The 144,179-nt window shown below is 37.7% G+C and overlaps 4 protein-coding genes across 5 annotated transcripts in view; 2 read left to right on the top strand and 2 right to left on the bottom strand.

Moving 5' to 3' along the window:
• Positions 1 to 253: 253 nt before the first annotated feature.
• On the bottom strand, positions 254 to 13,534 carry LOC138175900 (26S proteasome regulatory subunit 7). The gene is made up of 12 exons (XM_069106556.1): positions 13,378 to 13,534; positions 11,848 to 11,885; positions 9,869 to 9,950; positions 9,308 to 9,407; positions 8,221 to 8,352; positions 5,086 to 5,158; positions 4,441 to 4,536; positions 3,391 to 3,555; positions 2,400 to 2,487; positions 819 to 1,021; positions 630 to 726; positions 254 to 538 (listed from the first exon to the last, which is right to left on the bottom strand). The coding sequence occupies exons 1-12, from the start codon at positions 13,445 to 13,447 to the stop codon at positions 381 to 383; spliced, it is 1,302 nt and encodes a 433-aa protein (XP_068962657.1). The 5' UTR covers positions 13,448 to 13,534; the 3' UTR covers positions 254 to 380.
• A 10,855-nt stretch (positions 13,535 to 24,389) lies between these two features.
• Positions 24,390 to 57,755, top strand: LOC138175898 (dnaJ homolog subfamily C member 2). The gene is made up of 17 exons (XM_069106553.1): positions 24,390 to 24,636; positions 26,559 to 26,749; positions 28,369 to 28,444; positions 34,364 to 34,462; positions 35,297 to 35,438; positions 37,121 to 37,201; positions 37,849 to 37,914; positions 41,402 to 41,493; positions 41,575 to 41,696; positions 42,646 to 42,795; positions 44,629 to 44,717; positions 45,342 to 45,411; positions 54,156 to 54,340; positions 55,137 to 55,237; positions 55,397 to 55,504; positions 56,450 to 56,604; positions 57,621 to 57,755. The coding sequence occupies exons 1-17, from the start codon at positions 24,573 to 24,575 to the stop codon at positions 57,693 to 57,695; spliced, it is 1,866 nt and encodes a 621-aa protein (XP_068962654.1). The 5' UTR covers positions 24,390 to 24,572; the 3' UTR covers positions 57,696 to 57,755.
• LOC138175899 (mitochondrial-processing peptidase subunit beta) lies at positions 56,299 to 91,094 on the bottom strand. Of its 2 annotated transcripts, XM_069106555.1 has the most exons (13): positions 90,948 to 91,094; positions 75,862 to 76,002; positions 75,349 to 75,435; positions 73,617 to 73,746; positions 72,126 to 72,324; positions 71,577 to 71,656; positions 68,634 to 68,746; positions 66,707 to 66,850; positions 62,131 to 62,291; positions 58,679 to 58,764; positions 58,515 to 58,603; positions 58,206 to 58,281; positions 56,299 to 58,125 (listed from the first exon to the last, which is right to left on the bottom strand). In XM_069106555.1, the coding sequence occupies exons 1-13, from the start codon at positions 91,032 to 91,034 to the stop codon at positions 58,061 to 58,063; spliced, it is 1,458 nt and encodes a 485-aa protein (XP_068962656.1). In that variant the 5' UTR covers positions 91,035 to 91,094; the 3' UTR covers positions 56,299 to 58,060. The 2 variants fall into 2 exon arrangements, with proteins under 2 accessions (XP_068962656.1, XP_068962655.1); XM_069106554.1 differs by lacking the exon at positions 90,948 to 91,094 and having other exon boundaries at positions 75,858 to 75,985.
• Positions 91,095 to 134,518: 43,424 nt separating this feature from the next.
• The window catches only part of LOC138175896 (N-acyl-phosphatidylethanolamine-hydrolyzing phospholipase D-like), a 103,273-nt gene continuing 93,612 nt past the window's right edge, over positions 134,519 to 144,179 (top strand). The window contains exon 1 of the mRNA XM_069106549.1: positions 134,519 to 134,854. The gene's annotated coding sequence lies outside the window, so the exon portion shown is untranslated. The remainder of the gene's footprint in view (positions 134,855 to 144,179) is intronic.

The raw sequence follows: 144,179 nt of genomic DNA, 5'->3' as shown, positions 1-144,179 counted from the left end.
TCAAAATGACAAAGAAAACCACTTAATATTAAGTACTCCCCCTTCATGTTAAAAGAAAAAAAAAGTATGTTCAGAGAGAGAAAAACCTTGACATGCTACCAAATGCACAGTGGTTTCTATTTTTATATCCTAGACCTAAAATGGTTGTGGTATCAAAACAGAAAATCTTTTAACAAATCTCTCTGTAAACTGTTTCCCCTTTTATTTTCCTACACAAAGAGCCAGTCTAATAAAATCAAAAACAAAAGAAAAAAACTTTGGAAAAAGTTTATTTGTATATTAAGTACTAATTACGATGGTCTATGTAACTGCGATTTTTCTTTAAAAGAACAAGTTATTCCAACTGAGAAGAAGCAATATGTTTTGGAAATTTCCAATGATTAGTTGTATGTCATGTAACGGGGAGTAGCACTGAATTTGGCGTATGATTTGATGACCTTATTCACAGCTTCCAAGAAATCCTTCTCAGTGGCAATTTTTCGTCGTGCTCTGATTGCAAACATCCCCGCTTCAGTGCAAACACTTCTGATTTCAGCACCTTTCAAATATAAAAGCAACTTTATTCAGATACTGAATAAATGCAAAGTGGACAGAATAAACAAGCAAATAGAGTAAGACTATTCACTCACCAGTGCTATTGGGACACAGCCGGGCTAACAACTCAAATCTTATATCTCTTTCAACACTCATTGAACGAGCATGAATCTTAAAAATATGTGTCCGACCCTAAAAACAGAGAAATAAATATTGCTAAAATCACAGAAATGTTTGGGGAGTGAGGGGGGGGAGTACTTCTAAAGTAAAAATAAATCTCTTACCTCCAGATCGGGTAAGCTAAATTCAATCTTTCTATCCAGTCTTCCAGGCCTCATCAATGCTGGGTCCAAAGTATCAGGTCTGTTGGTGGCCATTAGTACTTTAATATTACCTCGAGGATCAAATCCATCCAGCTGATTGATAAGTTCCAACATGGTCCGTTGCACTTCATTGTCACCCCCAGCTCCATCATCAAAACGAGCACCTAAAAAAGGTGAAAACTATTAGGCTGCATTATTGCAATTAACAGTATTTCATAAAAGGTAGATACTATTCTAAAAATTTATCATGTTTACTTTCTATATTCATCATGCTGGGAAAAGGCATGTAAGAAAAATAGCAATTTATCAACTAAAAATCTTGCAAAGTATGTATCATTTATAGTAAATATATTCCAAAGCTCGTAAATAAATTTAGCCTATTCCTTATTTTAGCTCCATTATTCTTTTCTTCTTCTCAAAAACAGGACTGAGACTTCACAAATTCTAAAGAAATCACTCAAAAGTCAACATGGCACATTATGCTTAATATTCAAATACAGCAATACCTTATTTAAAGGAATAATAGGCCAATTTCTTCCCCCTTTTCCCCTCACTAAAGAACACAGCCAGTTTCAACATAAAGTTCCTATAAATAGTTACATCTGAAATGGCCTGATAAAATTTCCATTAAAAAATTACTTTTATTGTGGGACATCTGAATATATATATATATATATTTATATATAGATAATATTATAGCATGGAAATCCTGTATTATTTTGCTAAATGAATGAACATCTCCAGCACAGTACAGTGGAGTGCTCTAACTCTTCCTTTACTGCTGCTGGTATAAATAAGGGGGTCAAGCTAAATGGTCTTCCAGGTCCCTTCTAGCTCTAAATCTATGATCTTAGGATCTTTGAAAATTTCTAATACAACAGAACACTGTTATGACACAACTCAGAACTGCATAAATCTGGACATTTCCCAGCTTAAGTCAGATGTGGCCCTTCCCCATCACAATAAATAGTTCTCTAAAGCTTTCTAACTTCTATACCTACTATACTAAATTCTACAAGGAATAGAGTAATGGTGTAGCTTTTTAAAATTATTAAGTGAAAAAGTAGCTCAAATCACATGAGCATAGCTATATATACTAGAGTTAAATCACGTCCCCAGAAATGTAACTATATATAAAAAAGTCAAACGTAAATTGTCAGGTGGATATTAGTAAAACTGCACAACACTAGCATTACAGAGAGGTCCCACTGTTAATTTAAGTCATTCTCACCATTAAACAACACTGGAATGGTGCAGTGCATAGTTTACTCATGCAAGTATTAAAGGGCCTCATATAGCTGAAAGAAAAAGGTCCTTCTATTTGCTATTTCAAGAAGCTTATCTAAATACAGTCTATTCTATTTTTGCTTATATAATTCTCTTAAAATATTAGTTTTGACAGAGGTATGAATCTCAAGCATATTAGAGCTGATAAACAAATCAGTATATAGCACAGCTAATATACTATAAAGATTTCTATATTTTTACCATGTAACTTACAAATTCTGACCCCAAAGTAGCTTTCTTAAATGTTATTCATACCTCCAATAGCATCAATTTCATCAAAGAATATAAGGCAGGCCTTTTTGGTTCTGGCCATTTCAAAGAGCTCACGGACCATTCGAGCCCCCTAGTGAAAAAAAGATGATTTGAGACACATAATTCAGAGTCAGCTTAATAAAACCTTAAGCATAACCCAACAAGAACAATGCTTCTATTTTTGCAATGCTACACAAAAAAAATCTATTAAAACTCAGCAACTGCAGCATTCAGCTTCTTTAAGGCTATAACACTCTTTCCAGGATTCATCTACTCATTCACAAAACAATACTATCTTCATAATCATGTCACTCATTAAAGGCAGGCAATACCTCTAAGTCTGAAACAGGTCAGATTAATGTCCCTAAAAAACCCAAACCCTGGCCAAAAGTCTGCTTGTGATATATGATATTTTATAAATAATTCCAATAAACTAAATTCCTGCCTGGCATTCACTGTTATATAATTTTACCTATAGTGATCAGTGATACAAGCTGTTTCCCTTTGCATTATTCTCAAACCCCACCTAACATACAAGTTTCAGAATTCACAGATTCATCATTGCCACACAGACCACTCAAACAACCAATGCTAAAGAACAAAGAAGCCAGGCTATTACATATGGCAGAAGTGTTAACAGTGTATATAAATAGTGATTGCCTAGAGTGAGATATTACTTAGCCCCTTTTCCCTTGTACTTATACTGCATTTCTGGTATGTTTGCTCTAAATACCAGGATCACAGAACGCAGAATCCTTCAACTGGTTCCAAGGGAGCATGTGCTGCTCCAAAATTACTGGAAAGTACCGTTAATTGAAGCAGTGTAGTTTCTGAGCTACTCAACTACACAATGCGATTATTAATCACTGAATAATTGTCTTGTCCCAGGTTCACAGAAGTGATCCAGGGAAATAGTTTTTCCTTTTTTTATACTCCGTATTATCAATCTCCTGCCAGATCTGATGTTGCCTTATTTGTAATAAATTAACTTTACCTCTCCAACATATTTCTGCACAAGTTCAGATCCAATAACTCGGATGAAGCAGGCATCTGTCCTGTTAGCAACAGCACGAGCACAAAGAGTCTTTCCCGTTCCTGGGGGACCAAAAAGAAGCACACCTTTGGGGGGTTCAATTCCAAGGTTAACAAACCTCTCCGGCTGCAAAGACAAAAATTTTATATTAATGCATAAGGGAGAATTTTGTTTATGCTTATTTGAAAACAAAATTTTAAAAACTAACTCTTACATACTTTTTATCTAAATGAGAAATTGTATCTACTCTCTGGCCTCAGATACAAAGAATTATCACATATTATTATGTAATCTATATAACATCACAAAGTTGTTCTCACTGTTCACAAGGTCATGGTGAAAGTAGTTTAAAAACTTATATTTTAACAGAAAAGTTAGTACCTTTTCTCTATTTTAAGTATTTACCATTAAAATAGCCCAGCTTCATATGATGTCCAGTTCTCAAGTTTGTAATTATTTTACTACATCTAACTTTCCATCTTAATTTAGACCCATTTCCTATTTCTATGTTGAGACCAGATACTGGTCTTGCTCCATAATAATCTTTCAATACATCAAAAGGTTAAGTAACATCTTAGTTTTTCACCTTCAAACAAACAATTCCTTTCATTTTTCTTCATATGCCTCAAATTCTCAAAATCTTTAAACCTCCTCCTTGCTTTCATCTGGACCTTATCAACCTTCTTCTCTTCCCTACTTCCAAAGGATATCTGTTTTTTTTAATTGTTTACACTATGAAGAAAGAAATCAAAAAACACCTATGTTAGGGGGTGGCCAGTTAGCACAGTGAGCCCCAGAGTCGGGATGACCTGGAATCGAATCCGGGCTCAGACACTTAGCACCCACCCAGAAACACCTGGCCATGTAACCTTGAGCAAGTTACTTAACCCCAATTGCTTTAAAAAAAAAAATTATATATATATATATATACACACACACATAAAAAAAACACCTATGTTCAATCATCACTTCATATAAAGCAATTTAAAGCTGAACAGAAATACAACTTACATGAAGCAGTGGGGTTTCAACAACTTCTCTTAGCTTCTCAATCTGTTCTTTGCAACCACCAACATCACTGTATGTGACATCAGGTTTTTCTTCCACCTAAAGGGAAAGATACACAATATACTTTAAAATTTCAGTTCTGTGCCCTATCTAAAAACATAGACCCATAACCCAAAAGCAAAACTTTAAGCAAATAAGGACTTTAATAAAAAATGAAAGGTGTTAGGGGCAGCCCTGGAGACAGGAGGACCTGAGTTCAAATCCAGCCTCATACACTTGACACAATTACTAGCCGTGTGACTTTGGGCAAGTCACTTAACCCCAACTGCTCTCCAAAAAAAAAAATGAAAGGTGTAGTCCACTGCCTTGGAACTCCTAAACAATCTAAACTTTATAGTGTTGTTAGGAGTAGGAAAACACATAAACTGATCAATACCTTACAATGCACCCTTCTTTTGGACACTTTGTAAGACTACTAACCCATTTAAAAAAAAAGCTTTTAATATATTTTTACATGTTTTAATACATTAATGTATACATATATATATGAACAGTCTGCCAGTCACAAATTTCAAAGTTTTTCATGATGGATAAAATTATACTTCAAAGAAAATTAGTCTCTTTCTTTTCTACCCCATAGTAACTTACCTGCATCATGGTAACTGTTGGGTCAATCTTGGGAGGCAGGGGAATATGAATTTGATACTTATTTCTGTCCACACTGAGGGGGAAAAACAAAGAGCCTCATTAAGACATCCTCTAGTTGAGACAGAGAGAAAGGTCAGAAAAAGAAGCCAACATGCTCATACTGAGCTATAACATGGTTTGGTAGACTAAACACATATGAAGAAAAGAAGTTTAAGTCAATATTTGTTTAACAGTTCTATGGCCTTAAGCAAGTCAATCAAATCTCCTTTTGACTACTTATTGTGACAATCACAATCCTGACCTTACATACTACATTTGTTATAAGTAATTATGACTGAAATTTTATATTGGAATAGAAATTTTCCAAAAGTTTTCCTAATGAGTAATCCATAAAGACAAAAATAAGCTGATATTTCTTAATATATTTTACTTCTGTATAGCACTTTAAAAACTTTTAATAAGGATTTATCACCTATTATTTCATCTCATCTTTGCAACAACTCTTTAAGAAAATTAAAGTAGAGACAAAAAACAATCAAATGGCCTTCATAAAATCATTCAATTACTTAGTGACAGTGCTGGGACTGGAATTCATTCACATCTAAATCCCATGTCATATGAGCACCAGTCCTTTTATCTTAGTTAGGTCACACTATTTAAGTGGCTTGGTAAACTAAATTACAAATTCTTTATCCTTAAGCTTTGTTCCTATATTGATTCTTTTTTTATATCTAGAGCCATCACTGAGATGTAACTAATCAGCTTGAAGGTAAAGGAATACAAGCAAGTATAGGGATTCAATTGAACAAATACATATTAACTACCTACTGCATGCTACATGGGTATGCAAAGATGAAAAATAGTCCCTGCCTTTGAGCTTCTTACCATTCCAATGGTAAGGTGTGATGGGAAGGAGAATATAGCATGTCTACCATAAAGCATAATGTAAGGTCAAAGGAAAGATCTAGGTAAAGTGCTGTAGGGGGAAAGGAAGGAAATCATTTGAGGGGAAGGGAAATATTAAGTAAATGCCTACTATATGCCAGGCACTGTGCTAAGCAGTTTTCAAATATCTCATTTGATCCTCACGACAACTTTGGGAAATGGGTGCTATTATATGATCCCCATTTTACAACTGAAGAAACTGAGGCAAACAGAAGTCAAATGATGTGCTCAGGGTTACACAGCTAGTGTCTAGGTCCAAGTTTGAGCTTGTGTCTGTGACTCGAGGGCCAGAGCTCAATCCCTTGCACCAACTAGCTGTCTCATAAGGAGGATAAAGGAAGGGTCTTGGAAGATACAGGACCTGAGCCAGAATTTGAAAGAAGAGAAGGATTTCAAGAAGCAGAAACAAGTGTGTTTATTGTTGGCATGGGATATAGTGCACACAAATACAATATGAAAATAGAATGTACAGAACAAAACTGAGGAAAATTTCCAGTTTGGCTGGACAAAGGTACATGAAGGAGAGTAGTATACAATATGGCTAGGAAGGTAGGGTAGATTCAGAATATAAAGATCTTCTATGCCTGGTTAAAAAATCTGTATTTTATAGAGGCAATAGTCATTAAAGGCTTTTCAGCAAGGACATGATATGGTTAGCCCTGTGTTTATCTTGGAAAAATGACACTGTGGAGGAAGAATCAGATTTAGCAACTGATTGGATGTAGGAGGTGTAAAGAATAAGAAAGAATCAAATCTTATTCTGATGTTTTGAGTCTGGGTGATGGGAGTATCAGCAATAGAAAATAGCAAAGTAGGGAAGAAAAGCTGGGAGATAAGTTCAATTTGTTTGGGGTTTTTTTGTTTTGCTTTTTGGAGAGGGGAAGGCAGGGCAATTGGAGTTAAGTGACTTGCCCAAGGTCACACGGCTAGTAAGTGTTAAGTGTCTGAGTCTGGATTTGAACTCAAGTCCTCCTGACTCCAGGGCTGGTGCTCTACTCACTGAGCCACCAAGACGCCCCATGAGTTCAGTTTTAAGCAGGTCAAATTTCAGATGCCACCAAGACATGTACGCAAAATGTCCAACAGCTAAAGATGTAGCACTCAAAGGAAATATTAGAGTTGGATGTGCCGATTCAGAAGCCACCTTTGTAAGAGTGAGTAGGTATAGAGAAAAGAGATGTGGAGTCTTTAGACACTACCCGATGAGAGGGCAAAAAACCTACAAACCACCAAAGAAAATAGATCAGAATGGAAGAAGAACCAGGAGAGAGTAAACTTTTTAAAGTCAAGGGGCTAGTTAAGGGTGTCAAATGCTACAAGATCAAAGAAGATAAGCACTGAGAAAATGTCATTTGATTTGGCAATTAAAAGGCACTGCTCCACTGGAGTAATGAAGTCATTGTGCTGATCACAGTTGTCAAAGCTTTCAAAGTAGTTTGTTTTTACAGTATTGGTGTTACTATATAAATTGTTCTCCTGGTTATGATCATTTCATTCTTCAGCAGTTTATAAAAGTTCTCAAAATTGTTCACTTTTATAATACTAATGTTATAGTATAAATTGTTCAATGATGAAACATGTAATCTACTACAGAGAGGTAATGGGATTAGGGTGCAGAATATAAACACACACATGTATATGTATATATGTATTTCTCTACACAATCATCAGAAATTTGTTTTGTTTGTAACTTATGTTACAAGAAATCTGTTTTTCTTTTATCTTCCCAATCGAGTGAGGAATGGGAAAGAAAGAAAATATATATTTTTTTTTAAATACAGTTGGAGAGGTGTTTCCACAGACCTGGAATGCCATGTGCACTTTCAGATATGGTCACTGTATGATTAGTTTTGCTTAATCATTTGTCATGAGAGACCTCTCATGAAGTAGAGGTGATCTGTAAATGTTTGCAACGTAAAAAACAATAACACAAATTATTTAAAGAAAAGGTCACTAGTGACCTTAGAACAGTCTCAGCAGAAAGGTGGGGACCTACAGCAGACTGTAGGGGTTTAAGGCATTTGTGGTGAAGAAGCAGAAGCAGCAAGGGAAGGGGGAGAGCCAACTGCAGTACTTCACTGATAATAATACTTGGTGTACAGTGGCCTTGAATAAATTCATTCCAAATAAAGTATGCACTGTGTCACAGTATCTGCAGTGAAAGAAGAGGACAGCACACAGACATCTTACCCAACTCTCATTCCTTCTTCAATGTCAGTAGGTGCTACCTGATCACTGAGATCCACCACAAACTTGGCAAACTGCTTCACATTGATAATGTATTTTGGGTCCTCTGAATCGGCATTGATTATCTTTGTACACCTAGCACAGAAATACTTATGATTAGGAGTGAGGAAAGGATACCATACTATAACAAGGATACTCAATTCTTTACTGTGGACATACCATACAAGAGTAAATTGAGACCTGAAGGTGCAACTACTGCTCAAGGTAAAGTTACTGAAAACTAAAATTATAGAGTTAAATAAAGCAAATAAGATCAAAGGAATCATTTTCTCAAGATACCTCATTACAAACAATGTGAAACACAAGGTTGCATATCCTATTGGCCCCAGTTCTAACAGCCTGAAATATCTCAAGGTGCTTTATGTATTGTATGTTACTTGGGCCTTGCAGCAACTCTGGAAGTAGGTGTTCCAGTTACTATTATCTCAATTTACAGATGAAGTTAATATCAGAGAGGCTAAGTGATGTGTCCACTATCATACAGACAGTATCAGAGGTGGAACTGAAATCCAGGTGTGCCTCTCTCCAAGGCCTACACTCCTCTCTACACGAGGCTGACAATGCCTCTCCTCATGTCACACTGCTGCTCTTTGTAACAGAAGAAATGATTATATGTACATATTTACAATAATGAATAAAGTATATGCTATATTCCCATGATTCCTTATACCCAGAGAAGATGGCAAAAATAAACACAAACTTTAAAAAACAAAAGACATCGTATAGAAAAAAACAACCACTTTAACTAGTTCTCTTGACTAACAAATCAGAAAAATAATTTTTCTCTTCTATTTTACTAAAGTTTCACTGTATAAAGTTTCTAAAGACTGCTAACTCACACAGAAAACAATTCCTTTGTTCAACAATTCCCAAGGGTCAATTCCAAAGAATTTTGTAGAAATCTTAATCAAGAATTAGAATGAGAAACTCTTAATAGACACTAATGTTATGTGTCAGAGACTTTGTGAAGTCTAATAGATTTATCTTCAGACAAAATTAGTCAGAAACACATCAAGAGTGCCATCAATACCTTGCAACCTGTAGTGGCTGTTCACTCTGAAGGGTCTGTTTATCTGCAGCCAAATCCCAAAGAGCTGGGGGAGCCAGACCAGTGTCTGACTCTTTAATGCCTAAAAACCAAATATTAAAGTCATTAAAAAGTGTTATATAAACCTGCTCTGAAACAAGTATCAATCCATATTTTAAGAGTCAAATTTAAAATTTGCAATTGCAATATTTATTACATTTCAAATAACTTAAAACAATTTCACAATAAGATAAATTCCATGAAATAAAAATATTTCCAATAATCTATTTATTATAATAAAACCAGGATTCATCTAATGAAGTCTACCAAACTAGGTTTTGGTCTAGAAAATGCCTATCTTAAGGAAAGTAGCTGTATCATAAATACATAAGCATTGTAAATAGTTATATAAGACACAGAAATAGACTGCTACTTAAATAAAATGAAACTCAATTTGTTCAAAAAAAAACCCCAAGAATCCAAAAAATACACATTTAATGAAAGCAAATCCTGAGTTCAAATTATTACTCACACATCATTTCTGAAGAATGGGAAAAAACGTACCAGTGAGCTCATTGATTTTCTTAAGAAGTTGCTGGATATCATCTTCCACCTGTTTGATCTGTCTAGAGTAAGTGCTCTGTCCCTGGAAGAGAAAAGTAATTCTAATTAGTCCAAACAACTATAACTTATAAACTATAGCTAAAAACCCAATTTAGGGCAGAGCAGGTCTATGATTGTATTATTTCTTACTGCCTCCAAGGTTATAAGAAAGACAATATAATATCTATGCCATTTTCACACTATTCCCTCCAACTACAAACACAGTCAAATCCTGTATGACTCAAGGTTATAAGCAAAAGCTATGCCTGGCATCATCAAAAGCCCTAAACACCTCAACAAATGCAAACTAGGCAAAGATTCACAACATATGGTAAAAGGTTATATTTTTCACTCATCTCTATATTATTAATGTAGAAATCAACATCTGCTATGTAAATTATTTCAAATTCCATTAAATGCAGAAATACATAGCTTTAATTATATATATAGTAGGAAGTAATCTGTGTAATAATTTATACAGAAAGACAATAATTTCTTATTCTGAGCTACTTACAAAATCTCAATATTTTACTGTTGTGATATGATTGGCATCCAACTCATAAATCTATGCAATATTCATATCCTCTTCTTTCCCAAACCCCCACACTTCCAGGAAGGCCTAAAGGGCAAATGGTATGGCAACCCAAAGGCATGGTTAATTCCCATATTAAAAAGTGTATTCTCAGGCAATGAGATTAACTACGGTTAAGGATTAAGTTAAAGATTAGTTCCAACACGGAAATCAACAACATTTTTAGTTTTCATATAAGAATATAAAAATTGCCACATCATATATACATGGCTCATCTAGTCAAATGGTTATCAAAGTATGAACTGAAGACCGATAGGAATCCCTAAGACCCCTTTAAGAGATCTACAAAATCAAAATTACACCTATGAGCCATCACTGAGCCTATACAAACAACCTTTCTAGCTTGATAAGCCCTGACAAAGCTTGCATTCTGCTGGCATAGGTTTCAAAGAACCAATGTTATTTTACAACAAGCATGAGAGTATGACTTTAGTGAGATCTAGTTAATTTACAAAGGTACTAATTAAAACTAATCTTGGAATTGATGCCTAGAAGATCAACTCTATAATTTTCTATGTATAAATAAATATTAATTCCCTAGATTTTGTTTACTATCTTAAAGCCTTTTTAATCTCCCTGATAACATTGTGCCTCAAATGTTTGATGCAGAATTCTGGCAAAGACTTTTTGGAAACTGATGTTACATCAACTTGAATACAATTTCTCCTGGTAAATATTGTATCTTCCTTTCGATAAAGATCATGCCACTTCTCCAAGATTATTTTGGAGTGAGAATTCAGTAATCATACCCTTTATTAAAGAGCCCATCTCTTTTTTTATTCTTTGTTACAAAGGATGACTCACTGAGAGGGAGAAAAATACATGTGGAAGGGAGATGATGACAAAAGATACCAACAACCACCTTTTAAGAGTTTGTCCAACACGAAAGTCTCCAGGACAGCATCTGGAAACCTTTTCCTCATCGTTAATTTAGTGAAGTAAGTAATGGTAAGAAATGTTTGGCCAGAATGCAAATGGGACAAGAAATCTGTTCTTCTAGGAAAAAATCTATTATTCTGATAAGCTTAATCTATTAAAATGGTTAAGATTTGACTTGACATTTTTCAATTTTTCTTTTAAAAATAGCACAGCCTTGGATATAATAGACAAAGAATACATTCAATGAAATTATTTTCAAGACTTGCCCTGAGGTACCTATAAGTTTACTTTCATTCATTCTCAGAGAAAATATCAAAAAATCATTAATACTTTCAAACACAAAACTGAAAAGTTAATTTCCTTTCCCTATTATACACATGCTAATTTTGCTTACTGAGGAACATTATCATATTACAATTCTGGGTTACATTCAATATTCCCACATTTTGCAGTAATACAAATAACTTACATAAGTTTTCAACAAGGCAATATCACCCTCATCCAGTGCTGAAAGGACAGAGACAATACGTTAGCTTTAAGATCAAAAAAACAATAGTTATGACTTTTTATTTTTTAACAGACACCTCAAGAAAATCCTTGGAATTTTACTGGAAATTTCATGAAATAACTAGATACAATAGATCTAAGGATAATTTTTCACTTTAAATATCATCCACATACATAAAACAATGATTATAGTTATCGTTAAGGTACTGAACCCAAAGAGTAAAAAATTGCAAGTTGGCTGATCAATTCCGGGACACAAGTCTCTATGACAAAGTTTTCCAATAGGTATCCTGAAAACTCCTTGGGGTCTCAGATTCAGAAGATGCTTCCAAGAAGAGAAAGCAGGAAAAACCTAAATAGGGGCTGAAAGAAGCACTCCTTCTTTTAAAGGGTGTTAGGACTTTTAGGTATTTAAAGGTATGAGAGATAAGGCCAGGTGGAAGATAGGAACACATATGAGAAACACAGTTTGACTATGAGGTATAAGTGCAGCAGAAACATTTTAATCAAAATAAAAACCTGGAAAAGACAAAATAAGGAAACTATTACTGCAACTGGTTATTATGCCCAAGGCAAGAGAGATCAAAAATCATTCTTGATTATATGATACTTCATAATCTGCTAAAAGAAAAAAAAAGTACCCCAGTTCTACCATTTGGTGTGAGGCACTGGGCAAGTTCTTTAACCTCTGGGAGCTTGCTTTCCTCATGTGTAAAATTCCTAGATTTGGGGAAGAGTGAGGGGGTTGGTAGTAAGGGGAGTTTTAAGGTCCCTTTCATATCTAAATTGCAGGATCCTAGCCAGACAACATATAATTTTGACAAGAAAAGATAGCACAAAGCAAATGGGAAAGAAACTAGAAATTCTCCAAACGCTTCCAAGAAAAATGATCTTTTTTAATGCTTTAGGGAACACTTATTGTGGTGATAATGAAAAGAGATGGGACCTCAACTAAGAACAGATTTCCGAGAAAACTCTCTTGACCCCTACACCCCGCTCCAGCAATAACATTTTTATCCCATAGCACTACCCCCCCCCCCCCCCCCGCCCCAACACCCCTGGGGCTCAAACACCCCCGGGCCCGGGTCATCCCCCACCCCACCCCCCCCCCACCCCCGCCCCACAGCGAGGGTAGGGAGAGTGGTAATTGCCCTCCTCCGTCCCCCCCCCCACTTCGTAACAGGGCTCGGCGCCTGGTAGTCGCTCAATCCATGTCTGCTGAATAGATGTGAATTAATGATGATCCCGGAGGTGGAAGGGACCTCAGAGGTCCCCCTCCCTGAGAGAGGGGGTGGGCAGGGCCCCTCCCGGAGGGCCAGGGAGGGAGGCGGGGGGAGGCAGAGCGGAGGCAGCGGGGGCCGTGGCCTGGGCCCCAAACGCCCCGAGCTCCCTCTCTTCTTCTGTCCCTTCCCCTCCCCCGGCCGACCGGCGACAGAACCCTCCCACCCCCCGCTTTCCTTTCACCCTGCCCGCGCTGCTCCACTCCGCTGACCTCGGATAGGCTTATCATCCTTCTCCTCCTCTTTGGTTTTCCGCTGATCGGCACCTAGGTAATCCGGCATTTTGGGACTCGCAGCTACCTCGGTTCCTAGGAGCGATTACACAGCAGCTTCCGCCTACTTCCGGAGGTCCTACCCCATTTCCGGTCCCCCTGTGGAACAGCTGCCGCAACTCATCCTCCCGGCTCACTGCTGCGGCCGGGCCCTGGCGCTTTGCAGGGCTTTAGGGGAGAAGTCAGAGCAGGCTCGGCCCGAGTTGGCCTCCTGCCCTTGTGATTTCCTGGAGGCCTCCCCTTCTCTCCGTCTGGGGCTGATCGGCCGTCGTCCCAGCGGCCTTAGTCCCAGGCGTGGTGTTAACAACAGAAGCTCTTTTTGACCCCATCCCAGAAAAACCTTCCTAATGCTCCGAGCTGCCCCACAGGGCCATCCCTATAGATAGTGAGCTCCCCGTCACTGCAGATCTTCAAGGAAAGACCGGATGGCCATTTGTCGTCAATCAGCTAGCATTTATTAAGCTACTACTGTGTACCAGGCACTGTGTTAAACATAAAGAAAGGGGAGAAAAAACCGTCCTTAGCGCAGTCTGATGGGGGGCGGGGGGGAGGGAGGGGAGATAAAGAAGTCAATCAACAAAGATTTACTAAGTAGGACATATACATATAAAAATGAAACATTTCCTGCCCTCAAGGAACTGAAGTTCTAAGCAGGATTTTTATTCATATGCCAGAGAGCCAGAAGTCATTTGAAGTCCCTTCCAGCTCTGACAGTCAATGAATTTAAACGGCAGCCTATATAAGCAATGCGAGGCCGCTAGGTGGCACTGTGGCTGGAGCATGGGTCTGAAGTCAGGGAGACTCACATGGCCTCTGAAACTGACTAGCTGTGTGACCCTGGACAAGTCACTTAACCCCGATGGCCTGTTTCCTCATCTGTAAAATGAGCTGGAGTAACAAAAAAAAACCAAATGGGGTCACAAGGAGTTGAACAGGGCTGAACAACAGGGGCAATGTGGCCCTCCAGTTAAATACTTCTCTTGAGATTCATCCACTATGCAAAGCTCCGTCAGAGCAGGAGGTTATGTTCAAGTAGAGCCTAAACTACTACATATAACTCTAATAATCTGTAATTTTATATATAACTATAATAATCCATAATTCAATTCAACTAGCTTAAGTTTCCTCATATGTAAAATGAGAATATTAATAGCACCTACCTCCCAGAGGAGTCAAATGAGATAATAATTGTAAAGTGCCTGACAAATAGTAAGCACAATTTAAGCGGCAGTTATTATTAATTATTAATATATAAGCTTTTATTATGCATAGCTACATACAAGTCACTGTTCTAGCTACCTCAGATACAAAGACAAAAAGTAAAGTAATCCCTGCCTTCAAAGAAAAGCCTTCAAGCTAAAGAGGGATGACCACTTGTCAGGGATGTAGTGGAAAGGATATTTGTTGAGGTAGTATTTGGCTGGCCTCCCAATGACTGCCCGACTCAGAGATTCTGTGATACTTGATACTGGTTCTGGTTCTGTTGTAGACAGTGAAAAAGATTTTTTTTTAATTAAGGGCCTTTAAACAATCTCCCAGAAAGCCCAACTATATGTTAATCACTGTCAGGTTCTGGGAAAGACAAAAACTTGGAAAAGATGATTCCTGTTCTCATAGACCAAGTTAACAATCTAGGGATGAGTTAATTAATAGATAATTATAATACATATCACCTGATAAGTGGATTTAGGAAGAAGGAGGAGGGGCTACTTCAAGTGAAATAGGGGGAAAGAAAAAAGAAGAGCATTATTAATAGGACTCTCAAAAGATTTCAACAGAATTTGTACTGTTTTAAAGAAGGGGTGGCAGGGATTCAACCTCTTCACAAGGGAAAGAAGTATACTCCAGGCAAAAGGAACAACACAACTAAAAGCAAGGAGTGGAGAAACTACTGGGGGGGGGGGTTGGGGAGTAACTAGTATTTGCCTACAAACTAATGTATCCTAAAGAGAATAAGATGAGGCTAGAAAGATCAAGTGGTACCAGATTGGAGGGTCTTTAATGTCAAGTCAGCAAAAATTTTTACTATATGCCAGGCCCTGTGTTAAATGCTAAAGAAAGGCAAAAACAGGACCTGAGGAAACAGTATGCTAACAAGGCATAATATACACAGGACAAAATGGAAATGATGCACTAGAATTAAGGGAGATTAGAAAAACCTTGCAGATGAGGGGATTTAAACTGAGACTTAAGGGAGCCAGGAATCGGAGATAATGGAGAAGAGAATTCCAGGTAAGGCAACAGTCTGGGAAAATCCCTAGAGTTGGGATTATCTCAGGGGTGGGGAACCTGGGCCTTGAGCCACACGTGGCCCTCTAGGTCCTCAAGTGTGGTCCTTTGAATCCAAACTTCATAGTATTTGTTCTGTTCTGTCCAAATTCTGTCCACAGGTTCCCCACCTCTGATAGTGCAATAAATAGCAAGAAGCCAGCATCACTGCCTAAAAAAATGCATAGAAAGGGATAAAGTGTAGCTTAAAAAAAAAAAAACCTAGAAAGGAGCCAGATTATAAATGGCATTTAAAAGCCAAATAAGATTTTATATTTGGTCCTGGAGGGAATAAGGAGCTATTGGAGTTTTTTGAATAGGGAGAAGAGATGGGCAATCCTACACTTTAGGAAGATTGATTTGACATCTGGGTGAAAGATGAACTGGAGTGGAGAGAGACTGGAGTTGAAGAGGCCAACCAGAAGGATAATGCAATATTATCAAATATCAATTGTTATAGTCAGGTGTGAAAAAAATAGGTAAAATATTTGTATAAAATATATTGTTATATATATACAAATATTTGTGTGTATATATATATATAGGGGAAAACATCTTCTCTCCAGAAGAAACAACCTTAGAGCTCAAAGGAACAGAATTATAAGCTTGTGTAGAGACCCTTGTGTGGTTTATCCTTTGTTCTCTAAGAGGACTGTGACATCAGGGAGACAATGACATGACTTGAGTGAGGGAGGGCTATACAAAGTCACCAGCCTCACTTTTTCTTCCAGAGACATCTGGGTCCAGTGGCCAGAGATAGATCAGGAAGACCAGAGATGGCCCAGGAGGCAGTGTGAGACCTTGGCCCTTTTAAACTAAAGTCTTTTCAATTTCTGACTTTGAGTGAAGCAACACCCATTCAGTGAATAGGCCTCTTTAAGAAGTGAGTCAAGGGATGGCCCAAAATATAATATAACCATTAAGTAGTGCTTGGGCAGGAACCTGCTGTTATCCAATCCTTGAGATCCAGAGTGAACTTGGTTTAAAGCTTGGAAATAAAGACCCTTAGGCAATCTAGGACAGGTTAAGTCTTAATGATTTCTCTCTGTAAGGAAGTATTTACTATCTTAGAGAACTCTTGCCTCACCAGGATATTCTAATGAGATTAACTTCACTACCTAGAAAACATCCTCACTGGAACAAACCTGAGACCTTAAAGTTAAAACAATCTTTCCAAAACCATCTGATATCACATCCCTATTAGCCTCACAAAGAAGTAGACAGGTTCCCTTTGCCTCTGGTAATGTCACCCTAAGACTGTGTAAAACCCCAATATGCATGTGTGTGCTCAAGTGTGTGTGTCTGTGTCTGTGTGTCTCTCCTTTTGTTCTATGACTGGCTATCCATCTGGCAACTGCCCATCAGTTAATGCTAATTAAATTTTTAATCTTCTAGCCTTGCCTCCAGACTTATTGACTTCAGTTGAATGGACTAAGGTGGGAGGAATCAATGTCCAAAAGGATCTTAGGATCACTGGGTTGAGGAACTCCCCAACACAAGTTATAGTTTGAACTTTACTTTGTAGACCGTAGTAGCTGCTAAAGAGGCTTACTATGGTAAAAGCAAGTTCATCGAATTGAAGGGGATAGAATCCATGTTGCAGAAGAATTTGTTAATTCAATAGATTTAGCCTTATACTATGTACTAGGTGCTGTGATGGGTGCTCCGGATAGAAACAGGTATAAGATGTATTCACTGCCCTCTAGGATAATCTAGTGGCAGAAGAGAAAAAAAAAATATATATATATATAAGTAACTACAATACAAGATTATATATGACACATTTCCCTTGCCTAGGGATATATTAATATCCTCTCTTACCTTCCATAACTTCACACTGAAGCAAAGTTGTGTCTCTGTTCCCTCTAAAGGGCTCTCAGAACCTCTTCCTGAATCTCTACCCACTCCCATCATAAACCACATCAGAAAATATTTTCTTTATTTATATTTGGAGACAGGATAGTAATTATTGGGGGAGGGCAGGAAGGAAGGGAATACCAGATCAGAAGCTAATCCACATAAACCAAAATTGGCTAATTTTGGCCTTAGCTAGGAGTGTGTGATCAGAACTTTGTCTCTTCTGTCTCCTTCTCCTCTAACCTATCAAGAAGCAGAGTGTGGCCAATGATGAGGGTGGGAGAGGGGAGTCATTATGGTATAGCCATAGTCTACCAGAGTCCCAAGGAGGGATAGGGGACCAAGTATGTAGGAATCATTTTTCCTTCAACTATGGCCATTACACTTCTGGAGTGACACAAACCAGAAACATGGGAAATTAATTCTTCCTCTATCACAAAAGCCTCCAAAGCAAAATTCAAAAAGTGGTCACTGAACTGAAGCATCCTGGGGTAGAGTCTATTGTCCATTTAAAGAGTAGAATACCTCTATAGTAATGCAAAACAGGTAAAGAGCATTGGAGGCCAGGGTTACAAATGTGATTCATTTGTTAAAGCATTATTTCTGTCTATTTGTTGGTTCCTAGACAAAGATCTCACATTAGACTACCAATGGTTAAGTTAATGTGTATAGATAGCTACAAATTCTGTGGCTTTTAGCACCCTTGATTCACTCTCCCACAGCACCACCATCTCCACAGATGCAGAAGAGGGCCAAAAAGTGGTAAGGGGCATTTTGTAGTTTTCTTCATTTCATGAATTGCCATCATAGCCAAAGAATCAATAGCTAAACGATCAGCCTTTTTTTCACACTTGGCTGGGCTTCCAGGAAAAAAGCAGACATACTGCATTGAACTTATACTTGAACCTTTGCAGCACAGTATACTCTGTTAGAGCATTTGCTTTACTGGCCTTGCCTTCAAGAACCCAAAGTCTTCTCAACACAATGAGGCATCAGAGAAATACTTTGTGGAGAAAGAAAGAGCTATTAGATTTTCAAGGAAGAAGGCTGAAATAATCAAACTAGTATTTTTATTCATTCAACAAATACTCATTTTTGTCTCTCTTATATGCAAGCCCCATGGTAATAATGGGGCAGCTAGGTGGCATAGTGGATAGATTGCTGGGCCTGGAGTAAAGAAGCCCTGAGTTGAAATCTGGCCTTAGACACTTATTAGCTGTTTGACCCTGGGCAAGTCACTTAATCCTGTTTGCCTGTTTGCCTCAGTTTCCTTATCTGTAAAATGAGCTGGATAAGGAAATGGCAAACCAATCCAATATATTTGCCAAGAAAATACCAAATGGGGTCACAAAGTGTCAAACACAACTGAACAATGACAACATGGTAATAATAATTATAATACTATTAATAATGTCAATAATAATTGGTATAACTCTTTAAGGTTTTCAAAGCATTCTAAATTTGATAGGTGCTATTATTATCCCCATTTTAGCCCATGAGAGAGGGTAATTTACTTGCCCAGGGTCATACTGTTAGGAGGTATCTGAGACGGGATTTGAACTAAGGTCTTCCTAACTCTATTCACCCATGTTATCTAGTGTGCCATCTAGAAGTTTCGGGGATAAATAAGATTGATCTACGCCCTCAGGAATCTTACATGTAGCAAGCATATAAGCACTGTACACCTTAAGACACAAATAATGAGCAAATGTGATAAATATCATATAAAAAGCATAATGTGGATGCTCAGAGCAGAGAAAAGCCACTTTGGGCTAGAAGAAGAATTTGAAATAGCTTCATGAAGTACACAGCATTTAAACTCAGCCATTTTTAATAGATAGGATTGCTGTAGTTGTGTTTGTGTATGAATGCTCCCTTTTTCCTTTCCTAGTGTGGATGTTAGAGCTATTTGGGATACTCCCAAATGTTAGAATTAATATAGACAGGAGAGAGTGATTCCCATTCCCTGCCATTTTAAAGGAAAAATACTATGCACCTGAAGAGATAGCCCTAATTCAGTACTTTATTCATTAAGCAATCAGAAAGGATCTCCACTAAAATCCTACTCCAATGCCTCACATTGGCACAAAAGTGATTCTGGTTTCTTGAAGGCAATGGTTATAGAGGGCAACCTCTGGCAAACCTTAGCCAAGCTTAAAAGGCTTTAAGTACTGGCCCACTGATAGACTGTTCAGGACCAGCTAAATTGGGAAAAGCTCATGATCAGATTTGCTAAATGTTGATGAATTTTTCTAAAACATCTCTCAAAGACCATCTGTGAAACTGAAGAGGAGTTGTGATGTGTGTCCATGAACAAAGTACCCATACAGATGAAATCACAGAACTATTGAAGAACGGTTTTGAGGAAAGTAACCCCAAAAGGGCCATGCTTTAGGAAGGTTAATTTAGCAGGTTGTATATAGGATGTGGATGGGACAGGGGAGGGGGTGAGGGAGAGACAGAGGGAGGAGGAAGAGAAAAAGAGGGAAGGAGAAAGAGAGGAGAGACAGAGAGAAGAGAGTGAGAATAATGAATAATTCATGTGTGACATTATATGCTAAACACAAACAAGCAGCAATAAAAATGAAGATAGGTGTGAGAAATTATGCCCCCAAAACAATGAGCAGAGCTTAGCCACCTAAAGCTGATGCTGAGAGACATGGAGAAGTAAAAGGTGACCAATTTAAGAGACTCTTTTTTGGGAGAATAGTGTTACTATTAATAGAGATTGCAGAGGTCAGGAGGGGGAACTGATTTGAGAAATAAAGGGGGGAAATTATGAATTTTGTTTTAGACAGATTTGAATTGATAGTAAGATTTGGGAGGTAGAGAGTAAGAGCAGCAAATGTACATGCCAGTGGAAGGAATTTAGAAATGAAAGTTCCACGAGGATGGAGGTTGTCTTTTTTTTTGTAAGGAAGAATAGGAAATAGTGGAGTTACATCTAGGATGGTTAGATAAGTTCTTAAATGAGATCATGTATAGTTAAAATTACCCTTAAGTCACCCACAAAGTAGGACAGTACCCTTAAATAAGCATAGCTAGAAAGAGCCTGGGCCTATTTAAAGGAAGGTAGTTTGTATCAGAGAGCAGATGGAGCGAGATCGTTACTATGGAAACATTTGGATGAAAATTTTACTTTTCCCTCTACCCAGTGAATACATTGATTGGGGGTTTAGGGGGAACAATCAGGATTCCTGTTTAAATATAAGATAACAAAAACACATAAAGCCAGGTGTCACAGAGCACACCTGTAATCCCTGTTGCTGGGGAGGTTTAAGACAGGAGGAGGAGGAGGAAGAGGAGTGTTCAGTCTTTTTCAGTTGTGTCAGACTCTTTGTGACCCTATTTGGGGTTTTCTTGGCAAAGATATGGGGCTGGTTTGCCATTTTCTTCTTCAGCTCATTTTATAGAGAAGGAAACTGAGGCAAACAGGGTTAAGTGACTTGCCCAGGGATACTCAGCTACTAGTAGGTATGTCAGGCTATATTGGAACTCAGGCTATATTGGTACTCAGGAAGAGGAGTCTTCCTAACTCTAGGCTGACACTATCCACTCCACCACCTAGCAATTATATAGTATTTAAGGTTTGCAAAGTGTTTTACTTATGTATATGTTATCTCATTTAGTTCTTGCAGCAACCTCGTGGGTTAGGTGCTATTATTATTATTATTTTTTTAAGCAATTGGGGTTAAGTAACTTGCTCAAGGTTACGCGGCCGGGTGTTTCTGGGTGGGTGCTAAGTGTCTGAGCCCGGGATTTCGATCCCCAGGTCATCCCGACACTGGAGCCGGTGCTCTTACTCGCTGTGCTACCTGGCCGCCCCCATAGCTGCTATTATTATCCCCATTTTGCAGATGAGGAAATTAAGGCTGATGAGGATGACCAAGTGACTTGCCCAGGATCTCACCACTAGGAAGTATATGTGGCAAGATTCAAACTCAGGTCTTGCTGACTCCAGCACTCTACCCACTGCTCCATCTAGCTGTATAGCATTTGAGTTTGAGAGTTCTAAGATGCACTAGGCTAAGTCCAACATCATTATGGTAAACCCCCAGGAGTGGAGTGGAATGGGGGGGGGGGCTGCCTATGGAGGGGTAAACTGTTCCAAGTTGGAACAATCAAGCAGATCAAAGTTCTCTGGGGGATCAGAACTGGGACTGGCCCGTGACCAAGCTGCCACATCCATATCCCACGGTGAGAAGAGGAGACTCAGGTTCAAAACAAAAACAAGTCAATACTTAGCTGTTGGGAAAAGTGAATGTTGGGGGGGAGATAACTCTTTTTTTTGGTGTTTTAATTTATTTTTAGTTTTCAACATTCATTTCCCAAAGATTTTGAATTACAGATTTTCTTCCCATCTCTCCCCTACCCCCTACCCAAGATGGCAAACATACTGAATACCCCTTCTCCCAATCTGCCCTCTTAAAACCCCTACTTTCTTGTAGAGCAAGGCAGATTTCTATACCCCAAGAGAGAAAACCCTTGAAAGGGCTTCATACATTAAGTATGATTCTGTTAGAGGGTGTTCACACCACCTCATAACTGTTTCTCTCTTCTGCTTCCCCAGGAGGCAAGAGAGGACATTAGGAAGTTAAAGGGCACATAGACAGCAATGGCCACCTACTAGGAATGGCAGGAAGACTAACTAAGGCTGTTCTGTCTTTCCTTCTACCCAGTCTAAGCCCATGTACAGAATATCTGTGGGTTTGAAGGAAGAAGAAAGCTCAAGCTCAGCCACAGAAAAACAGAAGAAGCTTCTGGTTCTCTCTCCCCCCCCCCCCCCCTCTCTCTCTCTCTCTCTCTCTCTCTCTCTCTCTCTCTCTCTCTCTCTTTCGTTGTGTCTCTCACTGTCTAGCTGAATCCATTTAAGTTAAGATGTATCATGTGACAATTGTCTTCAAAGATCAGCTGTAGAACTAGGGTCTGGAGACCTGGGCTTGAGCCTGGCCTCCTCTTGCTATCCGTGTGTGATTTCTCAGCCAATCATTTTACAAGTAAGCTTCAGTTTCCTTCTTTTAAAAATGAGATATTTACCTGTCTCACAGTGTCCTTGTGAGGAAGGTGCTTTGTTAACTGTTAAGTACTACAAAATAAGCATAATTATTTCTTTGTGATCTTTGTAAAGTGCTTCCCAAACTTTAAACCACTAATTATTGATAAATGCTATTAGTTACTACTAATAATTATAATCTATTAACCAATTATTATTATATACAATATATTACACAATAAACAAATAAGACATTGTCTTAATAACTGTTAATATTAGTTAATTATTACATTAGCCATAATGTAATTACAAGCTATTATTAATTCCTAATTGTTGGTTATCTATTGACTAATAATAGTATTGGTCATTACTAGGACATGTGTGTGTGATATGTAATATATATAATATGTGCTATACAACATGGTAGTTATTATCCCCTCCCCCTCCCCCTCCAGGGTCTCACACTAGTTGTCAGTCATTTGCTGAAGTAGAATAAATTCCTACTGGGCAGGATTCATGTTTTATATGTAATTACAGCCTCCTCACCTTGACTAACCTGTGGTAGGTAGAACTGGAGTTGGGGCATACGTTACAGCTGAACTGTTCTAGCTATTTCTTATTCAGCCAGTGGATCTTCCTGTTCAGACGCTCAGATCTCGGGCTGGAAAAGGGAACTAAAGGGCTATCAAGTCTAATCTCCTTGTTTTATGTCTGAGAAAACAGAGGCCCCGGAGAATGAAGACGCGGTTATACAGGTGGTAGATGTCAGAGGCAGGATACTGGAGGGGTTTGCCATTTCCTTCCCCAGTTCATTTTCCAGATGAGGAAACTTGGGTCACAGAGCTGGTGAGTATCTCAGTCTGGATTTGCACTCAGGTCTTCAGGCCCAAGTATCCCAAGGACGTTCTCCTTTAACGTCCTCTCTTCCTTGGTTCTTGCCTCTCATCCCAGGTCCAGGTCCAGGCAGGAAGGATGCTGGGTGAGCCCAGTAAGTCCGGGGCAGTCACCACAATTCCCAAAATAGTGTTTCTGTTCACTAGGCATTCCATAAATGAAAGCTGAATTTCTTGCGGCACAAAAATTTTTTAAAAAAGATGGTGGTGCCTAGAATAAAATATAGAATCAGGCCAGTCTTCCTGATCTCAGAGAGAGGTCCCAGCGATATAGGACAAATTTTCATATGAATATATATATATATCTGCATAATCACCACATTGAGTTCACTGAGGGCTGGAGCTGTTCTTCATTCATTTTTGTATACCCCTTGGCACAAAGTAGTTACTTTATATTTATTAAATGAATCCATTGCCAGGGCTACAAATTCTAGTTCATAAATGAAGGATTAGTGAGGGGAAACGACTAGCGCTCCCACCAGTGACACCAAAAATAATAGGGCTGAATTTAGAATTTCACCCGCCCCAAGCTGACTGTCCCTTCCCTCTTCCTAAGATTGCCTTCGCTTTACGTAGCACCGATCCTATCCGTACACGGTGATTTGCATATTGGCACTCCCGTTAGAAGTGAACTCTTTGAGGGTAGGGACGGAGCTGTTTAGCGTTTTGCTTCTTGTTTTCTGCCTTTATACGCCAAGCGATGAGCAGAGTGCTTAGCGAAGAGTAACTGCTTAATAAAGCTGGACTAAGAACGGGAAGTCTATGAAGAAAATAAACAGACGGCCATAATATAATATAATAAATATAATATAATATAATATAATATAAAATATAATAAAAAGACCAAGCGGCCCTTTCAACTTCGGGAACCTTCGGTAAGGCTTCGGTGCCCGGCCGGGCCGGAGTCAGGGCCAGGCGGTGCCTGTACGTACAACGACGGGGGACAGGAGAGAGCGTTGCACCCAGAGGGCAATGGCCCGGAAGCAGTTGTGGTCTGTCTCCATGCGCCGGTTCCTGGGCTCTGGAGAGCGAGCGGAGGCGCGAGGGACCCGCCGGGGAGCTGGAGAGGGACCGCGAGGCGTCCCCAACCCGGGAGAGGAACCGCTGCTTGGACCAGCGCCATCATGTTGCTGCTGCCCGGAGCGCCAGACGGCCAGGGCACTGCCGTCACTCGAGCTCTGTCGGCGGGTAAGTGGCTGGACCCGCTCGGTGCCCCCGCCCTCCCCCGCCCATGCCTCCCCAGCCCGTGCTCCCCAGCCCCTGCCCTCAGCCTGACTCGACCTCCCCGCCGGCCGCTGGCCCCGCCCTTTGACCCGGCGGCGCCCGGAGGCACGAGGAGCCAAAGGACGCCGCTGGCGGACGCCGCTGGCGAGCGCCGGATCGCGGGAGTCCCCTGAGCGTCCCCTCTCAGGGTCTCGGAGCGGGGAGCTGAATCATGAACTGGGCGCGGGCGATGCCCCCGGCTCCCTCCGGCGCCCCATCCTGTCTGTTCTGGTGGGGCGAAGAAGACCCCGAGGTCCTGTCCAGGCGGGGAGAAGCCGGGTCTTCCCCCCACGTGCCGCCGGCCGCCCATACAAAGCCGTCCCCGTGCGCGGCACACCACGGTCCTCGACCCCCGGGGCCCGGCTCCGGTTCCCCGCTCGTCCCCGGGGGCCGGCTCCGGTTCCCCGCTCGCCCCCGGGGCACCGAGAGCCTGTGGCTGTCTGCCTGGCCGCCCCGCTTCTCCCGGCATCAGTGTTGGCTCGCCCGTAGCGGAGGTCATTTCTATGTAAAGTTCGTTGTTGAGAAGTTGTCATGCTGCTATAGAAACTTAAATGTGCACTTCCCCTACCAGCTTGCACAGGGATGCGACCTTGGGCACAGCTCTAAGTGTGTTATCCTGGTTGTGTTGTGTTTCTGGGAGTCCCTGGGTCGAGTTGACCAGTGTTGCCTCCACGGAAGACCGACGCCGAGACTCCTTTCTTCCCGGGGGTGGGGGTGAGCCTGGCTTGCTGAAGTCAGCCTGGAAGGTCCCACCTAGCCAGAAAGGTTTGAGTGTTCTCCAAGGGAAGAAAAGCTCGTTGGCTACCAGATGAGTTTTGGGGGATCACAGCCACTGGTGAGGGTAATCGCCTAAAGGCTTGGACATGTTGCAGTGCATAGCAGGACATAAAATCTGATAAAACAGGGTTTTTTGAAATACTAAAGTGATCGCGTTAAAGGAGAAAGCAATGTCGGGAATAATGGTTCAGATGCCTCAGCTGTGTTGTGCTGACAGAATGTGTTTGAGCTTGATTCCGTGAGAGTCTTGGATTCCTGAAACATGTAAAATGTGAACAGGTATTCAGTTCCCTTTAGCATTTGTGGAGGTCATTTATGAGACAGAACTGTGATCTTTTAGTTATTTGTTCTCAAGCTGTACACTTTGCTTTCTTATATGTAGTAACCCTTTATTTAGCCCAATTTACATTCTCCTCTTCTAAAATTTTCTTATAGTTTTTCTTTTTTAGAGCAATTTACCCTTATATTTCAAGAATTCTTGGTAAATATCCATTACTTAATTCAATAAAGACTTTGGAAAACACATTTAAACATGCTTGCAATGCATTTACTTAGAAATGTGTAACCCGTGTTTTGAACACAAGTTCCGGTACACAATGTTAATAACTGTTTAACATCTTTCAGAATAGTGTTGATCTCTGTTTAATAAATTTCACAATGATCACGTTCCTTAGTCTTTGCAAAAAAATCACTGTTGCTATTATTGGTTTAAAAAAGAGTCAGTACCATTTCTCCTGTTTTTCCTGACTACACCCCACTTTCCTATTAAAGTCAACAAAAATTTACTTAGGATATGAAGTTGTTTAGTTCGTGGCTGACTGTTGGCACATGGCACAGAAGGACTTTGGAATATGGGGCTATTAATTGTGTTTTGCTGGAAATTAATTGTGTATTACTAATTCTGTTGGTAACTTAATTAGCACATCTATTTTCATAAGTAGTGATTTTAAAATTTGAAATTTATGAATATACCATTTACTTAACCTTGTTATTTCCTGGGAAAATGCTTTATTGTAAAATAAATTTAAACTGTAAAAGTACATTGAAGCTTCTCAATACTTTCTCAATAGCTTCTGTAATCTGTCAAGTTGAACCTGTGGGAAGATGGTATGAAGCATTTATTAAGAGGCGAAACAGGAATATTTCAGCCTCTTTTCAGGAACTGGAGGATAAGAAAGAATTATCAGAGGAGTCAGAAGATGAAGAATTACAGTTAGAGGAGTTTCCTATGCTGAAAACACTTGATCCTAAAGACTGGAAGGTATTGTATATACGTACCATTTTAAGTTAAGTTGTCATCATATATTTCTTAAAATTGTTAAATAGTCTCTTTGAGAGTTTTCAACTGTTCGGTGTATTTTTCCAGCTATCATAACATTCTAAGATCCACCTAACTGTAATTCCTTTTTTTTTTGTTCTTAGAATTACACTTATTCATCTGGATTTACAATGCATCACATAGGTTGAGTCATGAGAACTGTTTCTAATTGGTGCTCCTATTGTCAATTTAAAAAAGAAATGTACCCATAATTCTAAATAACATTATATTGTATAGCCTTATGAAAAGCCCTTTTTGCTCAAAAGGCCATGAGCACTGCCTAGCAATACTACCAGTGTTTTTAAAAAATGAGAACTTTTCTAGCTTTTTCTGCTCAGTGTAATACTAGGTTTCTAAATTTCCTAGACAGGTGGGAAAAGAAACGAGATGACATATTAAATGAGAAGGAAACATAGCCTCCAGGAGATTACTAGATCTCTGCAATGAAGGAGGTGTTATGATACAGAGGAAAAGAATCCTAGGTTTGAAGAAGACATGGTTTGAGTCTTGGCTCTATGTGACTTTGGCAGGCCATTTTATAAGCCTTAGATTCCTTATCTATAGACATAGGGGGTTGTACTAGATGGGTTTCTGCCTCTCTACCTTTGATGCTATGATCGAATGATAGAGGGGGAAAGACTGTCACTACTCCTTTTCTTCTTATCCCACCCCTTCCACCCCCCATCATAGCTGCTCTTCAGTTTCTTTGAGTCTGGCCAGTCCATTGGAGTTCCATAGGGGACTATTCCTAAGGAATTACCCTAGGAGCCTCTATATTACTACAACAATTTCTGGATTCCATGTGTTGGTAACAGAGAGAAATTCAGGCTCTTACATGGAAAAGCCTTATTTCCAAGGCACTCCTTATTCATCCTTTCTCTTTTCCTTTGAACGTCTCTAGTCTTTTTGTTGGCCATCATTATCTATACACCTAACCCAACCCCTCTTCTAGTCTAAGCAGGCTATTGGATAGTGTTCTTCAGTCTCTTATTTAGAGAACTAGCATGCTCCCATGAGGAGCAGGGGATAAGTTTTGCCTAGTAAAAGCATCTGTCTCATTACGAGGACCTAGGGAGTTAGTACAACAGCCAAACAAAATGGTCCACAGTTTAAGTAAGTTGAAAGCCCCACTGCTTTCCTTAGTTGTTATAAAAGCTCATGGAATCTCAAAAGGTGGCCGCCTGTCAATCATTAATTAATATGCATTTGCTAGTGTCCTAAAATATTCCAGGCATTATGCTATGTGATGGATATTCAAAGATAAGAAGTGAAACAATCCTACCCTCAAGCTTATATGCCATTGATACTACTTGGGAGATCCCGTGAGATAGTCTTTTTGTGGCCAACAGGTCTCAGGTACTTTTCCCACTCCCGTGGATTGTGTCTCTTCTTCTTAGTGTAAGACTAGAGAGGCACGAGCTATTCAGCTTTTCTTTCACACATCCCAGACTTTATCTTAGCCATGCCCTGAGGAGGGCTTTCTTAGCCGTGTACTGATATGCATGACACAAGATGTGAAGTATATTTTTATTGAATTTAAATTTTTTATATTTATCTTTCAGAATCAAGATCATTATGCAGTTCTTGGACTTGGACATGTAAGATACAGGGCTACTCAGAAACAAATCAAAGCAGCTCGTAAGCATTTTATATTGGTTACTATTTTGGAATTCTTCGAAGAATACAGTTATTCTTTTTAAAGGGTGTGAAAAAGCTTTAGATTTAATTATGCCTTTGTCGAATTACATCAGGAAAAAATACCTTTTGGTTAGGGTATATTTGGACCAACAAAACCAGAAAACAGATTATCAATATGTATTTTCTCATTTGTCTACTTCCTTATTCATTAAGAATTTTTTAAAAATCGGACTGTGGGGAAAATTTTCCCTTTAATGTAAAAAGCATTCTTAAGATGGTCATCTTTTTAAAATAAGCTAAGCTTCTGGTCTCTTTGGTAATGAGTCTTACCTATATTTCCTGAGAGTCAGTGTGCTCTCTTAGAAGGCAGCTTGGTGGCTCAATGGATAGAATGCTGACATGGCTTCAGGAAGACCTGAGTTCAATGATCTTGGACATTATCTGTGTGACCCTGGGCAAGTCACTTAACCTTTGTTTGTCTTAATTCACTGGAGAAAGTTTACCATTGCAAAGTATTCCAGTATCTTTGCCAAAAAAACCCCATATGGGCTCATGAAGAGTCAGACGTGACTGAAGGATTGAACAGTAATTGTGCTCTTAGGTTGTTACTGCTTTGCTCCAGACTCAGGCCACATTATTCTTGAAATTGCCCTATCTTTTTTTTAGTTATAAAGAGTTATTTTTGCTAAAGCTTCATTATATTTTAAATGATATGGTTAGGAGAACTATGCAGAAATTTCCACCAACCGGAGTTCAGGCTTCAGTTGCTTTAACCACATTTAAACATGTTACTTTCCTCCTATATTAAATACACGCCTCTTACTATTCCCTATATCTTATGACTTCACCATAATCTCTCTTCCAAAAAAATTAATAAGAGCTCAATTCAGCCAATTATAACACTATAGTAGGTGAAGAAAATGACTAGAAATTCATACTTCAGCTTGGGAGGATTTTATCATATATTATTTTGGAAATTTTATAATCTGGGTAAGAGGAGCTGAGATTTATGATGATAAATTTCCACTTGAGTTTAGCAGATTTTTATGCTAGGCACTAGGAATACAAAGACAGAAATGATGTACAGTGCCTGCCCTAAAAAAATCTTACATTGTACTAGGAGCTACAACATCAAACAAATAAGTAAATACAATTGAATACTAAGGGAAAGAGCTCTAGCAGCCAGTAGTGCACAGCGAAAGGCTTCCTTTATGGGATTGTACTTGAGCTGAGCTTTGAAGGAAGCAAAAGAGGCTTAAGAAATAGAGGTGAAGAGGGAGTATATTCTGTGGATGGCAGATAGTTGGGCAAAAACATGAAGAAGTAATGCTGAGTTCTGGGAAAAGCAAGTGGGCCCAGGTGTGACAAGGAGCATCATAAATTCAGTAAATCTGGAAAGGTAGGGTGGAACCAGATTGTGCACGGCTTTAAATGTACTAATGAGTTTCTCTTTTATCCTAGAGGAAATAGGGAGCTGCTGAAAATTCTCAAGCAAGGGAGAGACATAATCATACTTGTGCTTTAAGAAGATTATTTTGGGAGCTATGTATAAGATGGATTTGACAGGGGCTATTGTGGAAGTTCAGATGACAGATGATAAGATCCTACATAGGGGTAGTGGTCATGTGAGTTGAGAAGAGGAGATGGACACAAGAGATCTTGTAGAAGTAGAATCTATTGAAAGAAAATTGGCAAGATTGGATATGAGAGTGTGAGGGGAAGAGAGGAGTCAAAGATGACTGACTGAAATCTAAGTGATAAGAAGGGTGGTAGTAAATGGTAGAGAGGTTTAAATGAGGTTGGTCTTGGGAAGGAGAGCCAAGTCTCTGTTAGAGATTGGGACAGAAAAGGGAGAGGATAAAGGTGAATAAGGAGAAATTTTGACTTGCAGAAAAACAGAAAGAAGGAACTTAGAACAGAAGGCCTCTTGCCAAAATTGGAGGCAAGTCCCTCTCCTGAAATATAGTAGGGAAAGCAGTATAGGAGGCTGGAGAAGTTTTAGGCCAGCCATTATGAGGAGTCAATGGTAGTCAATCAGGGAAGAATAAAGTGATTGCTAAATTAGTGCCCAGTTTAGATAACAAATTTGTGCTGGACTCAGTCTTCACAGTTCTGTCCCTTTCTCCATGGGCGTTCAACCTTACTGAGTAGGAGCAGAGAAGGTAGGGATAGGGTTTGCCAAGACATGAGCTGCAGTGGGACAGGGGGAAAGAGTTTCAAGGGTAGCAGATAGCATATAGTTGAACTGGTTATATAGTCAGCTGAAAAGGATGGAAAGTAAGGCCAGGACAGGGGTCCTCTCAACTCTTATGACTTACACTTTCATTCTACCTTAGCCACACACAGGGATAGTCAGACCCATGTACAAAAAAATATAAGATTACCAATGAGAGCTAATCATCATCCTTTTCTTAGTCCTTTAACTCAATATCTTAGCGACATTTGACAGTGTTGATATACTTTCCTAGTTAATATTTTCTCTTCTCTTGGCTTCTGTGAAACTGCATTCTCTTACCTCTCTTCCCGCCTCTGCTTATTTTCCCTGGCTTTTCTTGTTTCTATTCTGTAAGATTCTGTCCTCAACATTCTTCTTTCTCAACATTCTCAGCCTTGGCCATCTGTCTTCCACGATTTCAGTTGCTATATCTCTAGCCCATCTTTTCTCTAGTCCCACACTTACATTTCTAATTGTTTGGACATCTGGATTTCCCATTACTATCTCAAACTTGTCATGTGCAAAATCTAAACTTTATAATGCCCTTACAATCTGTTCCTTTTTCTGACTCCCCTAATGGTTCCACAATCTTGGTTTTTTCATGTTCCACATTTATTCATCAAGTTCTATAAAATCTAATACCAAAATTCCACATAAATCATTCCCAGGGCTGCCATACTAGTTCAGTACCTAATTATCTCTCTCTTTTTTTTTTTTAAAGCAATCGGGGTTAAGTAACTTGCTCAAGGTTACACGGCCAGTTATTTTTGTGTGGGTGCTGTGTCTGACGCCGGAACTGATCCCAGGTCTCCTGGCACTGGGGCCGGTGCTCTTACTCACTGAGCCACCTGGCCACCCCCTAATTATCTCTTGCTTAGAATATTACATTAAACCCCTAACTAGTTTTTGTGTCTCTAGTGTTTCCTCTCTTTACATAGCAATGTCAGATCCATCTCTAAGGCACTGCTCTAATCATGCTAATTGTTGCTCAGAGACCTTCAGTTTCTCCCCATTGCCTATCAGATAAAGGCTGGATTCTTTAGTGTAACATTCAAAGCCCTTTGTAATTTGACCCAGGGTACCTTATAGTGTGACCTCCTAGTGACAGAGCGTGCATATGTGTGTGTGTGTGTGTGTGTGTAACCTGTAACTTCAGCCAAACCGTATTACTTGCCCTTCTTGACTTAAGCTCTTCCTCTTCCCATCCACTATATTTGTACCTCATCTTTACCATTCAGATTTTTGTTCATCTTTAAAGATTGCTTAAATATGTTATCACCTCTTTTATAAAGGTTTTTCTAAATCCCCCAAATGGAGTATTTCCTTCCTCCAAAATCTTGTATCAATTTATTGGTGCCTGTTTTATTACATTTCTCAAATCCTTATAATTATTTCTGTGTATATATATATATCATTTTTCACCTACTAGATTATAACTTCTTTGAGGACACAAGCTATTATTTCTTTGTGTCTTTATATCCTTCACAGTCCTTGGCACAGTATCTTTTGCTTAATAGATGTTCAGTAAATAGTTGGAGGGATGTATTGATGAATGGATGAGCTTATTCCATGTTAGGAAGTAAAAAGTCAGGGCTAGACTATGTACTAGTCAGGTAAAGAAAGGGTTGGAATCAAAGGGATAGACTGAACGGAGTCTGCGTGGTGGTCTCAGAAAAGAAAGTATAAGGGGAATAGCTTTCAAACTCCTGTGTCCTCAGCCCTTGTACTGAGAAGCATTGTTCTAGACTAAGTAGTTGGTATAGCTAACTGTAGGTACTGTGACTTCTGTCACTTTTAAAATATGTCAGTTGCAATATCTTTGTGGAAATATCTAATCCAAGATCAACTTGGGTTTTAAAAGTTTGAATTATGAACATAACGATATTGTGACTCTACTTGTGTTATACTTTATAATGATAAGCACTTTTTTCTAAACTTTACTTTCATTGCTGCCTCTCTGCATTGCTATTTTTGAGATCAGTGTGGAGATGGTAACATTGGAAGGATCTTTATAAATGCTGCTCTCACCAGTTTTAGGTCTGCCTGTTCATCTTATTCCATGAATTCACAACATGAAATTTATCTGGTAATAGATATTAACCAGTTTGTCATATAATTTATTAGAACAAAGACATATAAGCCACACATTACTGCTGTTAGATTACAACTATTCAGATTTTGAGTTTTGAGGTAGTAGTTGAAATCCTATGAAAGGAACATCTGGATGTAGAAAAGTAAACATAAAACTGTTACTCTATTAAAGTATAGTACTAGAAAGTGAGAAGAGTGTTTTACTCATAGAACACCATATTTTGAACCCTTTTCTTTTTTCAGCTGCTACATTTTGGGCCATTCTCTTACTGTTAGGAAGTGGCAGTGGGATAAGGAAGATTTGTAGTTGATGAGCTGAAAGGATTCATAGGAGGACCAAGAATAAGGCATCTTTGTTTCTTTTCTAAGTACAAACATAATATTAAAATGACATTATGACTAATTAACTGCTTGGATGAGAAGAAACAGTGACTAGAGAATCAGATTAATTGCCAGGAAGATATGGCTCTAAGCTCCACCTCTGACACTTTAGGACTATCTAAACCTGAATGCCATTTAATCTCTCAGTTCTTTAGTAAGGCTCTCTGCCAACAAGTTGAAGATGCCCTAACCCTCTTGGGTTAGAGGAAGTTTCCTCATCTGAGAGTTACAGTGAAATCCCAAGTCCAGTCCCTTGTCCACATACAATGAAGAATTAAAAACAAATATTAGTTACAATATGTGCAGAAATAATTTTCAACTTTTTTGTTAAAGCATATTAAAAAAGATTACTTTAAAAACCTTGTTTATTTATAAACTTGATTGTCCACTTTATACATATACAAATATGTTTATAATGCAAAAGTTATATTAGCATTAAGGATCTTGGCAATAGAACAGTTACTGGTCTGCTTTAATCAAAGAAGTTTCCTCTCTGGGAATTCCTTATACTAGTGAAATCTCAGATTTAGTCCCCCAAAAAAAGGATTTTGGTAGATAGCTGAATTTTTCCTTATTCAGATTATTTTAAAATATTAATAGTAACTAACATTTATGTGGTTCTTTAATGTTTGCAAATCACATTTCTTCAGAAAAGCCCTGTGAAGTAAATAGTGTAAATATTGTCCCTTTCAGATAAGGAAAATGAGCATTTGAGAAATTGATGACCCGCTCATGTTTGCACAGCTAATACATGTTAGGGGCAGGATTGAAACCCAGGTTCTCTGGCCCCTAAGTACGGTATCATTTTGGTTAGAGAGATGTAGAATTTTTATTTTTATTGATACAAAGTCTTTGGTAATTCAAATTGTCTAACTTCTAATGGTAAATCATCCAAGAAGATTTTAGTTTGCAGTTTAAATGGAGGGGAATGAACCCTTTTCTTTTTTCAGCTCCTACATTTTGGGTCATTCCCTTACTGTTAGGAAGTGGCAGTGGGATAAGGAAGATTTATTGTTGATGAGCTGACAGGATTCATAAGAGGACCAAGAACAAGGCATCTTTGCCTTAACATTTAAATGGGGGGGGGGGAGAATCTGCTCCATGACCAACTATTTGTCATAACATTCAAAATTATCCTTAAGATTCCAGAAATGAATCATTTTAACTTGTTTTTATTTTCAAATACAAAACATTAAGTGACAGAATTTATCCAAACCTGACTCATTTGGTAGATAAAGCGATGGTTTTGAAACATCATCCAGACAAACGAAAAGCAGCAGGTGAACCAATAGCAGAAGGGGAAAATGACTACTTTACTTGCATAACTAAAGGTAAGAAAATACTTTCAGTGGTAGGAATTTCTAGTGTTTAATAGATTAATGTAGATCTTTTTGTAGGCTAATATTAATATCTTAAGCACTATATTTCACTTCACTGTGTGGCAACATTAACAAACCATTTTCAATTAAATAGAATTATTTCTAATAATAGCAGTTGATTTAGTTGTTTTCTCTTTTATGATGACAATTATGACCCACCAGTTTTGTGTTCCATTTCAAGTGATAGTCTTAATTAATATATGACATTGTGGTACCACCTGAACTAAGTCAAAGGGAAAAATAAATACTTTTCAAGGCTAGTTTTACTACAGTAAGAAGTTGATTCTGTATTCTAATGCATTGCATAACCCATAATTGGATACACTCTTATGTGAAAGAAACTTTATATTAAATATAGGAGTATTTATACATTTATTAAGGAAAATAAGAACATATTTTTTCCAAAATAGTAATCACCATTTCCATATAGTCCTTAATCTTAAAAAGTGTGTGATTTAAAATGAAGTTAACACGTTTTTAGGACCAAAATGAAAAGTCTTAGATGCACATTGACTCCTGTCATCCCTATATTCTTTCATTCCTGTATTGTAGGAGTCCTTACTTGCTACCCCTGCCCAAGACTTAAACTATTGCTTAATAAATGGGTATTTAAACCATTGCTTAATCATTTTTACAGCAGAAGGCAACAATTCATTACTATACTATGAAAATAAGAATCTACTTTAATTTGAATGACATCAGTAAAGTAAGCATTTTTTCATAGAAACATGTAGACTCAGGTCATATCTGGTGATGTTTTGTGACCCTGTAACTTTTTTTCCTCAGCTTATGAAATGTTGTCTGACCCCGTGAAAAGACGAGCATTTAACAGTATAGATCCTACTTTTGATAACTCAGTTCCTTCTAAAAATGAAGCAAAGGACAATTTCTTTGAAGTGTTTTCACCAGTGTTTGAAAGGAATTCCAGGTGAGCTACGGCATCACCTTTTGAACTTAAGTCCTGTTGCATGCATATAGAGGTCTTCAATATTTTCTCCTTTTTCTCCTGGAAAATGATTTCACTTCCTCTTTTTGCACAAGGAAGAAGAAAAAGAATATTTATCTCTTCTTCCCTTGTAAAAGGATCTAGCAGGCTCAGTTTTCTCCACTGTTTCATTTCCTAAAACAATAGCACTATTTTGACACATTCTAAAACTTATCTTATTTTCCTTACCTTCACAGTGCCTTGCATACTATGATAATGAATGTCTGATGTCAATACATTATTTCCTTGTAACTTCATTTCTTTATCTTTTTTCCTACCATTGTATTCTTTTGCTGATTAGTACTTTTTCTCCCTTTTGCCCAGTATTAGTTGAGAAAAACAATTGTTCTCTTCTCTGAGCAACTGATTGCCATAAGGCTTCTCTGGATAAGGGTGGGTTTACCTTTAAGATTTTTTTATACCTTTGCCATTTTTTAAACTTTCATTGAGTCCACTTTTTTTAGCTACTGTGAAACCTCATAGAATCTTCCCTTGTTATGGTTCAATCTTTCTGCCCTTGAGAGTTATTATTTTATGTGGCTTTATGTGCACTCTATCTCCCTACCTCTTACTCCTCACCTAAGGCACCTAGAATCACCATTTGTGTCCTTTCAGGACTCAACAACCAGGTAATGAAAGTATATAGTATATTTTTTGTGTAACAGTTATTTTATATAGGTAACAATCATTTTTCCACTCCAGGAACATACTACCAGTTCTTTAATAGATGCAGAGACCTAGTTCAGAGACTACCTTGTGCATTTATTCTAGTTGTAAGTCAAAATCTTTCAAACGGTGTGAGAGAAGGAGAATTTTTATTTTTCTAAATCTGGGCTCTCAGGTGGGTTTTCTAGTCTCTCAGTCTACTTGTCTAACTAACCTCCAGATGATTTTCATAACTTCTAAGCTCTATTTCTATATCAACTAGCTATTATTTTCACTGTGACACAGAGTATTCTTAAAAAAAAAAGTTAAACTAGACATTAGGCTTGCCATATAAATGTCTTCATCATAAGATCATTAGTTTAAAACTAAATGGACTAAATAGTTTATCTCTTCCAAACCCACTCACTTTACAAAAGAAGAAATTGAAGCTATAAGGGATTGTAATTTGCTTAAGTCACCCATGGAGTAAACAATAGGATGGATTTGAAGCCAGGCCTTGGATCTCTAGATCCAGTATTCTTCTCAGTTCACCATATTGCCTCTTTTGGTGTATCATTAGCAAGTGATTAAATGTTTGGGAGAAGAACCTGCTTCCTTCTTCCCCGTGTTTTGGAGAGGGTAGCCAAAGAACTATAAACATCATTATTCTGATTTCTCCATCTGTACTTGTACCATTACTTCTTGATGTTCACCACTAACTAGGCTTTCACTTTGTGACTTCACAACCAGGTAGGGACCTATACTCTACTTTTATAAAAGGCCGTTAGTATCATTGCTTTTTAGCAAGTCTTATAAAAACAGTAAGGGAAGATATCAAACCAACTGCTCACATTATGTGTTAAAGATACATCCTATTAGGCATAAATGGTTAAAAAAATTGCCTGTTACAGATTATGACATTCATTTAAATTTCATACCAAATTTTTTGACTGGTTTTGCTTTTTATTTTAATATTTCAGATGGTCAAATAAGAAAAATGTTCCTAAACTTGGTGACATGAATTCATCATTCGAAGATGTAGATGCATTTTATTCTTTTTGGTAAGCTAATACACTTATTTATATAGTGTTGCCATATTAAAAGGATTGTAATTAAACACATATTGATTGAGGAGACTGATTTGAAGAAACTTTCTTCATAAACTTACCAAAGCCCACTGCTTAGAATTTATTGAAAGTTTTTCGCTTGAAGTTGTTTTCTCTTTCAGTTGTTTAACCTTTTCTGAACAAATTATTTCAATCCATTTCCTGTTGGTTCAAGGTCTCTAGTTATTAAAAGCTAAAAGCACTATGATGAAAGTAATTGAATTTTGCATTAACTTGTATTGGTCAATACAAATTGAATAGATAAAAAGAGATTCTCGTGTCTGTGTTCCCATCTAATCAAGGATAAGGTTATTGATTTTTCATTAATAATTTATTGATTTTTATTTATACTAATTCATACACAAAAGTAAAAATTGGGTGAATTTTATACGACAGGAAACTTTGTTTTTGTTAATCTCACGTGAATTCTAAGAAGCATGGGCATGAAGTCTTTGTATTAATTAATCATTCAACAATCAGTTATTAAGTACTTATTTACTTTTTATCTTTTTACTAAAGTATATATCATTATGCACATAACAGCTTAAAAACTTGAAATTATTTATAGCTATGATTTTATGTTTATCAATTTTCTATTTCAGGTATAACTTTGATTCTTGGAGAGAATTTTCTTATTTAGATGAAGAAGAAAAAGAAAAAGCAGAATGGTAAGTAAAGTCATTAACAAGTAAAGTGGTTTAGCCCATTTTTTTGAAAATGGGAGGATTTATTTAATTGTGGTTATCTTGAAAACTATTCTTGAGGCTTGTTTCACAGTGAGGAAATCTTTATGAGTTAATATGACTACTAGATAGTAGTGACAGCTTTATTTATGATGTAGTGGCACACTTCTATACCTTTAAGCTCTATTTAGATGTTTCCAAATGATATCACATGGACTTAATGGGTAGAAGGTACTGATGTGTATGAAAAAGAATATATCCCAATTAGGAAGTAAAAACCGTAAATCCAGAGCTAAGGGTAAATGTCCCTGGTGCATGGAAGTCTTAGTATACCATTGGTAGCAGGACAGTGCCAACATCCTTACATAGGAATTTTCCTTATAGTCAGCTACTGTCTTTAATAAAATCAGTGTGCCTTCTGAGGTCCTATAACATTAATAGCAGTTAAGAACTCTGTGCCACTTACCAACTGAGAATCTTAGTAGGGATAGAATGCTAAACTAAAAATAATGCTAAAAAGTCTGGTCTTCCTGAGTTAAAATCTTAGCCCAGACCCTTAATGAGTTGGAGAAGGAAAGGGCAAACCACTTCCAATATCTTTGCCAAGAAAACCCCAGATGGGGTCAAGAAGAGTTGGACATGACTGAGAAAAAGACTCAACAACATCAACAAAAAAAACCACTTACCATTCACCATATAAATTTACTCCGAATGGGAAACATTCTGTTCTCAAGGAGCTTACGTTCTAATGAGAGAGATAACAAACATGTAAAGGGGAGTGGTGACCAGAGAGGAGTATTTTGGTTGGGAAAGTAAGGGATGGTGAGTAGAACCATATGTAAATAGAGATTGGTACATACTTTCCAGTAGCAATGTCAGTATTATTATGGTTCCAAAACTAGAAAAAGAGGATTAAAGAAAACAGGTATAGCAGATACTGTATATGGCATCCAGGTGGGTGGTGAGATGATTGGGTGGGTAGTAAAGTGAAGCATGGCTGGAACTGGCAAGTGACCAGATAGAGTGAGTGACATGATATACTTGCCAATCAGGACAGTGGAGCCAGGGCAAGAGTTCCAGAGGGAATGGTCTTTGGTCCTTGGAGGCAGTAAAGTATAAAGAACCCCTACAAAGTTCTTGCCCCAGAGGCAATCATCAATGTTGAGTTTAGGGGTTTTGTTTTTTTTTAAGTTGTAATGACGCTGTGGATAGAGTCCCCTATGCAATTAGGTCTTCTCTATCATCCACAATTTTTTTCAAAGGTTCTTACCACCTAAAGTTCTTTCAGCACAGAACTGAACCAAACACCAGGAAAAAAACGGATCATAATAACAAGATCCAAAGATAACTTGATTATATCTGAGTCGGTAGCAATAAGATATGAAAAAAAATAGAGGGAATAAAAATGGGAATAAAAAAAGTGGAAACAAAACTATCAGCTTTTGCACATGGTGTGATGGTTTGAGTATCTAGAAAAACCTAACAAAACAGCTAAAATTTAATTGAAACAATATATACAGTAGAGTTTCAGGATATTAAAACAAAGCCACATAAATTATTAACCTTACTGTATATTATCAACAAAACCTAGCTAGAAGAGATAGAAAAGGAAATTCCATTCAAAATAACTATAGAATATATGAAATACTTGGGAGCTTACCTATCAAAATACACACAGGAACTACATGGAAATGGAACTGTAAAACATTTTTCATAGAAATAAAGACAGAGGGGCGGCTAGGTGGCTCAGTGAACAGAGTACTAGTCCTGGAGTCTGTAGGACCTGAGTTCAAATCTGGCCTCAGACACTTAACACAAAAACTAGCCATGTGACCTTGGGCAAGTCACTTAACCCCAATTGCCCTACCTTCCCCCCTCCAAAAAAAAAGGCAAAAAAAAACAGCACAGAACTAAACATTTGGAGAAATATTAATTGCTCGTAGGTAGGTCTTAACAACATTTTCAAAATGATATTGCTACTTAATTTACTTATTCAGTGCCATAGCAATCAAGCTATGAAATGATTATTTTATAAAGGTAGAAAAATAATGAAATTCATGTGGGGGAATAAAAGGTCAGAGTCAACATTCTCAAGGGAAATAATTAAAACAAAAAGGAAAGAAGGGGACCTAGTGGTAAGTTATATAAGCTCCAAGATAGTCGTAATCATAAAAATTATTTGATACTGGTTAGAAAATAGAGAGGCTGATCATTATAACAGATTAAGTATTATACAATATTGAACCCAGTCCTCAATTTAGGCAGCTAGAGTGACTCAGTGGATAGTGTTGGGTCTGGAGTCAGGAAGATGTGAATTCAAATGTGGCCTCAGACACTTACTAGCTGTGTGACTCTGGGCAAGTCACTTAACCTCTGCTTACTCATCTGTCAGATGGGGATAATAATAGCACCAGCCTCCCTAGGATTGTTGTAAGGATCAAATGAGATAATTGTAAAGCGCTTAGCACAGTGCCTGATCACATAGTAAGTGCTGTATAAACATTAGCTGCTGCTTAGCTGTTGAGATAAATGTCACAGAAAATAGGTATAAACTGCCATCTCATGGTATAAGCATCAAATGCATACATAAGAAATAAAGGGTAACATTATCAACACTAGAGGAGCAAGGAAGAAATTACCTAAAAAATCTATGAATAGAGGAACAGTTCATGACCAAACAAGATATGGAGAAGATGACAGAAGATGAACAGTTTTTATTATATGAAATTTAAAAGTGTTGGCACAAACAAAACCATTGCAGTTAAAATTAGAAGGGAAACAGGTAATTGGGCAAAAAAAGTCTTTGTAACAAGTTTCCCTAAAAAATAAATGGTCAAAAGATAATGAATAGGCAATTTGCATGAAGCAGAACTCATAAAAGAATTCCTACAAGTCTTCACCCTACTAACCTCCTTGTGGGCTCAAGATCCAGGGGCAAAATCTTTGCAGATTTTTTTCTTTTGCATGTATGGCCTGTTCTTCCCCCACTTCCCTTAGAGGAGAGCTTTGGGTACTCAATGCAGATTGAACTGAAGAAACCACTCACGCATTACAGTTCCACTCAACTATAGTCTTGGCTTGCTGAAAGTTAGTTCTGCAAAGCCGTCATCTCCTTCTTCCATAGACATCAATTGTAATGCAGTGACCACAATAATCCTTCAAAGCATTCCATATATATGGGCAGAAGGGTTTCCAAAGTAGACATGTGTGCATCGTAGGTCTCTGGAAGTGTATCTTCAATGTAAAGACTAGTTCATTCCAGACTACATCTGGCCACATCTTAGCCAAACTTTTGTGAATGTCTTTGAGGGATATTTCTCTATACCATGACTTCATCTGACTTCACTAGTTTAATATTAGCACCATTCCTTTAAATATGGTAATTTGCACCATTTTAACCTTAGAAATCATTGCTTCTAAGCATGGAACTTTAGAAGATAACTACATTTTTCAAATGTTTACTATTTTACAGTCGTGATGAGAGGAGGTGGATTGAAAAACAAAACAGAGCAGCTAGGGCACAAAGGAAAAAAGAAGAAATGAACAGAATACGAACATTAGTTGGTAAGAATATATTGTTCATCAAAAGATTTAATTAATTAAATGGGGAACTAAATATTCACAGTATTTTCTTCCTTCTGATAGACAATGCATATAGCTGTGATCCTAGGATAAAAAAATTTAAGGAAGAAGAAAAAGCCAAGAAGGAAGCAGAGAAGAAAGCAAAAGTAGAAGCAAAAAGAAAGGAGCAAGAGGCAAAAGAAAAAGTAAGTTGATATTCAGTCAATCAGTAAGCATTTATTATATACCTACAGTGTGCTAGGCTACTGTGCTAAGTACTAGAGATACAAAAAGAAGGAAAAGATATCCCTGCACTCAAGGAGCTTACAATCTAATGGGGGAAACAACATTCAAATAAATATATACAGGCTATAGACAGGATAAATAGGAAATAATTAACAGAGTAAAGGCTCTAGAATTAAGACGCATTGGGGAAGACTTCCTGTAGAAGGTGGGATTTTAGTTAGGATTTGATGGAAGCCAGGGTGGTCAGTAGTCTGAGTGGAGGAGGGAGGAACATTCCAGGCACAAGGGACAGTCGGAGAAATGGAGTATCTTGTTATTGGAACAGTCCGTATGTCAGTGTCACTGGATCAAAGAGTACATGTCAGCTAGTAATGTGTAAGAAGACTGGAGAGGGGGAAGGGGCTAGGTTATGAAGGGCTTTGAATACCAAACGGAGCATTTTGTATTTGCTCCTGGAGTTTATAAAAATATACCATGAGATAAAAATTCTTTTTAGTCTACAAGCCTATTAAAAATATAGAACCTAGGAACTTAAAAGTGTTATTACTAATAGATAATTTACATAATTAGTAGCAAAAGAGGAATCTTAAGTATAAACACTTATCAAGCATTTACTGAGAATATATTGGATGATGCAGATAGTTTAAATATCATCCAGCGTCTGATATCTTCAATATCATAGTAGCTAGAATCTAATATTATATTCCTGTTGAAATAGGACATACTTGAAGGAATTTATTATTCTAACCATACTGTGGTCAGTCTTTGTTCTTCAATGAGATGATTTCAATCTCATCTATTTTCTGAATCAAAATATTCATTAAAAGATTAGGTTAATTGTTTAAGTTCAGTGAACAACAGCACATTCCATTTTCAATGCATGATGGTTTCTTGTTACCCTGAATATAGCAAAGACAAGCGGAATTAGAAGCAGCTCGATTAGCGAAGGAGAAAGAAGAAGAAGAAGTTAGACAACAAGCATTATTGGCAAAGAAAGAAAAGGAAATTCAGAAAAAAGCCATTAAAAAGGAAAGGCAAAAACTTCGAACTTCATGCAAGGTATGTCAATCTTGTGAAGTAAAAAAATCTTTTCACGTATCAAATAGGATCATAGTTCTAGAACCAGAAGGGTTCAGCTTGTCCAACCCCCTTTTTACAGATGAAGAAACTGAGGCCCAGAGAAGTTAAGTGACCTATACAAGGTTACAGAATTAGTGTCAAATGCAAGATTTGAACCAATATGTTTTAACTCCAGATCCATGTTCTTCCCTGTATAGGAAGCATTTATCACATGCTTTATTATATGCTGGGCATCGGCATCTGCTAGGCACAATGTATCCAAAAATAAAAACCAAACAGTCTCTCCCTAGTAGGACACATATCCATAAAATATATGTGTAATAATTTCTTTTGGGGCATGGAGAGCACTGGTATCTGGAGAGGTCAGGATAGGTCCTGAGTAGGGAGTGGTATGTTGAGATTTATCCCTGACTGAAGCTAGGGATTCTAAGTGGCAAAGATTAGGGGAGAGGGGCGGCTAGGTGGCTCAGTGAACAGAGCACTGGCCCTGGAGTCAGGAGGACCTGAGTTCAAATCCAGCCTCAGACACTTAACACTTACTATCTGTGTGACCTTGGGCAAGTCGCTTAACCGCAACTGCCCTGCCTTCCCCCCTCAAAAAAAAAATTAGGGGAGACTACATTCCAGGCATGGAGGTAAGTTATGCAACAGCACTGTAGCACCAATGCGACATTCACAGTACTTGACAGGTGACTATGAGTTTGAGGGTGTAATTCTGAATTGCAAAATATAACAGATTGTCCATATAGAAGACATTTATTCAGACACCAGAAATAGCAAATAGCAAAACATTTATTTAGACACCAGAAAGCCATATCCCAACGCTAGAAAACCGAGTTCAACATAGCAACAAAGAAATCTATACACAATAACCCTGTAGAGAGCAACACCACCCCCAAAGCCTCTCCACAAACACTCAGAAGCCTAGCTGTCTCCTTGCCTGTGTCCTCTCTTCTCCCTCTGTCCTAACTGTTCTGACTCCCAGCTTCCTCTCAGCTCTGCTCCATCCTTCCTGTTCTACCCTTTCAGCAAACTCCTCCTACCTACAGGCTCTATGTGATTACATTCAGCCTATGAATGGGGCAGGGAAGATCTTCAAATTCCCATCACCATGACAAGCACAGAAACAGATTTGTCATAGCCACCTTTTACCTCATAGGCCCTCAGAGTATTTTTTTGAATAACTCTCAATCCCTCTTGCCTATCTAGACTTTTCTCCCTATTTCCCTAGCTGTAATTTTAGATTTGCATATCCAGCATTATCTCCCTAAGTTTGATTATATTAACTAGTTTCCAGTTGCCCTTATGTAATTGGTATGTGATATGGTATTCATTAATTTCAAATATTAAGTAAATCTGATTTTTTTTTTTTACCATCACCTCATATTTATCATTATGCCAGGTGATGACACTTTTACAGAACTATAAACTCTGGTTGTAGATGTTTATACTTAGGAATAGACTGAATAGCACACTCAGCTTAACTAATGAAGGCAAATTCTGTTACAGGGAACACACTGCTTTTCTTTATCCATGAGCAATTTTGGGGGGTCTTAAATTGGCTCATCATAGCTATAAGGCTCATTCACTCTGTATGCATAGCCTACAAAAGATGACTTTTATAGCTATGAGGAACTTGGCCAAATCCCCCTAGGATTTTGACTGAAGGTCAGAAACTATTAAACTATAAATTAAACTGCTAGGATTTTCAAAGATTCATGTATAAATCTGTTTAGCTATTTAATTGGTCTTGTAAATCAATAATAATTTGCATCAATATATACACAACAAAATTATGTTTGTGCTTTCTAGAATTGGAATTATTTTTCAGACAGTGAGGCAGAGTGTGTTAAAATGATGGAAGAGATTGAAAAGCTTTGTGATCGTCTTGAATTAACAAGGTATGATCATCGTCTTGCTGTAGTAGATCTCTATCAAGAAGCCAGCTTTTTGTTTGTTTGTTTTAAAATTATAACCATAATACTTAGCATATTAATTTATTAAATTCTGAAATAGATAATATATATTCTGAGAGAAACTTAGGCCATATAGCATTATGATTTTAACAGCATACAAACTAATCAATATTAATTGCTCAATTGTGTATTTATAGCTACTTACTGTACAAAATGCATATACCCAAATATAAAAATAGATTTCAAAGAAAAACAACAAATACTGAGATTTTAACTATAGTTGAACAAAGCTAGAGACTAAAATTGCATGATGAATATTGGGTAGTTATAGATTGATTTATTCATTATGGAAGTTATATGCTCAAATAGCAGCCTTTCAAACATATTGCCAGTTAAATTTGTAATAATGGCAATTTTGATAAGCTATAAAATTGCAGTAAAAAGTTACATAAATTAAATCATCTTCGCATTTAGTAACAAAGGGATGGGCTCTTTCAGTGCAACATTAGAAGATGGTTCCTCCATGTAAAACTCAGTGTCCTTAAATACAAGAAGCCAACTTTTTCTGTTAAATTTGGATAAAATTTCACGCTCCTTTTAAAAATTTAGCTTGCAGTGCTTGAATGACATTCTCACATCTACTACAAAAGAAGAAGGGAAGGCAGCTGTGGAAAAGCAGGTAATGTTCATTTAGCATATGCATTATTACAGTATGTATGATGTGTTGAACTAGTTGGCAATAGCTGATAATTGTTCCATTTTCCTTTGTCTCCTAACTATGCATATACATTTAGAGAATTTAGAGCTGATAGGAACCATTCTAGAGCATCTAATCCAATCCCCCTTATCTTACAGACGATGATAAAACTGAGTTACAGACGATGATAAAATTGAGTTCCAGAAGTTAACCCTTAGAACCCCAATAGGAAATTTTCATTAAATCTTGTACTTTGCAGAATCACTTTTCCCAGCTCTGTTTTAGCTATTGAGCTGAACCAAAAAGAAAGTAAGATTTCTTTTTTCCCTTAAGGATCATTCCAAGATCATTTTGTAAGTGAAAGAGATGAAGATCTAAAGACAATAAAATAAAGTCCATTCAGATTTCTTCACCTTAACTCATATGATCTAATATTTTTTTCCAACTTTATTAAATGTTGACTTTTCATATAAGGTTTGGATATTTTACATTTCATCTTGTGATCTTTCGTGGTGAGAGCAAATGATTCGTGCAGATTTTCATCACATATAAAACAAAATTAGAATCACAGTTTGTTTCAGTTTTTGAAAATCAGACTTCAGTGAACATCAGCATATCAATCAGAGTACACTACAATATGAATTTACTGAAGATAGCAGCTAAGGTCTTCTGGGTTGTGTTTGTGCTTTCTTGGTGTAAAAGACATGGACTAACAATTCTTTAATTTAACTGATGAGAACATAAGATGTATGCAGTTTCAGTTTTTCTGTGTTTGTATTTTATTTACATGAACTTAAGCCAAATCGATCTTAGTTGACACATTTAAAATCTAGACAGTTTTAAGGGTTACTTTAATTGGCAATATGTTCTGGCTTTCATTTTAACTTATCAAATATTCATTCAGTATCAGTTAGGTACCTTAGAGGTGACTATAACAATAGACATTTACAGAGTACTTCCATAAAATCAGTCCTGTGAGGTAGTCATTAAAAATAACATTTTTTCCTATTTATACAAGCTTGGCCAATTGGTGATGAATCCTTTGGCCAGGTTAGTCCATAAGTACAGAATGTCCCTAAGTTTGACTTCTGCAGGGATGGTGGTAGAAAAGGGAGAGAGGAGGGCGGCTAGGTGGCACAGTGAGTAAAGTGCCATCCCTGGAGTCAGGAGGACCCGAGTTTGGTTCCAGCCTCACACACTTAATACCCACACACAAAAAAACTAGCTGTGTAACTAGTTGTTAACCCCAACTGCCCTCCAAAAAGCAAAAAAAAAGAAAAAAGGGAGAGAGGGCATAAAGAAGCATAGTTTTTAGACTATGTAAATAAACATTAGCACCTTTGACACTCAATTTTTTTTCCCTTATGGCTCACTATTTCTTTTTATTTGTACATAATAATAGTGCCCTGTGAGGAAAATTATAGCTTAGTATTCAAACAAATCCTGTCCTGAAGCATGTATTTTGAAGGCTTTGTGAGTAGTAAACTTGGGCCCAAAGGTCTTAGCACTGGCATCTTTGGTTTGGCTGATTTAGGATTATTGAACTTGACAACCTTGAGGTTAGTGAGCTTTAGAATCATTGGACTTGGTGATATTGGTGCCAGAAGACTTAGTGGGCTTGGTAACTTTAGGGTCAGTGGTTGTGGTAACCTTATAGTCATGTTTGATCTTGGGACCTGGATGTTTGGCAGCAGTAGTGGGGCTGGCATATTAGGTAGTAGCTTTAGGGGGCTGTAGTCTTGGCAATCCTGGGCCTGATCTTGTTCTTGAGGACCTTGATGCTAAGACCTCCACTCAGGAACTGACAGCTTTGACATTGTTGGCCTGCATCTTCTTCAGTTCCCATTTAGTCTTTTTAGCAAAACATGTTTCTTAGGACCTTAGGGTCAACTTGAGTTTCTTGATGCTGTTTGTATTCCATTTATGGGACTTATTGTGGGTGGTATGGTTCTTACACTTGGCCATCTTTATATCTTACCACTTTTGTTGATGTCATTCTGTGGAGTGGAAGAGACCAAAAGTGGGAGAAAAAGCAACTTTGGGACATTTTAAGATGTGAGATCTTCATTCATTACAAATTCTAATAAGATAATACTAATGGAGGAACTGAATTATATAAATTCTAACACAGTCTAAATGAAATCATGATATGAAATAAAGTTGAAATTAGAGATAAATAAAAGAATGGCATGAAGAGGACTGTTAAGGATTTAAAGGGTTTGATTTGTCATTCATCCAGAGGCAACAAGAAACTGGAAATAGTTGGTCATTCTGTAGTAACAGTACTCATGATGGACATTTGCAAAAAGACCACCAGGAAGATAACTGCATCTTACGCATCAGCATCTGTTTCAGAGAATAGGACATGAAAGAATTCTCTGAAGAACTTAATACTCTCCATATAAAGTAAACGTATATTGTAATACTTGGTGAGTTCTCTGTAAAGGAGGACATAAGAAAAGCTGCAAAAAAAAAAGTTGGAAAACATGGTTCAGGACTAAGAAATGAGAAACATCAAAAGCTTATAGAGTATATGAAAGCTTCATGCCTAAATATCATGAATATTCCTTCAAGAAGAGAGTTCAGTGTAGCATCGATTGGGTGAGCAACAAATAACCTCACAGAAAACATTAAATGAACTATACTTTAAGGGATATGAAGAATATGAGAGTCATTTCTGAATGAGCTGTTTGTATAGTCGGATCATTTATTCATTAGAGAGCAAAGATCAAAATCAATACCAAATTAGAAGAATCCAAACAAGAAGATAGGGTCTCCTTTTGAGTGAACTCCAGCTGAACATATTGAAACAAATTATTGACACTGAAAAATGCAAACAAATATCAGTGCCGGCTATCACCATTCTTGAGGAAGCTTAATCAAAACAAATCAGTTGCCCAAGGATACCAAGAGTACCTGGAAATGCTTCAGCCAAAAGATAAATGAGAGTGAGGTCAGCTCAAGGCAGGGTTGGTTCCTGCGTTGTAGAACTTAGTGAAATATCACCCCAGGAGGGGGATAAGATAAGCAGGATCACCTCTAGGGTGTTTTAAAAGAAAACTTGGCCAGGGATGCACCTAAACCAGTTTACCCCAAGGACATTTCAGGATGAAATGGGAGAAAAACAAACACAAGTTAAAAAAGGTATATTAAGATTTCTATGACCAATTATTTTCTCCAACAGTGAGAAATGAGCCACCACACTCAAGACTTTTAATATCTCAGCCCTGACAGTGCTAAATGAGGAAGTAAAAGTAACACTACAGAAAACAGCTAGAGCAGCTGAAATAAACCAGTTATATACAGAAGTTTGTGATACAAGCAATATTTTTGAGGGTAGCATGGTATTTTAAAGCTCACAGAAACTTAACAGGGCATTTCTCCTACCTTAAAGTAAACCCTAACCCAAGAAAGGATCATCTGGCCTGTGCTTTAAGGCCTCTAATGAGGCTAGAGAAGGGGTGGAGAGGTGATGGATCTGTGGCTTTTCAAGGAAGTCTATTTTGCTTTAGGATAACTCTAAATGTAAAAGCAAGTTTTTCCTGAAGTTAAGCCTGAATTTGCTTCTTTGCCACTTTCATCCACTGCTCATGTTTCTGCCCTGTGACTACAAAGAGAACAAATCTTTCAGATACTTGAACATGATGCTCATATACCTCCTGAAATTTCTTCTGTAGGCTAAATATCCCTAGTTCCTTTACTCTTTTACATATATACATATACATATACATGAAACATAATATAACCACAACAAAGAAGGCTCTGTGTTCTGTGAGCAAAGCAGAATTGAAGTAGCTAAAGAGAAATGCAGCATGCGTAAATTTAGAAAATCCGTCCCAAATGTGCCCAATCTGTAGTAGAGGATTTCAAACTCATATTGGTCTGATCAGCCACAGTCAGACACACTGTAGCTTGATTCTTAACATTGTGATGTCATTTTGGTCCTTTTTGAGAATGAAGGACAACAACCAGCCAACCATCATTCTTTCTTAAATGTGGCCCTGAGAATAGAACACAATAATGCATACGTAGCTTGAACAGGACACAGTACTTTGCCTCTTAAAACAGCTGGAAAAAAAAAATCACATTAGCATTTTGGGCTGCCCTATTATGTTGCTGAGAGCTTGTAGTTTTCCAGATCTTTTTCAGACAAATTGCTGTCTGACCTTCCCCATATTCTTGACCTCCTCCATATGCTGACCCTGAAGTTAACTTTTTAAATCTGAATCATATTTCCATCATGTCAGCTATCCCTTGAGCTTTGTGCAACTTACAATGAGCATAGTTAGTATTGAAAATGTGAAATAGCACCAGGTCAAGCACAGATCCCTGGGATGCTTCAGTAAACTTGCCAAGTTAACATTAAGCACTTAATGACTAGTCTTTGAGCTCAGCCATTATGCCACTTTGCAGTTTAGTTGTATTATTTTCTGGTCAACATCTTTCCATCTTTTCTACAAGAATAATATGAGGCAGTTTGTCAGATGCTTTGCTAAACTCTAGTTAAATTATATTCCATCAATTAAGCACTGACTGTGTCAGGCACTGTGCTAAGGGACACAAAGAAAAACCAAAAACATGGTATGTAAAAAATACGTCCATGTAGATATACATGAAACAGTATGTGTACCTTTATAGGCATATAACTGATTACCTCCAAAATAGATATAATCATAAAAGGGAAAGGTACTCACGCCTGGGAAAAGGCCTTTCAGGAGATGGTCCTTGAATTAAGCCTTGGAAGAAGAGAGGGATTCTAAGAGTCATAGATGAGGAAATAATGCATTATTCTAGGTGTGTGAATAGCCAGGGCAAAAGCACTGTGAAGGGAAAAAGACTAAAATGACTGAACCATAGAGGCATAAATGAAGAGAGTAATATGTAAGAAGACTGTTTAGGGGCCCCTGACCTACTTGCTTACTAACAGCCAAAAGAGGAAATACATTTAGTCTAGTATGACCTGTTTTTGTTGTAGTCAGGCTTTCTGTGATTGCTGCTTTTTCTAGTTATTCACTGAAGATACTCATTGGCCTTTAGTTTGCAAACTGTTCTCTTCTTTTTTGAAAATTGGAGCAGTGTTTACCCTTGTGCTATCTAGCAATACCACTTCTGTTCTCAACAATCTTTCAGATATCAGCCAGCCAATTTTTTAAATATCCAAAGATGTGGTTCATTTGGGCCAGGTAACTTGAATTCCAGACTCTTACTGTGCCTTGGATAGCAATTCCTTGTTAGCTATTTTTGTTCTATCATTTCCAGTGCAAAGGTCATTTTGCTTGGCAGAAAATGCAGAGGTAAAATAAGAATCCAGTTTCCAAATGCTTGGAAAAAATCATGGACCTTATTACCCCCCAAAAGATGACAGAAAATAGTAATAACTGCCAATCCAAATGGTAATTTCCTATCTGTACAAAATCTTTGAGAGCAGTCATGGAGGGTATCTTTGGTGAAGGTATGAAAAGGATAAAATACTGCTTTAAATGCCAAATGCCTTTAAGTGGCCCCCCCCCCCTGTACATGTCAAAATCATGAGATTCCTTTAACGATTTAACAATGGAGATAACTTTGTTTACTGACTCTCCAAAACACAGAAAGGAGCGACTTATACTTGTCAAAGCTGTTTTCCAATGGCATATAGAATGTCTGGTTCAAAAAGGGATGGAGCACCAGCCTCAGACACTTAACACTAGCCGTGTGACCTTGGGCAAGTCACTTAACCCCAATTGCCCTATCTTCCCCCTCCCCCTCCAAAACGCAAAAAAAAAAAAAATTGGCGGGCAGCCAGGTGGTACAGTGAGAGTGCCAGCCCTGGAGTCGGGAGATCAGGATCGGTTCCAGTCTCAGATACTTAACACCCATACAAAGTAACTGGCCATGTAACCTTGAGCAAGTTACTTAACCCCAATTGCTTTTAAAAAAAAAAAAGGGATGGAGCAATCCTCTAAATGTTCCTTTTTTGCAGATAACAGTGCTAATTGCACCAAAGTTTAAAAAATCCTGTAAATATCATTAGTTAACTTTGGAATATAGTAGAGCTTCTTGTTTTTTATATATATATATACACATATAAATATATATTTGCTACATGAGGAAGTAAAAGTAAACAGATCAGCTGAGATTTATAAATCAGTTATATGCAAAGAAAGTCTGATAGAAACAGCATATATGTATGTTTATGTACACACATACACAAGCATATATATGTATAATAGCAACATATATACTTGCCTGTACAAGATTTTATTTATATATGTATGTGTACACACATATCTAAGTCATTTCATATAAATGGCTTAGAAGAGTTCAACCTGTCTACATGGGAAAACTAAATGAATAAGTCTGTTATCCATATAAGCCGCTTATTTAATATTTACATCAAGTAATTTAATATTTCATATTAAATTGGTTTACTGTTTCATTAAGTGTAGGTATACACATGCATATAGAATCTTGTTTATAGATAAATATATCTGGGGGGAAAAGTGGATCCAGACTTCAATATGAGGGGGCTTGATTGCTTTTGGGAAATTTTAATTAATTCATTCATCTCCCTAAATCAAAGTTCTCTATTTTTAACATAAATACTCTTCTGATGATTTCAAAACTGATGTAGTATTTGATTACTAGATATGAACCTGTATTTTCTGCCAAAAAAAAAAATCTTCTAAACACAGACAAAAAATTAGGTATGAAAGTTAATCATAATATTTATTAAATCAAGACAAGTCATCCAGGTATTTTGACATTTCCTTAAAAACCAATTGCCACAGGGATCTTAAGTTTTAAATATAGAAATCTTTTGTTCCCCTAGCTTGGAAGGCTTGATGGCTTATTGGTAATTCTTGTTTGGATTTTTACTGGTTGGATTAGATGACCTCTGCAGTCACTCCCATCTTTGATTTCAGCAATGCTATACAAGATAGCAGCCATGCAGTTCCATGGTGTTCAAAGACTAAAAGCTGTAGGTCACACGAATGATAATTGAAGAGGGTGAGGGGGGAGGAAGACAGTGGGTAGATGGCAGTATACTATCAACAAAGAATTTTGCAGAAGCAGCAGCATATAAAGGACATCTAAAAGATACATGATGAGAAAACTAGGTTATTCATTTATATTGACAACTGTGGACAGCCTGCAGGTATCACTGACATTCATGCAGTGGAAAAGAGATCAAGGACCTTTCCCTCTCTCATACCTTTTTCCCCCAGACACACTGGGGAGGATTTTGGGGATGCCATAGATGAGTGGCATAGGATGAGGTGGGGATTGTAATCTTCACCATTAACCCCTCATGTGGTAAAATAAAAGCCATTAAAGTACTGGAGAGTAACTAGGATTAGAAAAGGTAAGTGACTTGCCCACAGTAGGGAGCTCAGGTCTTTTGATTCCTAATCTAGTACTTTTCCCACAATGTTACCATGCCCCAAAAGAAGTACCTAAAATTATCCCAGACATTAAAGAGTTTATACTCATGCTAAGAAGAAGAAAAAAAAAATTTTGAAAAAAAAAATTTAACCCAGGCCTGTTATTTCATTGATGTTGGGAACTTCTGGCAAAGAGAGTCCTACTATCAGTGCATCTCAACAACTTTTCAGTTTATAGCCTTTAAAAGTTGCCTGGGGCACTGAGAAAATGTATGCTCACAGGCCAGGATGGTTTATTTTTGTCTTTTTATGCTCAGTGCCAAATACAGTGCTGGCATATAGGTGCAATAGTAAATACTTGTTTGAGATTGACTTGCCTAGTTTGTGCTAGAGACAACCTGAGCTGAAGTCTGACTCCAAGGCTAGCTCTCTTGCCCTTGAAAACAACTGAAAACAATACAACACAGTACAGTAAGTACTGCATTTTCTTTAGTCAGAAAAGGAAGTAAGGGAGCCAGAGAATTGTTTAATAAAGAAGTTGGAAGGCAGTTTTTTGAGAAAGCTAAGACAGAAGAGGTGTTAAAGAGGAAAGAGGACTTTTTAAAAAAAAGTCAGAACTACTAAGCCATGGAGCAGAGGGCTGGGAGAATAGCTGCATTAGAGTTTGGGTTCTTGAGTAAAGTGAGATGAGGCTGATTAAAGGAGATAATGCTAGATAAGAATGAGCCTTGAACTGCCATAAAGAATATATACAGCTAGGGGAGGGAAGGCTGGATGGAATCATAGCATTGTGTAGAATATGTGCATTTTAAAAGGGCAATGTAGAGGCTGGTGACCAAAGATGCAGAGAAAGTATATAAATATGTGGGTACAAGATTCCTTTAGTTTTGAGAAAGAATTAGATTAATAGCACCAGTGCTAGGATTAGTTTTAATGGGCATTAAGAGACATTTCTCTGAGATTTGTGGAAGAGTTGGGAGGATAGATTAAGGACCTAGAACATGAGATGACACAATCTGAATGGCCTTTATCTCATTAAAATATGAGGCAGTTAATTTTTAAAGATTGTAGAGAGAGACTCTTGGAAACTCTTAGAGAGAGGCCTAAATAACTGTAGACGAGAGCACACAACTTATAATTGTCTAGAAGCACATTTCCATAAGTTCCCTTTTGCCTGGGAGCAAGTTTATGGAAAGCAAATGAGGGGTGTTGACAGATTGGGAATTAGCATGGTAGATGATGTTGGAAACCTGGGATTATGGTGGGGGTAGCACTAAATAGTTTACCTTAAGTCTACACCAGAAACTGTCTAGTATTACTATTAGTTTTAAACAGTGGGATCTTTATCTTTCCTTCATGCAGATAGAAGAAATAAATGAGCAAATACGAAAAGAGAAGGAGGAAGCTGAGGCTCGAATACGTCAAGCATCTAAGAGTACTGAGAAATCAACTGGTGGAGGTGGCGGTAGCAGTAAAAATTGGTCAGAAGATGACTTGCAGTTACTAATTAAAGCTGTGAATCTTTTCCCTGCTGGAACTAATTCAAGGTACCTCTTGTATTAAAATACTATTCAAAATACACTAACTAGGACCTAGCAGTGAGACTCCATACTTTAGTACTCTGGTTTCTTAATCCATATAGGTGTAGACCAAGAACATTCAAGCAGTTCCCTTGACATGAACCTAGATTTACCCATCCTGTACCTACCTGGAGTCTATTCCAAAATAGGCAGTGTTCTCATAAACAAAATTCCAGTGACTTCTAAACTGTCTTTGTTAATATTTGTTATACTAAATATTTCATACTAATTTCTCATTAGACCTAACATTCATGATAAATAGATTTTTTGGTTTATACCACCAAAGACCTTTTGTTTATATATACATAAATTATATATATAATATATATAATTTTTAATATAATAAATAAATATAATTTTTTTCTTTTCATTAGCAAGAGACTTTTCCATCTAATGCTGTTTCACTTCTCAAAACTGAAGAGGCTTTCTTCACAGCTGGCCCCCTAGTCAGATAGATAGCCAATTAAGACCCTTCTGTTCACATTCTAAATGAAATTATACAGTTATTATGACAGCATACACAAATGTGTTATTTATTTACATAAAAATAATACATGCTGTCTTAAGATTTTGTTCAGCACTAAAACACTGTTTTAGTAGGTTTTTAGGTTTTGTAGAATATAAAAATCAAAACCTTTGAGTGCCAAGTTGCAAGTAATAGTAGTAATTTAAGCCAGATTGTCCAGTTTGGTGTAATACCGTAAATAGTTTTCACTTACAGTAAAACCCCAAACAATATTGCTGTTTTCTTATCTTGTGATAGGTGGGAAGTTATTGCCAATTATATGAACCTGCACTCTTCTTCTGGAATAAAGAGAACTGCAAAAGATGTCATCAGCAAGGCAAAGAGTCTTCAGAAACTGGGTATTTAATAAAACTTTTGGTGAAATCATTAAGGGAAAACAGCTTGATTTGGGGTATTAAGTACCTCAAGTAAATTAAAATCTAGGTGAGAATTCATTGTTGCATGAGCATTGAATTGTAAAGTGTCAGGATGTAAATAAAGCTTTTCTTTCCCCTCAGACCCTCATCAAAAAGATGACATAAACAAAAAAGCTTTTGATAAATTTAAAAAGGAACATGGAGTTGTGCCTCAGTCAGACAGCGCAGCTCCCTCAGAGCGGTTTGAAGGTAACTTTTTTTTTTCCTTTTTTCATTAGGTGGGAAATAATTGATAGGTACATCTCCATCTCCAGGCTACCAAAATCTCTTAAGTTCTAGGAATAGTTACTATATTAGGAGAAAAAAATGTTCAGATGATTGAAAAATGCAATGCAATTATAAGTTCATTGCAGATTTTTACTTAATGGGGTTTTTTTGGGGGGGGGGTAGTTGGGAGTTGGATATAAGCAGATTGAATGTTTATTTTTCCCTTTCAAATGATAGTTTTATTTTTGTAATAGGTTATTTTAACACTAGAGAATTACTATAGCTTATTTTCCAATGTAAGATTTCTCTAGACTTGTAAATTACTTTTTTCACATGAGTCATTGGGATACAGAGTTTAAGGGTTCTAATTTTTCCTCTCGGACGTACTTAAAGATTAAGAAAAAAGGCAATTGACATTTTCCCCTACCTAGTGTGTATCTGGAAAGAAAGATTTTTCCTGTCAATTTAATCAATGCTCTGTCAATTTAAGACAAACTGTATTAATTTTATAGTGAACACTGAAAAAATTCTTTAGGAAGTTTCTGACATAGTCCAGGTAAGAACTTAATACTGGAATTCCTTCTAGTGAGGCACTTTTTTTTTCTCCTAGCAGCTGCAAGTAATTTTATTTGTATAGGCAAAAATTTATTTGTATAATTTTATTTATATAGGCAAGTAATTTTTTTTTTAGGCAATAAATTTTGTTTTAGTTTCTTTAACTTTTAAAGGTGGGGCAGGGATATACGAAATAAAAGTATCTAAAACCAAGCCAAAAATAGGTTTATGTTTTTATTTATAATTGCATATATAAAAATGTAAATAATATCCTTTTAGTAAATAAAAATTAATCTAGGAGATAAAAATCTCTGACCATAATATTCCAGCAAATCATCCTATAAGGTTTTTCCAAATAACTTTTTTTTTTAGGTCCATGTACAGATTTCACACCTTGGACAACTGAAGAACAAAAACTTTTAGAACAAGCTCTGAAGACATATCCTGTGAATACACCTGAGAGATGGGAAAAAATAGCTTCTGCAGTGCCTGGACGATCAAAAAAGGACTGTATGAAACGATATAAGGTAGAGAGAGTGTGGGTGTGGGTAAATCAATTCACAAATTTTATTCTACGTAAAATTGCATACTCTTTCTTGTTGGTTAGGCTTCAGGGCACTAACAACAAAGTCATTACAAAGATATATCATTTATGGTAAAATAACATTGTCACAACATGTCTTTTGGGGCTTGTACAGTGAAGAGCATCATGTCAGTGGTACCACCTTCCAGAAACTACTTTTTCTAAGAAATATTTGTAGATTTTAAAAGTCCTTCTCTAGTATCTCACTGTAGCAGAAAGGTAGCCCTGGTTTCTCAAAGACTACGTCAGTACAGCATAGGCTTTGGTTGGTATTATGAAGAATAGCTTAAAATGTGGCCCTAAGTTAGATGGCTTTCCAGGGAATATCCTAAGATCAAAGTGGCTTCTCAACTTTAAGATTGTCCACTGCCATTCAAGTTCTCATCTGTAAAGCTCCAAAAGGGATTGGGGGGGGGGGGGGGCGCTGCCGCCTAGGTGGTGCAGTGAATAGAGCACTGACCCTGGAGTCAGGAGGACCTGAGTTCAAATACTGCCTCAGACACTTAACACAAAAAACTAGCTGTGTGACTTGGGCAAATCACTTAAACCCAATTGCCCCCCCCCAAAAAAAAGGCAAAAAAAAAATTTAATTAAAATTTTTAGGAGGGGATTATCACAATAGGCATTTAAATATTTTTTGAATTTTATCAGAAAAAGATGTGTTTATATACTATATAATATATATATTATATACTATAGACCAAATATATATACTATATAGTTATACTATAGACCAAAACTTATTTTACCCATAAGCAGGAATACAACAGCAAATTTATTAAATCTAAACCTGCAAAACCTCTTTGTATTTCTTCTAATGATCTTTTTGGAGGTCATGAACAGTAAATGAAAAGTATAAACAATATTGCATATTATCCCCACAAAAATCTCCCTGAAATTCTTAAATAGCAGCAGAGTTTTAAAGTTTCAGCTTTTCACCTTTCTTACTTCCTTCTCTAGGAACTTGTTGAAATGGTAAAAGCAAAAAAGGCTGCTCAAGAACAAGTGATGAATGCTAGCCGCGCCAAGAAATGACTAAAGTTGACAATCTTTGTTGTGTTTGTTTTTATAATAAAACTGCAAATACTGTATAAATTTTCATTCTTAAACTTATAAAAACTCTATTGGTGTTTCCAATCTGTGTTTGTAGCTTACTGACAAGTTCTTCTACTGACAAAAGCTGGTGGTAATTACACTTTCCTTTCCTTACTATTACAGAAAACTTCAGTCTCTGAGAATCTGAAAGGTTTCCTTATTTGTAATTACCTTTTAAAAGTACAAAAGCCACCTCACATTTTCCTTCTAGGTTCCAAAAACATTTTGATTTCTTGTTGGATGAACAGCTTGAATTTCTCGGGTTTTGTAAATAACATTTTCAAAGTCATTTGATTAAAATCTTATTATTCCCGAAGCCAATACATGCCACTGCAGATTTTGTTATAATCTGGTAGTTGCTCAATGGGACCTAAAGATTTAAAAGAAATAAGTTAAAACATAATTAATACTAGTTCCCTCTCTAGAAAAAAATTGGGAAGAAAGGCTTACCAACAGCAGCTACAGCAGGGTGTTTGTTATAAATATATTTTGTGCATACATTGCGTATATTCTGAGCATCAACAGCCTACAAGAGGAAGAAAACCAGGTATGATGTAACATCTGAATTTGCCTATAGTAAAAACAAGAAATACTTGCTTTGAAGCTGAACAGAATTTGAAGCTCTGGACAGAATTTTTTCGGTAAAATTTTTAATCTGCTTATTAAAGGACCCTGATCTAATGAGACAATATATCAAATTTCAAAAGAGTAATCAAAATTGTTTTAGGCAAATGAAATTCTTTAGATCTAAGAACTTACATCAATTCTCGCTTCAAGCTCAGGAATGGGAATTCTCCGATTATAACATAACATTTGCCGACCAATATCTTCACAGATTGGAGTTGAACCTATTTAAAGAATAAAAATTCTATTTAACTAAAACACACCCCAAATAAAAATAAAATTCCAGCCTTCAGTCTTACCATCAAGCTGCAACAGCATATTTGTTTTCAAAAGATTCTTAGCTCGGGCAACTTCACTTTCAGTGACACTTGTACAGAGTCGTATCCTAAATAGTGTGAATAAATAACAAATACTTCGAATCAGTTTTTATATCACCCTAGAATGTGTCATAAAACAAATAATGCAAGAATATATTGTCATGGGACACAAGCAGTATTTTAATATCTACTTTAATATGCTTTAAAAAAAAATCACATCCCCAGGAGAGGAGTCTGATATTACTCCCTGGGGCTGAGAACCTTGCTACCCTCAGGAAGGCTATTCCCCACTTCTGGTGATTCAGGTGAGCACAAAGATTTCCAAAAGAAAAGGATACAGAGTCTGGGGCAAGAAAACTGAAAACCTCTTATAAGACTGGTATGTGAAAACAGGATTTGGATTCCTAGACCATTAAAATAATGACAAGCTTCTGGCCAGAGATAGAGTATACTTAATGGAGAGGTTTGATAATAATAAAACTACCCAGGGGCTTGGAAATCTAATCAAAAGAATGCAGTAAAGATGCCTGGAAACTGAATAAAACACATACCTCATGGGGTTTATTAACAAGGTAAATTGGCACAAGGATGTAAATTTGAGACTTGGTGGAATGGAAAACTTCTGGATGGATTACGTAAAATGAGGGTGCAGTAGCAACATGGAGATAATGGTGTAAAAAAGCAATGAATTTAAAACTCTAGGAAACTTGGGTTCACATGCTACCTGTGACAGATACCTTTACTTCACAAGGATATGCTGAAGAATAAATGAGAGAATTATGTTGAGAGCTTTGCAAACCTATTGTATCCAAATGAGATCCCAAAAGCATGGTGGAAAGCATTTGGGAGAAGATGAGGTACTAACATGTAGTGGATAGAACACCGAGTCAGGAAGACCTAACCTCTTACACTAGCTAAGTAACCATATCACAATTTCTCAGTTTCCTCATCTGTCAAATGTGAATACTAAAGAGTCTAGTAGTTGAAATTACAGTGGGCTAGCTAGCAGCTGGGAAGTAGTTTCTTCTAGTGAAAAAGCCACTGAGCTAGGAAGTTTAAAAGGACTTGGTTCTAGACTTGAACCCGTTTCTCAAAAACTGATTTGAGACATTCAGCTCTGAATTTTAGCTTTCTCATTTATAAATTGAGGGGTTGGACTAGAACAGAATGTCTTCATCTTTGTTGTGTCGTGGATTCCATTGGTGGTCTGGTTAAGCCTATGGACCCCTTTTCAAAAATTTTTTAAATAGAAAATCCATAATAATGAAATAAAGTTATCAAAATGTCATTAACATTCACAAGAGTCCAGGTTAAGAACCTCTGACCCAGACACAAAGAAGAGATAGACAGGAGTTGAGGGGGGAGTAAAAACAAGCCTGACAGGTCAATTAGCCTGTTACACAGACATCCAACTAAGTGAAATCCTTCCTTTGCTAGAGCTTCCATTCCCTCAAAAGCACAGTCGCTATTAAATTTTTTTATTGGCTTTGATGATAATTTCATACTAGAAATGGTTAAAGAACTAACAAGAGGAACCACTTCTGGCTCTGATTCTCACAAATAAGGAGAAACACTGCTAGAGCACAAATAAGGGCACCTTGGAGAAAGTAACTGCTCCATTTCGGAATGTATGATAAAGGAGAGTAAAGATGGGCAGAATTTGACACGCACTCATCTTTTAGAAATAAAATTTGAAAGGGTTCAAGAAAAAGATGGGAAGGATCCCACAATATGAAATTTCTATACAGGAATTTAACCCTGGAGGGGTGGAGAAGTTCACAAAAATTCTGAAGGCACAAAGAATTAATTCAGATGAAAGAAAGAACTATCTCAAGAGATTGATATGGTTGCGCAGAGATCAACTTAGATTTTTAAATGTACAAAAGATGGAAGCAGGGGTCTGTAAAGGAGGATAAAGACAAAGGTTCAGCATGAGCTGAGGTGGGCAAGTAATGCTAAGAACACAAAAAAGTTAGGATTTTTTTAACTGATGGAAAGGATAGTATAATAAAGACAGAAGGCAGAATATAATGATTATATTTAGCTTGTTTTTGGAGAATAAGTAAAAGTAAATTGTTTCCCAAGATAAGTAGTATGAGTACTAGCTGCCATAAATTTAAATGACTAGGCCCAAACGAACTACATCCTAGGACACTGGCAGAACTTGTAGAAGTCACTGATGAGGCACTGTTAGTTATCTGCAAGATATCAAAATCAAAAAAGTACCATAGGACTGGTGGAACTCAAATATTGTTCAAGTAAAAAAAAAAGTAGAGTGGAATAAGCAAACTATAGGACAAGGAGCTTGACTCTAATCCCTGGCTAACTTCTAGATTACATCATTAAAGGGAAAATTAGTGAACATGTAGAAAAGGAAGAAATGATCACAAAGTGCCTCTATGACTTGAAAGAACAAGTCATGCCATACTAACCTTATGATTTATAATGGTCATAAGGTTGATTTTCCTACTAAAGAATGGTAGATCAATAAATATCACTTTTTTGTATCACTTTCATTTTTTAATATATTCCTTCTACCCTCCCTTCCCCTATAAGTCATATCTTATATAAAAGAATAAAAGATAAAAACAAAAAAAGCTGTTCAAGAAAACTAACCAAAATAAGTCTAAGAGTAGATTATGCTCTACAGTTACAGTCCCTCAGTTCTTCAAAGATGACCTACATTCTAACAAAGCCTCTCTCTCCTTTTATCTTTGTGAACAAGGTGAAAAGATGAGAACTAGACCATGACAGAATTAGGTATATTCAGAACAAGCTGAAAACAAATAGTAGTAATTAATTGCTAGTTTTTGTCAGTTTAAATGGATGTGACTAGAGGACTATTTCATAGAAGTCTGGTCCTGTGCTGTTCAATGTTTGTCATTTTCCCCCTTCCAAAGATCACTAGCAAATCAAGCTTGGAAATAGTATTTTTTAATATACTTAGATCACTGTTTCTCAAAGGCATTCTTTAGAAACGTCTGGATCTCCTAAAAACTGGCTAAAGCTGCTATCTTTAGAAATACTTTAAAAAGGTTTGAGAAAACCCGGTAAGTAACAAGTGACATTTTAGTCTAGGAGTACAGGGAGAAAAATCTGGAGGTGAAAAATGAAACAAAAATAATACATCTATCACTAATCAAATGCCTACCGCCCAGATCTAACTAGTTCAGACCTGGCAAGATAAATAAGAAATTACATTAATTGCTTTTTAAACTATCTGAAAACTGGTTCATTTTACAAGAAAAACTAGGTGTTGCCTAAACAAAAGGCAATCCTTAAAATCTGGCTTAGATCTTCCCACCAAATTTAGTTCTTCAACAAATTGTTGAAATGTAACAACATTATTAGCAATTCAGTAAATTAAAAACTTTAAACCTAACTGATAAGCCCCAACAAGATTTAAACTCATTTCTCTGGTATTATTTTCTCACCATTCTCTTTGAACAAAATGTATCATGTCTGCAACAGTAGCTGGCTCACAAACCATATAGAGTCCCCACAGTCCTGTATCTGTGTAGGAAGTATTGAAGGACTGGAAGCTATGACAGAGGTTTCCATGACAGGTCATCTGGGCAAGCTTGCTAGACAAATTCTGTAGGAAGAAATAACACTAAAATTACTGAAAGGCCACAAAGAGCTTTGTTAGCATAAAAATAAAAAATGTTTTTCCTTGACCTACGTATATCCTCTAAACCTATCATCTTCTCCTCTACTGCCAAACTTCCAAAAAGAATAATCTGTATTCTTTGTCTCCACTTCTTCACAAACTAAAGTACTCACTCCTAAACTCCTTGAAATTATCTTGTTTCCATTTACTGAAATCATTCTCTCAAAAGGTCGCTTTGAGACTCCCTGTATCTTACAGTTCAGTACTGTTGACAATTCTCTTCTTTTCCATGACACCACATTCTCCTGGTTCTCCTCCTACCTCTCCAACTGCTCTTTTGCTAGTTCCCCTTCTTCTAGACGGTAAATTTAATCAAATTATCCAATGGTTTATTTATTTTGTTGGTTTTTTATTTCATAAAACCAGCTTCTAGTTTCATTTAGATCAATGGTTTTCTTACTTTCAATTTTATTCATCTCTCCTTTGATTTTTCAGGATTTCCAATTTGGTGTTTAATTAGGGATTTTTAAATTGTTCTTGTTCTAGTTGCACGCCCAATTCACTGATCTGTTCTTTCTTTATTTTACCAATGTAAACAGAGATATAAAATTTTCCCCTATAATTTTTGGCATGTTGTCTTATTGTTGCCATTTTCTTTAATGAAATTATTGATTCTTTGATTTATTACTGACCTATTTATTTTTTAGGATCAGATTATTTAATTTATTTATTTAATTTCACATTTTTAATCTACATTTCCACTGCCCATTACTGAATGTAATTTTTATTGCATTATGATCTGAAAAGGATGTTTTACTATTTCTGCTCTTCACATTTGATTGTGAGGTTTTTAATGTCCTAATACATGGTCAATTTTTGTGTAGGTGCCAAGTACTGCTGAGAAAAAGGTATATTCCTTTCTATTCCCATTTACTTTTCTTCAGAGATCTATCATATCTAACTTTTCCAGAATTTTACCCACCCCCTAAAAGTCTTTCTTGTTTATTTTTTGGTTAGATTTATCTAGTTCTGAGAGGAGAAAGTTTGAAATCCTCTACTACTACAATCTTATTGTCTATTTCCTCCTGTAACTCATTCAACTTTTCCTTAAAAAATTTAGATGCTATACCATTTACAGCATATGTTTAGTATTGATACAATTCATTGTCTTATGGTACCTTTCAGCAAGACAGTTTTCTTCCTTATCTCTTAATTAGATCTACTTTTGCTTTTGCTTTGTCTGAGATCATGATTGTCATCCTTGCTCTCTTTGCTTCAGCTGAAGCATAATATATTCCACTCCAGTCCCTTACCTGCTTCAAGTGTGTTTCTTGTACACAACATACAGGATTCTGGTTTTTAATCCACTCTGCTATCTATTTCTATTTTATGGGTGAGTTCATCCCATTTACATTCAGAGTTATGATTACTATGTATTTCCCTCCATCCTGCTTTTTTCTTATTTATCCCTCTCTCTCCTTTTCCCCGTCCCTCCTCACAAATGTTTTACTTCTGACCACTGTTTCCCCCAATTTGCCCTCTCTTCTATCATCTTCCCTCCCTGTCCCTTTCCTCTTATCGTAAGATAGATTTCTATTCCCAAATAAATACGTATGTTATTCCCTCTCTAAGTAAATTCCAGTGACACTAATGTTCAGGTATTGCTCACCAGTCAATCTTTCCCTCCACTGTAAAAGATGTTTTGTACTTCTTTCATATATGAAATAATTTAACCCATTCTACCTCTCCCTTACCCATCTCCCAACCCATCCCTTCTTTCACCCCTTATTTTTCTTGCATATAAAAGTCAACTCACACTAATGTACTCTACGTACATTTCTTCTACCTGTTCTTAGGGCTGACAAGCGTCATCTTCGCACACGGGAATGTAAATGGTTCGACCTCGCTGCATTCCTCTGACTTCTTTCCTGTTTATCTTTTTGTGCTTTTCTTGAGTATTTTATTTGAAATAAAAATTTGTATTCAGTTCTGGTCTTTTTAATCAGGAACGCCTGAAAGTCTTCTGTTCCGGAACATCAAATATCCATCCCCCCTCCCAAAGGATTATACTCAATTTTGCGATTGGCGATTCTTGGTCATAATCGTAGCTCCAATCCTAGCACCTCTGCCCTCCAGAATATCATACCCCAAGTCCACTGATCCTTCAATGTAGAAACTGCTAAATCTTATGTTATCCTGACTGTTGCTCTATATTTGTTTCTGACTATGCAATATTTCCCCCTTGACCTGAGAGCTTTGGAATTTCACTATAACATTCCTGTGAGTTTTTGTTTTGGAATCTCTTTTCAGGAGGTGATTGGTAGAGTCTTTCATTTTCTACTTTATCCCCTAATTCTAGGATATCAGAGCAGGATTCTTTGATAACTTCCATGATCTTTTTTTTTTTATCATGGCTTTCACAGTCCAATAATTCTTAAAATTATCTCTCCCTGATTTTTTTCTGGGTCAGTTGTTTTTCCAATTAGATATTTCATATTTTCTTCTATTTTTTTCATTCTTCAATTTTGTTTTATTACTTCTTAATGTTTCATGGAGTCATTAGCTTCCACTTACCCAATTCTAACTTTTAAGGAATCATTTTCTCCGGGGAGATTTTGTACCTCTTTTTTCAACTGGCCAGTTCCCCTTTTCAAGGAGTTATTTTCTTCAGTGAATTTCTGTATCTCCTTTTGCTTTTGGCCATTTCCGCTTTTCAAGGTCTTCTCTTTAGTGGAGTTTTATGCATCTTTTACCATCTGGTCTATTCTGTTTTTTAAGACGCTATTTTTTTTCTGAATTTTTTGTGCCTCCTTTACCAAAATGTTGACTCTTTATCGTGATTTTATCACTTGTTTCTCTTCCCCATTTTTCCTCTACCTCTCTTATTTGATTTTCAAAATCCCTTGAGTTCTTCCAGGGCCTGAGACCAATTCACATTCTTTGACACTTTGCACATGTAGCTGCTTTGATTTTGTTGTCTTCTTCTGAGTTTGTATTTTGATATTCCCTGTCACCATAGTCACTTTCTACCATCAGGTTCTTTTTTTGTTGCTACTGTTTGCTCATTAATTGGGGTCTGTTCCCAGGTTTTTCATGCTGCTATGTTCAGAGCTAGTTCAGGGGTTGGGGGGTGTTTTCCAAGGTGGTATGATCTAAGAAGAGGTATGATCACTGCTCTCTGGTCTGTGAGCAACCACAAGCACACTTTTCTGACTTGGGTAACTGTGACTCTGTTCCTGTTAGTCTTCCTCGCCCTGTGACTGCTTATGGCCCATGCTACAGAGTCCTGCTCCCATTACTAGCAAAAAGTTCCTTGTAATTTCCTTCTGACCAGCTGTCTGAGGACTGAGAACTCCAGAAGCCATGACAGCCACCAATTCAGTCACTCCCAAGGCTTGCTGCTGGCTTGCTGGATGTGACCTGTGCTCCACTCTCACCCCAGTGAGACTGACCTTTACTGCCAATCTTCTAAGTTGTCTTAAGTTGGAAAACTGCTTCAACCAGTCCTTTTGCTGGTTCTGCCATTCCAGAATTCATTTTGAGGCATTATTTTAATGTTATCTGGATGGGAATTTGGGAGAGCTCAGGCAAGTCCTTGCCTTTACTCTGCCATCTTGGTTCTATTCCCTCTCAATTATACTTTTAAACCAAATAATATGTTATGACAGTAGAAGAAAATTTGGATTCAACACATTGGGAGGTCACATTTTGCAAAGCAAAATATTTGATAGATAAGATCCCACGGAAAATAAAAGGCCAGCATTGGAATCATAAAATTCTGGCTTTAAGTCTTGCTCCTGACACATACAACTATACAATGATAGGCAAGATATTTAACCTCTCAGAGTCTCTAGGCAATTCTCTAAAACTATGAATTATAGACAGAACATAGATGTCTGGGCAAAAACCACATATATACTACTTTTGTCATGGTATCACTGTCTTCAAAATCCTCATTCCTCAAATAAGCTTTAAATACATATATGCCATAGCAGAAGTTGTAATGTAAGCTCCTTGAAGCAAGAATTGTTTCCTTTTTGTCTTTATATATCTTTAATCCCTAACACTGTGTTTTGTACAGAGTAGGTGCTTAATAAATGTTTGTTAAATTCAAATGAAATTTACTATTTTGAACTATTAGTTATTACCTTTCCTTTGCAGAAAGTGCTTTCCATTGAGCTGAAAATACCAGTTCCAGACTCTTAAATCACAACTGACTTAGAAGTATAGAAATAATTAAAGTAGCAAACAAATTTTACACAGCTTGCAGGTCTAATTTTTTAAATGCCAAAATTCATAATACCCATTCTATCATATAAAGAAGTAAAGGATTGACCCTTCGAAGCATAGTCTTAAATCAACTCTATATAAAACTGAAAATTACCTTTAGGGTCACTCACCATTCCTCCTCCAAAAGAGCGATCCCAGTTCCCAATCAGAGTATTTGCAACCATGAGAGAGATTGTGTCTGGGTGAGACCAACCAACTGCTTCAATGGCAAGGGCAATGTGTGCCAAAGGCATCTTGTCATCCCTCAAACGAATCTAGTTAAGATTAAGATAAGAAAAAACAACTCTAGCTAAGAGCATGTAAAATACAAGTCCAAATATGTTCCATGACTTCAGCAGTTGTGTGTCTTCCCAGGACAGGCAGAACTACCCTGGGGCAGGACTGGGGTCCAGGATTCACCCCAAGGCATGTGCTTTTTACCAGGGAACAGTTAAAGCTAAAAGGGAGATTAGAGATGACAGGTTCCCCCTTTCTCTTTTTTATTTTGGGGCTCTTTGGAGACTGCAGCCCCTGCCCCTCCCTCTTCTTCTTTCTTTCCTCTACATTTTATGGATTATTTTATGGTTACCATGTTAGGAAAAGTGCTTATTTTAAGAATTAATGTTTTGTTATAAAGAATTATATGGGGACAGCTAGGTGGCACAGTGAACAGAGCACCAGTCCTAGAATGAGGAGGACCTGAATTCAAATTCAGTCTTAGATAATTAACACTTACTAGCATGTGACCTTGAGCTAATCACTTAACCCCAATTGCCCTCCCTTTCCCCCTCCAAAAAGACCAAAAAAAGAATTATATGCAGAAAAGTGGATTTTCAGCAATCTCTAGCAAAACATTATAGTTTTTAGTTGTCACAGGAACCTAACACCTCCATTTCCCATAGGTTCAATGTATCAATATTCACATTTTTTACTTCTACATCATTTTCTAAGAATGTTACCTCTGTGAAAGTTGAGGACTGTGTGTATGTACATATATACTTAAGTGTATGTATATGTTTACATACACACACGCATCTAAGTATCACCTCACACTCACTTTTATCCACTTTTAGCTATCAAAAGATAGCAAAGCTTGGAAAAAGTATGCTCATCTCCATATAACCTGACCAATGATGCTTAAAGCTGACAGAGAAAAATGATTCACCTCTTCGCCAAGGTCCCCCCCTAATGAACCTGGTTCCTGCCACTGTCATCAAGAGTAGAGACTGGAAGGTATTTTTTACCTGTTTGCTACTGCTATGAGTATAAACCAAAGGCAAAGCTCTGGGGTAAAGAGAGCTCAGTTGTGAGCAAACCTAATATATAAGTGAATTGCAGTAGGAGAAGATTTTAAAACCTCACTCTAGAAAACACAGAACAGTTCTGATCAAAGATCAAAAAAATGATTTTGTTATAAATGATGTCACACTGACTCTACAGTTCAAAGCAAAAATATTGACTGCCCTGAAGCTCTCCACCGCATTCTAGCTATTTCCACCTGAGTGTTCTCCTGTCTTTCCAGATTTCACTACCATGGCTGATCTGCAATGTCACCCCAGCATTTCCCTCTTCTATGCTGACCCCAATCTCCCACTGACAAGTTCCTCTCGGGACCTCCATTTTTGGGAGGGGCCCAAGCCAGCCAACTTTCATTCTTCAACTTGTGCTGTGCTTCTGACTTCCCAGACTTTAACACCATACCACCAGGCACCCACACTGGGTACCTTCACACTGCTTCCTCCCTACTCTCCACCCCTATTTCCAGCTCCTTTTTATGGGTTTTTTTCTCCCATTATACTAAGCTCCATGAAGGTATGAGCTGTCTTTTTTATTATATTTGTATTCTCAACACTTAGCACAATGCCTGGCACACAGTAAGCATTTAATAAATGCTTCTTGCTGATTTGGGACTTAAGTCCCCATTTATGATTCCTATTAATGAAAACTTAGATAGCTCTATCTGACTAGCTAACTAACTAGCTATATTATATACATATATTTACTGATATTATAAGGAAATCAATGTAAATTTCTGGTTTAGGTGGCTTGTGAATTTACCTCACTTCCTGTAAATTTGCAGGCAGGCAATGATGGTATTTCTCCTTCATGTGCTGATAAAGAATTACCAAAATGAAACTTGGCTAAGTCAAGCAGTTCATCATGAGACACTCCTAAAACAAAAAGACAATATCTTAATATGTATACAGTTTAAGTCATTAAACTAAATCCTAAGATTTCTTGCTTTACCACAAATTCTGTATAGAATAAATTTCAAAGGCATCTAAGCTTAAGAAATTATATTTAATTTTAAAAATTCAATTTACATACAACCATTCAGAAGTATCTACCAGGTAATGTAACTCTGCATACAATTGTTTTTAAAATTGTAACCTGAGATATTACAAGAACAGTCAGTCTACAAATTAAATCACAGAGAAATGGAGAGCAGATGTAGTATAAGGTACTCAGGGAGAGCCTGAAGAGTTGCTTGCATTTATATAGTTCTCAATAGATAAAGAAACATTTATACCAAAATTAGCACCCTTAACTGGATGTGGTAGACACCTCCCTCCACCCCCCACTACTTATCTGTCCCAATCTGAAAACAAAGAAAATCTAGTAACTTAAATTACAGTTACACTAAGACCCTGGTTAAAAACGGAAAAAAGATCATCACCAAAAGGTTGACTATTAGGTGCTAAGTTTTTTGACCACAGTAACTCATGAAACCATCTCTCCACACTGACAGAAAACATGGGCCTTAATCTTTATCCTGAACTTTAATCTCATATCACCAACTGCCTGATAGACACTGCCACTTGGTTGTCCCACGGGCATCTCAAATTCAACATTTCCAAGGATCATCTCTCCCTCAAAATACCTCCTTAATACTATTTCATCCCTATCCAGGGCAATAACAACTCACCAGTTAATCAGTCACAGTCAACAGTCACAATGTAACTTCTCTGTCACCCATGACTATTTCCTTTCCCTCACCCACTATTATATAATCAGAAGTCAATTCAGATTCTACTTCTGAAAGATCTGTTCTAGCCATCCCCTTTTCTCCATTCACATGTAACCACTCCCAAGGTCAGGCTCTCATCTTCATTCATTTGGACCATTAAAAAAAACCCCTAATTGATCTCCTATTTCTAGTCTATCCCTTTTCCATACATCCTTCACACAAAAGATTGGTGATTTCATTGGAAAAGAGACTCAGTTCAATTCAACAGCCTACTACGTGCCAGGCTACAAAGGATAAAAGACAAAAACAAAATAACCCCTGCTATGTAAACATTTATCATGTGCCAAGATCTGTACTAAGCTCTGGAGATACAAATATGAAAAAGTCCCTACCCTCAAGGAGTTTACAATCTAATGGGGGAAGATAACATATAAAAGGAAGATGAAAAGGGGGGTGGGAAGGGAAGATACCCAGACAAGTGCCAAAGTCCTCTTCCTAGGGTACAGTTTTGACCATATCATTCCCTTGTTCAGAACCATTGACTTTCCACTTACTTTAAAATAAAATGCAGATGCTTCAATCAGGCATTAAAGCTTTTCACAATCTAACTTGAACCTTTCCAGTTCTCACACTCCTTCTTTAATATTACTCTTTATGAACTGTCTTTCAACAAAACTGAACTGCCAATTGTTGCCTAAAGTTGGCATCCTGTTTCCTGCCTCTGTCCCCAATACCAGAAATGCATACTTGCCTGTTAGAAGCTTGTCTTCCTTCAAGGTTCAGTTTAGTTACTAACTCTTCAGTGAAGATGTCCAATACTCCCAGTTATTAGTGCTTTTTCCCTCTTCAAATTACCTCATATTTATTTTTTTATTTATGTACATCTTATAACCTCCAGTATTAGTTAAGGTCAGAACCTCCACGGAAGGAGCACACTCAGGCCAGTCACCTCTTCATTTCCCACCAGGCTGCATTCCTTTAGACTTCTCTATCATGTTCCTTTAATACCTTCCCTTCCTATCCCTTCTTCCACTTTCCTTTTGTGTGTAGTCCTCCCCTATCAGATAGTAAACTCCTTGAAGGCAGGGACTGCATTTCTTTTCATATTTATCTCCCCATAGAAGACACTTAAGAAATGTTTACTAACTGGAGGGGATATTTTGTTTTTGTCTTTTTTGTAGCCTGACAGAGTGCCTTGCATATAGCAGGGTACTGGATTTAACTGAGTCTCCCTCCCAATGATGTATATGCAAGGTTAAATAATAAGTATCAGGAACACAAAGATAAATTGAGACATACTTCTAACCCCCAAGAAAACTACAATCTAGAATAAACAGGGAAAACTGGAAAAATTGCAAAAGCAGAAAAAAAGCATTTCACAGTTAACTCAAAATAGATGGGGGAAAACAATGTAACAGGGAGGCCTTTGCTCTACAGTGATTCAGTGTTTTCTGTCCCTATGCTACCAAACAAATAGCACCAAATTTCAGGGAGCTTTATTGTCATGTCTAAGCATTCAGTTATCTGCTGTTTCCAATGGAAATTTCAAGTATTTTCCACCCACCTACCCTGATGATACAATGACCAGTTCCACATTTTGCTGAGAGCAAGTTTAATAAAAAGTGTTCATTCAAAAGAAGTCAAAAGCTGATGCTCAAAAAATATTTGCTAGAGAAATAAACTTAAAAGTCTCCAGAGATTAAACTACCTTCCAAGCAAAAATGTATCCCACTATTTCTCTGGTTCTTAACTGTACTACCTGGAAACAGTTAATTTGTTCTATAACTATAACTATAACGGAAGTTTAAAACACACAAAAAAGTTTTTATTTTTCAAAATGACTGAAATATGTACTCCATTTCCCCTTTCCTCTACCTTAGGCTTTTATAGACTTAGTAACTTAGCTATTAAATGAAGAGCTAAATTGGGGGTACCTCCCAACCAGTTTAAACTAATATAAAAAACCATGGGAAACAGCCCTAATGAAATGGACACAAAAACATAACAAATACTTTACATCTTTGATCACCTACCTCCAGCAGCAGCAAGCACAATCCTTGGACCTTTATAATGTGTTGTTATGTATTCCACTAAGTCCTTCCGGTTTATAGATCTGAAAGCGGAAAAAGAAAGAAAAGTGGAATACCTTTGACTTCCAATATGCCCTTGAAGGTATCCTATAACATGTTCCACATATGTAGAAAGAAGCATCTCAACTGTCAGACTTCATACTAAAGAAAAAGGCAGAGGCATCTGTATTTCTCATCTATACCCATGAGCAGCCCTGACTCAAAGTGAAATCCTACCTAATAACTGATTCTTCAAAATTTTAAGGGTTTGTAAACTTAAGTGCCAATTCAACAAACATTAATTAGGGAGTAATTTGGGATTAAGTGCAGCAAACTAATATATAGTTACATTTTCATGATTATAAGATGATTAAACCATGAAATCTGGAATATCTAAAGTTCACAGATCCAAGCATGGAAGGAACAAGACCCTCTTAAAGCAGCCCATGACTAATGACTTACCAAATTATTTCCTATCATCACAAAATACTGAGCAGAACTGAATATACTCACTTTATATTTTCTGTTGGCCCTAAAATTGTCCGTCCAAGGGCAGTATTTTGATAGGCTGTAGCATGAAGATAATCAAAAACAACTTCCTGCAAATTGGTTTCAACTTCCTGCATCTCTCGGAGGATAACTCCACGTTCACGTTCAATCTCAGCTTCTCCCAATGTACTATTTTGTATTATATCAGCAAGAATTTCTACAGCTATTAGCAAAAACAAGAAAAAATTCAAGAATTACAATTTTTACATTAATAGAAGATGGTCTAGTTTTTGAGAGACATCCTAAGAATCTGAAAGACCTGGATTCAAATTTGTCTCTAAAATATACTAGCTATGTGAGCAAGTTATATACTAGCTATGGGCAAGTTACTTAACCTCTCAGTCCCCTAGGCCACACTGTAAGACTCTTAAGTTGGATGACAAAATACTTTGGTAGAATGAGATTCCTTAATGGAGTTTTCTATATTAATGAAATAAATCTGGTAGAAAAAAAATGATTGTCATCAAAGCTATCTGGTGCTAGGCAAAAAAAAGAAACAGCTAAGTAGAATATAATATGTGCCCAAGGCACCTAATAAAATGTAAACCAAAGGTTACTGTTTACAGAAAAAAAAAATGGGGAAAGGATTCATTATTTAACAAATGTTTCTATTTTGTATCTGGACCTATGGTTTCACTGGAACAGAAAAATGCCAGCTGAGAACTCCCTCTATCAATAAAGATCAACAATGAATAGCTTTTGTAATTAATCATACAACTATCTAAGAACAAGCTGAGGAAATATCGGCTAGATTGAAATTTATATGAAAAGACTTGTGATTTTAGTTGACTGCACGCTCAGTGTAAGTTAATAATGAGAAACAGGAGTCAAAAAAAGGTAATTTGGTTTCAAGTGACCAAATATAAGAATTAGGGAAGTAGAGGTCTCACTCAGCCTTGATTAGAATGTATATGGAATGCTGTGTTAGTTCTAGGTGCCACATTTTAGAAGGGACCTTTGGCAACAAGACACCCCAAAGTGAGAGACAACTATGGTGATGAGATTCAAAACTGCATGATATGAAAATAATTTGAAAAAGCTGAATATATTTACACTGACAATCAGACAAGGAATGTGTGACATAAGGGTGCTGAAAAAGTCTAAGAGTTGTCTTAAAGAACAGGGATAAGACTAATTCTGCTGAGATGGAAGAACTAGAACCACTGGTAGAAATTATAAGGAGGTAGGTTTCAGAGCTGTCAGCTGTCTTGTAAGACAGTGAGTTCTTCATAGTTGGAGGTATTCATGCAGATGACTATCAGAAATGTTGTAAAGCATTCATCCATTCAAAAGGAGGGTTGGAATAGAAGACTACTAAGATCTTTTCCAACTCTACAATTCTATTCTTCTAAAGCTGTCATGCAAAAATGGAAATGGAAAGTAATGAACCCCAAAAGAAATATATTACCCCTCAAGAAATATTTTCAGAATTTTGTAAATACAAAAAATAAATACCTTTTGGCAAATCTTTTGAGAAGGCCTTGGCATAATATACTGTTTGCTCTCTGGATGTATAGGCATTGAGGTGAGCACCCATGTTCTCAATCTCAAGCTCTAGATCCAATTGAGATCTTTTTTTGGTGCCCTGAAACAAGACAGGGGGCAGTCAATAAAGTGGAGAGCTGGTTAAGTCCAGCTAATCCTCAATTTAAAAAAACATCAATTTTTTAAAATTTTATTTTATTTTCAGTTTCAATTCATTCCCTCCCTCCTTCCACTGCCCTAATCACTGAGAAGGCAAAACAAACAAAATTACAAATATGTATATTATGCAAAACAAATTCCCTGAATTAGCCAAGTCCAAGATAAAAAAAAGCTTCAATCTAATCTGCACTCTGAGTTTTACCATAAATCCTATGGAATTGTGCTTATCATTGTGTTGATAAGTGCTATTAAGTCTTTCCAAGTGGTTTATCCTTACAATATTGCTGTTACTGTGTAAACTGTTCTCCTGGTTCTGTTTACTTCACTTTCCATCAGTTCATACATGTCCTTCCAGGTTTTTCTGAAACCATTTCCTTACAGCATAATGGTATTCCATCACAGTCATATACCATAACTTGTTCAGCCATTCAGTTGATGGGTACCCCTCAGTTCTCAAGTCTTTGCCACCACAAAAAGAACTGCTACAAATATTTCTGTACACATAGGCCTTTTCATCTTTATCTCTTTTAGGTAAAGACCAAGTAGCAGTATACACAGTTTAATAGCTTTTAGGAGAAAATTCCAAATTACTTTCCAGAATGGTCGGACCAGTTCAAAGTTTCATCAACAATGCATTAGTGTACTAGTTCTCCCACAGTCCCTCCAGGATCTATCATTTCCCTTTTCTGTCCACTTAGTCATTAGAAGGTTGTGCAGTGGTATCTCCAAGAATAACAATTATTTTTAAGTGCCTACTGTGTTCAGAGCACTGCACCTAGGCTCTGCATAAGGTACAAAGTTTACATGAGAAAGGTTTCCTGCCCTTATGGAGCTTAAAGTGAGCAAGGCAACAAGACATACAACTACTACAAATAAATCATCCATAACACGTACATAAGAGAGGTGTTCTAAATATCACATGTGAAGACTGGAAAGTATATAAGCAGAGGTTAATTTCAAGTAAACTGCCTTGACTGCTTAAGGGAAAAGCACATGTCTTTAGAGCAACTAGGTGGTGCAATAGGTAAGAGAGAGGGCTAGGCTTGGAGTCAGGAAGACCAGACCTTGAATCCCGTCTCTGATACATATTAGCTATATAACCTAGGCAAGTCACTTAACCTGTTTGCCTCAGCTTCTTCAGCTAATATGGTGACTAGAGCAGCACCTACCTCCCGGGGTTATTGTAACAATTAATGAAATAATATTTGCAAAGCACTTAGCATAGTTTCTAACACATAGCAAATGCTTAATAAAATTCATTCTTTCTCCTTTTTTTTCCTTTCTTCCCAAGAGGTATCCATTCAGATTATCCTCAGATTATCCACAAAAAAAAAACCCAAACTTTTTTTTTTTACTTTAAATTCAAGTATCAATAATGTCTTGAGGGTGCCACCAAAGACTAGCAAAGACAAAGGAATGTAGTACAGCAGAAACAAATAACATGTGCTCCACCACAGATAAATAATGAGTATCACAGTTTAATGAATAACTTAATATTTATCATCTCCTAAAGAAAATATATTAAACAAATCTGATAACTTGCCTTAAAAGCCATATGTTCCAAAAAATGAGCTGTTCCATTATTCTTCTCATTTTCATATCGACTTCCAGCATCAATCCAAAGTCCAACCTTATTAAAATACCAAAAAACAAAAACAAAAAATAACAAAACACCATCCATTTTGGTTTATGACCTCCCTCTTCTTGAACTATCTCACCCAATATTAATACAAAGTCATGTATTCACTGTAGTGAATTAATAGTACATTAATATATAAATAAACCTTGTGGGGTCATCAAGGCTATTAAAAGATATTACAAAACTATACTTGCTACCATGGCAAAAATGGCAATACATTATAAGAGCCAAAGGAGATACTAGAAAGGGTAACTTCTTACACTTTGGGCACATGGCCACCATTGGCCACCAATCAAAGACATAGCTACTAGAAATCTATCAAGGAAAGAACCTAAGTCCTGAAGAGAAGATTTACCATCAATAGTTGTCCTCTTCAAATGAATGCTCACCCCAAAAAAGGTTGTCTATGTTACCTACTGTGCATGTTGAGAGACCTGAGTCTTCAGAAGCTACCCTGAGTCCATTTTCCAAAGCTGTTACTCTTGTCTCAGGAACATTCAAAACTACTTGTGCAGCTGCTTGTGTGCTTCTTAATCTGTTCACTCCAAAATTTATAGGCTGGAAAAAATTTACAACAAATATTATACTTTAACATTAATGTTAAAGAGACTTTTTTCTTTCAGTTACAAAAATATGAGATGTTTGTATGCCTTAGAATTTTTTACATCCCTTAGGACTCTCCCTTTCCTGGAACAGTGTAGTAGAAAGAATTCCAGCCTGAGAGTAAAGAAACTTGAACATAAATCCCAGTTCTGGCACTAGCTGGGGAACTATACAAGTTATCTGAGGAAACTGAAGCTCAGTTTCCTCAACCATAAATGGCAATAATATTAGCACTAACTACATCAGAGGGCTGCCAAAGAAAAAAATGTAAACCTTAAAGCACTAAGTAAATGTGAGTTAAAAGTATAGAAGCTGGGGCAGGCCGGGAAGGCACGGCTGGCAGACGCAGGCCGGGAAGGGGCCTGATCAACTCAGAGGGCAAGTCTTCCCACCAACCACAAGGTCCACTACCAGGCCTATTACCAAAGGGCTGGGACTGGAAAGAGCAAGGTAAGAAGCAAATACAGGGGCTGGGGCTACCACTTCATAGCCCAGAAATTTTTTTTTTTAAAAAGCCCCTTTCAGGACCTCCAAAGTCTAGGATGACAGAGTGAACCTCACTTGCTCCAAACCCCCCCTCTGACCCTGAAAACATAGTAACTCTTGCCCCAGGGCAAAACCCTCTACAGTAAAGGCTTGGGATCCTAGAGGAAGGATGTGGCTAGGACCCTGCCACAAAATGGGTAGAAAGCAGACTACAAAGACAAAGATTCTGGAGTCCTACTATCCTCAGAGGGAGGAACCAACCTCAGAGGGAGACAATGTGGACTCCACACCCAAAGCTGAAACTTCAATAGGGAATGGGTCCCAAGCACAGAAGGCTCTCCTAGATGAGATGAAAAGGAACTTTGAAAACAAAATGAGATAGAAGACAAAATGAATAATTCTCTCAAAACGAAAATAGCAGAATTAGAAAAACATTATAATGAGGAAAACATCTCTCTAAAAAGTAAAGTGTATGACATGGGAAAGGAGCTTCAAAAATTAACCAAGGAAAATGATTTGCTAAAAACCAGAATTAACCAAATGGAAACAAATAACTCTATGAGGAACCAAGAATTAGCCAAGCAAAACAACAAGAATGAAAAATTAGAAAAAGAGGTAAAATACCTCAAAGAAAAAATAACTGACCTGGAAACAGATCCAGGAGAGATAATCTGAGAATCATAGGCCTACCAGAAAATGATGATGAAAAAATGAGCCTGGACAACATTCTCCAAGAGCTTGTTAAGGAAAACTGCCCTGAGATACTGGAACCTGAGGGCAAAATAGAAATCTAGAGAATCCACCGGACTTTGCTGTAAGAGATCCCAAACTGAAAAGGCCTTGAAATGTTGTGGCCAAACTCCAGAACTACCAGATAAAAGAGAAAATACTTCCAAGCGGCCAGAAAGAAACAATTCAAATATCGAGGGTCCACAGTGAGGATTGCACAGGATTTGGCAGCCTCTACACTGAAAGTTCGGAGGCAGTGGAATACAATTTTCCGGAAGGCAAAAGAGCTCGGGTTACAACCAAGGATCACATACCCAGCGAGACTGAGCATATTCTTCCAGGCAAAGAGATGGTCATTCAATGATATAACAGAGTTCCAGACCTTCTTGATAAAAAAGCCAGAACTCAATGGAAAATTCAACCTCCAATTACGAGATGCAACAGTGACTTAGAAAGGTAAACAAGGAGAACACACACACACACACCCTACTATTTGATAAGAGCAAACTGGTTATAGACAAGTAGAGGGTATGACTATAAAATACACAAAATGACGATTTAAAAAAAAACTTGTTAAGGGCTACAAAGGGACTGCAATGGAAGAAAGGGAATGGTTGAAGTGGAAAAGGGTAAATTATGCCACTCATAGAGGCATAAAAACTGTATAGCAGAGGAAAAAAAAGGGAGGGAGATGGAAATCATATGAGCTTTTCCCTCATTGGTTCTGGTACAAGGAGGGAATAACAACCAGTTAAGCATAGGACTCTATGGAGAAGAAACGCAAAAAGTATCATTTTAGAGGGAAAGAGGGGAGGGAGAGGAGCTTCGCATGAGATTTGTTCCTGTCACTCTTGATGCGAAGAAGAAATAGCATACTTCATTAAATATAACAATATCCTACAGGCAGTAGGAGGGGGAAAGGGTTACGAAAGGGGGGTGGGAGTGGTTTGTAGGGAGGGAAGTAGTAAGGGCAAAGGGGAGGAAAAGGGAGGGGGGCTAAAAGGGCAACACTGAGGGAGGCGGTGGTCAAAAGGAAAACTATTAAGGGGGGGAAGGGAGAAAGGAGGGAAAATATGAACATTAACAGGGGCAGGAATAGGATGGGGAGAAAGAAACAGATAACAATCATAACTATAAATGTGAATGGAATGAACTCTCCCATAAAACGGAGACGGATAGCAGAATGGATTAGAAATCATAATCCTACAATATGCTGTTTACAAGAAACACATCTGAAACAGAGGGATACACAGAGGGTAATGGTAAAAGGCTGGAGTAAAATATATCATGCCTCAGCTAAAGTAAAAAAAAGCAGGGGTAGCAATCCTTATCTCAGACAAAGCAAAAGCAAAAACTGACCTAATTAAAAGAGATAAGGAAGGAAACTATATCCTGTTAAAAGGCACCATCGAGAATGAAGCAATATCACTACTTAACATATATATACCAAGTGGTATAGCATCCAAATTCCTAGAGGAGAAGGTAAAGGAATTAGAGGAAGAAATAGATAGCAAAACTATACTAGTAGGAGACTTTAATCTCCCCCTCTCTGAACTTGATAAATCCAACCTCAAAATAAACAAGAAAGAAGTTAAGGAGGTGAACAGGATTTTAGAGAGGATAGGTATGATAGATCTCTGGAGAAAACTGAATGGGGATAAAAAGGAATATACTTTCTTCTCAGCGGTTCATGGCACATACTCAAAAACTGACCATGTTCTAGGGCATAAAAACCTCACAATTCTATGCAGTAAGGCAGAAATATTAAGCATCCTTCTCAGATCATGATGCAATAAAAATTATATGCAATAAAGGGCCAGGGAAAGACAGACTAAAAACTAATTGGAAATTAAACAATTTAATCCTAAAGAATGAGTGGGTCAAACAAGAAATTATAGAAACAATCAGTAATTTCATTCAAGAGAATGATAATAATGAAACAACATTAAAACAAAATTAAAATTAAAACAAAATCTGTGGGATGCATTAAAGGCAGTTCTTAGGGGAAGTTTTATATCCCTGAGTGCATACGTGACTAAATTAGAGAAAAGGGAGCTCAACGAATTGGGCATGCAATTAAAAAACCTAGAAAAAGAACAAATTCAAAATCCCCAATTAAATACTAAATTAGAAATATTGAAGACAAAAGGAGAGATTAATAAAATTGAAATTAAGAGAACTATTGAATTAATAAATAAAACCAAGAGCTGGTTTTATGAAAAAACCAACAAAATTGATAGACCCTTAGTCAATATGATAAAAAAAAAAAGAAAGAAGAAAACCAAATTATTAGTATCAAAAATGAAAAGGGTGAATCTACCTCCAATGAAGAGGAAATCAAAACAATAATTAAGAATTATTTTTCCCAATTGTATGCACATAAATTTGACAATCTTAGGGAAATGGATGAATATTTACAAACATACAAGTTGCCCAGATTAACTGAAGAGGAAGTAAATTACTTAAATAATCCCATCTCAGAAAAAGAAATTGAACAAGCCATCAGTCAACTCCCTAGGAAAAAATCTCCAGGGCCAGATGGATTCACTAGTGAATTCTATCAAACATTTAAAGAACAATTGATTCCAATACTCTACAAACTATTTGGGAAAATTAGTGAAGAAGGAGTCCTGCCAAATTCTTTTTATGACACAAATATGGTACTGATACCTAAATCAGGAAGAGATAAAACAGAGAAAGAAAATTATAGACCAATCTCCCTCATGAATATAGATGCAAAAATTCTAAATAAAATACGAGCAAAAAGACTACAGCAACTTATCTCAAGAATAATACACTTTGATCAGGTAGGATTTATTCCAGGAATGCAAGGATGGTTTAATATTAGGAAAACCATCAGTATAATTGATCATATCAACAATAAAACTAGCAGAAACCAAGTGATCATCTCAATAGATGCAGAAAAGGCTTTTGACAAAATACAACATCCATTCCTGTTAAAAACATTAGAAAGTATAGGAATAAATGGAGCCTTCCTTAAAATAATAGGTAGCATCTATTTAAAGCCATCAGCAAGTATTATATGTAATGGGGAGAAGCTAGAAGCATTTCCCATAAGATCAGGGGTGAAACAAGGGTGTCCACTATCACCCCTCTTATTCAATCTGGTACTAGAATGTTAGCAGTAGCAATTAGAGAAGAAAAAGAAATCAAAGGAATCAAGTTAGGCAAAGAAGAGACCAAGCTATCACTCTTTGCAGACGATATGATGATATACTTAGAGAATCCTAGAGAATCAAGTAAAAAACTGCTTGAGACAATAAATAAATTTGGCAAAGTTGCAGGATATAAAATAAACCCACATAAATCCTCGGCATTCAAGAAATAGAAAGAGAAATCCCATTTAAAGTCACTGTAGGCATTATAAAATATTTGGGAATCGACCTGCCAAAACAAATCCAGGACCTGTATGATCATAACTACAAAACACTTTTCACACAAATAAAGTCAGATCTAACTAATTGGAAAAATATCACCTGCTCGTGGCTGGGTCGAGCTAATATAATAAAAATGACAATTTTACCTAAATTAAATTATATATTTAGTGCCATACCAATTAATTGACCAAAAAACTACTTTATAGAGCTAGAAAAAATAGTAACAAAATTCATTTGGAAGAATAAACAGTCCAGAATATCAAGGGAATTAATGAAAAGAAATGCTAGGGAAGGTGGACTAGCTTTACCAGATTTCAATCTGTACTATAAAGCAGCAGCCATCAAAACTACTTGGTACTGGCTCAGGAATAGAGGAGTGGATCAATGGAATAGATTAGGTACACGAGATTCAGAAGTCAACGACTATAGTAATCTATTGTTTGATAAACAGACCCTCGTTTTGGGGATAAGAACTCACTATTTGACAAAAACTGCTGGGAAAAGTGGAATATAGTATGGCAGAAACTGGGCATAGACCATTATCTAACACCATATACCAAAATCAAGTCTAAATGGGTTCATGATCTAGGTATAAAGGTTGATACTGTAAGCAGTCTCCTAAAACAAGGAATAGTTTACCTATCAGACTTGTGGAGAGGGAAAGACTTTATGACTAAACAAGAATTAGAGAACATTATAAAATGTAAAATGGATAATTTTGACTACATGAAATTGAAGTTTCTGTACAAACAAAGCCAATGTAACCAAAATTAAGAGGGAGGTGGGAAATTGGGAAAGAATCTTTACAACCTATGTCTCTGACAAAGGACTCATTTCTAAAATGAGAGATACAGAGAATTGAGTCAAATTTATAAGAATACAAGTCATTCCCCAATTGATAAATGGTCAAAGGATATGAACAGGCGGTTTTCAGAGAAAGAAATTAAAGCTATCTATAAGCACATGAAGAAATGCTCTAATTCACTATTGATTAGAGAAATGCAAATCAAAACAACTCTGAGGTACCACATCTCACCAGTCAGATTGGCTAAGATGACAAAACAGGAAAATGACAAATGCTGGAGAGGATGTGGGCAAATTGGAACACTAATGTATTGCTGGTGGAGTTGTGAACTGATCCAGCCTTTCTGGAGAGCAATCTGGAATTATGCCCAAAGGGCTATAAATACTTTCATACCCTTTGATCCAGCAATACCCCTCCTAGGGTTATATCCCAAAGACATCATAGAAATGGGAGAAAGACCCATATGTACAAAAATGTTTATAGCAGCTCTTTTTGTGGTGGCAAAGAACTGGAAATTAAGGGGGCACCCATCAATTGGGGAATGGCTGAACAAGTTGTGGTATATGCATGTTATGGAATACTATTGTGCTATAAGAAACGAGGAGCAGGCAGTCTTCATATTTACCTGGAGAGGCTTATGCGAACTGATGCTGAGTGAGAAGAGTAGAACCAGGAGAAATTTGTACACAATTACAGACACAACGTATGTGTGATGACCAACTTTGATAGACTGGACTCATCTCACCAATGCAGTGATATAAGTCAACCCCAAAAGACTCATGATGGAGAGAAATATGTGCATCCAGAGAAAGAACTAGAAAGAACTAAGTTTATATCCAGGTGGAAGCAAAATACCTGATCTTTTTCGTTCTCTTATTTGGTTTTATGTCCTCTTTACCATTTTTCATTCCAGCTGGTACAATCCATCCTTATAACCTGACTAATGTATAATGTGAAAGTATTTACAGATCCTATACTTGACTATAAGCCACCATGGGGGGGAGGGGAGGGAAGGGGACAAAATGTGAAATTCAAGGAATTGTGGAATTGAATCCTGTAAACTAAAAGGAAACAAACAAATTAATAAAAAAAAATTAAAAGAAAAAAAGTATAGAAACTATTCAAAATGGTGGATCTTTGTTAAGGAACAATTCATAAAGCCTCTCTGAAAATGGCTGAGAGATCTCTCCTGATCAATGTATCAGTATCAATTAGGCCCCATCTTTGATAATCCATGTGAAATTCTTGCCATCCCTCCAACACTTCCATTCTCATCTCCCTAGTCCCCTACTAGCAAAACAACAGTAAGTACAAATTAATAAATCGGAGTTTACTATCTCACTCTCAACTTTTTCAAGTTTTCATTTAGTATAATGTAACGAAAAGAGCCTAGACTTGGGATCAGAGGACATAAGACTGAATCCATCAATCAATCAATAATCATTTATTAAACATGTACTAAGAGGGTGTCAGTGATAAGGCAATATGCTAACAGCTGGGGTTACAAAAAGAAGCATGTCCCTTCTCTCAAGGAATTCACAATCAAATGAGGGAGAAAATAAACAAATATGTATATCAAGCTATATACAGGATAAATATATATATATATTTGAAATATATAAGAGAAGGCACTAGAATTAATAGGGGTTGGGAAAAGCTTCCTGTAGCAGATGGGACTTTAGATGGGACTTAAAGGTAAGCAGGAGAGCCAACAAGGCAGATGAGGGACAACCAGAGAAAATGTCCTGAGCCAAGAGATGAACTGGCTTGTTTAAGGAACAGCAAAGAGGCCAGTGTCACTGGATTAAAGAGTACATGGTGGGGAATAATATAAAAAGACTGGAAAATTAGGAGGGAGCTAGGTTATGAAGGGCTTTGAATATTAAACTGAGTATTTTGTATTTAATCCTTTAATAGTGCAATTATGAGGTGATGAACCAGAGTGGTGGCAGTATAGAAAGAAAAGCATGTAGTTGAGAGCTGCTGCAAAGACGAAATCAATAGGCCTTGGCAACAGGTTGGATATGAGGAGGTGATAGTGAGGAAGTGAGGAAAGCTCCTGGGTTTCAAGTCTGAGGGACTAGGTCAGGGGTGGGGAACCTTTGGCCTCAAAGCCACATGTGGCCCTCTAAGTATTCAAAGTGCAGCCCTTTGACTGAATCCAAACTTCATAAAACAGACCCCTTTAATAAAAGGATTTGTTCTGTAAACCTTGGACTCAGTCAAAAGGCCACACGCAAAGACCTAGAAGGCCACATGCAGCAGGCTGCCCACCCATCAACTAGGAAGATAGCAATACCCTCTAAAATATTAAGGAAGGTAGGAGGGGGGAAGGGTTTAGGAGAAAAGGTAATGAATTCAGTTTTGGAAATGTTGAATTTAAAATGTCTAGTGATATCCAGTTGGAGGTGTCTGAAAGGCAGTTGGAGATGACAGACTAGAGGCTAACAATAAGGGTGGAGTAGGTTGAATCTCCTGACTCTTTCCAGTTATTTTTTTTTAAATTACCTTGGGTAAATCTCAATCACACTTGAGTATTTGTACTACCTGCCTGTTGTTGCAAAGATCAAAAGAAGTTGCAGATTCAAAGCACTTTGTACTCATAAAGTCCTACATAAATATCAGACATTAAAATTACAATCTAAAGTTATTATACAACTACAAATATAAAAGACAAGAGACATACAACCAGATGTCTGGAGCTCAGCCATAAATGAGGCAAAAGTGGGCATAATTGGATTTCAGCTTTAGACTGTAAATATTTAGCAGAAATGTGCTAATTGCCAATTAAAGGCAGCAGAGCAAAAATCTTTCAGGGAGACAGATCATAGTTAATAAATTAAACTTCACTCAGTTAACTCCCTTCTTCCTCCCACCCCCAACTCTGATATTTCTTGCTAATGAGAAAGAGGTTTGGCAAACAGGGCATTAGCCAGAAGGATTAACTAGTAGAGCTACTTATAGGAACTGGAATCAGTGCTTCAAGAAAGTATGGGTAATAAAGAAAACTATAAAGTATCTGTCAAGAGTGTGTTATGTTTGATTTTCTACTGGTACCAAGTAATACCTATGTACAACAAGTAGGTCTCCATCAATGAAGATAAAAGGGTAGAAAGTGTAATCTCTTCTCTCAAGTTCAGAGAAAATGAAATATAGGATCATAGATTTAGAGCTGGAAGGGACCTTAGAGGTCATCTAATCCAAGCACCATGTTTTAAAGATGAGGAAACCGAGGCATTCCAAGCAAAAATGGAAGGGGTATTGGAAAATAAAACTAAAGAAAAAAGATAGGGGGGAATTCCAATGTAGACAGGAAGACTGGAAGGTAGAATAAGATTCTAACAAAAATAGGAAATAAGAACCAGAAAACACTTCGAGCAAAGGCAGGGAGCTCTGGAATCTGGACCATCTCAAAAGAAAGTAGTTTCTTGTGATCCAAGAAATGATGACATGAACACAGAGGCACCATCAATTGAAAGGTCACCCAGAAATAATCAAAGGAGGAACAGACATGTAATAGTGGTTGGTGACCCCCAAGTGAGGGGTTCCAGAATGGTCATGAGTCAGACTGATATGAAAAACAGAAACTTGCAGTCTTTCCAATTTCTGTACTGAGTGGTGAGTTGGGGTTTTTTGTTTTTCCAGTTTCTTTTTTTAGTAAAAAGTATTTTATTTTTTTCCAATTACATGTAAAGATAGTTTTCCACGTTCATTTTTTGTAAGATTTTGAGTTCCAAATTTGTCTCCCTCCCTCTCATTCTTCCATCTCAAGACAGCAAGCAATCTGATATAGTTTATAGTTTAACATGCAATCATGTTAAACATATTTCCTCATTAGTCATATTGTGAAAGAAGAAACAGAACAAAAGGGAAAAGCCACCAAAAAAAAAGTATAACTAGTATGCTTTGATCTGCATTCAGACTCCACAGTTCTTTCTCTGGATGTGGATAGCATTTTCTGTTAGGAGTCTTTCAGAATTGTCTTGGATCATTGTGTTGCTGAGGAGAGCTAAGTCAATCATAGTTGATCAATGCAAAATATTGCTGTTACCATGTGTACACAGTCTCCTAGTTCTGCTCACTTCACTCAGTATCAGTTCATTTAAGTCTTTTCAAGTTTTTCTGAAACCCACCAGTTCATCATTTCTTATAGCACATATCACAACTTTTTCAGCCATTCTCCAATTAATAGGTACTGTCAATTTCCAATTCTTTGCCACCACAAAGCTGCTATAAATTTTTTGTACATGTAGGTCCTTTTCCCTTTTTTTACTGATCTCTTTGGGATACAGACCTAGTACCCTGTTTCCCTGATAATAAGACCTATCCCGAAAATAAGCCCTCCCCTTACTGTGTAAGATTCCTCTAAAATAAGCCCTCCCCCGAAAATAAGCCCTATTGAGATTGCTACTGTAGTGAAGGTGATCCCCTGCGCTACACGCTACATTACGGTACCCTCTGTATGCACCATCCCCCCTTCCCCCCCATGAAACGCACGCTGCGCTCTGAGCTGCATCCAATCAGAGCTGCAGCAGTGAGCGCATCATCCTGTTCTTCCCCAGTGATTTGCTTATTGAATAAAGGTACATTTTTTTGTTCACATTTACCTGTTTATTAAAATTGCTGTCAATGTTCATTAAAATAAGCCCTCCCCTGAAAATAAGCCCTCTGGTGTTTTTCTGTCCAAAAAAAAAAACTTAATAAGACAGTGTCTTATTATCGGGGAAACATGGTAGTGGCATTGCTGAGTCAAAAGGTATACATAGTTTGATTGCCCTTTGGGCACAGTTCCAAACTGCTCTCCAGAATGGTTGGTTTGGGTCACAACTCTACCAACAATGCATTAGTGTCCCAATTTTCCCACATCTTCTCCATAGGTGATTCTTGTTAACACAAACGAACCACCAAGAAAACCTAAGGAGCACTGCTAAAGATTATGAAATCTTAGGCAAAAATCTAATGACCTCAGAGACACAAGTGATGTTTTCATCACTACTGCAGTCAATGAAGGACTGAATTCAGAAAGTCATAGTTTAAGAAAATAGTGTCTAAGAATGTGTTTTAAGTTTCTTGACCATGGCTTAAAATAGAGGTGTCATCCACTGAAATAAAATACTGATGGGCTCTTCACTAGGGAGGAAGCATACTTTAATAGGGTTATTGCTTTAATTTTTTAATAGGGTTATTTTGCCTGAAATCGTGTAAATCAATAATGAACAGGATTTTACAGTGAAAACAGAGAGAAAATTCCCAGCTAATCTAAGCCCACCACCATAGAAAAATAGTACAATACAGAAAGAATAATAACCAAGAGAAAAACAAATAATTCCCGAGAGATAGTATCCAAGAAAAGAACTAGCAATAAAATCCAAGGTCTTAGAGACCTATAAAGACATGGACAAGGTATGGATGAAACAGGGAAACCTCATGATCCTAAAGAAACAATTCTAAATGAAAGAGGCGAATCTGACCTGACTGGTATCACTGAGATTTGACAGAATGGGTCTTATGACTGATCTATGAAATGGTATTATTTAAAAGGAATAGAACAGATCAAAGGAGTGGTGGCATAGCACTGTAAATTAAGGAAAAATTATTTGAGGAAAGGCAAGAACCAATGGGAGGAAATATGTTAACGTTCATGTGAAGATTGTCAGGAAAAAAACTGTATTGAAAAAATTACAGCCCACCAGATAAGATGAATTAGGTAAGTTTGAGAAACAGACCAAAAATCAAGTATGAAGCATGATCTTCTAGTGATGCAGGATATCACCAGTCTAGGCATCCGCAGGTTTTCTCTCTAACCAAAACAGAGCAGCCAACAAATTTGACTTAACAACTTCATCTTTAAAAAGGTAGAGAAAGCCTCAAGTGGAACTACTACTCTGAACCCCTTTCTGACCTGCAAAGAACTGCTTATTGAAATAGAAATGATAGTACATGACCAATTAAACACAGAACTTGTAAGTTTAAAAAAGGAGAGGAAAGCAGAGCAATTAGGCTGATCTACCAATATTTGAGGAGATTGGATTTCAAAAGGTTTAAAGAAAGGATGAGTGGGATCCACATTAATGTGACTAAAAAGAAAACTTACCAACCAATTCGGACTTTTAAAAGACACTACAAAAGGTAGAAGGGCAAGCAATTTAAGATGAATATAAAGTAGTACAGTTCTATAAGCAATAAAGCCCAGAATGAAAGGCTATGAATGCTAAGGATGACTTAGCAAAAAGGAGTTTTTAACTTTTGTATATTGGGGTCAAAAGGAAAACCAAAAAAAAAAAAAAAAAGGTCAATAATTAAAATGTAATGGCAATGAGAATCCTTATTACTTCTATTTTCTCTTACAAGAAAATTGGTCAGGGGCGGCCAGGTGGCTCAGCGAGTAAGAGCACCGGCTCCAGTGTCCAGGATGACCTGGGGATCGAATCTGGGCTCTGACACTTAGCACCACACCCAGAAATAACTGGTCGTGTAACCTTGAGCAAGTTACTTAACCCCGATTGCTTAAAAAAAAAAAATTGGTCTTTGGATGTGGAAGAATAGAAAAAAAGAAAAAAAAATGATTAACAAGGAGCTGAAAACAAAGACAGTAAGGTAGTAATAAAAAAAACAAAAACCCCACTTATCTATTCTCAAGGAGTTGAAGTAAGCAGGTGCTGATGAACTATATCTTAGGGTACTGAAAAAACTGATAGACATAAATGCTGAGTCACTCTGCTGGCAATCTTTGAAAAATTAGGGAGAATGGGAGGGATGTTACAAGACTAGAGTAAAGGAAATGTCCTGATTTTTGTGAGGGGGAAGAATTTAAAACTATAGTGGATGGGATAGTGACCTTGACTTTGCAAAGTCTTAGAAAATATACATAGAAGCATTTATAAAGGGAAGCAGTGATTCCTAAAATTTAGCATGAGCCCATCAAGATAAGTTATGTCAAAATGACATATCAGTTTGAGACCCATGATCTAGACTAACATTAATTTTACATATGAAAAAAAAAAATAGGCCAAGGCAGAGTGACTCTGCTACTTACTTAGGCCAATCACTTAAACACTTTAGGCTCAGTCTTCTAATCTATAACATGAGAGTGTTGGACTGGCAGCTGAGGCCCCTTCCAGGTATAAATCTATGATACTAAGAATAGTGGGATCAAGATATGAAAAAGAGTTTCAACTAATACCAAAGGCTCTGAGTAGAATGGCAGAAGGTAGAATTGAGAGGAAGACTATGAGTCTGGCACTTTAGTCACTGAAAAAATTAGAAGGCTATCAATAGACTCCAGGAATAAGGAGGGCAAAGAGTATGCGGCACAAATGGATTAAAGAGGAAGGGTGGTAGAAAGAGGGAAGGTGGTAGAGGGATTGGTCTGGAAGTGGGGGAAGAGGGGAGGGAGAATAGTATTTATTAAGCATCTATTATGTACCCCTGGGTCTGGAGTTAGGAAGATCTGACTTCAAATCTGGTCTCAAATCCTTATTAGTTGTATGACCATGTGCAAGTCATTTAACTTGCTTACCTTAATCCACTGGAGAAAGAAATAGCAAACCACGCCAGCATTTTTGCCAAGAAAATCCCTCAGACTGTATGGTCCATGGGGTCATGAGGGACACAAGTGAACAACACCAACAACAATACTGTGCACCAGGTACTATGGTAAGTGTTTTTACAAATATTATCTCATTTGATCCTCACAATAATCCTGCAAAGTAGGTGCTACTATGATCTCTAGTTTACAGTTAAAGAAAGCGAAGGCAAAAATATGTGACTTGCCCAGGGTCATACAGCTAGTATCTGAGGATGGATCTGAATTTGGGTTTCTAACTCCAGAACCAACTCTCTATTCATTACCCTACCTATCTGACTCTAGTGGGGAGCAAGGAATATGCTCACCCCCTTCTACTGGACCCCTGCATCAGGGAGAATGCAAGAAGACAATTAACCTCTTTGAGCCTCAGTTTCTTCATCTGTAGAATGGGGATAATGCCTCATCCATCGACCTTGCAGCATACTGTAAGAAAATTCTTTGTAAACCTTAAATCACTATATAAATGGGTTATCATGATTACGATTATTCCTGTGCCCAGCTCTGAACTACCCTCCCATAAGGAAGAAAAAGAAATCAGGCACTGTCACTGGAAATCACTGTATCCCCAGACCACCAGTCCTGCTTCTGGCCTAGGCCTCACAACCATCTTCTGGGGAAGCAACTCCTGTGAAGGAGTCAGCCATTCCCACCAACTGCCAGCTACCTAGCTCACTCATATCAGGCAAGTCTGCTAAGTTACAGCAGCAAGGCTGTAAGGGAAAGACAGGAGGCAGCATGGGCCAGGGAAGTTTTGACTTTCCTTCCCCCATCTTACCCTTTGTATGCTGCCTTACCCCATTAGATTGCGCCCTTCTTGAGGGCAAGGCTTGGCTTTCTTTTTTGTATCTGTATCCCTAAAGCGGAGCATAGTACACGGCACACTGGATCAGTTTATTGACTGTTAACTGAATTCTTTGCTCTGTCCTCCAAGAACCCAGACCTCTCAGGGGCAAGCCTAGAACGCCAGGGAGCTTATCCTGTGTATTTCTTGTTTGTACATGGCTGTTTGAATGTTGTTGCCCTCGTTAGACTGCGAGCTCCTTGAGGGTAGGGACTTCGCACCGTGTCTGTTACAAGTTAGCAAAAAAAAAAAAAAAAAAAATCCTCCCCAGAACTCAGCACAGTGATTTGCACAAAGTAAGCACTTAATAAACGCTTGACTCACTCAAGTGCCTGAAAAAGTCTTGCTGATGGCACCAATCCCCGCTTTTGAGAAAAACAGTAAATTCAGTTTTAGACAAGCTTGAGGGCCTAGGGGAAGCTCCAAAATAATTTTTAATACAAGTTTCAATACAGAGACAAAAGAGGACACACAGGGAAGTATATCAATATCTTAACCTGCATATTCCGACAAATGTAGTTAGCGTTTTTAAGGCTTTCGCCAGGGTGGAACACTCACAAGATACAATCTATCTAGTTCACATTCATCTCATAGTGGAAAAGGGGATCTGGAATCAAGGGGCCCTGGCTTCCACGAGAAGAAGGGATATTTACTACTGTGAAAGAAGGAACATCACTAACTTCCTTACGCCTCCACTAGCTCTGGTCTAGACCGCCACAAAAGTCCTCCAGCTCTAGAAACCCACGTTCCCGCAATCCCTCCAACACTAAGACACTAAACCGTGGCCCGCAACCCATCCAATGAGAAGCTCGTCATGGAGCAGGCGCGCCGCAATGCCCGCCGGGACTTGTAGTCCCGGGCTCGCGGCACTTCGCTAAGTCAAGCTGAGCGCCCTAGAGGAGCCATCCTCGCCACCTCAGGCCAAGGCAGCTTCCTGGTGTCCGACTGAGAAAGCGGGGCCTGCCGCTCACCTTCCACTTTACCTAACACTGACTCCGTCGCTTCTCGTTTTCGACTCGCGACCGAATGGCCAACGCGGCATATGTAACTCACCCTCCGGGGCAGGAACTTATTCGACGATCCCCAGAGACGCCTGGGCCCCGGCAGCAGTAAGGAACGGACACCAGCAAACATCGCCATCTTGACTGGAAATGTGCCGGGATCAAAAAGCGTCGAGGGAGGCAGGACGGGGGGGGGGGGGGAGGGAACTTCCGGGTCTTATGGAAATATGCTGCTTGCTGGTGAAACGGGGCCTCGGCCGCCACCGTGTGGCCATGGTGGAGAATGACACGCCTCCTGTAAAGGGAAGGGAGGAATACATGACATCATCCTATAAAATGATAAAGCTTTTTAAAATTCTATAAAATGTTCTATAAAAAATTCTATAAAAATTCTATAAAAAAGTTCTATAAAATTATCAAGCTTTTTAAAAATATTTTTATAACTATTTCATTAGATTTTTTCCCACTGTGATCTTACACATTGTTTTATGCACTTAAAACGTTATTATTTTTAAAATATCTCATTTGGTCCTTGCAACAATCCTGGGAGGTAAGGTGCTGTTATTATCCTCCTTTCACAGTTAGGGAAACTGAGGCAAACAGAAGTTAAGTGACATGCCCAGGGTCACACATCTAGGAAGTGTCTGAGACCAAATCCGAACTTCCTTATTCCAGGCCCAGCATTCCATCCACAGCACCACCAGCTGCCTCTATGGAAAAACATGTAAGACAAGAATATTAAAGAAAGAGGCTTCTCTTTTTAAGAATTGCTCCATAACACAGCACAGAGTGCCCAGAAAGGAGAAATTGGTCAGTGGAGGAGAAAGGTGTCAAGAGAACAGAAAAAAAACAGCCAATAACAAAGGTGAGCAGCCTCTGGGCTTTTCAAGATCAAGTATTTACCAGGTGGCTTCATTATTTTGTTTGAAGTATCATTATATCCCACAACACCAGAAAGATCCATATGCAGAAGTAGAAACATGTTCCAAAACCAAAACATATTACTCACCTACCTGTGGTAAAGTGAACACTATTCGAGTCAAGAGACCTGGGTTTTAGTTTTGGTCTTCTCCCCTGTATTAGTAGTTATAACTTTTTAAAACTACCTTTTAAAATCCTTTTTTAAGCTACCAAAAAATATGTGGTATATAAAGGAAAAAGCATTCAAGACAATCAGACAACCAGGATTTAAGTCCCAGCTCTATTGTTTTTATGAGCTTGGATGAGTCAATTTATCTGAGAGTCAGTTCTCTCATTCATAAAATTCAGATTATGGTATGAATGCTGCCATTGTAAACAGAGCTATTTTGGTTTTTTTTTTAAGTGTTTTATAAGTATTTGGGGTTTTCTTTGTTTGCTTTTTGTTGCAGACCTTTGTTTTAATTACTGAAGGGTAAGAAAACTCAATGCAGATCCCTAACTGCCTTGCAACTGAGAGTTGCCTGGTTTACTAAGAGGTTAATGACTTGCCCAGGATCACACAGCCAGTTTGTGTCAGAGAGAAGATTTGAATCAAAGTCTGGATTAAAGAGTCAGCTCCTTGTTGACCAGACATGCTACTTTAAACTTTAAGGCACTCTACCCATTCTCCATGAAGAGCCAGAGGGGCTTTGAGGTTCTTGGCCAGTGAATTGCAGTGGGAGTTTTACTCAGCTAAATCAGCTCAAGAAGTTCTCAAGAAGCCAATCCTCCTTGAATGTCCTTCTCCTGGGTAAATAAATCCTGCCTTAATCATTGAACTTTAGGTCTCATTTTGTTTCAATATGAAAACTAAATTATCTCAATTTCTTCCAATATCCTCCCGTTTTAGTTAAGTAAATCTCCTTTTGTTAACTCAAGTGTCTAAACTTTGTTCCAATATCTAAACCAAACTACCAGGGCAGTGGCCTGTTAGGCCCATCCCCATATCTTCCTCATACCCATCCCTCTTTATACCTTCTCTTTTCTGTTAAGGACATTAGTGTTTCAGTCACCTAACTTTACTACCTTGGTCAGTCTCAATTCCTCACATTCCCTTACCCCATATAGTCAAATCTTGCCAAATCTTGTCGATCTTACTTCCCTGACACTAACACCGCCATCATCTTAGTTCATACCTTTTTATCTTCTGTTTGGACTACTGTAATAACCTTCTAATTATTCTTCTTGCCTCCAGGCTCTTCCCTTTCTAATCTATCCTCCATAGGTGCCAAAATGATATTTCTTGGTGGTATGTCTGATCAAATCATTCCCCTGCTCAAGATGCTTCAGTTGCTCCCTATTCTTTTCAGAATAAAATACAAATTCTTCTTATTTGATTTTTAAAGTTCTTCACAGTTTGACTCTTAATTTATCCTTGTAGAATGACTTCACATTACTTCCCAGTCACAAACTGGAGAGTAGTTCTAGCCCAACTGGCTCACTATTTCCCATATACAGTGTGCCATCTCTGGCATCCATTCCTTTGTACAGGCCAATTCATCATAAATAGTATGCTCTTCTTTTACCTCTTGGAAACTCTTTGCCCCACCCCTTTACTTAAATTAAGCCCCTAATATGGGTCAGATTTGTACTAGGCATTGGAATTACAAAGAACCAAACATTCCTCAGCTTATATCCTATTAAAAGAAATAAGATGTTCTAAAAGTAAATTCAAAGTGTGATGCACACATATGTGTGTATGTGTATAAATGTGTATGTCTGCCCATCAGATAAGTGGCTTTGTGGTCTAGCAGCTCATTTCCCTATAACTTTTTTCAGAGTTTTGAAGGTTCTGAGAAATTATAAATCCAGCAGCTGGAGACTATGAGGAGAAATTTGGTGATTGTACCTGACAGAAAGGTGGATTTTTTGCTTGCAAGGAAGCCTTGATTTCAGACATTAGAAGCCAGAGAGGGAATATGAGATAATTAGATGAAAATACACACAGAGAGGAAGCTGAAATTTCTGGAGAGTTCTCAAATGGTCCTGATGCAGGCCAATCCTATGGTAGTTTATGTTCAATATTGGAGTGAAGTGAGACACTCATAGGTCATTCAACAATTAACAAAAGGAGATTTACTAAGATATAGGAAGAGAAGACTAGCCAACAAGAATATGAAATTGAGAATACCCCAAGTTGATTCAACTGAGCCACGTTCTCTTGCCTGAGTTGCCATCATTTTCTACCAGACAAGGATCAGAGAACAATTGGAACTCCTCCTCATAGCAGGTGATTAGGTGTCCCCATGGATGGAGTACTGGGCCTGGAGTCAGGAAGACCTAAATTCAAATCCAGCCTCAGACATTCACTAGCTATGGGACTCTAATCCACTAGAGAAGGAAATGGCAAACCACTCCAGTATCTTTGCCAAGAAAATACCATACAGGGTCACAAAGAATGGGACACAACTGAACAACAGTGACCAGAAAGCAATGTCCACAGCCTATCTTTAGTCCCTAGAATGAATCAAATCTCAAGCATGGTTTCACTACCTTTTATGGAAAAACTAGCCTAACTTTCATGAAGCAAAGGTTAGGATATTGGTTCCACTGCTCTCCATTACTTGGTGGAAAGGTCCTTAAAGTCTTCTAGAGGACTAGCTCTACTTAAATGACTGTAGGACTGTTACTAGTCTGTCCTGACCTCTGGTTTTCAGGAAGCCTAATATAGGCAGCGTGAAAGAAAAATGGTCCAGACTACCACTTCTGCCTTGCCTCTCTGGTGGCAGAACAGTCTTCTGTTAGTACCACATCAACTCTTTGTCTAAAATTATAAAGAAGTTTACATGTTTAAAACTCTATCTGAGTCCTGAGTGACTTTGGAAATAGCATCTTACTGCATGTTTGAGCCACCAGCTTATAGGTATAGCTAAGGGCAATAAAGGCTCCACACCTGCGTTCTTCCCCCTTGGCATCTGTCATACATGTATGGCAGTGTTATTCTTCTAGAATAATTCCCTCCCCTTTTGTCCTGCAGGGGCTCATTTAGGTAACCATAGAACCTTCCACAAAAGAAGGAACTCGGACCAAATGAAGATACAATATGCTGGAGAAGTTCTTGCAGCAAGGCAAGGACTTGATTCAAGCTGGGAACTGAGTTATTAAAACTACAGAGCAACAAAATACAATGATCAGGAAAAAGCTTAGATCTTTGCCCTTTACTGGTATTGTATGTCATATAGGGGCAATTAGGTGGCACAGTAGATAGATCGCCAGATCTGGTGTCAGACCTGAGTTCAAATCCAGCTTCAAACACTTATTAGCTGTGTGACTATGGGCAAGTCACTTAATCCTATTTGCCTCAGTTTCCTCATCTGTAAAATTATCTGGAGAAGAAAATGGCAAACCACTTCAGTATCTTAGCTAAGAAAAAAACCCAAAAAAGGGTCATTAAGAGTCAGACACGACCGAACAACAACATGTCATATGAACTCTACAACTCCAGGGGAAAAGGGAAAGTGGCTTTTTCTGGACCCCTGGTTCTTTTCCTCTTGGAAGAACCTCATCCCTTGAGTGATGTTAGGGCCTTATTGTCTTGATTTCTCTCTCCTTTGTATAAGTGGCCCTATCCAGGGTGGTGCAGTAAGTCAGAAGGATTTTAGAGGTTTCTGGGGAAGAGGACCCTCAGAATCAGGGGTTGCTTAGTTTTAGTAATCCTGAATGCTTTTCCCTTTGGGGGAAGGGCCAGCCAAGGCAGTAGTATAAGTTTAGGGAACTTTTTAGGTTTCTGACGAAGATAGAGTCCTACCGTTAAGAGAAGAGTTGTCTTGACTATTGGCTTAGATGAGAGTCCTTTGCAATAAGTGTAAGGGAAAATAAAATCTTCTAGAGTGCTTCTATGAGCCTTATTGACCATTTATCTTTTGTTGTGGAGAATTAGAGAGGAGTCATATTTGGGTATCCTCCAGGTGTGTTGGGACCAGTATCAATCAGGGTCTCCCCTCCCCTTTCTATAATATGAGTTAGACTAGATTTTCCCCAAAAGGCAACAAAGCTAGGACTTGCTTGGCCCAGGTGATCGTTGGCAAAGTTCAAGTTTTAACTCCCTCAAAACAGGGTCCGGGGAGTCTGACCCTATTGACTTGGCTTTCTGATCATCACCTTGCCCTAAACAATTGTATTTCCATATGCAATAAGAAAGGGGGTAAGCCTAAGTGCTGTTATATCCTTTTTGAATATTCTTGCAATGTTAGGATAAAGCAGACCTCCTTTTGTCATTAATTCGATGACCTATGACCAGCTCATTTCTTCTGAAACTGAATCTGAATGAACAGTATGCCAACCTCAGGCCCACCCTAGGTACAGATGAATTTTAGATGGAGGCAAAATGGGCAAAATTCTGGAGTCATCAGGGAAAAACCTGAGACTTCATAAAGCCCCAAGACTGAACTTGTTTCATGTACTTTTAGAGTTTTGGTACTGGATCAGACCACAGGTTACATTTGTGGAGTTTGTCTGGCATTTCTTTTATTTCTTGTTACTTTGAAAAAAAATTTAAACTCATTTCACTACTATACAGAAAACCTAAATAATAAAACAATAATAATAATAATAATAACAAACCTGAGCATGATAATAATAATCTATTAAACTCTTCCCCTAAACAAAATAAAATGTTTTTTTTCCTTTTGTTTAGTTTTTCTTTGTGCTTTTCTTTTTAATACTTGGGCCTTCTATACTACCAGTGACTGAATTTAGGTAGCACCCTTTAAAGCAACAAAACAAGTATGGAGACTAGAGGGTATTTGACAATTTTATGTTAGGGGTGAGAGTAAGCACCAGTCATTGAACCAGTTTAAATTAATTTAACTGTTACTGTCATGTAATGTGTATCTCTCCATCTTGTCCACAAGGTGGACATGAGAGGCTTTGTCAAATGTTCTAGGGAAATCCAGACAAATCACATCTGTAGCATTCAGTCGCATTTATAAGTTTCCTTACTCTGTACAAAAAAAGTTGGTTTGATATGATTTCTTTTGGGGTGGCTAGGTGGTACAGTGTATAGAGCACCAGCCCTGGAGTCAGGAGGACCTGAGTTCAAATCCAGCCTCAGACACTTAACACTTACTAGCCATGTGACCTTAGGCAAGCCACTTAACCCCAATTGACCTGCCTTCCCTCCTATAAAAAGGAAAAAAAAAAAGTAGATATTGATATGATTTCTTTTATGATAAAGTTGTGCTAGCCTTCAGTGGTTACTATTTCCTTTTATAAAAACTCACAAATATCTTCTTTAATAATGTTAGAGAATTTACTAAGAATTAAAGTTTTGATTTTGTCTTATTCTTTTTTAATTAAAACAAATTTTTTAAAATTCTGAACTTAGCTAAAAGCAGAGCCAAGATGGTGGAGTAAAGGCAGGGACTCACCTGAGTTCTCCCTCAAACCCCTCCAAATACCTTTAAAAAATTACTCTAAACAAATTCCAGAGCAAAAGAACCCATAAAAAGACAGAGTGAAACAAATTTTCCAGCCCAAGACAACTTGGAAGGTTGGCAGGAAAGGTCTGTTACACCAGGGTTAGCAGGCCTTGATAGCACAAACCAGGACTCAGCAAACCCACAGCAGGCCTTGGGCTTATTGAATCAATGGCAGCAGTGGTGGTTTCCAGACCTCTCAGCCTACAGACACAAAAGACAACTTAGAAAGTCAGCAGGAAAGATCTGTTGCACCTGGGTAAGAGTTGGGTGCAGTCCAGTGCAGGCCATACCAGCACAGCGCTGGCTGCAGCAAACCAGGATCAAGCCTTGGGAATGACTGAATCAGTAGCAGCAGCCTCTAGCACTGAGGCAGGACTCTGTTGCTGTATGCATACTCAGATACAGGTCCTAGTCCTGGGTGGCAGTTGAGGGGCAAGGAAGAGCAACAGCATAGTAGACCTTATAACTACAGTGGAGGGAGGACCCTCCTCACAGTTCCAGGGCAGAAAAGAGTACTTGTGGTCACTCACAGACCAGGAGGGTAGTAAACACCTCTCCTTAGATCACACCACCATGGAAGAACTGAAAACATACAGGTCCCTAAAAGTATCACTCAAAAAAGATGCACAAAACCCCTGAAGCTTGGGACAGCATCTCCTCCACCCTGGAAGTAGAGCCTACTTTAGCAAAAGTTAAAAGTCAAGTAATAAGCTGGGGAAATGAGCAAATAACAGAAAAAGAAAACTAGAAATTTACTATGGTGACAAGGAAAATCAAAACATATACTCAGAAGAAGATAGCAAAGTCAAAGTTCCTACATCCAAAACCTCCAAGAAAAATATGAATTGGTCTCAGGCCATGGAAGGGCTCAAAAAGGATTTTGAAAATCAAGTAAAAGAGGCAGAGGAAAATTTAGGAAGAGAAATAAGAGTGATGCAAGAAAATAATGAGAAAAGAGTCAACAGCTAAAGGAGACACAAAAAATACTGAAGAAAAAAATACCTTAGAAAACAGACTAGCCCAAATGGCAAAAGATGTCCAAAAAACCAGTGAGGAGAAGAATGCTTTAAAAAGCAGAATAGGCCAAATGGAAAAGGAGGTCCAAAAAATTACTGAAGAAAATAATTCCTTAAAAATTAGAATGGTGCAAAAGGAAGCTAATGATGTTATGAGAAATCAATAAGCAATAAAACAAAACTAAAAGAATGAAAAAATGGAAAAGCATATGAAATATCTCGTTGGAAAAACAACTGACCTGGAAAATAGATGCAGGAGAGAGAATTTAAAAATTATTGGACTTCCTAAAAGCCATGATTTAAAAAAGGGCGTAGACATAATCTTTCTTTCTTTTTTTTTTTAAAGCAATCGGGGTTAAGTAACTTGCTCAAGGTTACACGGCCAGTTATTTCTGGGTGTGGTGCTGAGTGTCTGAGCCCGGGATTCGATCTCCAGGTCGTCCCAACACTGGAGCCAGTGCTCTTACTCGCTGAGCCACCTGGCCACCCCTAAGCAATGGGGGTTAAGTAACTTGCTCAAGGTTACACAGCCAGGTGTTTCTGGGTGGGTGCTAAGTGTCTGAGCCCGGGATTCGATCTCCAGGTCTTCTCAACACTGGAGCCGGTTCTCTTACTTGCTGTGCTACCTGGCCGCCCCGACATAATCTTTCAAGAAATTATCAAGGAAAACTGCCCTGATATTCTAGAACCAGAGGGTAAAATAGAGAAAGAATCCACTGATCACCTCCTGAAAAAGATCCCCAAATGAAAACTCCCAGGAATATTATAGCCAAATTCCAGAGTTCCCATGGCAAAGAGAAAATATTTCAAGCAGCCAGAAAGAAACAATTCAAGTACTGTGGAGCCACAGTCAAGATAACACAAGATTTAATAGCTTCTATATTAAAAGATTGGAGGGCTTGGAATAAGATATTCTAGAGGGCAAAGAAGCTAGAATTACAACCAAGAATCATCTATCTGGCAAAACTGAATATAATACTTCAGGAGAAAAAATTAACATTCAATGAGATAGAGGACTTTCTTCTTTTTAAAAAATATATTGTATGTTTATTTTTAGTTTACATCATTCATTTCCAAAAGATTTTGAGTTACAAATTTTCTCCCTATCTTTCCCCTACCTGCCACCCCAGAACAGTGATCCCACTGAATTTAACCCCTCCCCCAGTCTGCTCTCTCATATATCTTTTCCCATTCCCCCTCCAACTTTGCAGTAGGGCAAGATAGATCACCATACCCTAGTGCCTGTATATCTTATTACCCAGTGCATATAAAAAATATAATCATAATTTTTTCAAGCATTTGATTTTAAAACTTTGAATTCCAGATTCTTTCTCTTCTTCCCTCATCACCCACCCTTCCTGGGAAGATAAGCAATTCAATATAGGTTGTACATGTGTAGTTATGCAAAACATTTCCATAGTGGATATATTGTGAAAGAATGACTATATTTCTCTCCATCCTATCCCACACCCCACTTGTTCTATTTTCTGCTTTGACCCTGTACCTTTTCAAAAGTGTGTGCTTCTAACTACCCTCCCCCAATCTGCCTTCCCTTCTATCATCCCCCCTCTTATCCCCTTCCCCCCTACTTTTCTGTAGGGTGAGATACTCAATTTAGTATGTATGCTATTCCCTCCTTAAGCCAAATTCAATGAGAGTAAGTTTGACCTATTCCCTTTTGCCTTCCTGTTCTTCCCCTCCATTGTAACAGTTTTCCCTTGCCTCTTTTATATAAGATAATTTACCCTATTCTGTCTCTCCCTATCTCCTCTCATTACGTTCTTCTCTCATCTCTTAAATTTTATTGTTTAAATATCATCCCTTCCTATTCAATTGATCCTGTGCTCTTTGTCTATGTATCCCTGTACATATATACACATATTCACATATGTATTCATATGCCCATATACCCTCCTATATAGGCATATATGTGTATGTATACATATATATACACATTTATATTCCCTTCAACTATCCTCATACTGAGAAAAGTTTCATAAGTTACAATTATCATTTTTCCATGCAGGAATTTAAATAGTATGGGGGCAGCTAGGTGGCACAGTGAGTAGAGCTCCGGCCCTGGAGTCAGGAGGACCTGAGTTCAAATCTGACCTCAGACACTTAACACTTACTAGCCATGTAACTTTAGGCAAGTCACTTAATCCCAATTGCCCTATCTTTCCCCCTCCAAAGAAAAAAAGGCCAAAAAGGAATGTAAATAGTTCAACTTTGATAAGTTCCTTATGATTTCTTTTCCCTGTTTACCTTCTCATGCTTCTCTTGCTTCTTGTATTTGAATGTCAAATTTTCTTTTCAACTCTGGTTTTTTCATCAAGAATGATTGAAAGTCCTCTGTTTCACTGAATTACCATATTTTTCCCTGGAATATTATACTCAGTTTTTCTGGGTATGTGATTCTTGGTTTTAATCCTTGCTCCTTTGACCTCTGGAATATCATATTCCAAGCCCTTCAATTCCTATTGTAGAAGCTGCTTGATCTTGTGTTATCTTGATTGTGTTTCCACAATATTCAAATTGTTTCTTTTTGGCTGCTTGTAATATTTTCTCCTTGATCTGGGAACTCTGGAACCTGGCTATAATATTCCTAGGAGTTTTCTTTTGGGGATCTTTTTCAAGAGGCAATTGGTGAATTCTTTCAATTTCTATTTTGTCCTCTGGTTCTAGAATATCAGGGCAATTTTCCTTGACAATTTCTTGAAGGATGATTTCTAGCCTCTTTTTTTGATCATGGCTTTCAGGTATTCCATAATTTTTAGATTATCTCTCCTGGATCTATTTTCTAGGTCAGTGGTTTTTCCAATGAGATATTTCACATTGCCTTCTATTTTTTCATTTGTTTGGATCTGTTTAATAGTATCTTGATTTCTCATAAAATCATTAGCTTCCATTTACTCCAATATAATTTTGCAGGAATTATTCTCTTCAGTGAGCTTTTGAAATTCTTTTTCCATCAGGAAAATTCAGCTTTTTAAGGCATCCTGCTCCTCATTGGCTTTTTGAGCCTCTTTTGCCATTTGAGTTAGTCTATTTTTTAAGGTGTTATTTTCTTCAGTCAGGTTGTTGATTCTTTTCATGATTTTCTTGCATCATTCTCATTTCTCTTCCCAATTTTTCCTTCACTTCTCTTACTTGGTTTTCAAAATCCTTCTTGAGCTCCTCTATGGTCTATAACAAGTTCATATTTTTCTTGGAAGCTTTTGGTGCAGGAATTCTGACTTCATTGTCTTCCTCCTGTTCCATGCTTTGATCCTTTTTGTCCCCAAAAAAGGAATCCAGAGTCAGAATGCTTTGCTTGGTTTTTTTTTCCTTTAATTGCTCATGTTGCCACTCAATTACTTGACTTTTGAGCCTTTTGCCACAGTAAAACTCTTCTTCCAGAGAGGAGAGCTTTGTCCCAAATCACTGGGGTTTTCTCAGCTGCCAGAGCTATTAGTTGGGTGCCCTCTCTGAAGCTTCCACAGACTCTGGCACTTGGTTACACACCCCAGGACCTACACCCTAGACAGCAATCCAGATTCAAGCAGGTTAAAGCAAGAGCAATTACCCCCTCAGAATGGTTGCTTGGTCCCCCTACAATCTATAGGCCAGGAGCTCTGAAGCAGGAACATGGCAGCGGCTGCATGGCTGCAGCACCTCTACTGCTTCTCATCTTCTCACCCTGGGGGCAGAGGCTGGACCACACTCTTGGTCCCCCTGTTCCCAAAGTCCACACTGATCTTTTACTTTGCCTTTGGCATTTATGGGTTGATACTTCTGGAAACAGCCACAGCTGCTGGTGATCCACCCTCCCGAGGTCTGCTCTAGCCACTGCTGGTTGGGGCTGCCCTGGGGCTAAAACTGCAGGCTCATGCAGGGCTGGGCTGGGCTTCCAGCACTCTGTGATGGACTCTTCATGCTGGGCTGCCTTCAGCGGGAGATTTCTTTCTCTCTGTCACTTTGTGGGTTCTGTAGTTCTAAAGTTTGTTCAGAGTCATATTTTATAGATATTTGAGGTGGTTGTGGGAGGAGCTCACAGAGTTTTCCTGCTTCTATGCTACCATCTTGGCTCTGCCCCCAAAGATAGAGGACTTTCAAACATGCTTGATGAAAAGACCAGAGCTAAATAGAAAATTTGACTTTCAAATATAAGACTCAAGAAAAGCATAAAAAGGTAAACAACAAAGGGAAATCATAAGGGACTTATTAAACTGTTTGCATTCCTACATGGGAAGATTATATTTGTAACTCATAAGACATTTCTTATTATTAAGATAGTTAGAAAGGAGTACATATAGACAGAAAACACAGATGTGAGTTGAATATGAAATGATAATATTTAAAAAACAAAATTAAGGGTTGAAAAAGGAATGTACTGAGAGAAAGAGAAAGGGAGAGGTAGAATGGAGTAAATTCTCTCACATAAAAGAAGAAAAAGCCTTTACAGTAGAGAGGAAGATGGGGGACATGAGGGAGAGTGAGTGAACCTTACTGTCAGCAGAATTGGCTCAAAGAGGAAATATAATATAGACACTTAATTTGGTATAGAAATCTATTTTACCCTAGAGGAGAGTAAGGGGGGGAGGGGATAAGAGAAGTGCGGGGGCAGGGGGGGGAGGAAGAAACAGAAAAAAGGACATATTTGGGGAGGGATAGTCAGAAGCAAAACACTTTTCAGGAGGGACAGGGTAAAAGGATAGGAAAAATAGAATAAATGGGGGTAGGAGGAATATGATAGAGGTTACGGTTAGCAACAATACCTGTGGAAAAAAAATTTTTGAAGCAAGTTTCTCTGATAAAGGCCTCTTTTCTCAAACTTATAGAGAACAAGTCAAATTTATAAAAAAATAAGAGCCATTCCCCAATTGATAAATAATCAAAATATATAATCAGTTTTCAGATGAAGTAATCAAAGGTATATGAAAAACATATTCTAACTCACTATTGATTGGAGAAATGCAAATTAAACCAATTCTGAGGTTCTACCTCCTACCTATTAGGTTGGCTAGTAGAACAGAAAAGGCAAATGACAAATGTTAGAGGGTATGTGGGAAAAATGAAACATTAATGCACTGTTGGTGGAGTTGTGAACTGATTCAACTATTCATTCTATAGAGCAATTTGGAACTACACCCGAAGCGCTTTAGAATCATGCATACCCTTTGACCTAGTAATACCATTACTAAGTCTGTATCCCAAAAGAGAAAAAACAAAACGAAATGGAAAAAGACATATCTGGGAGTAAAGAATTAAAAATTGAGGGGAGGCCCATCAATTGGGGAATGGCTGAACAAGTTGTGATATGTGATTATGATGAAATACAATTGTACTATAAAAAATGATAAGCAGAATGTTCTCAGAAAATCCTGGAAACATTTGCATGGGTCAATGCAAAGTGAGATGTACTATGTACAAAGTAACAGCAATGTTATAAGATGATCAGCTGTGAATGACTTAGCTATTCTCAGCAATACAGCAATATAAGACAACTCTGAAGAACATAATGATGAAAAATACTATCCATCCCCAGAGAAAGAAGTGGTGGTTTGGGGGCAGTTAGGTGGCACAGTGAATAGAGCACCGGCCCTGTAATCAGGAGGACCTGAGTTCAAATCCAACCTCAGACACTTAACAATTACTAGCCATGTGACCTTAGGCAAGTCACTTAACCCCAATTACCCTGCTCTCCCCTCTCCAAAAGGCAAAAAAAGAAAAAATAGAAATTATGGTGTCTGAATACAGATTGAAGCATACTTTTTTAAAATTTTATTTATCTTGAGTTTTTGTCTATGTTTTCTTTCACAACTCGCTATTATGGATATGTTTAATGATGGAGTACCTGGGTTCTAAATCAATTTGTAAAACCAGTTTGTACAATTGTAACTGCAATTTGTATTGTAAAATTATAATCTGTAAAATCCCTTTCCCAGCCTCAAACTCTGCCCCTTCACTAGGCCTAGGCAACAACTTGTGACTCCTTTGACTTAATCTCTTCATGTCTCCTCCAGTCTGGCCCAAATCTCATCTAAACTATGCACTAAAGTCACAAGTTCCTCTCAGTCAGCTCTAACCTTTATCTATGCACTGAGGTCCCTTCCCTCCATCCTGTCAGCCCTGACAATGGAAGCCCTACCCTTTAAAAGTAAAAGCATGTACCCCTCTTACTTGCAGGTCCCCTAAAGGACTCTTGCCTGCTTCTTATAGAAGCGTAACAATAAACTTCTACAACTCTCCCTCCAATTAAGCCTGAGACCTTGAATTCTTTCTAGACGCTATTGCAGGTTTTCTGGTCTTAGATAACATCAGAATTCCTGCTGAACCTAGAGGGAGCCATCCCTTATCATTTTGAATGATAGTATATATAACCTATATTGAATTGCTTGCCTTCTTAATGAGATGGGATGGGGAAGAAGGAAGGGAGAGAATTTCGAACTCAAAGTTTTAAAAACAAATGTTAAAATTATTTTTACATGTAACTGGGGAAAATATTATTAAGAAAAATAAATTCTGAACTTAAAAACACCAAATAAAATTACCATTTCCATATACATTGTATAAGGTGAAGGCTATATATGGACTTCAAATCTCTATTATGTAATGCTTGCTTTTCTTTTTAAGTATATAATAAATACAGCATGTAATTTTCATAGCTGTCTTGCTTCTCTGTGATTCTAAGAATCAAAGTCAAGTTCACTGGCTTATGGTTTGAATGTAATGCAATTCTATAAAATAAACTTTTATTAAGCTTTTGAATGTTATTTGTGACGACTCCCTTCTCTTTTTTTTTTTTGAAAACCAGGGCAGAATTTTCCTTTTTACCAATTCTAGGGATCTCTTCTATTCTCTATGATGTTTTTGAAAATTTCTTAGAGTGAGTCAATAATCACATCTGCTGATTATTTAGAACTCTGGAATATAATTTATCTGGGCCTTATAATAAATTCATTGAGGGCAATTGGATGCAAACTGTTCTCAACAAGTACAAAGGACTGAATTAGGACCAAGGTTTTTTCCCTTTTCTACTTCCTCATTCAGAAATCATCCCCTGTAGGTTATTCCCATAGACTTTAAAAATGCAGGGCTGATACTGAAAGGAAGAACTCAAATCTATTCAAACGATAAAGTTAGGTTAATTGATGGGTTCCCAATCATTATGTTTCCCAGGCAGTTCTGGGAAAATGTGAACTCTCCCTTTGTCAGAGAGGTGATAAGGACATTGATAAATCTCTTTGACTAATACCAGGTGCTCAATGTCACTACCCCAAGACCCTCATAGGAATAAGCCCTCCTCTCATTCTAATATTCTTTCATTCTTTAATTATTAACCAACCAGAGTTGATTTTTGCCCTCAGGTGCACCCCCTTTTCAAAAGACTTTGTAAGTACTGAAGGTCCCACAGGCTTGGCTTCTTTCTTCTCTAAGGGTAACAAAGATCCTATTTGTTGACTGCTTTCTAGCAAGAATGAGATGCATCATTAAAACTACCAGAGTGAGGGGTGGCCAGGTAGCACAGTGAGTAAGAGCCCCAGCTCCAGTGTCAGAACCACCTGGAAATCGAATCCCGGGCTCAGACACTTAGCACCCACCCAGAAACACCTGGCCATGTAACCTTGAGCAAGTTACTTAACCCTGATTGCTTAAAAAAAAATACCAGAGTGAGACCATCTTGGGCTCTCTTTCCAGTGGCATCCATGGAATGAAGATCCTGTTCACCTCCAGTATGGGCACTATGCACTGAACTAGGGGTGAGAAGTATAAGTCTATCTCCTCTCCTTTCCTTTAGGCCCTGTGACCCCATGTGAATCAGGCCTGGGGTTTGGTTTGGTTTGTCCTTTTCTGTTCTAGGAGCAAGCAGTGAATTTCCCAAACTTGAGAGCTGGAGCCATGGCAACCCTGAAGCCAGATCTTAGGCCAAATGTTGCCAGTCAAGCAGGAAGTCCTGAGAAGCCAGGGTTCTAGGACTTAAGTCCTGGACTTAGAATTTGGTGGAACTGCATTATATAGGAACTGAGCTAAACGGTGAACATACTTGTCCTCCCTGCCCCAGAGACTGGGGTGGTGTGGAGGGAGGAATTTTGCCCTCCAGGTAATGGGGTGGGGAGATAGTGTTTATATGTTTGTTCTTATTATACCTTTGAAGTAAATATTCCTTTGTAAAAGTAATCTGACTTAAGCAGTTAAGTGGAAATGGGGTACAGAGTACCCCTAATGTCAGGGGAACACAATTGGGAGGGACTTGAGCAAACAGCAAAGGTCAGACACCCAAACCCCACTGGGGCTTCCAGAGAGTTACAGAGGAGGCATAAAATGTAACCTATTTGGCTGTCAGCCATTTTAATCTGAATTTCAAGTTACTTTATAGAACTCCTTATACCTCTTCCACATATGAAGCTAACCACAATTTGCATCCCTAGTCTATCAAGAAAACTCTCCACCCACCCCCCATTTCCCACAGAGACCTGACTTAAAAATAATAACAGCTGACATTATATAAGACTTTAAAGTTGGCAAAGCCCTTTCATATATTATCTTAAGATACAACAACCCTGTGAGTTAGATCGTACAGATATCACTATTCCCATTTTATGAGAACAGATGTCTTGACCAAGTCTCAGAGTCAGCTAATCTTAGAGGTAGTCTCTAAACCCAGGTCATCATGAATCCAACTCCAGCCTTTTATCTTAGCACCACCTTCCCTTGTATTACCCTGTGTGGCTCAAGGTTGATAGGAAAGCAACCTCCTCCTGACCCTGGGACCTCCAGAGTGTACATGACTCACAATGCCAATGGTGGTAAGATCTAGGTTTGCTCTCCCATCTCATGACCAGGTACTCCAATGGTCCAAGGTTCTTGTCTCTTCTCCCATAGTCAGTTTACTAGTTCCCTGTTGTGTCAATCATTATCTCCTCCCCTTATCTCTCTCTTCTATCCTTAATTTAGCATCTCTGTATTTCCCTGGCTACTTCCTTTGGGGACTGCAAAAATGGCAGCAGCCTTCAGCACATGCCTCTTTCTACTGGGCAGCTTGGACTCTCTATCTGGCATCCACTTCCATATCCAGATCTACAAAGTGTCGCTCCATGTCCATGTGTTCCCCTGCCACCACCACCCCCCCCCCTTCTCTGTCCCTCTTACCCAGAAGAAGCTTTCCTTTTGCTTTTGTTCCTAGCTGCTAGAAGGGGAGATTTCATCCTACTCCTCTCTGCACATGCTCACCTCATTACACCTTGCTTTTCTTTTTTGCTTTTTGCAGGAGGGAGGGCAGGGTAATTGGGGTTAAGTGACTGGCCCAAGGTCACACGGCTAGTAACAGTTGAGTGTTTGAGGTCATACTTGAACTCAGGTCCTCCTGACTCCGAGACCGGTGCTCTATACACCTTGCTTTTTTTAAGATGCCATAGTTGTTTCCTCCCAAGGTTCTCATAATTTCTGCTCCACTCACTGGTTCCTTCAAAAACCAAATCAGTTGCAAACAAAACATGATCCATGACTCACATGCACCTCTTCGTTGTTATTAAGATTATAATAACATTAGCCACAGTAAATACCTTGTGTGTCTTGCTTTATTGTTGAATTTCTTTCTTATAGAAGAACACAGGAGGATTTTTACATTGAAGGAAAAATTTTACTCTATAACAACTCATAGCTGTAGTTGACTATGGCCTGTGCATTTCAAATTAAGAAGATATACTCATTTGCAAATCATATCTAAGGTTTTGTCTCCTTTACATTGGTTTGTATGCTTTTGGAAAGCCCCGCAGGGGTGGGGAACCTGTGGCCTCAAGGCCACATGTGTCCCTCCAAGGTCTTCAAGTGTGGGCCTTTAAATCTAAACTTCACAGGGGCAAGAATCTTAATTTTCCCTTAACTGTGATCAAACTGAATTTTGAAAATCAAGTAAATATGTATCTCTTCCCTATCATCTTAATTTTTGACAGGAAGCAACAGCTAACAATTATAGACACAATAAAATATCAAAGGTAACAGGTATCTTTGGTTTGTACATCTCAGGACACCAAAAGGGAATTATTCTCAGTTTCTAGACTCAAAATATTCTTAGTCTATGCTGAATATAGGTCTTGAATGTGATTATTAGTTTGACTATTTCAAGGTGATGATAAAAGCTCTGATATAAACTTAATTCAGAATGTTCACCCTTAATTCTCCAGTGATTTACCATAAGACATGTTATGAAGAGGGTGCCATTAAAAGAAAATCTTTGTTCAGTCTTTGTCCTCAATAATGAAGCAAACTCAGATAGAGAAAAAAATTAAAAGGAATTTATTGCAAAATTTTCAAACAGCCCACTGCTTTTACAGACAACTTTTCATAAAAGAGCAAAACAATCTTGACAGGTACCAAAAGGGAATTTCATCTGCGTTTCTTGTCAAGGGCCAGTTTCTGACCTGGTCCATACATGGGAAGAGTCTGGTCCAGGATTTCTCTCAAGCCAGCTCCCCGTGAAGGCTATATTATGTCTTAACATTGGCTCACCATCTCTTCCTGACTTGCAGGAGTTTAGGACATGATAACAGAACAGTGAGAGATGTTATGTTATAATAGATGTTATTTTATATTATGTTATAATAGATACATGCAAGGGAACAAGGACATTAAAACATACAGATATACATAAATAAACAAGGACATTGAACATTCTCTCATGTGAACCTAAGAGATAATTGCTTTACATTCATTATAACCCTGCTCTCTGATCAATGTCATAACAGAACCTGCCTGGCTCATGTCTCATCATTCCACACTCTTCGGTTCAGCTGGTGCCCATTTTGATGCAAGCATCAGTTTCTTCCCCATTGCAGCATCAAAGAGAAATGAATATTAGAAATAAAGTGGATGGGACAAAAGGGCATGTGGCTACGTGCTGACTAGCAAGGGATGGAATCAGAATACATGCCACCTCTCCCAACAGGTCTCTCGACTGACACTGTACAAATTTCAACAGTGTTATTTACAACTTAGGTTTAGGATTTTCTAATAGGCATCTAATAGGATATTGGATAGTTTTTTATTTGTGGTACCTGGGACAAAATGTGTATGTGTAAAAATGTGCATGTGGGGGCAGCCAGGTAGCACAGCAAATAAGAGCACCAGCCCCAGAGTCAAGATGACCTGGGATCAAATCCCGGCTCAGACTTAGCACCTACCCCAGAAACACCTGGCTGTGTAACCTTGAGCAAGTTACTTAACTCCAATTGCTTAGGGGTGGCCAGGTGGCTCAGCGAGTATGAGCACCCACCCCAGAATCGGGATGACCTGGGATCAAATCTGGGCTCTGATACTTAGCACCACACCCAGAAATAACTGGTTGTGTAACCTTGAGCAAGTTACTGAACCCCAATTGCTTTAAAAAAAATGTGCATGTGTAAAAATAACAACCATAGTAACTCAAAATTATAAATGCTTTAAGGGTTAGGTCTCAACATTCAATAGATAATGACATGAGTGAACTATTCTTTGGACTGTATAGAAAATTCCTAAATTAGTGTGATGCTGCCTATCTTAATTTATTTCTTGTGCCCAACTCAGTTTAGTCAGCACTCACTTTAAGGATATAGTGAAGGTCAAATGAGATAACATATTAAAGCATTTTGAAAACTCTAAATTGCTATATAAATATCAGCTATGATTGTAATTTTTAAAACTGCCCACAAATTGGGAAATGGCCAAACAAATCATGATATATGAATACATTGAAATTTTGTTACATGAATATGACAGATTCACAGAAAGGTGGAAAGACTTATGAACTGATAAACAGGGAAGGGAGCAGAACCAGGAGAGCCACCACTTCCTGGTGGAAGCTGAGGGTCTTGTCTTCTCAGTGGCAAGGGACCTTTACTGTTCTCTAGTCACATGGTGAAGAGGACCAGAATAGGAGCAGAATTTCTGCAGGGGTGAATGGCATCCAGGAGAGCCCAACTTTTGTGGAGAGTCTGCGATATTTGAGAATATTATTTCTTTTGCCATTTGTAAACTGAGGTAGTATAGCTGGTGAAGGGAAATGCCCAGTGTCATATCATGTCATGATCTAAGAAGCTATTACCCAAGGCCAAGAAAGTTATTCTAAGGCCTAATGGATTCCAGCTCTACCCATAGGTAGATGTTCTAATAGGACTGTTATCTAGTGAAAATCTGGATTTTGAAAATGTGTTTAACTATACGGTATTCCATTCTAGAAATGAAACTTCTCCAAGGACAGTTCTTTCTCTTGATGAGGGTTCTGGTTTCAACCAATGCTAGGGTAAGATTATTTTGTTTTTTAAAAATTTACATGTTGGGGAGGCTAGGTGGTGCAGTGAATAGAGTACCCATCCTGAAGTCAGGAGGACCTGAGTTCAAACGCAGCCTCAGACATTTAACACGTACTAGTCATGTGACCTTGGGCAAGTCACTTAACCCCAATTGCCCTGCCTTCCCCCCTTCAAAAAGCAAAAAAAAAAATTACATCTTTTTATAATATTTTTTTTTTTTGCTACAGCTAGTTTATAAATGGTGCATTGTAATTAAATGTCTACTTCTATCTTCTGTTTTCTTTTATAGAAATTAGGGATCATTATCAGGGTGGAATAAAGGAATTAGATAAACCAGTTGTCAGAGTAGCACCTGCTAAATATCTACCTCTATATAAGTGTATATACTTAAATACAACTTGGTGTGCCTGTTTCTTGGAACATAAAATCCAAGATGCTCAAAGTACACAAAATTCTAGAAGTATACCTTCTAGAAGGGATCTTACAGTTTATCTAGTCCAGTCCTCTCACTACAGAGATGAGGAAACTGAGGCCCAGATCAGTGAAAAGACTTACTCATATAGGTAGTAAGTGGCAGAAGTGTGATTTGAACCCAAGACTTCTGACTATAATAGAGCATTCTTTCCACTGTACCATGATATGGTTTTATTTTCCAATTCATTGTGTTTTTGTAATTTTAACATTTTTCTATTTGTTTTTATGCCTTGCTATAGACAGTGAGATTAGAGAGTTGATGAAAGAGAATAGAAGGAACAAGGAGAGAGTCATCTGGAGGATACAATTTCATTGTGGAACCGAAGGAAGTACTAGGAATATAAATCCTCACAGGCATAATAATGTACTAGATTTTATTATGACAAGCTCTATAAAAATCAATTCCACTCATTCTGATTATGCAACAGGATGGCTATTTGAGTTTTACTGGAGCAATGATTTAAGAAAACATTTTAATTCAAAGTATTGTTTATGTGTTGGTCTTAGGATCAGGAGGGACCTGGGTTCAAATCCTACCTTTGACACTGAATTTTGTAGAAATGACCAATTCACTTAATCTCTCTGAGCTTTGGGTTAAAAAATCATTGATTCTTGCCTATCTTCATCTTTTCCTTTGCATTGAAAAATTTCTTTTCTTTTCTTTCTTCTTTTTTTTATTGTTCATTCCCTTTGACTCAGCAGTACCTCTTCTGGTGGCAAAGAATTAGAAACTGAGGGGATGCCCATCAATTGGGGAATGACTGAACAAGTTGTGGTATATCATTGTGATGGAATACTGCTGTGCCATAAGAAATGATGAGCAGGATGGTTCCAGAAAAACCTGGCAAGACTTTTATTGAACTGATAAAAATTGAAATGAACAGAACCAAGAGAACATTGTACATAGTAAGAGCAATACAGTAAGGATGATGAACTGAAAGATTTAGCTCTTCTCAGCAATACAATGATCCAAGATAATTCCAAAGGACTTATGATGAAAAATGCTATCCATCTCCAGAGAGAGAACTGATAGAGTCTGGATGCACACTGAAGCATACTTAAAAAAACAAACATTTTTATTTTTCTTGGTTTTTTTTGGAGGGGCGTGATCTGCGTTTTCTTTCACAACATGACTAATATGGAAATTTGTTTTGAATGACTGCACATGTATAACCTGTATAAAATTGCTCACCTCAACATGAGGGAAGGAGAGAATTTGGAACTAAAAAGATTTTAAATGAATTTCTAAAATTGTTTTTACATATAATTGGAAAAAATAAAATATTTTAATTTTAAAAGACCATTTCTTTTTTATTGTGAAATTAATGCTTAATAAGCATTTCAAGGCACAAAACAGTGAAGATTATGTAAAAAATTCTAAAATATTAAAGTTTTTAAAAATATATGTTAAATTTAACAAGGTTTAACAAAATTGCTATATTTGTGTTCCTTCTGCACCTTTTTTTCTGTGAATAAAGAAAAACATTTTGTTGATGCTCTTTTTTCTTTTATCTACTTCCTCCTCCCCCAGTTAAAGCCTTCCCTTGTAACAAATATGTATAGCCAAGCCAAACAAGTCAATACAATATCCATGTCTAAGAATTCAAGTCTGATTCTGTATCTTATCACTTCTGTTAAGAAATGGGAATTGTGTTTCACTTTCAGTCTTTTCAAATCATTATTGGTCAAGTTTATTCAAAGTTGTCAAGTCTTTTAAAGTTGTTTTCCCTCACATTATTATTTTGCTTATCATGTAAATTATTCTAGTTCTATTTATTTCACTCTCTATCAGTTCATACAGTTCTTTCAATATTACTCTAAATTCATCAAAACCTTCATTTCTTATGGAGCAATAAAGTTCCACTACCTTCATAAACCACAATCTGGCCATTTCCCAAGCCATGGACACCAATTGCTTTTTAGGTTCTTTGCTAAAGAGTATTGCTATAACCATTTTTTAAAATATGGGTCCTTTCCCTTTGTCCTTGATTTCATTGGCATACATGTAGTATCTCTAGGTAAAAGAGTATTGTACAATTTAGTAATTCAAAGGATATAGTTCCAAATTGTCTTCTGTAGTGGTTGAACTAATTCACAACTCCATCAATAACACAAAAGTGTACTTGTCCGCCTACAACATTCCAACCATTGCTATTCCCCCCCCCCTTTTTTTTTGCCAAACTGATGAGTGTGAGGTAGAAACTCAGAGTTTTTAAAATTTTCATTTCTCTTATTTTTAGTGATTTAGACTATTTTTTGATATGGTTGTTGGTACCTTGCATTTCTTTATTTGAAAACTGCTTGCACAATTTGACCATTTACCTATTAGAGAATGTCTCTTATTCTTATATATTTATATGAATTTTTTACATCTTTTGGCTATTAGACCTTTGTGAGAGAATTTGATGTGAAGATTTTTCCCAACTATTAATTTCCTTTCTGAGTCTAATGGCATTTAATTGGCTTGTTCAGAAGCTTTTCCATTTTGTATAATCAAAATTGTATTATCTTCTGGGATTATTTATATCCTTTGTTTATGTAAGACTTCTCCCTCTAGTCATAATTGTAAAAGGTATCTCCTTTCTTTCTCCTCCAATTTTTTTTAATGATATGACCTTTCACATTTAAGTCTCATAATCATTTTAAGTTTATTATGGTAAAATGCATGATATGGTCAAAATCTAGTTATTGCTGTAGTCATGGGTGACTTTTTAAAAAAAAAAGATAAATGAGTGCTGCATTTTCAAAAGTTTTTTTGTATCTATTGATATAATCACATAATTTTAAATTTATTTTATTATTAATATGGTCATTGTGTTTATAGTTTTTCTAATGCTAAAAGACTTCATTACTTCTATGAATCCAACTTTATTGTAGTGAATCTTTTTAATGTGTTGCTGTAGCCTCTTTGCTAATATTTTACTCCATATTTCTGTATCTATATTATTAGAGATAGCTAAGCTATTTGTAGTTTTCTTAATCTTTTCCTGTTTTACATATTAGGGCAATATTTTTTTCATTGGGCAGTACTCCTTTGGATTGCCTGTGTGCTATTACAGCATTTTTTATTTTTTGCTTTCTGGAGGGGGCAAGGCAGGGCTATTGGGGTTAAGTGACTTGCCCAAAGCTCCACAGCTAGTAAGTGTTAAGTGTCTGAGGCTGAATTTAAACTCAGGTCCTCCTGACTCCAGGGCTGGTGCTCTAATCACTGCACCACCTAGTTGCCCCTATTACAGCACTTCTTAAACTGTGGGTTGTGACCCTGTAAGAAGAGATATAATAGTCACTTGTTTTGCTCTCACAAAAGTTATTGGAAAATAATCAATAGCTGTGGGGAAGCTCTTGCTTATCTTACTTTACTAAAAAACCTGGTGTTCCTGGAACTATGAGGATGGACAGAGAGAATTAGAAAGGTAGGGGTGTGGCATGCAGCTCTGACCTTAGAAAAGGTCAGGTCAGTAAGGTTTCTAGTATCCTCACTACCACATCTATGTAATCTGCATATAATCTGCATATATATATATACATATATATATATATAGGGATTGTAGAATATATAAAGGGAAATAAAGTGAGGAGTTTGAGGAGTTTGACTACACACACACACACACACACATATATATATATATATATATATATACAGAGAGAGAGAGAGAGAAAATGTAGAATATATATAGAGAGGGAAATAAAGTAAGGAATTTGAGAAATTTGACAAGATGAATAAAAATTCATCTGCCCTAGAGATGGCTACCATTAGACATAAATATGTATGCATATATACATGTGTATATACATACATGCACATATACATGTAAATGCAAAATAATTATAAATATACTGCTATTTATTAGTTCTTTCTCTGGTGCAGATAATATCTTCCTTCATATGTCCTTTGTATTTAATTTGAGTATTTATGATAGTCAAAATGACTTATTTGCTCAAAGTTGTTCTTAAAACAATATTGCTATTACTATATACAACATTCTCTTGATTCTTCTCATTTTACTCTTTGTTATTTTATGCAAGTCTATCCATGTTTTTCTAAGATCATTAAGTTCATCATTTCTTATAGCACAGTATTATTCCATCACACCATATACCACAACTTGTTTTCCCTTTCCCTGTCTATATTTAGGAGGGAAGAAATGTGTAAAAAATTACTAGGAATTATAGAAAATTCTGTTGAATGATTCAAGAGACATTCTTTCCTTTGAACAGTACCCTGTATGATATCCCATGGCACTATGCTTGTAGAAGCTGTGTCCATTTCTATACTTAGAAGAAATGTGTTTGCATTGCCTTGTTGTCAGTCAGGTGCTATGGCTTATTGCTCTTTGCATGTAGGTGATAGAACCAAGAATTTGGAACAAAGATCTGGGGTGATTGGGATGGAAGGCAATTTATTTAATTAGGATCCACTTACTTATATTTACTCCTTTGCCTTTCCCTAGCCCATTCATTTGCATGGGAAACCAAAAACATCAACATTAAAAAATTGTCATTGAGAAAAAACAAGGAGGTCTCAAACCCAGAGAACCCTTAACCCTTAACAGTTAATTGAAACAGAACCCCTAAAATTATTTTGAATTAATACTATTTGTCAATCAGAAGCTGAGAGAGTGTTACAAGGTATTTCTTGTTCTAAGTCATATAAGAACAGATATTCAGACCTTGGTGAGTAGGAAGTTGAGATTTTAAAAATGGAATAGTGAATACCTAAAGACTCTGCTTAGTTGACTAGGTTAGTGTTTCAAAGAGCTTGTCTTTTTGGAGCTAGATTTCTTACTTTGGAGTGGAAAAGCAAATCAGTGCCGTGGTTCTGAGAACAGATTCTCCTCATAGGGGAAGAAAATAACTACGTTGCTTTTTTTTCCCTCCAAGTGTAAGACTGGGTATCTGAAGCCTGATCTTTCTTTTTTTTTAATTTATTTTTATTCTATTTAACTACCCTCTCTTCCAATCTGCCCTCCCTTATATCATCCCTTCTCTTATCCCCTTCCCGACTACTTTCCTGTAGGGGAAGATACCCAAACAAATTGTGGATGTTATTCCCTCCTTAAACCAAATTCAATGAGAGTAAGGTTGACCCATTCCCTTTCATCTTCCTGTTCTTCCCCTCCATTGTAACAGTTTTCTCTTGCCTCTTTTATATGAGATAATTTGCCCTATTCTATCTCTCCTTTTCTCCTTCTTCAATTATATTCCTCTCTCACCTATCAATTTTATTGTTTAGATATCATATCTTCCCATTCAACTGATCCTGTGCCCTCTGTATATGTATCCTGTACACACATGTACACATACTCACATATGCATTTATATACAAATACACCCTCCTATACATACATATATATGTATACATATATACAGATATATTCCCTTCAACTATCCTCATATGGAGCAAAGTCTCATGAATTACAATTATTATTTTTCCATGTAGGAATGTAAATAGCTCAACTTTAATAAGTTCCTTATTATTTCTTTTTCCTGTTTGCCTTCTCATGCTTCTCTTGTATTTGAAAGTCAAATTTTCTGTTCAGCTCTGTTTTTTTCATCAAGAATACTTGAAAGTCCTCTATTTCATTGAATGATCATATTTTTCCCTGAAGTATTATACTTTTTTAAAAAATTTAAATTTTATGTTTATTTTTCATTTCTACAAGATTTTGAGTTACAAATATTCTCCCCATCTTTCCCCTATCCACCACGCCAAAACAGTGATCCCACTGTATACCCCCTCCACCAATCTGCTCTCTCCTATATCCTCCACCATTCCCCCTCTGACTTTCTAGTAGGGCAAGATGGATCTCTATACCCCAGTGCCTGTATATCTTATTCCACAGTTGCATGTAAATAATAATAATAATAATAATATCTTTTTTAAACATTTGATTTTAAAACTTTGAATTCCAGACTCTTTCCCTTCCTCCCTCATCACCCACCCTTACTGGGAAGATAAGCAATTCAATAAAGGTTGTACATGTGTATCTATGCAAAACATTTCCATAGTGGATATATTGTGAAAGACTGACTATATTTCCCTCCCTCCTATCCCACCCCCCACTTGTTCTATTCTCTACTTTGACCCTGTCCCTTTTCAACAGCATGTGCTTCCAACTTCCCTCCCCCCCAACCTACCCTGCCTTCCATTATCTCCTCTCTCATCCCCTTCCCCCCTACTCTCCTGTAGGGTGAGATATGCTATTTAGTGTGTATGTCATTCCCTCCATAAGCCAAATTCAATGAGAGTAAGATTAACTCATTCCCTTTTGCCTTCCTATTCTACACCTCCATTATTGTTTTCTCTTGCCTCTTCTATATGAGATAATTTACCCCATTCTCTCTCTTCCCATCTCTTCTCATTATATTCCTCTCTCACCTCTCACTTTTACCTTTTAAGTATCATCCCTTCCTATTCAAATGGTCCTGTGTCCTCTGTCTATGTATTCCTGTAAACATATATACACACACTCACATATGTATTCATAGCCCATATACCCTTCTATATAGACATATATGTATGTATACATATATGCATATATGTACATTTATATTCCTTCCAATTCCTTTTTCTCATACTGAGAAAAGTTTTATAAGTTACAATTATCATTTTTCTATGAAGGAATGTAAATAGTTCAACTCTAATAAGTTCTTTATGATTTCTTTTCCCTGTTTACCTTCTCATGCTTCCCTTGCTTCTTGTATCTGAATGTCAAATTTTCTATTCAACTCTGATTTTTTATCAAGAATATTTGAATGTCCTCTATTTCATTGAATGACCATATTTTCCCCTGAAACATGATATTCAGTTTTGCTGGGTAGGTGATTCTTGGTTTTAATACCAGCTCTTTTGACCTCTAGAATATCATATTTCAAGCCCTTCAATCCCTCAATGTAGAAGCTGCCAGATCCTGTGTTATCCTGATTGTGTTTCCACAATATTCAAATTGTTTCTTCTTGAATGCTTGTAATATTTTCTCCTTGTTCTTGGAATTATGGAACCTGGCTATAAGATTCTTAGGAAGGGGCGGCTAGGTGGCACAGTGAATAGAGTGCCAGCCCTGGAGTCAAGAGGACCTGGGTTCAGATCCAGCCTCAGACACTTAACCCCAGTTGCCCTCCAAAAAGCAAAAAAAAAAAAAATTCCTAGGAGTTTTCTTTTTGGGATCTTTTCCAAGAGGGCATTGGTGGATTCTTTCAACTTCTATTTTGCCCTCTGGTTCTAAAACATCAGGGCAATTTTCCTTGAGAATTTCTTGAAGGATGATTTCTAGATTCTTTTTTTGATCATGGCTTTCAGGTAGTCCAATAATTATAAAATTATCTCTCCTGGATCTATTTTCCAGGTCAGTGGTTTTTCCAATGAGATGTTTCACATTGCCTTCTATTTTTCATTTGTTTGGATCTGTTTAATAGTATCTTGATTTCTCATAAAGTCACTAGCTTCCATTTGCTCTAGTCTAATTCTGAAGGAATGATTCTCTCCAGTGAGCTTTTGAGATTCTTTTCCCATCTGGTTAGTTTGGCTTTTTGAGCCTCTTTTGCCATTTGAGTTAGTATATATTTTTTAAGCAATCAGGGTTAAGTAACTTGCTCAAGGTTACACAGCCAGTTATTTCTGGGTGTGGTGCTAAGTGTCTGAGTCAGGATTTGATCTCCAGGTCATCCCGACACTGGAGCCGGGGTTCTTACTCACTGTGCTACCTGGCCGCCCCTCTATTAATATATTTTTTAAGGTGTTATTTTCTTCAGTCAGATTGTTGACTCTTTTCTCATGATTTTCTTGCATCATTCTTATTTCTCTTCCCAATTTTTCCTCCATTTCTCTTACTTGATTTTCAAAATCCTTCTTGAGCTCTTCCATGGCCTGTAACCAACTCACATTTTTCTTGGAAACTTTTGATTTCTTGAAGTTCTGACTTCATTGTCTTACTCCTGTTCCATGCTTTGATCCTTTTTGTCCCCAAAAAAGGAATCCAGAGTCAGATTGCTGTGCTTGCTTTGCTTCCTTTGCTTGCTCATGTTGGCATTCAATTACTTGACTTTTGATCTTTTTGCTACAGTAGAACTCTGCTTCCAGAGAGGAGAGCGTTGTCCCAAATCACTGGGGTTTTCTCAGCTGCCAGAGCTATTAGTTGGATGCCCGCTTAGAAGCCTTCACAGGCTCTGGCACAGTAGTTACACACCCCAGGATCTCTACCCTAGACAGCAGTCCAGATCCAAGCAGGTTAAAGCAAAAGTGATTACCACTCAGACTGGTTGCTTGGTTCCCCTACAATCTGCAGGCCAGGAGCTCTGAAGCAGCTGTAGCTTCTTGGCTGCTTCTGCACCTCAGCTGCTTCTTCCTCTGGGGGCAGAGGCTGGACTGCACTCCCGGATCCCTGTTCCCACAAATTCTACACTGAACTCGTTGTCTTTGGAATTTATGGGATGATAATCCTGGAAACTGCCACAGCTGCTGGTCATCCACTCTCCTGAAGTCCCTCCGACCAGGGCTGATCAGGTCACCCTGAAGCTAAAACCATGTATTCATGCAGGACTGGGCTGGGCTTCCAGTGCTCTGTGATGGACCCTTCATGTCGACCTGCCAGGCTGTCTTCAGCAGGTTTTTTTCTCTCTGTCACTTTGTGTGTTCTATAGCCCTAAAGTTTGTTTAGGGTCATTTTTTTAAAGGTTTTTGAGGTGGCTATGAAGGGGGCATATGGAGTTTTCCTGCTTCTATGCCACCATCTTGGCTCCACCCTCCCAACCCTCTCTTTTTGAGGTTAATAACATGCCTGACAGTTTCTCAGAAGAAGAAGCCATACAAGAAGAATCTCTTCTGTTTGATAGAAGTTGCCTATCTAAATTAATTCTTCTGTCTAGAAGCCCAATAATTTATGCAATTACCAATGAAATAAATATTCATTTTCTATCCAGGCTTACTCTATTATATCATGGGATTTTAGAAAGAAAGCTTATTTCCTACGTGTAGGTTACTTTCATGTTAATTTATAAAGTAGTATGCTACCAAGTATAATCAAAGCAGTTCAATGAATTTCATGAAAGGATCCTCCATTTATTTCAGCAACAAAAAAAATTTCACAACTGTTGAGTATTCAGAAGAAGTAATTTGGTACAATCATGATCTTTTAATGATAAATTAATTAATATCTTTTGTTTTTACATTGCTGAAATTCTCCCCTATATCTTTCTTCCTCCCCTTCCCAAAGAGCCATCCCTTATGTTAGGGGCTGGCCTGACACCAATATCCTGTTAATTTAGTTTTGATTTTGGAAGAAATGAGACCATTAAAAATCACTGAACAGTTAACAGAAGGAAGTTTAGTTAGCCCAAATATAATAAAGATACTGTGATAAAGAGACAGAAAAAACAAAAAGTTGAAAGAGAAAAAAATTCAACAAAACTGATCAACACATAGGAAAAAATGGACATTTTAAGCAATGAAGTAATACATACTGTATTGTTCATGTATTTTTGCTTAATGAGAAGATCTTTGCCATCCATTAATAGGGAGCCCTTTGCTTAAGTCACATGGAAACCTGAGTCACGTGAGTCTGTGATGGGAGGACCTTGCTGAACAGGTGGAAGAGGAAAAGGTGGAGCTGGAGAAGAGCCTAGAGAAAGTTAATCCAATTAATTAGAGCTGAGGGAGAGAGAGGAAGCAGCAGTGAGCTATGAGTGTTTGTTTGTGGAAAGTCCCTAGGAGGAGGGAAGACTTGGAGATGGCAGCGACCTTTGCATAACTATTGTGTATAGATTTCTTTGTTGCTATAATGGATTTGATTTTCTTGGGTTGGGATTCGACTTTCTGGTGTTTGAATAAATGTTTTGGTTCTGTTTTTCATGTGAAGAGTCTGTTATATTTTGCTATTCAGAATTATTCTAGCATATTCATAGCTGCTGTAGGTGCTGTAAATATTGTGTTGGCACTACACATATACATGAACATCTCCCTTTATTCTTCTGCTTCTGCAAAGGAGTCGGGGACCAAGTTTGTTCTTTGTAAATTTTACAACATTCATTTTTTATTGTTTTTGGGTTGTTGTTCTTTCTATTTAACTTAAAATAAGGCCTCAAAATGAAGTTTAGAGTAGTAGAAATAATTCAAAGTCAGGCTAAAGTAATTGTTCAGACTAAGATAACTTGGCAGGACATCAGGAAAGATCTGGCCTACTAGATAGTGGTCTGGCCTGAGAGAAGTACAAACTGTAGAATTAGCAAACAGCAAGTCCTAAGTGTAGCTGTATCTGGAGATCTCTGGTTTGTGGGTCAGGTGGCTAATCAGGGCAAGACTGGGGTTCAGGGAGGGATGTCCACTGCTGGTGCTGGATGTGGGGCCCTGATACCTTGGCTGGACAGTCCCAGCCTGGCTATGAAAGAGAAGGAATGAGTACATGAGGTGGTCACAGAGGAGTGGGATCCTGCTGGTTGTGGTCACTTAAAGGAGAGCAGAGTACTTGGTTTCAGTTCCAGGCAGAGAGACAAACTGCCATTTGTAGCTGTGGGATGCTGGCAGGTGTGTTGTTCAGGGACCACAGGGAGAAAGAGCATTTGCGGTGGCAGTTGTGGTGGCCCTGGTCCTAGCTTAGGGATGGAGAGGAATACTTGAGATCACTCAGACCAAGGCATGAACCAGAGGAGCAGTGCCCACATCTGGCCTTGGATTGTAGCATATTGAAAGAGCCAGAAAGAAAGAACCTCCAGTTATAGCTCTGAAAAAAAAGTAGCATGAAAACCTGAAGCCCAAGATATCCCCCACACTCCAGGAAAAGAGCTTGACTATAACATAAAGTTAACAGCTAAGAAATAAACTGTTAAAAATGAGTAAACAACAGAGAAAGAACCTGACAATAAATGTAACTATGGTAAGAGAAGACCAAGGTTCAAACTCAGAAGAAGACAATTAATTAAAAAACAGCTACTTATAAAGCTTCAAAGAAAAATGAAAAATGGTCACAAACCCAAAAATAGTTATTGGGAGAGCTTAAAAAGGATTTAAATACCAAATAAGGGATGTAAAGGAAAAATTGGGAAAAGAAGTAAGTATAATGCAAGAAAATTATGAAAGAAAATTCAACCAATTGGAAAAAGAGATCCAAAAACTGAAGAAAATAACTTCTTAAAAATTAGAATTGGACAAGGGGAAGTTAATGGCTTCATAAGACATCAATAATAAAACAAACATCAACAAAAAAACAAATAATAAAACAAGATCAAAAAGATGAAAAAAATAGAATAGAATATCAACTATCTCATTAGAAAAACAACTGACATGGAAAACAGATTGAGGAGAGAGATATATTTCTATGTCACTAATAAAGCCCTGCAAGAAGAGATAGTAAGAGGTTTATCATTTAAAATAACCACAGACAATATAAAATATCTGGGAGTATACCTGCCAAGATCTATTTGAACATAATTATAAAACACTTTTTTATGTAAATAAAGTCAGATTTTAAAAATTGGAGAAACACTAATTGTTCATGGGTAGGCAGAGCCAATATAATAAAATGACAGTTTTTATAATAAAAATGACAGCTAATCTACTTATTCAGTGCCATCTCAATTAAATACCCAAAAATTATTTTGTTGAGCTAGAAAAAGTAATAAAATTCACTTGGAAGAACAAAAGGTAAAAAAATATTAAAAGAATTAATAAAAAAATGTCAAGGAAGGAGGTCTAGCAGTACCATATTTTAAATTGCATTATAAGGCAATAATTATCAAAACTATCTGGTATTGGCTAAGAAACAGAATGGTGGATCAGTGGAATAGAGCAGCACTTCCTAAACTGTGGATAGGGATCCTGTGTGGGGATTGCTAAAAATTTGGCAACAAAAGGTTTCTGACCACACAATCACCAAAAATTAATTTAAAATTGGATGCTTCCATGTTTCTGGCAATGCTTGCTAATTTTGCATCATGCAAGTTCATTGAAGCCTTGGTTCTGAAACAAAGCATGCATACTTTGCACTGCACATGCTCTCAGGCCACCCAATGCCAAGAAACGCTGCCAAAATGCAAAAAGGGGTCTTGAGTGGAAAGAGTTTAAGAAACCCTGGAATAGAGGAAGTATACAATGTACAGTAGCAAATGGTTATAATAACCTTGTGTTTGATAAATAGGAAGATCTAAACTTTTGGGATAAGAACTCATCAAAAAAAGTTGCTGGGAAAATTGTAAAGCAGTCTGGCAGAAACTAGGTATAGACCAATATCTCATGCCACTGACTAAGATAAGGTCAAAATGGATACATAATCAAGACATAAAGGGAGATATAAGTAAATTAGAAGACTATGGAATATATTACCTATCTTCAGGAGATTTATGAATAAACAAGGGATAGTGAGCATTATGGGATATAAAATGGATAATTTTTATTACATTAAACTGAAAAGGTTTTGTACAAATAAAACCAATGTAATCAAGATTAGAAGGAAAGTAGAAAATTAGAAAAAATTATATAGACAGTTTCTCAGATAAAGGTTTCATATCTCAAATATTTAGAGAACTGAGTCAAATTTATAAGAATATGAGTCATTCCCCAGTTGATAAATGACATGAACAGGCAGTTTTTAGGAGAAGAAATTAAAGCTATATTTAGCCATATAGAAAATGCTCTAAATCATTATTGATTATAGAAATGTACCATCTCATATCTATCAGATCAGCTAAAATGATAGAGATAGGGAAAATGTCAAATCTTGGAGGGAATGTGGAAAAACTGTAACACTAATAAACTGTGGAATTGTGAACTGATCCAACCATTTTGGAGACCAATCTGGAATTATACCCAAGGAGTTAAAAAATACGAGAGAGAAGGAATGAGTATATGAGATGTACTCATTTGACCCAGCAATACCACTCGTTATTAGGTCTGTTTCCCAAGGTGATCAGAGAAAAGAATAAAGAACCTATATGTTCTACAGTCATTTTTTTTCAGTCATATCTAACTCTTCATGACCCCATTTGGAGTTTTCTTGGCAAAAATACTGAAGTGATTTGCCATTTCCTTCTCCAGCTCATTTTACAGGTGAGGAAACTAAGGCAAACAGGATTAAGTGACTTGCCTAGGGTCACACAAGCTAGTAAGTGTCTGAGGTCAGATTTTAATTCAGGAAGAGTAGTCTTCTTACTCCAGGCCTGGCACTCTATCCACTGTGCCACTTAACTGTCCAATAAAAATACTTATATCAGTTTGTGGTCAAAGAAGTGGAAGTTGAGTGAATGCCCATCAATTGAGAAATAGCTGAATAAGTTGTGGTATATGATTGTAAAGGAATACCACTGTGCTGTAAGAAATGACAAGCAGGTTGATTTTAGAAAATGTGGAAAGACTTAGATGAAATAATGAAGAGTGAAATGAGCAGAACCAAGAGAACATTTGTATACAGTAACAGCGATATTGTTCAAGCAATATTGTTTTTAGTAAATGACTAAGCTTTTCTGAATAATTTGGATATTCAAATCAACTATAAAGGATTTTTGAAGGAAAATGCTATCCACCTCCAGAAAAAGAACTGATATAAGAAAGTATGTATTGTATAGTTCCACATATATATGTGTATCAAATGTTGTCCTAAAATGCAAGGTTGGGAGGAAGGGAAGCAGGGAAAGATACAGCTTAGAACTCAAAATATAACAAAAATGAATAAATAAAATAAATGCTTGGCACCTATAGCCTGCTTGCCTAACTTGGGATTCTCTAGATTTGAGTCAAAATCTAAGCTTTAAATAATTTTTCTCCCAGGACACCAAGGTATAAAAAGCCAAAAAGTATGAAGAAAGGAGTCTGATCATTCCTTTGGGTGGGCAGGCTCACCAAGGTCTGAACCCCATGTAGCAGCAAGCACCCCAGCATCCCCAGGGTGTCTGCCAACACAGGTTCTTAGATCTGCTTTGATAAAGGAAAGCAACTCAAAATGGGTTAACAAGCTTACTTTAATCAGTCAAATATATATCATTTACCTAGTTCAGGGGAAAAAGGTCAGCACCCAGAACTTCAGAATATACAGACAGAATTATCAAGTAGACAGGTTTCCAAACTGTCCAACTATTACATCCATACCAAATCAACATCTGGGTTTTTCAAAGCCAGGGGACTCTCAACAACGGCTTCCCAGAGTTTCATCTGATCAAATCACAGAACACTTCTCAAAGTGAGCCCCAAAACAAAACTACACATCAGTGCTTATATAGCCTTCTCCTGGCTCAGAAAATGTAACAACCTTATTGACCCACTGGCCAATCAAAAAGTATCTACTGAAAAACAAGCCTCCCACCCCAGGCTCCAGGTGCACTTTAGCCTAGGGGCAAGGAAGATCTTTAAATTTGCATTTCCATTACACCCCAACATCAAGTACATGACTTCAGGACATAAAGGCTCTCTGGCAGAGAGGGAGAAGGCAGAGTGCTCCAGTCCCCTTGGACCCAGCAGCAATTGTGAATTGTTAGACACATATTGTTTAGATGTCTGAAAAACCAAACTCCCATGATCTGCTGTATGATTGTGACCCTTAAAGTGCAATCACATTAAGTCAACCACTGAAGACTACAGTTCAATGATATTGACTTTAGATTCAGCCTTCATGTGTTTCATTTTTTTTTTTTAAAGCAATCGAGATTAAGTAACTTGCTCAAGGTTACACGGCCAGTTATTTCTGGGTGCATGTATTTCATTTTTGACATCTTATTTCTTAATTCAGAAAAGTTACTCTAGGGGTGGCTAGGTAGTGCAGTGAATAGAATACTGGCCCTGGAGTCAGGAGGACTTGAGTTCAAATCCGGCCTCAGACACTTAACACTTAGCAGCCATGTGACCTTGGGCAAGTCACTTAACCCCAATTGCCCCTCCAAAAAGAAAAAAAAAGCTACTCTATTAATATAAAAAAAAGTTAATTTGAATCAAGAGTTCAAAAGTTAACTCTATTTCCCCTCAATGGATGGGGAAGGACTCTGGACCACAGTTAGTGGATTCAGATTTGTTTTTTAATTACTCTACCATTATCATTATCTGTTAACCCAAATTCCATGATATCAATTTAAAAAAAAGATCTTTTCAGGAAATAAAGTAGGTTTATTTTTAGATCATTGAGGGAGGGTGAGTTTTTAGTTAATAATAAACTTTGTAGTTACTTTTTTTAGGTACTTAATCTAGTTATGGCCCCATTTCTTGTAAGCAGATTAACTCATATGCCTAATTCATCATTTCTGATTATCCCTTTCACATCCAAAGTCTCTCCATGTATTGGGCCATAATAGAACCTAGGTTATGATATCCTTGTATTATTACCCCAATGTGCAGATAACAGGAGAACCTTGAAATATGTTATGAGAAATTAGGTATTAAATAAGTGTTTTGTGGGATGATGATGATTATGAACCAGCTGTAACCTTGTCCTGACTACTTGACAAACTGAATAATGCTTCTATCCATGTCTAAAAAATCTACTCTTTATTTCTGTTCTTGCCACTATGCTGGAAAAAAAATCAGAAAAATTGTTTGTTGTAATGCATAGTCTTTGAAATCTCCCCAGAAGCTATATCAGAATACAAATGAGGTTGTAGAATAACATGAAACTGGGAAAGGATAGAGTGACTACAGTTATTGGGCAGGAGTGAGTGGTGAGGAAGAGTTGTGAGAGGAAGAGAGAGAAATAAAAGCAATTTATATTTAATCATCCAAATGCTTCTCTTTCTTTTTCCACCCCTTAGTGAGGCCATGCCATTTGGAATCTCTGAATCTGCTAAAATAAGTGTTATTCTTTTGAACAATATTTTATCTCATTCTCCCCATATTAACCTAATAAATAATTAAAATATCTTTTTGCTGGCAGCATCATGCAGTGGAATGAATCTTGAATTTGGAACGAGAGGACATGGATCCAAAGCCTACCTCTTCCTCTTATCAGCAGCTCCACAGGCAAATCATTTAATCTTCTCTGGTACTTGGGGTTTTTTTTATCAGTAAAATGAATGGAGTTGGCCTACATGATCTCAAAGCTCCTTCCAGCTCTAAAGGTATAATTGATGGGGGGGAAGGCAATAGGTTATACAGGACTCTGATCAATATCAGTGACCCGAATCCCAGCAATTCAGTCTGGAAAGAATTCAGTAGGCCCCAGCAAACTTGGAGTCAGGTTTGTAAAAGTTTACTGTTACGCTTTACAGCAGGCAGGGGTTCTTAGGGAACCTGCAAACTTAAAGAAGTCACAGGTATAGTTTTAAGGAGTCAAGACAATAAATCAGGTGTCAATTATGCTGACTAGGTGAGTAAGGGTGGGATTAGGGAGGAGTTAAGGAGTGGTCAGTGCTTAAAGGAACATGTGCTTTTAATGTCAATTGTGCAGACATATTGCCCATAATTCACTGGGAAATAGCCCAAGGGGGGGGCTACCTGGAGGTGTGGTTTTAGGCTTGACACATCACTAAGTCAGCTAGCAGTCAAGGCTGACTGAGAAGTGCCTAGTCTGCCACCCATCAGTGTCATGTTTGACAAGATGGATGTTGGGAACTAAGGCTAATGGAGATTCAGTAATGTGTATAATTGGCTAAGGAGTTAACCTATAGATAGTGCATTGAAGGATTCATAGATGTAGCTGGCCACTTTACCAAGGGGAGATTACATTTGCCTAAGTTAAAATGTTCATAGAAGGTTTAGTGAAGGATTCATAGGTGTAGCTTGTTACTGTTCCAAGCAGAAAAAAAACAGTTCATGAGTTGTTGCTGGGCAGAGTGCTGGCAGGGGGAAGGGGCAGAGTTAATGCTCTGAGGCTAGGGAGGGAAATGTGATTTTACAGATTGGTTTTACGAATTGATGTTACAAACTGATATTACAAACATAGATCCCAAGTACCCCATCATAATCATATTTTTGCCTTTCTGTCTTCTTCTGACCTCTTTCCTTCTTAACTTCTAATAGTTGGCTGGCTTCTTGGAAGAGTCAAGACACAATTCAGGACTGAATTCAAGTTATTAGGCCATTGGAAATACAATGAGAGTAGCTTAGTGGATTTGGGTCAATTCACCACCCCAAGCAAAGACTTGTTGTATTGAGATGATCTTGCCAATAGTCCCTAGTATTTCAACAGAATACATGTAAAGATCTAAAAAAAATGGAATGATCAACCTCTGGAGATATTCAATTATTCCTTCTTGAAGTGTTCTTGCAAGGGTTGAATAATGACTTGTTAGAGATGTTTTAGAGGGGATTTTTCAGTCAATCAATAAGAATTTATTAAGTTTCTGCTTTAGTCTAGGCACTATACTAAGCACTAGGGATACAAAAAAGAGGGGAAAAGATAGTCCCTTCCCTCAAGGAGCTCACAATCTAATGGGGAAGATGAAAAGTAAACAAATATACAAACAAGCTACATACAAGATGAATAGGAAATAGCAAAGAGAAAGCACTAGAACTAAGAAGAGCTGGGAAATGCTTCCTGTAGAAGGTAAGGTTTTGGTTGGAACTTGAAGGAAGACAGTGAAGCCAGGCGGTAGAGATAAGGAGGAGCATTTCAGGCACAGGAACAGCCAGAAGAAACGTCCAGAGCTGAAGGATGGAGTGTCTACTTTGTGGAATGCAAGGAAATCAGTGTCACTGGATTGATGAACACATGATAGGGAGTACATTTAAGAAGACTAGAAAGGTAAGAGTTATGAAGGTCTTTGAATACCAAACAAAGGATTTGGTATTTGTTTCTAGAGGTGATAGGGAGCCAAGGGATACAGCTGAATGGGATGAGGGTGGGTGGAATGGTGGGAATTGTGCTTTCGGGAAAGCATTTTGATGGCTTAATGGAGTATGGACTGGACTGGGGAGTAACTCATGGTAGACCACCAGACGTCCAAGTGTTAGGTGATGCCCCAGAACAGTAGCAGTAAAGAAGAAAGAAAGGGATATTTGAGCATATTGGAAAGATGTAACTGACAGACCTTGCAACAAATTGGATATGAGAGGTCAGAAACAGTGAGGAGTCAAGGACGACACCTAGATTGGAGGCTTGGGTACTGGGAAGTGCCCTTGATGGTAATAGGGAAGTTTGGAAGTGGGAAGAGTTTGAGGGAAAGACAATGAATTCGGTTTTGAACATTTTGAGTTTAAGATGTCTACTGGACTTCCAATTCTAGACGTCTGAAAGGTAATTGAAGGATAGCAGAGAGACTGTAGGGTAGGGAGGTTAGAGGCAGTATAGACAATGAGAATTATCAGCATAGAGATGGTAATTAAATCTATAGGAGTTGATGAGATCACCAAGTGAAGTTGGAGGAAGAAGAGAAAATTTCCAGACAAAGCCCAGTAGGACACCTACAATTAGTGGGTGTGACCAAATTTTTATTTTAAATTTCTCTAAATTTTTGTTGGAAGTTACATAAATTCTTTTTTTCCCCTAATAACAGAGATTGTACTTATTGACTTTATACAGTAACTATATCTTTGGCAGATAATAATCATGGAAAATGAGCAGAGTCCAGAATTGCATGAGAGGAGGAGGGTGGTCTGGATTATCTTTAAGAAATTGTGCCATACTTGTAATTACTCACCCAGCTTTTCCCTAAAATAGAGAAACAATGTTTTAATAACTATTTTCTTTTGGTGACATTTAGCTGTGATTCATGGAATACCACAGTTTCTGAAAAAATATCAAGTGAGGGATCAACTAAGGAGCAATGGAGATGTACAAAGTAGGTGTTAGTAGCTTGCAACAGATTATCAAATGAAAATCATATAAGTGAAGTTGCATTAGAAATATCACTAGAAACATATATGACCAGAAAGGGAAGTGGACTGGACAAGTAGTAAGAGTGAAGAACAGTTAACAGGCTGAACCGGTGTTCATCAAAGTCAGGAGAACTAGAGGAAGGTTCCTCGTATGTTGAACGGACCCCTTGCAAAGGATTTACAGGAGGATGTGGACAAAAGTCACATAAGATGAGAAGGTATAGATGGGTTGAGAACTATATAGTTTGAAGGAATACTCACATAAGTTCCATTCCATTCTGCTCCATACCATTCCATTTCTCAAGCAGTTATTAAGCTCCTATCATGTATAAGTCACCACGCTTGTCACTGAGAACACCAGTACAAAAATTATAAAGTTCCTTCCCTCACATGTTTACATTCTGATGGATAAGATCATAGATCCATCGTAATATCTAAGGTTCCAAGAGTTTCACATTAATTATCAAGTAATTACCTATGGTATTGAGCTAGTCATTATACAATACAAGCAAACTAACTTGGTACTTGACATCCAGATGCTCATGTACTAAATTCTAAACTGATACAGACATACAGCATAAAAGAACAATATGACACATACATCACAGAGGATGAAAATGTACATCACAGAGGATGATGCGTGACTGAAAAAGATTTACATTGTATGGAGACTTTAGTGTTAGAACTATGAAGGGTAAGAGTTGGTCACTCTTCTAGTAGGGTAGATATAGATACCTACACAAAATAGAATTCTGGTCTTTGTAACAAGAGAAGGAAGACACCTAGAGCATTTGAAAATGGATAACATCCCTGGAATAAAGAATGGCAAATACAGAAGCCTAGAAAGGAAAACTGGATGAAGGTAATAGTATTAATGTATTATTTATTTGCCCAGAAAGACACAGGTATAAAGAGCAGTCAACTAGTAACTGTCTAATTTTGAACTGTGTTGCTTTTGCTCAGAGCCATAGAAGGGCCCAAAGCTCTGTTTGGAGCTTTGTGACTGACTGTCATCTGTATCATTTCAGGATTTCTAATCAAAATAATCCTGTGATCCCAAAAAATGTATACTGCTAACACCCCTTAAAAACTGACCTTAAAGTAAAGTCAACATGAGAGGGAAATGTCTTCCCAGTGATAACTGGAGCATAGCCTGGATAATAACTACTAGGCAAATCAGACTAATATTACATAGTTCCCACCCCCGTGGTCCAATTATCATCATACACTGGGCTCTAAGATATATAAGCCCCAAAAGACCCTGAAATGAAATATGGGACAGTGAAATTGATTAGTCCCAACTCACAGTCAGAAATTCAGGGCCCTTGAAGGCAATCTACTCTAATGTCACATACAGAAGAGGAAAATGGTCACTTAGAAGCGGTGAAATAATCCAAAAGTCACACACCTTGCTAGTGGCTGAGCCAGGACTCGATCTTAGATACCTTGATTTCTACCCACTACTCTTTCCCCTATACCTTTTTATTTTAAAAGGGGAGGGGGGCAGAGACTAAATGGACTGCTAAATACCAGCCCTATAGTCACATTACAGAGCCTGAACAATCTAATGAATGATTCTGCTAAATCTGTCAAGAATATGTATGAAATGTAATCATATCCAGAAGATCCTTTTTATGAACAGTAATCACTGTAACTAAAAGCTTGCCTGAAGCATGTACCTTTTTACCAAATATCAGTTAATCAACTTATGCCACCCTCTTGGTGATTTCTTATTTGATTGACTTGGGGAAAGTACAAAAAATCCTTCTTTTTTCTTCATCATAATACTACCCAAGTGACATATATTGCTGGATGATGAAGATTCATTATAATGTTTATTTTTTGTAAGTAATAAAAGGAAAGAGATCCAGACTAAAATATGACATGACTCATATACACGGCAAACCCATTATAATTGACTAGAAACTGAAAGCAAGAGTTTGATTTGATTTTCAACAATATCTTTGGGTTATAAAATGAGCTACCATGAACTAAGCTGACAGTGATTTCATACTTTTCTTCTAATTTGCCTGTAGCAAATGTGCCTATATTTGTGAAACTTGCAACCCAAAGCTACATTCATTGCTAGGTCATTCATTACTGAATTCAGGCTAACAAGAAAAAGGTCAAATGACTTGTATAAAGAAAAATACATACATTCCATACTGCCAGATGACCAAATAGAATGCCCAAGGGCAGTGAGTCAACTCTATCTGGTGATGAGATATTTGGTGGAGATCCTTTTCCTATACTCAGATAAATGGCAGACTAAAACTGAATTCCCTCCAAAGTAGCTCAAACTTTCATAATATAGCTCATCTAAGCAACCCAGATCAATATAGTAGATAAAGAATTCTTTTTTTGTAAAACATAGTTCCCCACCCTTTGAATCCTTATTGAAAATTTTTTAGATATTAGAAAAATGAAGATCTGATTCTTTCCTCCAATTTGCCCATCTTTTAAAAAATTTTTTAAATTTTTTTTTCTTTTTGGAGGGCAGTTGGGGTTAAGTGACTTGCCCAAGGTCACATGGCTAGTTTTTTTTTGTGTTGAGTGTCTGAGGCTGGATTTGAACTCAGGTCCTCGATTCACTGTGCCACCTAGCTGCCCCAAATTTGCCCATCTTTTATCATATTTTCCTAATATGATAGGAAAAGAAACTAAAGAGGTGGTCACCAAAATCCTAAAAGATGATTTGCAGTATGGTGGTTTTCCCAAAATTTACGACTTAAACAATCACTAAATCTTAGAACTGAAAGAGACGTTAGAAGTTGTCTGGTCCAACCCTATTCCTTGTATGAATTCCTCCTCAGTGTCCTCAAATACTCAGTTAATTCTTTCTTGAATACCTCTCATCATAGTGATTTCCCAGCTTCATGAGACAGTCCTTTCCATTTTTGTACAACTCTTAATTGTTGAGAAGTTCTTCCTTGTATTGAGCTGAAATCTATTACCTGTAATTTCCATGTACTAGTCCTGGTTCTGCTCTTTGCAGCCAAGTAGAATAAATCTAATCTCTCATACACTTTCCATGTGTCAACTCCTTCTCAAATATATTTTTACCCCTCTTTTGCCATCTCTTTTCTCTCCATTCTTCCCCCCCTAATTCTTTTCTGCAATCTTTCTGTAAGCCTCTTGGTTTGATCCCAAATGCTAAGGTTTAAAGTCCTATACAAAACCAAACTCATCTTTCCCCTCTATTCTATTCTCTTATACTTTTTCTCCTCTTTATTCTCTGATCCCTTTTTAATATAGATCTGGAAGCTCTGGATTTTGGCAATGAAATTCCAGGGAGTTTTCATTTTGGAATTTCTTTCAGGAGGTGATTAATGTACTCTTTCTGTATTCACACTGCCCTTTTGTTCTAACATGGCTGGGTAATTTTCTTTAATGATTTCTTCACATATGATAAGATTCATTTATTGGTCATGAACTTCAGGTAGTCCAGTAATTTTTGCATTACCTCTTCTTGATCTATTTTTCAAGTCAATTGTTTCTGATTTGAAACAGATTACATTTTCTTCTATTTTTTTTTAATCCTTTGACTTTGCTTAAATATTTCTTGTCTCCTGGAGTCAGTAACTTCTATTTGGTCCATTCTAATTTTTAGGCAGTCTGTTACTAGGGAAAACTTTTGTACTTCTTGTGTTGAGCTATTAATTCTTTTTCCAAGTCTCTCTTCCATAGTTGACATTTCTTTCATAATTTCATTCTAAAATAAAACAAAATAATCTCTTACATAATTTCTTCTAGGAAATCTAATTATTCTTTTTTCTTGTTGTTCAGTCATTTCAGTCACATCCAACTCTTTGTGACCCCATTTGGGGTTTTCTTGGCAGAGATAAGGGAGTGGTTTACCATTTCCTTCTCCAGCTCATTTTAACAGAGGAGGAACTGAGGCAGATAGGGTTAAATGACTTTCCCAGGGTCACAGAGCTAGTAAGTATGTGAGGCTGGATCTGAACTCAAGTCTTCCTGACTTCAGGCCTGGCGCTTTATCTACTGTGCCACCTAGCTGTCAAATTATTCTTCTAGGCAAGCTATTTTTCCTTTGAGGATTTGATTGTAGGTGTTTTTGAACTATGATCTTCTGCATATGTGTCTTATGCATCCCTAGCACCATAAAAATCCTTTCTGTTTGTTTATTTGTTTACTCATTTTTGGTGCCAAGGCTTCAGGAACTCATTTCTATATCTCCCCTGGGGATCAGATCAAGTTAAAGCCCTTTTCTTGGCTACTCAGCCCCTTCTTTCACCACATGGGTCATTCCTTCACCCAGACTCACCTTTCTTTGGTGGGTCAGACTAAGTTAGGACTCCTTCCTTCAGCCTGTGCCCTTTCCTTCCAAATTTACCCTTCCTTCTAAAACTGACCTAAATTGAGGCCCTTCCTTTGGAGGGGGAGAAAGAGAAAAGGGAGATTTCCCCTCCCTTTTTTTTTTTTTTTTACCCTTGGCTAAGTTCCTTTAAGGCTAAATTCACCCTTCCTCTGGTGGAATGGCTCTATTAAAGGCCTTTTCCTGGGGGACAGGGGTGAAAGTATGAGGGGGAGGACTTTCATTTTTATTTACTCCACTAGACTGAAGTCCTTTGTTTCTAAGCTCCCCTCCCTCTTTCTATTCCCCCTTTTTTCTTCTAAAAATATGTGAGCATGGGGAAAAGGAGGGAGAGAAAAAGATTATATCTAAACTTAAGAAAGTGACAAAGAAAATGTTAATAATACAGATTAAACTTTAAAAATGTATTGTGCACAGTGTACTCCTGGTTGGGTTCCTCCATTCATCACTGAGCCCTTTGAGAAGCAAGTCCACAGAATGCACGGACTCCCAGGACTGAACCCTCGTTGTACAGTACCCTGTTATACTGTGACCCTTGACTCAAAGGGCCAATTGTATGTGACTCTCTCCTCATTGATGGAGATAGATTGCTCAATGCCCTGGGCCTGCAAGGGGGCATGGCAAATCAGTGAAAGCTGGAGAAAGGAGATGTGGACTCTTATAGTTTCCAACTTCAAGAGAGAATAAATGACTTTCCAATCTCTTTTCAGATCCATAAAAGGAAAGAACACCTCTAAGAAGAAGTCACCATGCAGAAGAACTGGTAATCTCTATCATGTTCCTAATCTCATTTTGCTATACTAAAGATTTTGGGGAATTTCCCCTTGGGTGAGAGTTGAGACTTTCTCTCTTGGTTGAGTTGAGTTATCTCATTCACAGTGGGAAAGCTCATTCATTCTGTGTGTATTGTCTGGTATCTATTTTCTTAATATATGCTTTCTCTGATTTCTATTTTGTTAATCAAATTAGATAAATAACTTTATTTTTTATTTGCTGTGTGTGTTCATTGTGAAACTGGTATCTGATGGGAAGGAAGTTGTCTTGGATATGTGTGTGTGTGTGTGTGTGTGTGTGTGTGTGTGTGTGTGTGTGTGTGTGTAGCTTGGGGCTCCCCTTTCCTATTAAGTGATAGTAATTAGGAGTGTAGCTTGAACCTAAAATTTATTTCTCCTAGTCTGACAATATTTTAGGGAACAGAAAGATATAATTCTAGTCTGGTTCCCCATCTATCTGAGGAAAGCAGAGTAGTTAGCCTCTAGCTCCAATCTCCTGCTTTCCTTTCTAGTAGGAATCAAAGTCTCCTTTGGAGAAGAGTTGAGAAAGGGAGTCACTAGAGATATTTATTCTTGCCTCCCTATAACCAAATCTGGACAGACTCATGTGGACATATATGATCTACACAGGCAAAACCAAAAAGCAACTATATACCACATCACCCCTTACATATTTCATAAGAGACCTTCTATAACCAAGTCTGATATTCCTCACCAGTTATATTTCATATTACTCCCTATCTCTTGATGTTATGTCCAAACTGGAGTAGGATTATTTATTTAAAGTTGGAAGAAGCCTCAGAGGCTATCAATCTCACCCCCTTTATTTTATGAGTGACAAAGCTGAGGCCCAGGAATGCTACTTGACTTGTCCAAGGTTAGAAAGCATTAGAGAGAGGATGGGAACCCAGATCTTCTTCCTCCAGGGCCAGGATACTTTTCACTATAACAACATTCCCTCCCTTGATATTTCCACTGCCAACATCCACGCATCTTCATAAGCCTGGATGAAATCCTTCATTCTCTACCTCATAGAATCATTATTTTTCTTCAAAGTTTAGCCTTCCCTGCTTCTCCCAACTACTCAGTTCCTCAAATGATAATGCACTTTCTATGTCATCAAATTACCCTGTATTTACTTATCTTTGTACTTATTCTATCCTTCTGTGGAATATAAACTCTTTAGAAGGCACAAGCTATTGTGCTTTTGTTTTTGTATCCCCAGGGAGTAGCATAGGACCTTGCTTAAATGCTTGTTAAAATGATGTAAGTATATACTGTCAAAGAATCTCATGTAATCACAAATGTGAATAGTAGGCTTTTGGAGGAGAGATGTTGAATCTCCATTCTGTTCTACTGAAACAAATATTTTTTTTGTCTCAGCCAAAGTAAAGTTTATTAAAAATTAGCTTGCATTAGACACAGCGTAAGTCTGTGCTAGGTCATTCTATGGCACTCTCACTCTTGCATGGAGCTCTTCCCCCACAAGGTGTGAGATGGGGTCTTATATACAGAAGGTTGTTGGAGTAATCTAGGGGTGGTCTAGGGGAGGGTCTACAGGAGGAGTTAATGAGGTCAAAGAATGATTAAGGGTGGGAAGTAGCTGAAGGCTACAGACAATGGTGGGCTAGGCTAGTTCAAGGGTATATTGATATTTAGATAGGCTCTGGGGTGGGAAGTAGATGAACAATGGAGGGCTAGGCTAGTACCCGTGTTTCCTCGATAATAAGACCTATCCCGAAAATAAGCCCTCCCCTTACCGTGTAAAATTCCTCTAAAATAAGCCCTCCCCCGAAAATAAGCCCTATTGAGATTGCTACTGTAGTGAAGGTGATCCCCTGTGCTACACGCTACATTACGGTACCCTTTGTATGCACCATCCCTCCCCCCACCCTCGTGAAACGCACACCATGCTCCGAGCTGCATCCAATCAGAGCTGCAGCAGTGAGTGCATCATCCTGTTCTTCCCCAGTGATTTGCTTATTGAATAAAGGTACATTTTTTTGTTCACATTTACCTGTTTATTAAAATTGCTGTCAATGTTCATTAAAATAAGCCCTCCCCTGAAAATAAGCCCTCTGGTGTTTTTCTGTCCAAAAAAATTAATAAGACAGTGTCTTATTATCGGGGAAACACGGTAGTTAGCAGCTAGTAACTTAGGCTAGAGGTCTGGCCCAGCCACAATGTAAGGCTTATTGCCTCTTGCAAATACCTTATCAAATGAGACAATTTAATGAAGAGTCCAAGGGAGGTTCCCAGAGCCTGTACCTCCAAGGAAAGCTCGAGGGGGGCTCCTAGAGCCCATACCTCATCATTCCCCCCTCGAACACATGGGACCCAAATTTCTTTAGGGTAAAGGGCAAAGGTCTCAACTTCTGAAAGTGCTTCCTTCTGGCAAGGGGGCATAGAGCTGTCCCTGCCTCTCTGGGTCCAGTTCAAAGGGGTCACATTTAAGAGGTCAGACTCTGGAATGTGGATGATGCCAGGTCCAGTGGGCTGGAGAACTTGGATTCAGTCAGAGATTTGCATAGCCTTAGTGGTCATCCAGAGGTGACAAACCTGGCAAGGAGGTTAAGCAAACAAGAACCAAACAGGCACACACTAAAAAAAAAAAATAGATAAAAGACAATCTCCCTGGTATGAATTAAAGATGACTGTGGCAAGGCCAAAACACTGTCAGATATCCCTTTCCTTTCTAAATTGCTCCATTTAGCACATGGAAAGTAATAGAAGGCACAGAATCTAATAGTTTTCAAAAACAGGCAACAACTCCCAAAGCCTGTTCTCTCCTTCAATCCTTACAGAGAGTGAAAGGTTTTACCTAGATTAGGAAAAGCTGGTGTGGTGGTCAATTTGTTTTTCAAATTCTCAAAAGCTTTCACCTGGTGGTGTGGCCTTGAGTAGCAATTAACTTGATTGTAGTCCCTCCCAGGCCTTGTGTTTAATTGGATATAGACCACTCTAGAGGAACACTTAAGAATCTTCAGCCTGGATGCTTGCCTAGAATTCAGCAAGGGAAATAAAGAAGGTGGGAGCACTGCCAAGCCCCAGGTTTCCCCATCATTCTGAGTCTTGAGAAGACTGGAGGATAGGGTACTGGGAGGTGGCTCTACCACTTTTACCATGGTGACCATCTTTCCTGCAATGTCCCTCCTGGTCAGATGGGCACAATTCTAGAGGTGTTGATTCCTGGGGCTTCCTCCAAGGGGCCACCTTGAAGGGGGACTCCTTGGACCAGTGACCCTGCTTGTGACATGGAAAGCAGATTTCCCCACTGCCCAAGTGACTGGGCTTCCTCCAAGGGGATCCCCTGGAGGGGCTTTTCCTGGCCATGGCAGCAGCCAAGAACTGAGCATGTTCTCTGTCTCTGGTTCGTTTCTTGCATTCTTTCTCAATATTTTTTTTAAAGCAATTGGGGTTAAGTAACTCGCTCAAGGTTACACAGCCAGGTGTTTCTGGGTGGGTGCTAAGTGTCTGAGCCTGGATTTGATCCCAGGTCATCCCGACTCTGGGGCTGGTGCTCTTACTCGCTGTGCTACCTGGCCGCCCCAGAAACAAATATTTTTAAATGATATATATATATATATATATACACACACACACACACACACACACACACACACATATATATATGTTATATATATACACATAAAGTACATATTTCTTTTTTTTTTTAAAGCAATTGGGGTTAAGTAACTCGCTCAAGGTTACACAGCCAGGTGTTTCTGGGTGGGTGCTAAGTGTCTGAGCCCAGGATTCGATCTCCAGGTCTTCTCAACACTGGAGCCGGTGCTCTTACTCGCTGTGCTACCTGGCCACCCCAAAAGTACATATTTCAATACTTATAAAATGTCTATTATATAAATGTGCATTCAATAAATATGTATACTTTAGATATTTATAAACTATATGACAACATATATATGTATATGCACAATCAACAAACAATTGATACCACAGAACCTTGTTTTTTCCACATCTTTTAAGTTCAATTGTATGTTCATAAAGATATGTGTGTTTGTGAAGATTACAAATGTTGAGAGTGAAATCTCAAGGGAGACTGTGTGAGTATGTGGAAAGAATAGTGGCAGTAGAGTGAGAGGATAGGGGATCCCATTCCCTCTCTCAGTAGTGGAATACATAATTTGCTAGAGCCTGTCCATTTCTTTCAAGTAATCTTCAACAAGGAAACAGATGAGGACTTTGGTCAACAGATCACAACCTTGGCACAGTTATGACATAGTAGTTATGGGGGATTTAAAATACTGAGACAACTGGTAGACTTCTCTCTCTGAGAAAATGTAGAGGAGCTAGTAATTTATTTTTACTTGACTTAATGCCAAATTTACCTTTAAAAAGTAGGGGAGGGGCAGCTAGGTGGTACAGTGAATAGAGCACCAGCCCTGGAATCAGGAGGACCTGAGTTCAAATCCAGCCTCAGAAACTTAACACAAAAACTAGCCGTGAGACCTTGGGCAAGTCACTTAACCCCAAATGCCCTACCTTCCCCCCTCCAAAAAAAAAGGCAAAAAAAAGTAGGGGAAGCAACAAGGGGGAAAATTCTGTTCTGAATCTGATTCTCCCTAATAGGAGTGAAGCTGATAGCAAATTTAGGAGAAATGACCATTTCTTCTTAGAATTTATAATGTAGGATAGAAAACCAGTCATATATAATTTGTCAGGTACCCTAGATTTTGGGAAAGCAGATTTCCAAGGATTCAAAGGAAGGATAGGTTACATTTCATGGACTAAAATTCTACAGGAAAAAAATCAACACAGGAAGGGACGGGAAAGTTAGGAATGAAATTTTGAAGACATAAAAGGAAACAATTTTACCAAGAAGAATTAGGAGAGATCAGTGTGAATACACAGAGAACCCACTAGTCAACTTAGATCATAAAAAGATACGTGGAATCAAGAGCAGGTAATTGTCATGGAGACTGTCCTATATGAGTCCAAGTGGAAGAGGGTATTCCTATTGGTAATGCAGTGTTTCATACATGCCATTTTGCAGATGGCATTGTGTCAATTGCATCAAGCTCCAGAATATTATAGTTTATCAGAGAGATTGATCAAGAAAGATAATTATCAGTTTTATGAGTTTATCAATAAGTTATTTTTTGTTTGGGACATTGATTATATCTTATCACCTGAAGATGAATTGACTTATCAAACAATTGTGGGCTGAAGTCACAACTAGAGTAAACTTTGGATTCTAGGGCTTGGTAGGCATATACCTGTGCAATATCATTTCGTCATCCTCCTCCTGAGACTTATTTATCACCCCCCTCAGAAACTGTTTAGCCACAGAGATGGAGGCTTCTCAACCTAAGAAATGGGAGCCAAAGGGGCAAAGGTGGAGAATTGGGAGTTCTTGGAACTTGAATTCCTGGACTTTGAGTCCTGGGCCCAGCCCTGGCTAGGTAGTGGCAAAGTCAAATCATGGTTACACGTGCTTTCAACTACACAATCTCAGGGAAGAGGAATCAGGGGGTCAAGTATTTTGAGCTCTTAAACTCTAGATTTCTAGAGCAAGGGTTTTCAAACCTGGAGTCTGTGAACTATTTAAATGTTTGTTTTAACTGCATTTAAAAATATTTTGATAACTATATTTTAATGCAATTGGCTTTCTTTGTCATCCTATGTATTTTCTTTTATGTATTTAAAAAACGTTATGAGAAAGGATTTATAGACTTCACCAGAAGGTCAAAGGGGATCATTCTAGAGAGAAAAGGGAGCCCTTAGGTACAGCCAATTTTAAATTTAGCCTTATGGCAAACTCAAGTTCTGAGGGTAGAAAATCAGGCCTTCTAATGAGAGACAAGGGAATTCCTGGTCCAGCATCAACATCTTGAAGAAAGGAAAATTTGTTTTTTGCTTGTTGTTTTTTTTTAGGGGGGAGGGCAGGGCAGTTGGGGTTAAATGACTTGCCCAAGATCACACAGCTAGTAAATGTTAAGTATCTGAGGCCATATTTGAACTCAGGTCCTTCTGACTCCAGGGCCGGTGCTCTATTCGCTGCTCCACCTAGCTGCCCCTGAAAGAAGAATTTTAAGTCCTTGTCCTCTTCTCTCTCTTCCCCGACCCTGTCAGCCAGAGTATCAGCAAGGTTAAAAAAAAAGACATGATATGAGGAGAACGAAATAATAGCAACCAGAACCCTGGACTTGGTACTTCCCTACTACCATGAGTTATTTGGACAATATAGGTCCAGTGGAAATACAGTTGCTTCTTTATCAGTCTAAGTAAATTTCTCTTCTGGGGAAGTTCAAGTTCTTAAGATACTTCCATAGGACTGGATGCCTCTATGGGCATGTCATGAGAAGAAAGGGGAACTCATCAGAATGTCAAGGGGTTGCCCATCTAGTAACTCCACACTTTACTTCTGGTGCTAGTCCAAGTCTTTAGGGTAGTACCATAAGGGTGAAGAACTATCTGGCTTCTCATTGGAATGTTGGGAAGGGGTTGCCTCTCTAGCAACCCCAAGTTCATTTCCAAAGGGAGTAAATGGCACTGTAATTCTATAGGCCCTGTAGGAAAAGATGTAACTCTCAAAAGAGGGAAGAAGAATGCTATCAAGGATTCATGAGTTTCTATGTTGTTTACATATTTTCTGCATTTCCTCCATGATAGATTAAGGTATCTTGTACCTGATATGCAAAGTTACCTCAAGTATTTATATGGGATCAGACACTTTTTTTTAATTAAGCAATCAGGGTTAAGTAACTTGCTCAAGGTTACACAGCCAGTTATTTCTGGGTGTGGTGCTGAGTGTCTGAGCCCGGGATTCGATCTCCAGGTCCAGGTCGTCCAAACACTGGAACCGGTGCTCTTACTCGCTGAGCCACCTGGCCGCCCCTGGGATCAGACACTTTTGCCAATCCTAACCACTCTCCTGAGTTTGTCATGAATCTCCAAATATCTGTTGAATGTTTTAATTGCATTTTCTGTATGCATCTCAAACTCAACATGCTTAAAACAACTTATTACCCTTTCCTAAGCATACCTCACTTCCATACTTCCCTATTTTGGTTGAGAAGTCCACCACACATCTAGTCAAACAGGTTTTCAATCTTGCATTTTGCTTGATTCTTCAGTGTTCTTCACCACACATCTAGTCAGCTGCCAAGTCTTGTTATTTCTATCTCTATGCTATTTCTCTCACATCTCTCCCCTTCTCTCTGTTCCATGGGCAGCACTTTAGTTCAGGTCTTCATTACCTTTCTCTTAGCCTCCTAATTAATCTATTCATGTTTTACATAGCTGCCAAAGGGGTTTTTCCTAAATTGTACTTATACTCCACAATTTAAACTCTAATAGCTCTCTTTTACCTGTAGGATCAAATATAAGCTTCTCTGTTTAGCTCTTAAAACCTTTCAGAAGGGGTGGCTAAGTGGTGCAGTGAACAGAGCACTGGCTCCGGAGTCAGAAGGACCTGAGTTCAAATCTGACCTCAGCTAGCTCTGACCTTGGGTAAGTCACTTAACCCCAATTGCCCTGTCTTCTCCTCTCCAAAACAAAACAAAATAAAATCTTTCCAGAACATGGTCTTTACAACCTCATTAGACTTATCTTTACAACTTTATTATACAATAACTTACCTTTACAACTTTATTATTCGATACTCCTCTGTCTATATTCTGTGTTATAGTTAAGGTGGCCTACTTGCAGTCCTCACACAGGACATCTCTTTTGTCTCTGCTTTTATATTTGGGGGGGGGGGTCACAGTATGCTCTCCTATGGCTGACATGTATTCTCACTTCACCAAAACTCTGCTCAAGTGACAGCTTCTACATGAATCTTTTCCTTATTTCCTAAGATACCATTTCATACGCCCACAAAACTTATCCTTTATTATTTGCATATATTCTTGAAAATACTTATCTATATACAAGTTGTCTCCTCTGATAGAATGGCAGCTTATTGATGGCAGGGACTATTTTATTTTTGTCTTTATTTTCCTCAGTCAGGCAAAATTCCTGACACCTAGTAAGTAGGTAACAAAAGCTTTGATTGATTGACAAAATAATAGTGTATAAAGTATCTGCTTCTCTATTTTACCTATTTTTTTTTTTTTACTCAATATGTGATTGTCACACCTGGAGCCCTTCTAACATGCATGCCTCCTAGAAAGTTTGTGCCCATTCATTCTTAGTTCTTTGAGCCTGCCACTGACTTGTTAACTTTTACTAAGCCTATCAAAAAGAACTCAGTTCAGAGTAAAATAATTTAATCAAATAGCATAGCAAAATAAGTGATGTTTTCCCCACCATGTAATCACATCCTAAAAATATACTTTCTTATTTGTTATTATACCACCAGAGTTCACACAGAGAAAATACATGTGGTCTAGGCACATATGGAGGCAGGTAGGTGGTACAGCGGATAGAGTATGGAGCCTGGAGTCAGGAAATCCTGAGTTCAAATTGAGCTTTAGATACTATCTGTGTCACCCTGGGCAAGTCACTTAACTCTGTTTGCCTCAGTTTCCTCATCTGTAAAATGACCTGGAGAAGGAAATGGCAAACCACGCCAGTATCCTTGCCAAGAAAACCCCAAATGGGGTCAACAACAACAACAGGTACATATGGAATAACATTCAGGTTCTATGGTCAAAGCACAGGCATGGCTAAGCTCTAACCAACAGAGTCACTGATGTCCTCCAAGAATGTCATTGGGCTCCTCTCCGCCACACTCTCTTACTCTCTGCTGGGGGTTATATCATCCTACTGGGTACCTTTGCCTTTATCTAGCTGTGGTGTTTGCTTAGGAGTATTTTTGCTACCATATGTTGAGATGCAGTAGGTAATAATTTCTCCCCTTGTGAGGGAGGGCTGGGATGTTTTAATCTAGAGAGCTTAAGGCTTATTGACCATATTATGACATACAGTTACATGAATGACTGTGGAGCTTGTTTGGTGGTAGATATACCTTGGACAGCAGTATAAATTGTTAATCAATCAATCTCCTCTAAAGATCCCAAACTTCTTCCTGAAGCAAAGGCTCATTTTCAAAATATCATTATTCTATGGATGATACTGAATGGTTTTTTTTACAGAAAAATAGTCTCCAATGAATTAAAAATGAGTACCAGTCAGAGGACAAAAGAGAAGAATATGGTGATGGTGAGCAGGCTGTAGCACATGACAAATTAGGGACTCTGTAAAAGAAACAGAGTAGAAGTTGACAGCAAAGAAATAAATATGTGATTAAAAAAAAGATGAGTCCATCTGTGATTCCATGGTAAGAATGAAGAATAACCAACCAATGTGATGTCAAAAGAATAAGAGAGACTCTAAGTATATTGAATGGAT

This window comes from Petaurus breviceps, unplaced genomic scaffold (assembly GCF_028583685.1).
Source record: "Petaurus breviceps papuanus isolate PSGF00001 unplaced genomic scaffold, PetGlider_PUasm1.0 79, whole genome shotgun sequence".
Classification (NCBI taxonomy): domain Eukaryota; kingdom Metazoa; phylum Chordata; class Mammalia; order Diprotodontia; family Petauridae; genus Petaurus; species Petaurus breviceps.
Note: the sequence above shows the minus strand (reverse complement) of the source record. Positions and strands in the feature narration are given on the sequence as shown.

What these genes read in the sequence shown, in the direction of transcription:
- LOC138175898 (XM_069106553.1), top strand. Translation starts at nt 24,573, where the DNA reads ATGTTGCTGCTGCCCGGAGCGCCAGACGGCCAGGGCACTGCCGTCACT. An exon ending in CCTGCTGGAACTAATTCAAG is followed by an intron (nt 54,341 to 55,136) that starts GTACCTCTTGTA and finishes ATCTTGTGATAG; the next exon opens with GTGGGAAGTTATTGCCAATT. An exon ending in TCCCTCAGAGCGGTTTGAAG is followed by an intron (nt 55,505 to 56,449) that starts GTAACTTTTTTT and finishes TTTTTTTTTTAG; the next exon opens with GTCCATGTACAGATTTCACA.
- LOC138175899 (XM_069106555.1), bottom strand. Translation starts at nt 91,034, where the DNA reads ATGGCGATGTTTGCTGGTGTCCGTTCCTTACTGCTGCCGGGGCCCAGG. An exon ending in CAGGTCTCTCAACATGCACA is followed by an intron (nt 75,436 to 75,861) that starts GTAGGTAACATA and finishes TATTTTAATAAG; the next exon opens with GTTGGACTTTGGATTGATGC. An exon ending in GGGCCAACAGAAAATATAAA is followed by an intron (nt 71,657 to 72,125) that starts GTGAGTATATTC and finishes TTCCGCTTTCAG; the next exon opens with ATCTATAAACCGGAAGGACT.
- LOC138175900 (XM_069106556.1), bottom strand. Translation starts at nt 13,447, where the DNA reads ATGCCGGATTACCTAGGTGCCGATCAGCGGAAAACCAAAGAGGAGGAG. An exon ending in TTGCCTTGTTGAAAACTTAT is followed by an intron (nt 9,951 to 11,847) that starts GTAAGTTATTTG and finishes TTTCTCTTCCAG; the next exon opens with GGACAGAGCACTTACTCTAG. An exon ending in TTAGCTTACCCGATCTGGAG is followed by an intron (nt 727 to 818) that starts GTAAGAGATTTA and finishes CTCTGTTTTTAG; the next exon opens with GGTCGGACACATATTTTTAA.